The sequence below is a fragment of the Quercus robur genome, chromosome 3 (assembly GCF_932294415.1).
Source record: "Quercus robur chromosome 3, dhQueRobu3.1, whole genome shotgun sequence".
In the NCBI taxonomy this organism is placed as follows: Eukaryota; Viridiplantae; Streptophyta; class Magnoliopsida; order Fagales; family Fagaceae; genus Quercus; species Quercus robur.
Genome location: NC_065536.1, coordinates 61,215,275 through 61,359,453, shown reverse-complemented (window position 1 = coordinate 61,359,453; position 144,179 = coordinate 61,215,275). Strand labels below are relative to the sequence as shown.

General features: G+C 34.1%; 7 protein-coding genes, 1 long non-coding RNA gene and 1 pseudogene across 16 annotated transcripts in view; 4 read left to right on the top strand and 5 right to left on the bottom strand.

Annotated features, from left to right (window-relative positions):
- LOC126718733 (uncharacterized) overlaps positions 1–47,510 on the bottom strand; it is a 68,599-nt gene extending 21,089 nt beyond the window's left edge. For both annotated transcript variants that reach the window (XR_007653036.1, XM_050421062.1), the window contains exons 1-5: positions 46,931–47,510; positions 42,492–42,641; positions 42,044–42,187; positions 40,725–40,823; positions 36,074–36,187 (exon numbers count right to left, since the gene is read on the bottom strand). Coding sequence is in view for 1 of the 2 variants with exons in the window: in XM_050421062.1 (XP_050277019.1) it covers positions 36,074–36,187; positions 40,725–40,823; positions 42,044–42,187; positions 42,492–42,641; positions 46,931–47,471 (1,048 nt within the window). In the remaining variant the exon portion in view is untranslated. The remainder of the gene's footprint in view (positions 1–36,073; positions 36,188–40,724; positions 40,824–42,043; positions 42,188–42,491; positions 42,642–46,930) is intronic.
- Positions 47,511–69,058: 21,548 nt separating this feature from the next.
- Positions 69,059–72,841, top strand: LOC126719893 (uncharacterized; annotated as a pseudogene).
- Positions 72,842–82,775: 9,934 nt separating this feature from the next.
- LOC126718731 (probable LRR receptor-like serine/threonine-protein kinase At1g14390) lies at positions 82,776–86,409 on the top strand. The gene is made up of 7 exons (XM_050421060.1): positions 82,776–84,411; positions 84,756–84,889; positions 85,012–85,255; positions 85,426–85,619; positions 85,723–85,766; positions 85,848–85,959; positions 86,074–86,409. Exons 1-7 carry the CDS (start codon positions 83,160–83,162, stop codon positions 86,299–86,301), a joined length of 2,208 nt encoding a protein of 735 aa, XP_050277017.1. The 5' UTR covers positions 82,776–83,159; the 3' UTR covers positions 86,302–86,409.
- A 257-nt stretch (positions 86,410–86,666) lies between these two features.
- LOC126718732 (ubiquitin-conjugating enzyme E2 2) lies at positions 86,667–93,965 on the bottom strand. The gene is made up of 6 exons (XM_050421061.1): positions 93,717–93,965; positions 93,161–93,294; positions 92,995–93,020; positions 88,574–88,663; positions 87,779–87,867; positions 86,667–87,011 (listed from the first exon to the last, which is right to left on the bottom strand). Exons 2-6 carry the CDS (start codon positions 93,283–93,285, stop codon positions 86,883–86,885), a joined length of 459 nt encoding a protein of 152 aa, XP_050277018.1. The 5' UTR covers positions 93,286–93,294; positions 93,717–93,965; the 3' UTR covers positions 86,667–86,882.
- An 8,865-nt stretch (positions 93,966–102,830) lies between these two features.
- On the top strand, positions 102,831–105,143 carry LOC126718728 (pentatricopeptide repeat-containing protein At2g02750). Its single transcript, XM_050421050.1, has one exon. The coding sequence runs from the start codon at positions 103,215–103,217 to the stop codon at positions 105,072–105,074; it is 1,860 nt and encodes a 619-aa protein (XP_050277007.1). The 5' UTR covers positions 102,831–103,214; the 3' UTR covers positions 105,075–105,143.
- Positions 105,033–110,273, bottom strand: LOC126718729 (SNF1-related protein kinase regulatory subunit gamma-1-like). 8 transcript variants are annotated; one of them, XM_050421051.1, is made up of 6 exons: positions 109,919–110,271; positions 107,808–107,993; positions 107,234–107,676; positions 106,557–106,823; positions 106,298–106,470; positions 105,033–105,511 (listed from the first exon to the last, which is right to left on the bottom strand). In XM_050421051.1, the coding sequence occupies exons 1-6, from the start codon at positions 109,923–109,925 to the stop codon at positions 105,235–105,237; spliced, it is 1,353 nt and encodes a 450-aa protein (XP_050277008.1). In that variant the 5' UTR covers positions 109,926–110,271; the 3' UTR covers positions 105,033–105,234. The 8 variants fall into 8 exon arrangements, with proteins under 8 accessions (XP_050277008.1, XP_050277009.1, XP_050277014.1 ...); XM_050421052.1 differs by having other exon boundaries at positions 107,808–107,978; positions 109,919–110,270; XM_050421057.1 differs by having other exon boundaries at positions 109,923–110,270.
- LOC126718730 (uncharacterized) lies at positions 105,507–106,792 on the top strand. The gene is made up of 2 exons (XR_007653035.1): positions 105,507–105,677; positions 106,252–106,792. It is a non-coding gene; the product is annotated as an uncharacterized LOC126718730 (long non-coding RNA).
- Positions 110,274–112,187: 1,914 nt separating the features above from the next.
- LOC126719892 (uncharacterized) lies at positions 112,188–112,997 on the bottom strand. Its single transcript, XM_050422394.1, has one exon. It carries the CDS (start codon positions 112,995–112,997, stop codon positions 112,188–112,190), a length of 810 nt encoding a protein of 269 aa, XP_050278351.1.
- A 7,660-nt stretch (positions 112,998–120,657) lies between these two features.
- LOC126718726 (WRKY transcription factor 72A-like) lies at positions 120,658–126,527 on the bottom strand. The gene is made up of 6 exons (XM_050421049.1): positions 126,362–126,527; positions 125,852–125,938; positions 124,949–125,005; positions 123,932–124,459; positions 123,434–123,547; positions 120,658–121,945 (listed from the first exon to the last, which is right to left on the bottom strand). The coding sequence occupies exons 1-6, from the start codon at positions 126,476–126,478 to the stop codon at positions 121,016–121,018; spliced, it is 1,833 nt and encodes a 610-aa protein (XP_050277006.1). The 5' UTR covers positions 126,479–126,527; the 3' UTR covers positions 120,658–121,015.
- Positions 126,528–144,179: the final 17,652 nt, after the last annotated feature.

Here is a 144,179-nt window from a genome sequence, read left to right as displayed (position 1 = left end):
TTTTATTGATGCCTGTGAAATTCTTCGTAAGGAATTATTGAAATCTATGGAAATTGTTAAGAAATTCAAGGAATAGTTAAAATTGGCTAATCTTGAAAAAAATGAATTGATTGTTAGATTAGATGAATCTAATAAAAAGAATGATTTTTTGAGAAATCAAATTTCCTCTCAAGATGAGAAGATGAAAAGCTTGGAACAAGAGTTAGTTGAATCTAAAGCTAAAATTGAAAGTTTGACTAGTACTAAGCCTGCTGTTGATAACAAAAGTGTTTCTGTTTCTCTTAAACCTAAAACTGAGAAAGTTTAAATCCCTCCTTTCAAGAGGAATAATAAAGAAAATGCTTATTTTGCTAAGTTAGACAAAGGTAAAACTTCTGATGTAGATGCTGAAGTTTCTAAACCTATGTCTAAACCTACTGTTAGAGAGCATAATATATCTGTTTTTGTGCCTACTTGTCACCTTTGTGGTGTTGTTGGTCATATTAGACCAAATTGTTCTTTGTTGATGCAAAAATCAAAATCAGAGACTAGATTTGCTTTTAGGAATACTGATGTTTCTAAATTTGTTCCTGTTTGTCACTTTTGTGGTGTCTCCGGTCACATTCGTCCTAATTGTCATAAACTGAAATTTAAGCATTCTGTGTTTCAATCTAGGATTTGTGATGATATTTCTCCTACCATAAGTCCATATAAATTGTTTCATATTCTTTTGAAAAATTTGAGCTTGTTGGCTTGTGAAAGAAATTTGCAGGATTTCAGTCTCTCTCAGAAGATTGGTGTAATTTCTCAAACACACTCTGCTTCTCATGGATTTTCACCTACAAAGCCGAAGATTCGTGCTATATGGGTGAATAAAAATTCTCTAAGGTGAGTGTTGCTGACTTGTCCCTGATTTAATTCTTTCAATTGTTTGTGGACATGGCTTGTTTTTGTTTTTGGTTGTTTTGTTTCTTTTAGAATGTTTTTTTATTTAATAAAAAAAAGAATCCAAAAACATTGAAAATTTTCAAAAAGACAAAAATATTTTATTTTGAGTCTTGTTTTATTTTTCTTAAGGATTACATGAATTATGATATCTCACTCTTAATTTAGAACATGCTTGACATTGTGGAGAAACTTGAATAGTATGTGTTATATAAGTGCTAAGTTTTTTCTGATTTTGTGTGAGTATGTACTAATTTGTACATGTACTCAAGTGCTAATTAAGAAATTGATATTTCTTGTTTGTGTACCCTTTATAGCTTAGTTAAGCACTGTCATGCATTGCATTTGCATTGTTCATTTAGCATAATGTGTGTTTTTTGTTTTTTGTCATAAATTTTTTTAAAACCAAAAAAGATTTTTGTGTGTTGTTGATAGTTTTTAGACCCCTTAAAACACAATTGTATTAACCTAAATAATTAGCCAAGTTGTTACTTAGTCCAAATTAACAAATCTAGGTTATCACAATCACAAAGATCATATCATGCAAAACAGTGAAAAAATAAATAATACAACGATATGATAACCCAGGAAAACTAAACCGGTAAAAAACCTGGGAAGGATTTAACCTAGCTATCCTCAAGGTAAAAAGCAAATCCATTAGAAAGAATCGAAGTTCATATAATAAGACTTACAAGCCCCCACGCTCGACTTCTTATTGCTACCAACCAGTAGAACTTACTGACACGACCATATGCAAGCTCCGAATCCACAGACTCCTTCTTTCTTTGGCCTTTGCAAAACACAAACACCCATTTGTGACTTTGAGATCCCACTCAAAGGTTTAGCAACACAAACTCTCCTGTTTGTGACTCCAAGACCACCCTTGAAAGTTTAGATCATCAACACCTTTGATGACAAGAGAAGACAGCAACTTCTACAATACCGGATCTTGAGATTCTTCAAGGAATAGCACCGGTAGAAGACATATGAGAGCTTTTTAGGAACAAAACCCTAAATACAAAAGAGGCACACTCTTTTCTCTCTGAAAAGCCACATAAAAACGTGCTTAGGGTTTCCTTTATATACTGGGAGAAGTATATTAGAAACCCTAATCCTAAATGGGCTTGAACTGCTGTTTGGGTTTAATTAAAATTCTGCAGATACGACTTTCGATCAATCGAGCCTGTCTTTCGATCGATCGAACCAGACAGATTATGAAATCTTCTTCCTGCAGCTTGTATGTTCTTGAATCTTGACTTGAATCACATTGAGCATTGTCTAATAAAACCTATAGACTCTAAGATCTATATCTAGACAAGTTTGTGTTCACGATTTGCCAATTGTTCTAAACATTTAGAACCTAACAGTTGTATCTCACATCTTGGATTTATAATCAAGGATTGGCCATATTATCTTTACATAACAAGTTTATGTACCTTATTTAGCTTGGATGAGCTTATTTTTTGCACTTTACTAGTTTGAGCTTTGTAGTGCATGTTGTGCGGGAGATGTTTATGATTTTGATCACTTTGTCTTGATCTTGAAGTCACATGTCTTTGACTGTCGGACTTGAACCTTTTTGAGAAAGGCATAAATAACCATCTCACCACTGTTTACTAGCCAATCATGAACACCTTAGTGCATATCGTAAGTTTTTGTGCTCGAGAAAGTATAGCATATGCACAGAAAGAACATAAGGTGTAGCATCGGCTTAAATGTTAAAATTGGTGTGTACATTATTGGACTTAATGTTAAATCAAACAAATAAAATTAGTGTGTACATTATCCCGGCTTTTTATTAAGTTTCTGAACAATTAAAATTAGTGTGTACAATATGAGGCAAATCAAGAAACTTACATGATTGCAAGCTTGTTTTCTAGGAGATGTGGGAGTTATATGATGTAACTCTTTAGGTGATAATCTCTTTCAAATTCTATGTGATGAATTTTGTAGAAATTGTGCTTGATTTTTATTTACATATCACCTCACATGTATCTCAAGTTTTTGCTAGTTGCACACACTACACAAGTTACTCTTTACTAAATTTGGTACATTATATTGTGTGTGATCTTGTTGTGGCCATCCAAGATTATATGTTCCTTGATTTTGATGCAAAATATGCTTAATATTTGAGTTTTGGAGGACAATTTAATTGAAAAACTTGTTTTTGGAAGATCTAGGTTGAATTCTAGTGTTTTTGAAAAACTTTTAATCTCATACTCATGCATTTTATTCATGAAACATTATGCTTTGAGGAGTTTCTGCATTAAATTGCTCTGTTTTTCAAAAAAATTGATTTTTTTTTTTTAGATTTTTAAGTATTTGACCAATCTATTTCATGCATCATTTATGTTTAGGATTCACATGTATTGCATTGTTTTTGTATCCATCTTGCAGTTTTGCAGTCATATCTCTCATTGTTTTCACACATAGCATGTATACACTTTGCTAAATTGGGTACTCAACTTGATTTAAAAATTGATTGATTAATTTTTGAGTTATGTACTTTTTAGTATATGCTATTTTTATGTGTGAACTATAGAAAATATTTTTCTTAAGAGATATGATGGATAATCAATGTGCAAATATTTTCTCTACTCATGTAATTGTTTATGGGTCACATAGTATCAAATTTGCATTTATTGAAAGAGAAAATATTTTTCTTCATGTGTATCCTCAACTTAGTTTTTGAGTTTTGGTTTGTGTCTTTTTATTTTCCCCACCTCCTAAATTTTCCCCAAAACTGTTTTTCCCAACACTTGTTTTGTGTTTCCTATTTTTATAGGGGGAGAAGCTTGATTTTAACCCTTGTTGTTCATAGGGGGAGTTGTCTCTATTTTCTATAGAGTTGAATTGTTTTGTGTTCCCTTGATTGTCTATTTTCTCTTGACCTTTGTTACTCTTTGTTTGAGTTATCTTTGTCAATTCGTGACAAAAAGGGGGAGATTTAGATGAAATGTGGGAATATGTGTGGAAAATACAAGAATGTTCTGTTTAGGGGGAGTTAACATTGTTTTTGGTGTATCTAACTTAAGGGAACAGTTAGTTTGCATATTTGTTGATTTACTGTACTGTTTTTGTTTTTTTGTCACACATGCATTTATGCATTTGTTGAGTGTTTCAGGAAATATACAGGTTGATTCAGTCCCGCTGCTGTCTACACTTGCAACTGATAGATAGTTGTTAGGTTGAATTGTTTTTGGGCTATTTGTAACTTTGAGCATTTCATGTTTGTGATGTGTTTTGTCACAGATTGCCAAAGGGAGAGATTATTAGGTTCTAAGAAATTAGGAACTAATGTATTAGAACTTCAATTTGTATTATGTTGGCAAACCATGATCAAAACATAGAGTCTAGATTTAGGCTTGCTCAAAGTATGTTTATTTGTAAAATTGGAATCGAGTGATTACAGAATTTATTGTACTAAATCTGCAAGGCTCGATCGATCGAAAATTAGACTCGATCAATCGAACCACATGCAGATTTATTTTTCTGCAGAATTCCAATTCAGCCTAAACTCTACTTAAACATATTAGGGTTCAAGTAAAACTCTCCTATATATAAGGGAAACCCTAGAACGTTTTTTGAGTGGTTTTTAGAGAGATTAGAGTGCCTCTTGTGCCTCTTTTTGTATTTAGGGTTTTGTACCCAAAGGTTCTCAAAAGGTTGCTCATATTACTGTTTGTGTAAATCTCTTGTAAGATCTGTGAAGAGTTTTCCTTTACACAAACTTAGGATTATCAAGAAGGAGATTTCTTCAAGAGCTTGATGATCATTCAGTTGCTGCACTAAAGAGCTTAAAGAAACACAAGTGGGTGTGCTTGTACTTACTGGAGAATCCAAAAAAGGAGTCTGTGGATTCGGAGCTTGCACGTGGTCGTGTCAGTAAGTTCTACTGGTGGGTAGCAATAAGTGTTTTTAATGGGTCTAGAAACCATCATAATTAAAAAAAAAACTTGGAAGCAAAGTTAGGATTTAATATGGTTCATCCTGACGCTTATGTCCATTGCGAAAACCCTTAATGGCTCTCTTTCGTATATGTATTTAATTAAGATGAATCCAGTGTTAAATTTATATACTAAAAAATCTTGGGCTAAACCTGGACTAACTTTAAGGGTAACAAACTTGCTCTATGATATAATGTTGAGATTGTTAAACTTATTGAGTGATTATGTAATTATGTAATTGAAAAAGATGAAAGAGAAGAGCAAAACAACGATTTAACATGATTCAACTTGAATGAAAACGTCCACAACATAAACATAAAGCACTTAATAACAACATTTTTACTATATAACTTGTAATTACAATGAACCTACTTCGAGTTAAAAGAGGGACATATCTTTTGTTTTATTTACAATACTTTTAGTAAAAAGTTTTCAATTTCAACTAAATAATTTGTTCCCAAACAAAGAGAATATATCGTAAAAGTAAAAGAGTAAAGGCAAAAAGAATTTTTACTTTTTTAGTGTAGGTAATAGAAAATTTATGATGGGAACACCAAAGTTCAAAGACCCAGCTAGAATGAGACACTTATGAGCAGATCATCATTGGAATAGAAATTGCAACCAAGAGAGACATATACATTACACCCACAACTAGCCAATTGGGCTGGTAACAGGTGCTACAGTTAAGAAGAATTTTTCTAAGTGTGTTAAGAGTGTTCATACCTTGGTTGGAGTCTAGCATTGGTATTTTTATATGGAATTTATAAGGGCATTATGGAAATATAAAGTTAAAACTAAGAAAAAATCCAATTAGATATCAAATTGAATTCCAATTGTTGTCTAATTTTGCGTCACGTATTCTATCTAAATTTTTAAAATTTTTGTTCTAAGTAAGTTAATATAATGCAAAAAATGAAGAATCTAATATAAATAAACCATTAAAAATAATAAAAAAATTTTAAAAAAAAAAAACACCAAAAAAAAAAAAGGTAAACTTATGTGTATATCCAAAAAAAAAAAAAAAGTTATAACTCATGTATATATTTATGACTTAAAAATGTGTAACTCTTATAATAGATATAATTTGAACTTATATATGTGTGTGTAATTGTGATTGTTTTTAATTGTACCATACATATACACGAATTATACACTAATATCTTAAATATGAGGGATAGGTCTAATACCACACAGCCCTTGAACCACGTCAAAAAATTGTGTTGGCCCTTTGATTGAATAGGAATTGCTCCTAATTGGCTTGTTGCCCCGACCTTACTATTCTCAAGTGATCATTTCGGCCAGCCTCCGTGGTTATTGTGGGTATTCACTATTCAAACATGATCAACCTTTACCGAGTAGTTGTGTTATAAATCGGCCGAAGTTAATCAAAGGTACCAATGCCATGGAGGGTGGTGGGCAAAACGCTCAGTTGTATCTAACACTATGGGTACCTCAATTGGGTTTTGTGACGTCTGTCCCTTTATTCCAATGGGCTTTTTGGCCCAATGTTTTGCAAAAAACATTGTGGAGTATTAGAATGATTAAAAACCATGATCTTCATAGTGTGTGATTTTTTTGTTTCGGCTTAATAATACTTTTTATTGAGACAAAAAGGGACTACATAAGGCTGTTCAGGCCTAATCTATCACCATCCAGGAAGGCAAAAACCCAACGAATGATTGACGAGATTGGCTGGGGCTCAAAATTCATATCCAAAGTCGCCCATGATCAAGAAAGTTTAAAAATTTGGAGGTATAACGTATAAGTGGGCACCCAATATACAAAAGAAGAGCTCGGTTCTAATCAAGAACACCATCACTATGCAGAAGGGTCGAGAGTCGAGACAACAATTTGAGAGTCCCCTTCGAATCACAGAGCCAAAATTGGATTTCAAAATATTTAGAGATGGCAATCCAAGTGGCTTTGGCTCTATGGAATTCGAAAGGGACTTCCATATTTTAGTCTCGATATATATATATATATATATATATGCTGAAAAAAATATTAAGATCTCAAAAGATTACACATCTTTTGCCACTACTAGCCCACATGATCAGTTGTGAATGGTAGAAAAAAAAATTGTAGATGCATATGATTGATGTGAGTCCACAACGTATTAATCACAAGTCACAACTCACCACAAAGGTGAGTTGTGGGAAAAGTTACGTAATTTATTGTGTTGCTGGCATTTTTCTACATGTTGCCTACAAAATGCTAAATCAATCGATGCAACAAACTTTCTTGAGATACGTTGTTTTCGAGATACAACACAGTCACCCATGTTTTTTTTTTTTTTTTTTTTTTTTGGTCAACCACGGATATTGCATAAAACTAAGAATTAACCAATCTGTTACATAGAAAGTTAGCTTTATCAGAAGCTTTAATGCTTTCCACTACTGGCGATGGATTCAAAAATACAACAAAAGAGGATAAACTACTTGCTCCCAATTTGGCCAACGCATCAACACATTGATTGGCCTCTCGAATGACATACAGTCACCCGTATTGTTATCATACTACTTAGCACTACTAAGTAAAATAAAAAGTACTATCCTTTATACCAGGTAACATAGTAAAAAAAAAAAAATTAATTAAAAAAAAAACAGTTATGACGAATTCAAAGAATTCGTAGAAATATTTCTAACTATTAGGCATTAGACTAATGTATGTTTCTCTAATAGGTGGAAAAAGAGAGCCATAGTATTTATAGACTTAGTGGATCAGTGAGTTACAAAGAAGATAAATATATTTAAAAATATATAGAAAAATGAGTACAAAAATGTCAGTTAATATGGTTATAATTTTCAAATAAACTTAAATAAAAATTTATTATCTAAATTTGGAATTATAAATGGGGAAATAGATTATAAATTTTATAATTCTCAAAAAAAAAAAAGATTATAAATTTTATTTTTTATATAAAATATCCCATAAATAGGTAGATAGATAAGCATTAGTCTCCATTCATAAATTTATATTAGTTGGAGACTAGGACAACATGATCAAGAGATTTCTAACAAGTAAAAAAAAAAAAAAATCAAAACAAAACAAAAAAAACAAAAACATGTTTACGTACCACACATGCCAATAAGAAACTAATAAGAAATAAATTTAAATTTGTATGTGCAAGTTAGATTTGAGCTTAATTATATGAGTGAAAATAAGTTATCTAATAGTACATTTACATGAGAAAGCCCGAAAAGATGCAAGTTTTGACATGACACTCAAATAAGAAATAAAGAAAGCGATGGTAGAACATGAAAAAGACGCACATTTAAACAACAAGAAGAAGCTAATTAACAAAACAACACAAGATGTACGTGGAAAACCCTAGAGAAGGGATAAAAAACCACGATTTGAGCAAGAACACAACATTCTTGCTCGGCTCAACTTGTATTATGTATGGGAAAGAGATCAATTTACAATGAAGTTGCCTTTCTCCCCTACCAACTCTTTACTTTCATCTCAAAATATCTGGTAGAGTTCTTGCCCTAATAGCACAACTACATGTTCCTTTTATACTCTAAGGAACATAGTTGAATACAAGAACAGGTGTCAAGTCATCATATTTTCTCTTTTAGATCTTTTCACAGCTGTGATATTATTTGCTAACTAAGGGATAAGAACTGCGCCAACGTGACACTGGGACCCGTAGGTAGGTAGTTTTGCTATTGCTTGGGAGACAAGTCTTGGACATTGAAAGGGACATCAAAAGTACTGTGATTGGTACATGTGTTCCTAAGGTGACTCATTGTGTATTCAACCAATAAGAGGTGTCCTCATAGCTTTTGACCTTACAAAGTCACAATCTCCCTTTTTGTGAGTGCTTGAGTACCATGTCAAGTGTAAATCTTATTTCCTTCCCAAGGCAATCACACCTTTAGCACGGACCAAGACAACATCCCTTAGCCAACGCTTCCTCTCCCTTTGCTCACAGCCACTCCATGTATTGAATCCAGATTTAACCACTTACACATTCTCCCATGCCTTGGTGGTGTTATGTACATTAGCCCCCTGATTGTCAATGGCGTTTAATGGCAAAGGCCTTTGACAATCAAATTGGTTCAGACATTAACACTACAGTAATCATGCCTTGCATGCGATGTTCAAAACGGACACGTGGTTCAAAAGGGTGCTCCTAGCCGTTTTGGCGCCTCTTCATTTCTTGCGTTTTGGTAGACAGACATTACTCCTCATAAATGTCATGTCTCTTCACTCTACTGCAGTTAAAGATTTAAATAGGGAATGTTCCTTCTTCAACCTTCATTCCTTTTGTATTTTTCTGATTTTTCTTCCAAAGAAAACCTCAACCTCCACGAAAAAATGTCAAACTCCTCTTCTGATGGTTCTAACTCCCACAGCACTCCTTAAGCTCTTTTGAGAGCTCTTCCACTGATCGTACTCCTTCCACCACCAAGCCCCGTGCACCCTCCTCTCCCTTTTCCCTATTCACCCTTTACCTCCTTAGGTCTTCATTCTCGAGGAGGTTGCTCATTTTAACTAGAGTGATGAAGAGGGGGAGGACTTCGAGGAACTTCGACTGAGGGTTGAAGAAGAAGTTAAGGAGGCAGCAACGGCTGCATTCTTGAATGCTCCCGCTTGCTATAGGAGAAGGAGAAGGCTTGGTCGGTCAAGCTCAGAGTCTAGTGCTTCAGGGCTTTCCAACTCCAATGAGGCAGATTCTTCTGACAACTCTTCTGAGGGCTCTTCTAATGGCTCCGACTTAAGGGATGACGAAGGCGAAGAGGAGGAGGAAGAAGAGGATGATGATGATGAAGGAGAGGAGATGGAGTATCTGGCTCCAGATTATCCCCAAAAGGAATCTAGGGATGACACAGATGCCTATGTGACAAAGTCTCCTTAAGTTGCTTGCCGTTGAACCTGCTGCTGTTTCCTTTCTTTTTTTTGTTGTTGTTGTTGTTGTTTTTTTTTTTTTTTTATTATTATGTTTATTTTTGTTAATTCTTGGTAGGCAATGTATAGTAAACCCTACTATTTATAGAAGAGAGGTTCTCTGTATCTTTAGTCACATGATTCTGTAATGAATTCCTTTGGGATAGAAGGACCAATAGGGATGAAAAATATCCTCCTATATGGGCATTTGAATATTGAACCTAGTCAGAATAATGGGTCACATGAAGGGTAGAGAATCATAATTTTGGTGAGTGGTCAGAAGCTGTCCTACGATTGACCCAAACTTGAACTACCTTTGATCTCTAATATATAGTCTGTCATTTTTCAACATGATAAAGGTACAAAAGCTTGAGATCTGGAAGTTCTTATTAGCCTAACTAGCTAACACATTAGCATTACATACCTATTTTGACGAGTGGTCATGAAGGATGTGATCCTATACCTTATCGTTTCAGCAAGCACGCAACGATTTTCACAATTTGTTTTCATAACTATTAACCTGAAAATTTGTAATTGGACTAGCATCACTTTCACATGTATTAATTATTGATTTTGATTTCAATTATTAATTAACACCAATTACAATTTTACATCATTGGAGATTGATAAGGCTTTAATTAAGACATATTGATAGTTGTCGTCTCCACTTGGCACTGATTTAAAGTAACGCTATCACAACAAATTTATTGTTTTTGAGTTAATAAATTATTATTGATTCTCATATTGGTTAACCATACACTGACACCACTTTATTATTCACAATTAATAAATTATAATATCAACAAATGTAAAAATTTATTGTGAAATATGTTGTAACTTTATGCTTATTCTGATTTAATTGGAATCCTCTTTGTGATCACAATTGGGCGTGTACATACCAGAATCTAGTCAACAGTTGCTTTATATCAATGAAAAAAGCAGGAAAGGAATGGCTCTAGGGATGATAGTGTAAATAGGCAGAATGGTCACATGGTCACATGGTCACTCACCTTATATTATTCTGTACCTTCAATAATCTAGCCCTCTATGTCGTCTAGGTTCACTTCTTACAGCTTTATTCCCTAAGATTTCTCTAATTTCGACCCGAAGTATAGAGCTACAATACAGGTCCAAGGTAGGCAACTAATTCCAAAGATGGGCACTAGAGCTTGCTATAAATCGTAGACTTAGTACTCATAAAGATACCCAGCAACCCAAACCAATGGAAGAGCCAGAATATGCATCAGTGTCCCCTAGAGTTTCCCTGACCACTTCACTAGGAACTCTCTTATAACTAAAAGGTCATTGTTGCTACTGAAGTGTTTGGAGGAACTCCTGGTGGCACTTGATATATACTCACCAAACAAAACAAGATCCGACTGATCTTCATTTGAGAAGCTGTGAATGTTATATTCAAATGTCTGCTATTTGCATCTTGCTCTTTTTATGACTATATGTGCTTGCTGTTTCCTTTTACTATCTTCAGTATTTACAGCCTCCTTCTTTTCTTTTTGTACTTATTTGCACATTGGACACTTCTGCTTGTCATGTACAATTTTAATAATTCTTTAATGTGACGTACTGAAGCATAAAGTCTATTGTTAACGATTTATATATAGCACAAAATGAGGACACCGTTTTATTCATCATAAAGTGAAATTATTGTATACCAATAATAAATTGATATCCAACATTGTTATGAAATTGAGTGTGGATTTTAGTGTGGACTTGTAATTTTTCTTATTTAAATGTGATTAGGAAACAAGAGGTGCCTTATACTTTTACTATTATTATTATTATTATTATTATTATTATCACAGTTTAGGAGCCATTTGTGAAACTATAAATTCTACTTAAAGATCAACGGCATAATTACAGCACTACAGCAAAATTTAAATTTGTACTTTGTTTTTGGTTCACCTTGAATATATATTGTTTCGTTGATCAAGTTGACAGCTATTTTGAATCAGAGACTTGATAACAATAATAATATGCTCTAACCGGTGAAAATAAATTGTGCAGATTTATTTATTTTTAAAAAAATTGCGAATGTTCTATTGATATAGAGCTCAACAAATCCAAAATTTTCTTGGATTGAGTAGATTGGGTGGGTCAGTTTAATGGATCACTGACCAGCCATAACATCTAGTGAGTAGGAAAATAATGAAAAGAATTCGGAAAATGTATGGAAGTCAATATATATGTCAAACTAGACGTTTTTTTTTTTTTTAATATTTAAAAAGAATGTAATTATTTTTTTTTATCAATTATAAGAATATGTAAGAATTGAGTTTCTATTATGGAAATTTATTTTGTTAAAAACAAGTAGAATGTGACTTGTTCAATGTGTTTGAGGGTCCTACTAGCTAGTATATTGTGGCCATGTTTAGTAATGGGCCTTGGGAAGACTTATTTTTCTTAGACTTGTATGTAGGATGTAAGCATGATCTATGATGGGTGGATATAACTATTAAAACTATATCCCCTTCTTCACTCCTAAGGCTTGACAAAACCCTAATTTGTCCCATCAAAAGACATCCTTACAGAAGGTGGTTGGAAAGGAAGACCTGCATATAAGTTGTGTCAAGTACGTGCATGTGAATTATTATTATTATTGTGGATTAGCTTAGGTTTGTTCAAGGTATATATCAAGAGGTACATAATTAAGATCCAGTTATTTTTCATGATCGATCCTGTTTATAGCAGATTATGAAAGGATTAGAACCAAAAAAAGATATTGAAAATTAGTGTATATGGTATATGAAGTTTGATAAATTTATTTTGTTGGAAATTATACCCCCAGTTGACATAATGCAATTGAACCTTGGGGAAACCAAACCTCAAGAACCAAATGCATTATTAAGCTTTTAAAGAGTTGCCTTTTGATGTGTCTTATAATCCTTCCAGACACTTCGGCATCAACTTGAAGGAAAATATTTAGGTTTTATGGTGTTTTTGAATTTAATTCAGGTTGGAAAAATTCACTAAGATTATAGAGAGAGAGAGAGAGAGAGAGAGATGACATATAGCTAGGTTTGTCGAGTCAAAACTTTTTTTTAAGAAATAGGGTTTGGGTTTTAGGGTGTAGTGTTTGTTTATTCATTGAGTTTAGGGACATTTTAGTTTTAGTACCATTTTCAAGGTAACACAATGCACTAGCTAGGATAAGTTTTGTATTCATTGGAAATGATTTTGAAAATTTCCAAAAAAGTAGTTTAAAAAAATGAAATTTTTTGAATTTAAGGATTATTACATCAACAATCATTCATGTTTTAATAAAAAGTGACAGATTTTATTAATTAAATAGAGTGTACGTCATCTTGTAACAACTTGGCAATAAATGGAGGGTATCCTCAAGCCAAAAATTCAAATTCTCCCCACACTGTGCCCCTAGAGCCAAAGCAAGGGCAGCTCGATTACAAGAAAATGGGATTAAATTGAAGACAATCTTCCTAAACTGTGAACATTTCCCCTTTGCCTCTAGAATTAAATGGTAAAAAAAAGAAAACAATTTCTTGGCGAGGATGATAAAACAGTAAAAATAGTTCTATAGTCGCCTTCAGCAATGATGATCTGCACTCTATCACAACAAGCTGCTATATACATATGCAGTGTCCTTGACAATTACAGTTCTCATTTGTTTAGCTATTCGCATGAGAACATCCAAAGGGTCGTGAGTCGTGACGAACAATCTCTCTTTATCTTGAACCAGAGTAGACCAATAGGTCAGCAACATGCATGTTGATTTTTTAAATGTCAAAATCTACTGATTGTTTGACATAAAAGAAAAATGTATAACTGAATGCTGGAACAATGTGCTAAGCCATAAGTTTGTGTTGGATTATCTATCTAAGTGTGTGTATATATATATATATATATATATTTTTTTTTTTTTGTTGAGAGGGGGGGTGTGTGTCAATAAGCAGTGTTTAAAGTGTAGGTTTTGTTTTTGTTTTTGTTTTTTGGACAATTGTTACAAAAAGCGGGGAATGAGGATTCAAATCCAAATAATCCTCATAAGTTACAAGATTATTGACAAAAGTACATATTAAAAAAACAATAAATATTTAATTATATTGACAAAAGTACATATTTAAAAAATAATAAATATTTAATACTGTACATATTTTTCAAAAATAAAAATTACATTTGTTAATATTTTGTTGGCTGGTGCACAAAACCATTGTGATTGTGTTTTTTATTTGATATCTGTGTATAGATTGAATTTATTTATTTTTAAAAAAGAAATATGTGAAAACATTGCATAATGTAGTATTAAATGCATTTCTAAGGATAGACACGATAACAAATCCCATAGATTCTATTTTCATGTATAATAATAAGAAGTCTTTAAAGCATTTGTTAATGAATTAATTTTTTTTTTTAAAGTTTGAATATTACTTTTATTGAAAATATAAAATATTATAAAAAAAAATCAGTTATTAAAAGTATAAAAAAAATTCTAAAAGTATTTCTGAAACAAATTCCCTTAGGAAATTTGTTAAAATAAAAATTCTAATAAATTATAAAATTTGCAACCGCGGTTTAAGTAGGCTATTTAGATCGAATGAAATAGAATGTGATCTAAAATTTAGTATGACTTTAGTTAGTCAAAGCACCAAATTGACATTGGAAAAATTCCTTTTTTAACAGCAGCTTGAGATTTTTAGGAATTTTGTTGATTACTAATTGTTATAAGAAGTCCGAGATAATTAGCAATTCAATTTCGTAGTACCATTCAATCGAGTAAAATCCAGTGTTTACGTACTCATTTAATTTCTATAATGATTCATTTGAGTAAAATTTGAAGGGATTGATAAAAGATTCCAATTTTTAGTCTAATGAGTTAAATAAATTATGAAATGCAAAACTTTTTGCAGTCCATAAAATTATGGATATATTAAAATTTTATTAGTATGTACACTAAAATTAGGAGTAAAATATTATTTCAAATCTATAATATTAGAATTGTTTTTGTTAGAGCAAAATTCTGAAAATTAAAATACACCACATGTTATATTAAATATATATATATATATATATATATATTATGCAATTTATACTAAAAATTATTCTTTAAATCTCTTAATTTTAAGACTTCAAATGACATTTCAACTTGTAAGTGAACTCTCAAGTTCAACCCTATTCAAAATCTCAGGCAAATAGACTAAAGTCTTGATCAAATTTGTTACAGAATGCTCTGGAAAGGCAAATTCCAATTACTACTAATTAAATGATTCAAGAAATAAATAAGTATATTTATACACTAAATGATAATTATTGTGACTAATGTCAAGGTACAAGATAGGCCAGTAGTATTCACACACACTCTATGGTGTCCAATGTTTCGAGCCCTACCTCCTCTCTCTTTTCCTATTATTTAGAATTTTGATCTAGTCTAGGTATTGCACCCAGTGCAATTACATCTTGCCATTGAGAATTGAAATTTACTTTTTAACTAAAATCATATTGTTGCGGATTGAAGTTAAAAAGTAAATCTCAATCTTCAGCCATCTTATGTAATTGCGAGCATCCCGTGCAATGCCTTAATTAGGAGACTTTAATCCAAACCTATAAAAAAGGGATAGTGTTTATTGCACAAAAGCTGTTTTATACATACCCTAAAAGCAATTGAAATAGTGACTTGAAGTTGCAACTTTCAATTGTGCAACAAATTTAACCTCCCAAAAAAAAAAAAAAAAATTTATTAGTGTGGGTGTGGTTAATGTCGGATATTGATGATCAATGGGGCTTGTTTGAAGCCTATTGAAGGGTACATGTGAGACATGAAATGCGAATAAAGAACCTTAAAAAAATAACACTGAAAAATAAAATAAAATAAAATAACCTTACATACCTGAAAATGAACACTGCATATATATATGTTTTAACCACCAACCCTCTTTTTGTTAATCAATGTCAGGTGACAAACAGAGTTCCCCCAAACACTTCAGTGGACTAAAATTACAGTTCCAGTGAAGTGATCGAGGGAACTCTAGGGGACAGCTGACCTATACTCTTTTTTTCTTGTTTCTTGGTAAGGCAATGTAGAGTAAACCCTACTATTTATAGAAGAGGTTCTCTATCTTTTTTATTTGAGATCGAAGATGATCTCTATCTTTAGTCACATGATTCTGTAATGAATGCCTTTTGGATTGATGGACCAATAGGGATGAAAAATATCCTCGTATATGGACACTTGAATGTTGAACCTGGTCAGAATAATGGGTCACATGAAAGGTAGAGAATAAAATTCTGATGAGTGGCCAGAAGCTAGCTTACGACTTACCCAAACATGTGCTTTCTTTGATCTCTAATGGTCTGTCATTTTTCAACATAATAAGGGTACTCAAACTTTGCATACTGGAAGCACTTACTAGCCTAACTAACACATTAGAGTTACTACCTAGCTTGACGTACGAATGGTCATGACAAATGTTGTCCTGTACCTTATCGTTTTAGCAGACACACGATGATTTTCACAATCTTTTTTACAATTACTGATGTGAAAATTTGTATTTGAAATAATATCACTTTCACAAGATTTTACTACTTGTTAGGTTTTAAAAGTTTAGAATAATTGGCAAACCGTGAACACAACTTGTCTAGATATAGATCTTAAATTCTATAAATATGATTAGACAATGTTGAAAGTGTTGCAAGTCAGATTACAAGAAAAAGGAAGCTGCAAGTTTAGGAATATCAAAACATGCCAAGTTCGACTGATCAAAATTGTGCTTCAACTGATCGAAAGATGGGTTCTGCAGAATTTTAATTAAACCCAACAATTGATTAAGCCCATTAAGTAATTAGAGTTTCAGATCTATTTCACTAAGTATTTAAAGAAAACCCTAAGGCACGTTTTGTGATAAGTTTGGAGGTGCTCTTATGAGATTTAAAAGGTACTATACCTTTTCCTTTTAAAGTTACTACTGGAAATCATTCTCATACTATTAGAATCGGTAGATCTAAAGTTGCTACTACAAGATTAACAGCTACTGATAATCTAAACATTTGAGTAGGATCTCAAAATCACAAATGTAGGTGTTTGTGTTTAGCAAATTCAAGATAGAAGAGTCTGTAGAGTCGAAGCTACATGTGAATTTGTCTACCTTGAGGATAATTAGGTTAAATCATTCCCAAGTTTTTTACCTTGAACTGGTTGGTTTCATTGTTTTTCCTAGGTCATCATATTGCTGTTTTCTTTACTTTTCTGCACTAAGTAATATAATTGCATGAGTTTAATCTAGATCTGAATAATTACCTAAGTAATTACTTGGCTAATTAATTAGGTTAAATAAATTTGATTTATAGGGGTCTAAATAGAACAAACACTACTCACATCACTTTTAATTATTAATACCAATTATATTGTCACACTAGGATAATTGTTAAGGCCCAAGGCTTATTGAAACTTTTAGTCTTCACTTGGCATTAATTAAAAGTAATGCTATAGATATAAATTTTTTTATAATAAATCTCACAATGTTAAGTTGACTGGTTATTATTGATTCTCAGCAATCATGCATTGACACCACTTTATTATCCCTCATTAACAGGTTGCCACATCAGCTCAACCATACATGCCACTTAGACAATGGCCTAAGCCCCCATCTGTTAACTAATATAATATATATTTATTTGTCTTACATAATGGACATTTTAATTAATACTACTTCGCTTAAAAAATAAAATTAGAGTCCTTTCTATGGGCCAATAGAATTCATTGTAGAGAAAACTAAGGCCTCCCACTATATCCCAAAATATAGAAGATTTGTTGTGAAAAGAAACGCAAAACAATAAATAACAAGCACCACAAGGCACAAAAAATAACTCAAACGCTCAACCAAAAAAAAAAAAAAATACTAGGTAAAGCTAGTCTTATCTCTCTCACAAGACAATGTTTTGCTCTTTAACTCACAAACATAATAAAATTGTTCAACTACTCCTTTTATAAGGGTCGACGCACCTCCTTACCACTTCTCTTCTCAATATGGGATTAACTCTTATAATATAATTAGTGCACCTCATTATTCTTCTAGTCAATGTGAGATTCCAAAACCAATGAAGAATTCTCTAAACATACTTATCATGGGTTAAACAAAATAGGGCTAAGAGACAAAATTAAAATAAAACAAAATTTTCCTGAAAAAAATTAAAATATGAATAAATAGCATATACAAATTCATTCACAAAATTTAATGTATATTACTTGAAATTTTCCAGAGAGAAACCATATATCTCTAATAACGAAAAGGCAAAAAAAAAAAAAAAAAAAAAAAAAAAAAAAACTCTCTATCTGTCCATCTTAAATCTTGAAGAAGTCCCAAAAAATTTTCCCATTGCTCACCTTACTACTCTCCTTGTGTCCAAGGAGGTGGTTATTAACAATTTATTTAATAATTAGGCACCGTCTCCAACATTAATTGGAATCTCTACGTTGTTCGCACTTGCAACACATCGCTTCCAGCCACCTTCAAGACAAGGCTATTGTGAGTTAGATATAAGAGGATTCAAATACATAGAATTCAAGACAAGTATTCTGATATTTTTGCTAAACTATATATTAAACATTTATTTGAACTTGATTATGTACCTGATACTTATATAGAACCCTTGTTAGGGGAACCTCTCATGAAGATCTATCAGGAACAACGATCACTTCTTTTGGCCTTGAGTGCCAATGCAAAAATCTTTGCGTCCAAAAATCATTTTGAACAATGGCAATCCTGTCATAAAGATGATGAATTTCACAAAAAATATGTGCTCCATCTCTCTTTCTTTTTCTTTCTCAAGAAATCACTTCTATGGTCTAAATGACTGTTAACCTCAACTTTATATAGGCGTACAAATATAAAATGCTTTCAATGAAGCATTTAAATAATATGTAACATATTACCCGTTGTGATGTGCTCTAGCTACCAAGATTCATCCAGATGCTCAGAATCTGAAAAGTTATCTTGTTGTTCCTTCTTGCGCAAAACCATGTATGGAAAAACTTTAATGTTCTCATGCACTTCCCATGTTTTATAAAATCAATTTTGCTATGATTCCCTGCTAAAATTATATATCTAGGCTAAAAATTAATAACTAATATTTCATGTCCCTTCTTGTCTTTCCATTTTAAGATAAACGCAAGGGACAACTAATGTAATTTTCGCAGGTAGGAGAGAAGTAATTATGACCGTAAAATTTGGCAGCACAAGTTAGTGTGTGATGCTTATTACTCGTGCATTCACCTTGCACCAAAAGAAAGAACGAATTGAACGAGGGAGAGTGGGGAAGAAAGAAAGAAAATTTTATTTCAGAAATTTCTTAAAAGTCACAAAATCCATTGTTTAGATTTCTTATTTTTAATAGATATTATATAAAGTTATAATGTTCGTAGGCAACAAAGTAATAAATTGTATTATTAGTATCGTATACTTTTATATATAATAAATTATTTGAGACTCGGTTTGAATTCAAGACTACCTACTTTAATATCATAAATAAATATTGACCCTAGAGACTTAAAACTTTTACATAATTAGGGTAATGAAATTTATGCATATCCACTTTTATTTCTTCTCTACACCATTGAGATAATGATCATGAGACTCATAGAGACTTCCATGTACATAAACATAAAAGACTGTTGTTGAGCAGAAAAGAACTAAAATGGTAGGATATATATAATTTCTCATTATGTTATATAGATATTGCAATATACAATTCATAAATGGAACAAGGAAAAAAAAATTGGGACATCCCAAATGCTTTGAGTCTGGACGGATGGTATTGCACCCCACATACTAGAAAACAAGATCAACTTTTCCTAATCACTGCTTGATTATTGGGAAAGTTGTGCCTGCTTCTCCATTAGTTTTCTCTTATGTTTTGGTCCTTGCCTTCTTCTATCCCACGAGTTTTAAGTGTAGCTGAAGTGCCAATCGAATTGATTATGCACCACTTTGGCTAAGGTAAACCTCAGTTTTTGTAGCTTCTTTTCCTTGTGCCTTATCCCTCTGTTTTCATCTTGGTTTCTTTCCCTCGGTTCAACCTCCTTATGGCATCTGTAGTACTATAAGAATAATAACATAAAAAAATAAATAAAATAAATGATTTACTAGTCATTTACATAAATGTAGTACTTTAAAAAAAAGGAGGTTATTAGCTAACATGTTGATATCTAACTTCAATATTTTGCATCCATAGCCAAAATGGATGCATAAATATATGGTGTTTTATTAGGGTAACACTATTTATGTATTCATGCTGATATCTTCTACACCAATAAAACAACGACGAGACCCATAGCAACTAAAATGCATGTTTGGAAATATCATTTTCATATAATGTTAATTATGGCAATCTAAAAAAACAAAAACAAAAAGGCACTCATTGGCTCATTAAGAGCATTGCAATTTGTGTAAAATGAACGAAAAACTATAAAAGGAAGATGTCATCAACGAAAATCATTTCTTTAGTAAATCAAATGACACCCGGGGTTCCCTTAAACACTTTAGTAGGGAGGACAACCCTTTTGATTAGTACAGATAGTTCCCAAATGAAGTGTATGGGGAAACTCTAGGGGAAACTTGATCATGCCCTCTTAAGCTACTTTGCCTTATTTGCTTTATAGAAAATGGTTACTAAACCACTCTATTTATATTGAGTTCTTCTCTTTGCATTTAGATGCTTTTGTTATTTCTATTCAAGAAGAGGAAAGGTAGCAAGTGAACTTGGATGTAACTATAGACTAGATGGTAGAGAATATTGGACAAACGACTTACGTGCCACTAAGATTCGGAAAATGTCATGTCTACTAATACTTTTATTATAAAAGATTTACAAATTGACGAGACAATAAATGTAATTTATGTTTTTTAACTAGTATAATAAACAAACGTTTAAATTTCTTTTCCTTCGATTGTTGACACATTTTAGTTTGTAATTGTAGTATCCATAGCAAAACTGTTGTTCAGTGTTTTTCATTGTCCAGCCAATCCTTTTCAGCTTTTCCACTACAAACAAAAGCAACTCCTTGATAGAATCTAGTACATACACCCGCTGAATTATGCATGTGAACTAGGTGGTATTAGACCTAAGTTTGTTCAAGTTGGTACCAATGCAATTCGTAGAGCTATTCTTGACCACCCAACACATTTCTAACAATATCTGAATAACCCTACTAAAAAATATTACGCATGTGCAGGATATTATTGATTTGCATCATTAGCTATTAGAGCATAAATTAAGTGGGAGAACATCTTATCCTTAGTCATTCTGGCAAAGTCTTTTTTGATTGCAGCATTCTTTGAACGTAATTTTGTTTCTTTCTCCTTCTTCTTTGTATGAATCTGTTAATGAATTCTTACAGAATGATTAGAGAGAAAGGGAGGTTTGCTATTGGAGTTGATGAGATTACGAGATTACAGTTCATGTGCTCCAAACTTGTAGTACCCTATTTTCCTTAAACATTCTTAGGTTACTTATTGGCTTAAAAATACAGTTTTTTATTATTTAACTTATTTTTGCTATTATTTAGCTTATTTTTATTATTATTCATGAGCCCTATTGCATTTTTTGGTATTATTCATGGATCCTACTATACTATTTCAACTACATTTTAGATTTATTTATAATACTTTCAATAAATAAATAAATAAATAATTAGTCTAAGCTAATAAGTTGTTACTAAATCGACTCTTAAACTTTTTCTGGCTTTTAAATTTGTCCAGATTGGTAAGTGGAGTCACCAGTAGTAGTGCACGTTAGCTATTAACTTGTGTTCTCATGCACTTTCCATGTTTTACACAAAATCAATTTTGCTATGATTCCCTCTTAAAATTATATATGTAGAATCAAAATTAACAATTAATATTTCATGATCCTTCATGTCTTTCCTTTTTAAGCAAAACGCCAGGGTCAAGTAATGTAATTTTGACAGGAAAGAAAGAAGTAATCATGACTATAAAATGTGGCAGTACAATTGAGTGAGTGATGCCGATTACTCGTCCATTGTTTAGATCTCTTATTTTTAAAGACATTATATAAATAAAATACAACAAATTGATATTATTATAATGTCCATAGGCAATAAAGTACTAAATTTAGAGAATTAAAATAATCAAGTATCAAACATGTACTAAAGTTCTTAGTAATTCCCATTTCAACACAAACAACCAACTTATTTATTTATTTATTTTGGGAAAAAAAAAAAAGGCGAAAACACTATTTTGGTACTTACATTTTGGGGTCACGGTCAATATGGTCCCTACATTTTAGTAGCAGTCAATTTGGTCCATGTTATTTTTAATTTGCAATCAATTTGGACATTCTTATGGCATTATTTAGGAATTGAAGTTTTTTAGTAGGATGGAAACGTGATTTTGCATTCTAAATTGGCAATACCTTTTTATTTAAAGAATATAATAATAGTTCTTAATTTGGGGGCACACTTAAATAAATTAAATTAAGAATTAATGGTAACTCATCCTAATTCTTGGTAATGCAATAATACGAGTTAGATTTAATAAGATTAGATTGAACAAATCATAAAATCAGCTTAATATATTAAAAAAGTCTCTCTCTCTCTCTCTCTCTCTCTCTATATATATATATATATATATATATATATTTGTGTGTGTATCAAGTCTAAGTGGGGCCATGACCCCCCTAGCACTGCCTAAGTTTAATATTTACTGCCCCTGCAATGTATTTAGAGTTTGGAAGAAAAGAAGAGAGTAGAGGGTATGATGGGGAAGAAGAGGGGATGAGTGAGGAATTGTTCTCCCTTCCCCTTATCTAAATTGTTTAAAATTAAGTAGGATGAGGGGAATATATATAATTGGATGTTTTAAAAGTTTTTTTTTTTTTTTTTCAATAATTCACTAGTATAGTGGGAAGACTACGCGATTGAGTTATTAGTGGATGTTTTAGAAGTAAAAATGGGAAGAAGAAAAAATAATAAGAAATCATATAAATTGACAATTATATCATTATTTTGTTCAGTTTAAAAAAATAAGTATAAATTGATATCATAGGGGGAAATTTGATTTGATAAAATTATTCAATTTAAGTGGAAATGTCTAGAATTTAAAATGAGGAGTTTGTAGACAAATTTTACCCCTCCAAATCCTATCAAATCCTTTCTTCAATCCTCTCTTTAAAAAAAATAATCCAAACATGTTCGCAATCGGCTTTGAGAGGCCACACATCCAATTCAGAGTTGGAAAGTGTTAAAGCTATTGCCAATTTTACCATAAAATATTTACAAACGGACATGATAATAAGTGTAATTTGTGTTATTTTAAAAACATACTAAATAATTCTTTAAATTATTTTTCTTCAATTGTTGACACATTAATTTGTACTTGTAGTATCCCTAGCACCACTCACTGAGATTTTCACCGTCTATCCAATAATCCTATCCTTTTCAGCTTTTCCACTAAAACCAAAAGCAACTTCTTGTTAGAATCTAGCTAGTACATACACCAACTGAAAATAAATAAAAGGGTACTCTTTGTGAGAAGCAGGTGTACTAGAAAGTTTGTTCAAGAGATCACCAATGCAATTCGTAGACCTATTCTTGACCACACAACACAGTCTGGCAATATCTAAATATCCAGTACTAAAAAGATTATGGTTGTGCGTCAATAAGAGAGAAAGCTCATATAATTGATTTGCATCAATAATCATCAAGGTCTAATTAACTACTTAATGAGTCCTTAAGCATGCACTTGGGCATACACACGCATTCTCATACATTCTGAGCTTTTGTATATCCTTGAAAAGGATTGTTCATAGGCCTTTTAAGTTGGAGAATATTGAAGCTCATATGTCCATTCACCTCAACATTATTGTTCCTGCTCTTCATCTTACCCAAATTCTGACCAGATTCAATTTCATCAACTTGGTTTACATGGAATTTTCTCCTCTCTAACAAGTCTCCTACCATATAGACCACCTAAATTCCTGCATTTCCGGAAAAAGCATCACTATAAATAGGGTATTTGAGGAGCATTGGCTTACTAAGAAAAAAAATCCACAATGAAGTGTCAACTGTCTCCTAGAGTTCCCTTGAACACTTTACTAGGGCTCTTCGAAGAGGCCATATGCTAGTGGTACCCTACTGAAGTGTTTGGGGGAACTCTTGTTGCCATCTGACATATATTAGCAAGACAAAGTTTAGTAGGTGTTATATCTTTTTGGTCCTAGTGTTTGAGCATTAGCATTGAGTGTGCTATACCCAAAATGTTATTTTAGCACACCAAACCACTAAAAATGACTCCGTTGTTAGGAATGCTATAAGCATATGGATAATAATTGTTGTATTGGGATTTAGTTGGTTGGTTAGTTACAATCCCAAGCATATTAATCACATTTAACACATGTTGAAATTATTAATGCACATGGGAAATAGTAAGACCATTAGAATCAGGTCATATGGGCCAATAAAATAGTTTATGGTTATATAAATACCTACTTATAATCAAATTTCCATCATTGAAAAATAAACCAATTGCTTAGTGCATTAGTACATCTCTCTCTCTCTCTCTCTTTCTTTCTCTATAGAGGGTGACTACCTTGAATTAAGTCAATTCTCCTACAATTCTTACCCGTCCCCATTAAGAACCACCGGGTTCCTAACATCCATCCAGTGTGTTATTAATTTGGTAAAATAATTGTTTAAAAATTCACTTTGCTTAGGTGATTTGCTTCTAGTACCAAATCACTGTAACATCTACTACTAGTTTTTTATTATTATTATCTCTCTCTGTGTGTGTAGCAAATCACAGTTCCCCTCCTCTATCCTCTCTCCTCTCTAACTCTCTGTGACTCTATCATAGCCCATAACAACCCTTGATTAGTACAAATATATAGTCCCCAAATGAAGTGTTTGGGGAAACCTAATCATGCCCTCTTAAGCTACTTTGCTTTATACAAAATGGTTACTAAACCATTCTATTTATATTGAGTTCTTCTCTTTGCATTGCTTAATGCTTATGTTATTTCTGTTCAAGAAGAGAAAATGTAGCAAGTGAGTCTGAACGTAACTATAGACTAGATGGTAGAGAATATTGGACAAACAACTTCAGGAGGCCACACATGCCACTAAGATTCGGAAATTGTCACATCTACTAATTTTACTATAAAAGAATTACAAATTGACGAGATAATAAATGTAATTTATGTTTCTTAACTAGTATAATAAACGAATGTTTGAATTTATTTTCTTTGTTCCATTATTGACACATTTTAGTTTGTAATTGTAGTATCCATAGCAAAACTGTTGTTTAATATTTTTACTGTCCAGCCAATCCTTTTCAGCTTTTCCACTACAAACAAAAGCAACTCCTTGATAGAATCTAGTACAAACACCCACTGAATTATTTGTGTGAACTAGGTGGCATTAGATCTAAGTTTGTTCAAGTTGGTACCAATGCAATTCGTAGAGCTATTCTTGACCACACAACACATTTCTGACAATATCTAAATATCTCGTATTAAAAAGATTACGCATGTGCAGGATAGATATAATTGATTTGCATCATAAATTAAGTGGGAGAACATCTTATACTTAGTCGCTCTGACAAAGTCTTTTTTTTATTGCAGCATTCTTTCGACGTAAGTATGTTTCTTTCTCCCTTTTTTTTTTTTTTTTTTGTATGAATCTATTAATGAATTGTTACAGAATGATTATACAGAAAGAGAGAGAGAGAGGGAGGTTTGCTATTCATGAGTTGATGAGACTACTAGATTACAGTTCATGTGTTCCAAACTTGTAGTACCCGACCTATTTTTTCACGAATCATATAGGAGTATATTTTCCTTAAACATACTTAAACTTATTCTGGTTTTTCAATTTGTCCAGATTGGTTGGTGGAGTCACCAGTAGTAGTGCACATTAGCTATTAACTTGTGTTCTCATGCACTTCCATGTTTTACACAATCCGTTTTGCTATGATTTCTTGCTGAAATTATATATCTAGAATCAAATTACCAACTAATATTTCATGTTCCTTCGCATCTTTCCTTTTTAAGCAAAACAAAAGGGTCAAGTAATGTAATTTTGGCAGGTAAGAAAGAAGTAATCATGATTGTAAAATGTGGCAGCACAATTGAGTGCTACTTAATTTGATAATATAAATATAATTAATAAATTAAAGTGTATATACATCAAGGCAGATCAATTGAAAATATATCAATGTAGAGGAAAACAATTAATATGCACTAATTGATAGGTTTCTCTTCTTACAACAAATGGAGAATATGACATTTGAACTCAGATTCTCCTCGTAAGACTAGGTAGTGCTATCGAACAACTTTACTAGCTAGAATACTCGGTACATAACTTAAAGAAAATTGTACCTGACATAAATTGCTTATTACTCAAAATGTACTTTGAAATTTTATATGAGGATCAAAAAGTAGAGCTAGCCATTGAACAACTAGCTTAGAAAAGGTTTCAACTTGTTAAAGACAAGATGTCTAACACCCCCGGGCTTTCTTTAGGTGCACACATGTTACTTGTACTGCACTCATATATGCCTATATAAAAAGCAGTTTCTTGTATAGTTTCAGACATACAAAAATATATATAGACTATATATTCTCACACAGAAAAGTCCATTTGAAGTAATTTATCAATGTGTCCCACTTCCATAGCATTAGCTTGATCTTGTACCTAAACTTGAATATCCATTACTTGGTAAAAATTGAAAGATTTGCAACTAGATCGCAAGTGAATGTTCAATTAATGTGTAAAACATTAATGAATGTTTAGACCCCCAATTTCAATAATACCAACACAAGCTTATACACAAACAATATATGTGTGGAATGATGAATATAAGCTATATCCAAATTGGTAAAACACTCTAAACCATAGTTAATCACAAACACAGCAGCAATTAAAAGGTAAAGAGTAAGGAAAGAAAGATGCAAACACAAAGATAACACTGACACGTGTTATCGAAGAGGAAACCGAAGAACTCGGCGAAAAACCTCTCCGCTACCCTCCAAGCGGTAAAATAATCCACTAAAGAATAAAGTTAGGATACACGAATAGCAATAGACCCTCCAAGCCTAATCTACCCAATGCACCTAAGCCCTCCAAGCTTCTTGCTCTAACAGGATTAAGCCTAATCGTGTCTTCTTTAGCTTCCCGAATCCCACAATAAGCCCATTGCATCAACCAAGTAAATTGGTCATCTCCAAACTACTTCCCAAGCACCAAAATACCTCATCACTGATATGGGTATAGTGAGATAAGGATTTGGCAAATTTACCTCTAAAGGATATGTCAATGAAGAGGGTGAGAGTAGAGGAATTTGGAGAATCAAATGTCTAAGATTGTGGATGAGTCAATCTTAGTTTTTTCTAGGGTTTCTCTCTCAAAACTCTCTCTAAAAGCTCTCAACATTTCGTTTGTATAAGGGTATTTAGAGTAGAGTATGTAAGGAATGTGAAAAGTCATTTTTCTGCATAACAAGGCATTCTGGCAACTTAGTCTCACGAGCGGGATGAGTTGCGAGTGTGAGTCGCAAGCTAATTGTTTGGCCAGACTATACTTTATGTCCTGTAGTACTCCAGTTATCATGACCCTTCAGCTTCCTACATGCTTCACACGTGTGGCACTTTGGCGACTTGGTAGTCGCAAGTCAGTCGCAAGATCCAATCGCGAGACTCCTTTGAATGCACACAACTTGAGTTTTTTTCACATTCTCTCACACACAATCCTTATATAATTCTCACCTAAATACATGGTATCTAATTGCTAAAATACAAACAAATTTGAAATAGAATAAAGTCAACACATGATTGAATAAATTCAACCTTACAGCAAGAATTCGTAAAGGAGTGATGAAGAAGCTCAAAGAAATCAATAAAAAGTATAAAGAAGTAACCAATGTGCATTGATGAAGAAAGACTTTTGATGAACTCTGTGTGTGTGTGTTTATTTGAAGAAATATTGATTTTCTTCTAGTACATGTTACAAACTTAAGAGGAAAAGAAGATTGGTCCATGCTAGATTCTCCAGAAAATAAATGACAATGCATATCGAATTGAACTCCTTCAAATATCCATACAAATCTCACTATCAGTGTTCAGAATTTGTCAGCATATCATGGGGAGTTGAGCGAAAACTCATAATCCAGTTCTCTCCAACCTAAAACCTAAAGAGCATGATGTGGTGGCATTATGAATATTTAATTCCAAATAACCATTCAAGAGGTATCCATTGGAAGATTAAGAGTCACTTGGAAATGTATTCTTGGTCAATTAAGTCTTGGAAACAGTGTTTTCAATTGTTAGAAGTTATACTAATCATGGGCTTGGATATGTATTAGGCTTTATATATGGCAGAATTATGGGAGGCCAACTCAAGTCTTTTGTATTAAATTTTTATAGCTAAAATGTAAAATTCATCCTCTATGTTTCATAAAAATAAATTAATTTTTTTAATTTTGTTTTCATTCATTTCAGTCATCTAAGTTTCAAGTTTATCATTAATTAAAGTTTTTTTTTATTAAATTTTGTTATACGTTGTGGCTAATTGCCCAATTTTTTTAATTTTTTCTTCAAATTTTTTTAATTGAAAAAATTCAATTAATGATTGAAAAATATTTTCCTTTTTTTTTTTTTTTACAAAAAATTTTAATAGTAGTTGACAAAGAGGCCTTAATTGAATAAACTTGAAACTTAAAGGATTAAAATAAACGAAAAGAAAGTTAAAAGACTGAAATGAATTTCGGAGAAACTTTTAGGTCGGTTTTGCATTTTCTAATTCTCTCTTCCTCTCTCTTCGGCCCGCATCAACTTCTTTTAATAAAATCTTAATCTGACCACAGTAGAGATTGAATTCGATACCAAAGTAGTTATGGGCCTCATTTCTCAAAACTATTAACTTAATAGTATTAAAAGTTGTCTATCCTATGATCTTGTTGATGACTGCAACTGTCTGAATTCCCGCAAGTGAGTGTAAAATACTTCTATAGGGAAGTGAATAAATGTTCCTAATTCCTCCTATTGATGTTATTTGTATGTTAAATTTAGACTTTTATTGACTATGTATATGTTAACAGGCTTTCTCTTGAGACTCCTTCAATTATTTAGCTTTAGAGTCTATTTAGTTGGAGAGATTTTAGGGAAATGGAAAAGGGGAGAGAAAAGTGGATAGAAAAATAATTTTTGTGGGTGTTTGATTAGAAAGAAGAAATGAGGGCCAAATTGATGGGGGGTTGGGTGTTTTCTTCTTAGACCCAACAAAATTTTATCTCTCCAATTTGGGGAGAAAATAGAGGGAGAGGAATAGTTGCAATTAAATAATTGAACTACCCCCTCATCTTATGTACTAGTTATTTTTTTCTCTTTTTTTTGCATGATATCTTCTTGTTTGATTCAATAAAGACAATGTATTAAATTCAATTTTGAACTCCTTGGGTACATTCTTCTTCCATTTTGCTCTTCTTCTTCTTCTTTTCTTTTTTCTCTTTTCTTTTAGGGATTTAACTGAACGTGATTTTTTTTTTTATAATTTTTTTCTTTTTTTCTTGGGCATGATTTTTCTTTTTTAATAAATTTAGGCGATTTCCTTTTTCTTTTCATTTTTTTGGTTGGTTCTTTGTCACTTTTTTTTTTTAATTGGGCATTTTTTAATAAGGGCATATGAGTAAATTTATACAAACTCATTTTTTCCACCTTTCCAGTTTTCCATCTCTCCACCTCCAACCAAACACAAATAAGGAAAATTAGAATATTTTCTATTCTCTCATTTTTCCATCTCCACAACCAAACAAACCTTTAAAGAAGTACCTTTTTCAACCCACAAATAGAGGATAAAAATATAAAATTCTATGTACATGCATTAATTGAATTTTAGTCTACCAAATAACTTGGCCAACACTTTCTAACTCCGGATGTATATAGAAGATTAGTGCTTTCTTCAAGCTAGATCCTGAAATGTACTTTAGTGCTTCTTCAAGAAGATACAAAGATAATTCCTGTATTTGTTGAGCTTTAAATCCATAGAAATATTCTTAGTTTTTATGAAAATTTTCTAAATACCAATTCAAAATATTTATTTGCATAATGAACCAAAATATTTTCTTATTGAAGGGAAAAAAAGTTGAAACTTTACTTTTCCGGATGTTCCAATTACAAATGCCAATGGCTCCTAAAATATTATAGTTTGAAAGTAAGTGCAAGATCCTGAGCACCTTTATTAATCACAATGATTAATGAAATGACGTCATTTTTTGTTTTCATAAAAACATTTGTAATAATTTTAAAATAATAAAAACCAAAACCAAAAACAAACATTAGCAATAAACTTTAGAATAAAAAATATTATACTCAAATTTTTGAACTGAAATCATGAATTGAAGACACAAACTTAAAATTGAAATCATGTTTTTAACTCATAATTACAATTTAATAAATATGCATGTAACAGTGTATGTAACAAACATTATCCCAAACTTTATACATACATACACACAAAAAGAAAGCACAAAAAGAAGGAAACAGAGAAGATAATCAAAACAAAACAGGCAGACATAGTCCAAAGAGCAAAGATGAGGAGCATTGCAACATAAAGTCATAAACTGAAACACCTAATACTTCGAACTAAATTTGAAGGAATAAAATTCTCAAAAAAAAATATATATATATATATATATATTTGAAGGAATAATATCAACAGGGGAAGCATATTAATTAATGTTGTCCCTGCTAATTAACCCCATTCTTTTTTTCTTCTCTCTTTTTTGGCTAAAATCCCAATCCTACTTACTATAATAAGAAAGGCCCATTTTGTTTTTGTTGGCTGAGCATCAAGTGCCACCAGGAGTTCCCCCAAACACTTCAGTAGCGAGGATCAATAACCCTTTACTTCAAAGAGATTGAATCCCTAGTGAAGTGGTCAAGGGAACTCCAGGGGACACTGGATGCATGTTTTGGCACCTCCATATATTTGTATTGCTGGCTCTATATACGGGGTTTATGAGTACCAATTAAGTCTACTATTTATAGCAAGTTAGTTTCTCATGCATCTTTGCAATTCGTTGCTCTATACTTTGCCTTGAGAGTTGAGAAATCTAAGGGGATAATAAAGCTGTAGGAAGTGAATCTAGACGAAAAAGTGGGCTAAATTGAAGGTTGAGAGAATAATATCAAGATGAGTGGCCATGTGCCCTTTGCACCTTTTCAATATCTGTCATCATTAGAGCCATTCCTTTCCAGCTTTTTTCATTGATATAAAGCGACAATTGACTGGATTCTGGTATATACGTGCACCCCCATTGTGATCACAAAGAGGCTTTCTAATGTGAATCAGTGCTAGCTATTACTAGAAAGTTTTGTCAAGTGGTGCACTAAAACGATAAGGTATGTACAGGACCACACATATATTTCATGACAATTCGTCAAGTACTCGAGCTACGGGACTTGAATGTATGTATTGTAATACTAATGTATTGGACTAATATACGTGCTTCAAACATGTACTATTTTGTACTCCGTATAACATATATATGTGGAAAAATGACAGACCATAGAGATGAAAAGAAAGAACAAGTTTGGGTAAGCCGAAAAGTTCTGGCCACTCAACTGAAATTTTTATTCTCTACCCTTCATGTGACCCATTATTCTGTCCAGGTTCAATTTTCTGTCCATTTATGTGGATATTTTCTATCTCTAATGGTTCTCTCGTACACAAAGGCATCCTTTACTGAATCATGATGAAGATAGAGAACTTTTTCTATAAATAGTAGGTTTGGTTTACATTGCTTTGCCAAGAACAAAAAATAAACCAAAATAATAGAAAGGAAAGGTCAGTTGTCCCCTAGAGTTCCCTTGACCACTTCTATGGAACTCTAAAGAAACCCTCAATTAAAGGGTAATTCTAACCCACTGAAGTGTTTGGGGGAACTCTGGTTGTCACCTGACATTGATTAGCAAGAGGAGATTTGGCTTGCACTTAACATATATATAGTAATCATTTTTCAGGTATGTATATATGGTTCTTTATCTAAATTTCATTTTTCACAATTCTTTCTTCAATAAGCTGTAACTCAACCGATACTTTATTCTCACAATAATAGGATATAAGGTAAGTTGTAGGCTTAAGACTCACTGGATTCATGTGTAACTTACCAATATAACAAATGTTTCATAACTTCTTTAATAGCCTTTGAAGTTAATTATATTACAAAGAGTGACATGTTGAATATTTGACATTAGTCACACTAATTGTCATTTAGTATATATTAGTATGTAGTTTTTGGAAATAATATCTGTGATTTTGAAAATAGTTGAACTTTAAAATTCACTTATATTGCATTTGAATTTAAAGATTTAAAATTGACGAATTCAAAGACTAGTTTTTTTTTTTTTTTTTTGAGGGGGAATTCAAAGACTAGTTATTATTATAAATTGTTTGATATAAATTTGATGGAATATGGATTTAAGCTTTAGAATTATGCTTTAATAAAATCACTTATAATGTTATGAGTTGAAATAACATCTCAAATTTTAATATATATATATATATGTGTGTGTGTATATATATATATATATATTATTTTTTAATATTCTTATAATAAGTCACATCGCAAAAATTAAGAGAATAATAAATAAATAAAAACGAAAAAGCATATCAAGAGAAGATGCCCATTTAATACGAGTTTACGACTAAGTATTTAAGACACAAATTTAATTTATTATATAATATACACAATATTGTTAGCTAAAATTTATCTATGGTCTTGGGTGTGGTAATTTATCGGTGTTGTATTTGTGTTTTTTAAATTAAAAAATAAACTACACCATTTTGTATGAAATTTTAAGGTTTTTAAAATTTAAGAGAGAGAGAGAGAGAGAGAGAGAGAGTTATACTACATGGTTACAAAACTTTTGAAAAAAAAAAAAAAATCTTTCATTTAGAATTTAAGGAGTATTTGGTGCCTTGTCAACTAAAACTATTTGTATCTCCTCCCAATGTAACGCTTTTATTATTGTTATAAATTCATCCTAAGGAAATCTGGGAACAATATTTCATATATGTAATTACATTTTGCAGAGGTATTGCAGGAAGGTTTCACCACTTTGTTCGGTTAAAAATAAGCATGTAATTATAGAAATTTACGGATCATCCATTAAAACCCATGATAATTGAAAGACTATTCCACTTGCAATAAAGTGAAAACATGCCTTATTTTTTTGTATAAGGGCATCATGTCACAAGTATATTTCTTATCAGAGAGAGAGAACTCAGTTATTCATTACTTAAATTCATAAGTCTTAACATTTCATGAAGTTTAAAATCCAGGCCGGACACACTTGGGCATACAGACACACACAAACAGATATAGTTGCTAAACACAGAACACCTTAGACAAACAGTTGATTTCTCAATCCCACACCCCAGTAAAACAATGAAACACACTGCTATAAAATGTAGAAAAACAACACCTTAGAGAGAAACCACCTTGTGGCTCGACCGAGGCACCTTCCTGAAATAAGTCCTTACAAGATCAAAGTAGAGCGGAAACTGTGCAATGGCATAGAACGTTATAGGCAAGCATGTCACTGCATACACTGGAAGGGCCTTGTTTTTTAATTTATCTTTAAGCACAAAGAAATGTCCTGCACAAAAAGAGACTAACATCGATGCAATGGACACGAAGAGTGAAGTTAATCCAAGCAGAAGTTTCCTTGGTAGGTCGCTACGGAAATCTTTTTCCTGGTATCTGGAAGTGAGGATAGCAAGAAACAAGAACAAGGCTGTGACAGAGAAGCACAGGGCGACAAGTGAGGTCACAGCGAAGACGTCAAATGCAGGATACGTTTCAAGGTTTGGTGAGCCGCTACTCTCTTTGATACCACCTGGGACAGCGGTTGATGTTGCAAAGGCAACAGTGGCAATGAGTGCAGTCACAACTGAGCAGGATTCAGAGGTTTTGCTTAGCCAGTCACCTCCCTCTTGGACGAGTTTCTCGTGGTGTTCAGTGAATAACTGTGCCGGAATCTTCTTATCGTTGTTGGGTTGGTAAAGTAGGTATCGAGGCACGGTTCTTTCCACATACTGCATTTATTAAAAATTAAAATTAAAAAAGATACAGTTTTAGATTGTTTCTTAACAATTTCATAACAAAGTGTAATTGCAATGAAGAAAAATGTGACGTCCTGGTAGCGAAACTTAAAGTGCATTGTCAATCAATGGAATTAAACCAAGTGTTGAACAATTATTTTAAAGAAATTTTATTTTAAAAAAAAAATAAATAAAAAATAGGAAGAACGTAGAGAAAATCATCTAAAAAATTTATGTGATTTGGTAATAACTTAAGTCTATGATTACCTTCAAATTGGGGCTACAACATATTGAAGGAAAACTTGTCCTTTTGAATTTTCTTAATATACGCTTACCATATTGCGAGGGTATGCCCAACCTATTATTCGACTATTATTCGATTAAGGCATAACAAACTTTAAATAAAGCTGCTTAAGGCCCTAAACTAGAGACCGCTGTTACTACTGTCATTTCAAAATACAAGTTATTATCTTTAACACCGAGTTCATTTATTTGCATTTTTGCCAAGAGTTTGTTAATTAACTTACACCTTTAGATACTTCTAATAAAAACATTTTGAGTTCAAATCTCCTCTCTTCAACTATCAAATTATCAATAATAATAGTACAGCCCTAGCCCTAGCCCATTAAGGGAATATGATTGACAATGTTCTTTAATTAATTAGTACGCATTACTTATAAATTGGCCTGGCACATATTGAACACTACCTCCCTCACCTAGATATGGAGTATTGTATATATGTTAAGAAGAGCTCCATTTTTTATTAAATTAGACGAAGTAATTCGTCCACTTAATCTGTTGAAAAAATAAAGAAATTAACATGATTCAACTTGTAGTAAGCCAGCATTTGCAACCTTGCTATATTTCATGTAAGGGTTCAGGGCATGCAGCAGTCAAACGCCTAGGCAAGCTGTTTAATAAAAATCAAGCAGTTCAAGTTCAAGATGGGTTTGAGTTCATACCTCGTACCACTTGATTTCCCATTGCACTTGCAACGCGGCCCCAGGTATTAGCCAGGGTTTATTTATCCCTAGCTTCGCTGCAAGATGCAATGCGTTGTTCCCATCTTTATCCAATTTTTGCGGCATTGTCTCTGTCAGTAACTCTCTCTTAAGCAATAGCTGATATATCTGGGGTTGTCTGTTCTCCACTGCCAAGAGTGCTATATTTTTGCCTTCGTCCGTATCATCATGGATAGCCATTGGAAACTTGTTGAGTATTTCCTCCACCATTTCCGTGATACCATTTCTAGCCGCAGCCAATATGGATGTCTCTTTTTTTTTCTTATGCACATCCTCTTTAGAGGATGAACTTATCCATAGCTTCGCTGCAAGATGCAATGTGTTGTTCCCATCTTCATCCAATTTTTGCAGCATTGTCTCTGTCAGTAACTCTCTCTTAAGCAATAGCTGATGTATCTGGGGTTGTCTGTTCTCCACTACCAAGAGTGCTATATTTTTGCCTTCGTCCGTATCATCATGGATAGCCATTGGAAACTTGCTGAGTTTTTCCTCGACCATTTCCGTGATACCATTTCTAGCCGCAGCCACTATGGATGTCTCTTTTTTTTTCTTAAGCTCTTTCTTCTCAATATCCTCTTTAGAGGATGAACCGATGTCCATGTCAAAAACTTCGTCCGCAGTAGGTTCCTTGAGGAATGGTATCCGCTCAGGGTTCTGCCCATTTTCCAAGTAATAATGTTTGGGTAAAGCTTGGATAGTACATTTTAGGACTCTATGAGATAAAACGTGCTTCTCTTTTATCTTCTTTTATTCATCTGATCCTATTCATCAAGAAAAAATAATAATTATAATTCATCTGATCCTAATAATCATACAAGGGAATATATATTATGAAAAGGCAAATATATTAATATGCATGTAACATGTAGCCACATGAATATATTAACTTGTACACTTCATGCACACATCTTCTCTGTATCATATATATCATATTCAAATTGTAAGTCCATTAAATTTGCACTGAAATCATGATTTCGATGCAAATTTTGCTTGCATATATGGTTGTGTGTGAAACAAACACTACTCTTATCAAAATAAAACACTAACACAAAATCAACAGTGCGAACAAATGGTGTACAGAAGACATGAGCACAAGATGTGTATAAATAACATTTCCCAAGTTACAAATGTGGAAATATTCAAGAAAGAAAGAAAGAGTACATTATCAAAAATAATAATAATAATAACAAAAAAAGAGAGTGATGTACCAACTCCAACGATGACCAGTATTGCTGTGTATACAAATACGGCAATGTCATAGCATGCGCGAGAATATCTCTGAATTAAATGAAGCTTTTGACCTTCACTTCTAGCTTGGGGTCCTTTACAAAACAAAATCAGTTCATTATAATGCGCAAATAATTAAGGTTGCGACATGTGACATGTCTAACTTTTAGCCTTAGTTATATAAAGAATGATGCATTAATGGTTGTCAAAATGAAACATGATACGTCTGCTTCAAGAATAAATTCTTAGATCTATTAAAAGAATTCTAAAACCCAAAGGAAGAATAGAAAACCTCTGTTAGCATCAGCATCAATTGTTCTAAAAAAATTATATTTTCACACATCAAAAAATTACTTTATCAATTTATTTTAACACACTATTTTATAATTTACCTACATCAGATGTTCTATTTTTCCATACAACACATTAAAAAAACCTAAAAAAAACTCATACAAATGAAATAAACAATTAAATAAATAAATTCAAAACCCACAACCAACACCACCACCACAACTACCCATAGCCCACCCACTAGATCGGAACCTCACCACCACCCATAGCCCAACACTACCACAAACCCACCACCACCCAAAATCAACCAATTACCACCGACCATTGTAGCCAAAACTCAAAATCAATCCAACCACCACCCACCATGGTAACCACAACCACTAAAATCGGCTCACAACCCCCCAAAATCAACCACCACAACCCATCAAAATCAACTGACAACCACAAAAGAAAACCCATAAAAAAAAGGAAGTAGGTGAGATGGCAACGTGGCTGAGAAGGAGGGTCAAATCGACAACTTGAGGCTAGGGAAAATGGTGAGATTGGCAGCATGATGTAGCAAATTAGCGATGGAGGGTGGTAGATCAGTGGTGGCTAAGGAAGATAGTGAGAGAGAAGGCTAAGAAGCAACAAACGGAGAGAGAGAGAGAGAGAGAGAGAGAGAAGTTTAATAAATAATTATAGCATTTTTGTCCATACAATTCCATTAATAGGATTGTACTCTAGCAGATGCCAAAATTATTTGGCATTTGACACATCCCAAGAGGCATGTTTTTTGGTGTTTGGTGTGTCAAATGCCAAATATTTGGCACTTGGAACACTTGATGCTAATGCTCTTAAGGGTTTATTTTGTTGCAAATGATAATTTTAGGGAAGCCAAACCCAAAACTCGATGTTGGGCTTAGATTATAACCCAAATGCTATTGATGAATTGTGATAGACCCATTTCAGCTCTAAGTCCATATTACACCCAACAAGAAGTATAATGAGGTCTCAAAAGTAGCTCCTGCAATGATGTCAACAGAAATGATAGCCCACTACAACAAGTGCTTGAATAATAGTCCAACAACGAAACAAGGTAAGCGTCCAACGATTAGTTATTAAACAAGCTAAGGAATGTGTTCACATTAGAAAAATCTTGTGTTTCCTCCTCTATTATCAAGTCAAAATGAGGAGAGAATCCCATAGTAAATAAAAAAATAAAAACATTATAAACTTCAATAGAAAAGTAATAAACAAATACTCATGATTTCGTCTAAATGATTACAAGTAAAAGACGAATACTTACGCTCTGTTTGTTTCAATGGAAAATATTGTGTAAAGATAATTTTTCGTGTTTTTCAGTTTTGGTAGCATTAGAAAATATAAATCAAAGGAAAACTATTTTTGGTCAACATAAAAAGTATGACTCATTTTTAGATATTGTTTTCCACTTTTTTTTTTTTTTTTTGGAAAACAACTCTATCTCACAGTAAATTAAATAAGGGAAGTTAAAATATTGTTTTTCAACTCATTTAAGGTTACTACTAAACATAGGAAAATAAGATAGTTTTATAAAAAACATTTTTTGAAAAATGACTTATTTTCTAAAAAATATTATTGCTAAAACAAACAGGGTGATAGAGTGGAGAGAGAGAGCTGATTCAAACTAGATCTCTTTGTACCATGTCCTACTCATAATGATGAATATATAATAAATGATGGGAGTTGCTTTGTGCAGATGGATGGGTAAATATGTATAAATTTGAAAGAGGGGTGATGATGTTTAACTAATTTCGGCCATGGCTTTTAAGGCCCTTTATGGTGCTGGAATTTTTAGAGAGAATGGAGGAGATCAATGCTTGTGGACAAGTGTACGTATGGGAATATTTATGAAGGGGTTTATGAACTAAGAGACTAATTTATGAAGTAGTAATGAAGATAGAATTTGGTATAGTTGAGTTGATGATTGAGTAAATAGTGGCTTCCTTTTATAGTGGAGTTTTAAGGAGTAATTAGCAAAATCAAGGTTAGCAAGAAAATCTCAAAATATCTATCATAGGAAAGTCTGTGCTATCTGTTTTGATCAAGCTATATTTCAGAAAAGTTATCCACATTGTTTCCAGAATTTCTATTGGCACAAATATTCCTTAGACCAATAGCACCTTGCTAGCAAGGATATGAGGATATCTGTGAATGCTTGTTGCATGCTAAGTTGTACTTGCTAGGTGTCACATTGATAAAGAAGGAATGTCCTTTCTAAGGACTTCTTCTTTGTGATCTCTATCGTTGAAACTGCCACTGTCTCGTTCCTTAGCCTCCAAATAAGTGAAATGACAAAGGTATGATACTAACTAACATAGTTGGCAAAATACATTTTTTTCAAGAATAAACTCTTGAATCAACGACAGGGCTCCTTGAATCCAAAAGGAAAAATATAGAACATACAAAAAGAGAAAATTTTTCTATACTGTGTGTTTATTTGTTTAGACCCCTTAAAACAGATTAGTTTAACCTAATAAATTAACCAAGTGTTTACTTAGGTTAATTATGAGATCTAGGTTAAACAGTAAAAGATCATATCATGCACAACGGAAAGATAAATAACACACAAATATGATCATCCAAGAAAACCAATGAAACAAACCATTTCAAGGTAAAAACATGGGGAGGATTTGACCTAGCTATCTTCAAAGTAAACAAATCCACTAATAGAGAATTGAAGTTTTTATAAAAGATTTAACCCTAAATCTATTGCTACCTCCAATAGTAACTTACTGACATGATCACGTGTAAGATCTGAATCCATGGACTCTTCTCTCTTAGATTTGCAACACACAAGCTCCCACGCTTATGACTTTGAGATCTCACTCAAAGATTTCAGATCACCAGTTTTTAATATTATAGCAGCAACTAGATTCCACCAGCACTTGATCGTAGATCTTATTCCAGTAGACATTTGTAGAGTTAGAAGGTACACAACCTCTCAAATCTCATAGGAGTAATTCACAAGTCTTCCAAGAGTCTTCAAAATGTAGTTAGGGTTTTCCTTTTATACTTAAGAGTGTTGAACTGAAACCCTAAACATTTTTACGGGCTTGGGCCTGATTTAAAATTCTACAGAAACTGTTTTACTGCAATTTTCGATCGGTCGAGCTTCACTGAAATTTAGTTCTTTTTCCTGCAGCTTGAATGTTCTTGAAACTTGACTTATATCACCTTGAGCAATGTCTAACACCTATTCTAGACATGTTTTTGTTCTCGGTTTGCTAACATAAACAAAATAGGACTCTAAACATTTAATCATAAACCTTTAAAACCTAACACTGTGGAATTTTTATTAGTCAATAATCTTAATACCATGGGCTACAACAAATTTATAATAAAGAAATTGTAGAGCAGCTAAGAGATCCTAGAAACCCCATATTTGTGTTAACCATTAATTTAGAAAATAAGAAAAAATCAACAGAAAATATTCTTAAATATATTCTAATTAATACTCTACCACATATAAGGATTTAATTTTGACTAAAATACTCCTAAAGATTTGTAAAAGGAGGAAATAAAGTTATATTCCAGACAATCCTAAAAATTACAAACAAATAATCAAAAACAAAACATGGTTAGTACTTAGAACAAGATCTGCATTATCGAGTCACGTGCCTGGCTAACTTCCAAAGAATAAATCAATGTAATGTTAGAGGATAAGAAAGTGGCCGGTGGCTGTATAGAGCTTAAGCAGCGAAGCCCACAGTACACACCGACATATGTTTTATTTACATGATTTTTTTTTTTCTCTCTCTCTCTTAACTTTACATGGACATCTTCAAATTAGAATATTTGTTTTTAGCCAAAGTGAGACCAATATAAATTTTTCTTGTTATTGAGAATATATATATAAATATATATATATATATATATATATATACACACACATATAACAATACACTGTTATTAACCACCATTAAAATATTTATTCTCCTAATTTAAATAAGGATCATGTTAACGGATACCTTTAGGACAATTGTTAATAAACTATATTAAGAAAGTTTTAACACCACTTTTATGAGAAATATAAAAATAATAAAAAATAAAAAAATAAAAATGTCAACACAATTAATTACTTTATTATTTTCTCATAAAAATATTTCTAAAAATAGTTGTTAAACCAATGCTCTTAAGACATTCGTTAACATTTCTCTTTAAACAAAAAGGTCTACAATACGGTATTACTCCTTTAGTCATGCATCATATAAGGTGACTGCCATCGAGGACATAAACCTATAATAAACCTCAAACCTAACCAATGTAGAATTCTTTAGCTGTTTCAACACACTCGTATTAAAAGTTTGCATTCCTCACCTTGATGTTTTGAATCTTTTGACTGATCAGGAATAACATTCGATCCTTTCTCTACATCTGCTTTCCTGCCTTTGTTAAGCGCTTTTCCTTTGGTAAACACTAGAAAAGTAAAGTAGCTTAAATGCTGAACTTAAGTGCATAGAGCAAATAAAGGAAGAAAAAGGAAAATAAAAATGGTAATAATAATACTTGTTTCCTTTAGTCTTTTTCTTTATACATCAATAGTTGAGTGAGAGAATTTGAATTCTGAATTTCTCCATTAAAAACACTGAGAAATATCAATTGAGCTACAAAATTATTCACTATTTTCATTTGGTTTTGTGTATGCTATGTATTGTAGAGGTGTTAATATTTCTGTTTATATGCATTTATGAAGTAATTGTTGGGTGCATTGCACCACGTGAGTCCAGCCCACATTTTGGCTTAGCTCATTAAATGAGTTTGTTGGACAGGTTGCTGAGAGGTTTGGCTTACTTCCAGTATTTTTTTAATTAAAATCTCATTTTGTTTTAATGAGAAACTACCACATCATCCACTAACTAATTTAAAGATAAAGATTAAAATTCATTACCACTTATCATTATATAATTTAAACAAAATGACTTGTTTAATTAAAAAAGTATTAGAGGTATGTCAAATCCAGAAGTAAGCAAAGTTAAATGGACTTGCTATAGAAGCTTGCCAAAAGTGAAGAATTGAAGTCATCTTTTTTGTACAAAAATCAAGGCAAGTTGGCTTACATTTATTAAGATGTGATGTTAAGCATGTGAGACACGTTGAAGGAAGAAAAGAGAGAAAAGCTAATGAAGAAATAAAAGGAGGCCATTCGGCCGTGAGTTAGTGAGAAGTCCCAGAGAGTGAGAGTGAGACCATGGAGAGTGCAATCTTGAAAAAAATAATAATAAAATAAAATAAATAAAATAAAAATTGTGAGAGATAAAAATAGGGAAGAGAGCAGTAAGGTGAGTTTTTTTTTTTTTTTTCCTCCAATTGTATTTCTAAGTGTTGTAATCTCTATTTAATATAAATTTTTTCCAATAGTAATATTCAAATTTGTGTGTAAAATTAAATTGCGAAAGGTATGTTTAAAACTTTCATTTTACTTTCTCATATGTAATTTTCACTATCCGAAAAAGTTCACGTGGCATAACAAATGGAGAAGCAACATTAATCTACCAAATGGTATAGTGGTCCTAAAAAAAATTTATTTCCATGGTGTGGGGGTCTAAATGATCTTTAATTGCCTCGATATTGTGTTCTATCATTAGTGATGCCTTTAAGATAAGTTAATTTTAACGTAAGGGATTCACTTCACCTACCATCTCGAGCCATTTTTCCCAACAATCGATAGAAGTTGACGCAAGTTTTGTAGTTCTCCGGAAAATGGGGACTTAGTTTGCCCTTGCATCTTTTAATCATTTGCCCTGGATCGATTGGCTTGAGCACATCATCAACAGGTATACCTTCCAAACAACAATAGAGGATATTGAGATGTAATGTTGGTGATAGATATAAGTCGATCTAGATATACTTCAGGTGGTCAGTGTTAATGATAAACAAATATCAATATAATTTATATATATATATATATATATATATATGCAAATTAATAATACTTGTCTACCTAATAAGCTGCGAAAAAAGTTAACGTATATTTTTTTCAAGAAATACAAAAATAGCATGTAATGTATGTACAACTTGGATTTCAAATCAATCGAAATTCGAAAGCTTGTGACTTGTGTAACTTGAAAATTTAAAAATACTAACAATGATACATGATCTCGTTCCACCACCCAAGGTGGCAACCACTTCTGAAGGCGGCAGGCTTATCTGCTATGAGATTGAGAGGCAAGATTCCATGCTCGTCCACAGAAGTAACGAGGGTTTCGTGCTGGAGAAGTATTCGATATGCCAAATCTGTAATCCACGTATAAAAATTAAACTATGCTTTAGCAGTTCTCTATTAGCAGCCAATTTCACTAGTATATGCAATAAAATTTTCTACAATATTGTTACAAGTAGACAGGGTCATTCATTAAGTTAAATATGACATCTCCCAATTGTTTTGTAGTTAGTAAAAATAATCGGTCCCACTCTAGCTGTACCATAGCTAACTACATAAATTTGAGATTAACTCTTGTTGTTGTACAAAATAACCAAAGTTTAAAATTAAAAAATAAATAAATAAATCAAACCATGCAGCATACTACAGATTGTAAAGCATAAAGTGAATTATTAAGAGTGAGACAAAGGATTTTTATTAATTATTGACAATTAAGATAATGGACTATCGAATTATGGAGAGCGGGATTGTAATATATGCAGGGAATGAAAACAAAGAAGACATGCCAATTGTGAAGTAATTGCCACAAACTTATAATCTATATATATATATAAAACCGAAGCTTTTGCTGCTTCCACAATTTTCCACGTCAGCATTTTTTTTTCTAATTTTTAAATCTGATTTATTTCTTTTAATTAAATATATAATATATATAACCTCCTTTCTCTCAGCCTTCACGTCACCCCCCTTTTTTTTATTTTTTTTTATTTTATATATATATATATATATATATATATATTCTTTTTAACGTTTTATCAATTTAGAACCCTAATACAAGTATAGGACTCCCTCTTCAGCCTTCACGTCCAAACCCCACAACCTCTGTGTTTTCTCATATACGCTGGATCCTCCTGTCGCCGCCACCATGAACCGCCACTGCATTGATTTCTCTTTGCCTCTCCATCGTCGTTCAATCCAGCCCATCATATTCTATATCGGCAAATTATTTTGAGGTAATTAAAACATGTTTTTTACTCTCCTTAATTTCTATATATTGCTCTCTCTCTATCCGCTTCAATTTTTCATGGAGTTTTGTTAGTTTGTGGTTGTGGGTTGCTCTGGATTTAAGTTTTTTTTTGTTTTTGTTTTCATGGAATTTTGTTGATTTTTGGTTGTGGGTTGCTCTTGATTTAAGTTTTTTTTTTTTTTTTTTCTTTGTAGGTTTCCACGTTTTCTTCTTCTTCCTTTGTTGTCAAATCTATGGCAAAGAAGAATCATGAAATTTTTGCCGGTTCCACACAGTTGTAGGTTTTTTTTTTTTTTTTTTTTTAATTCTTTCATTGCCGCACAATACATAACATAAGCACGTTTAGGGCTCATTACTCAATCGCACCGACTATTGTTTGACAAATCCTCTTCTTTCTCCTCAGTCTCATTAATACGTAGAACCCCCTCTGGCCTTTCACTAATTCGCTTTATGGTCGATTCAAGCCTTTGCACACCCAAATTATTATCCAACCTCTTGCCAGCGTCAGACCCCTTTGGGCGTTTAATAGAATTTAGTTTTGGGTATTTTGGTTGGCTGGTTTTGATTTACCTAATTAGGTTAGATTTGGTTTTAATTAAGGTTTTGATTTGGTCTCACACTTTATTTGGTTGGCCTTACCAGGTCTGTCTTTGTCTATCTTCTTCTAATTTTTAGAGACCCTGTTTTGATTTTGATTTTTATTATTCTTTTTTTTTTAACAAGATATATTTTTGATGGTGGAATGCTTGAAATGAATAACAGAAACCAGTAGGCTGTAATAGTTCTTCATCGCGTGAGAGGAGAATAGAGGCAACCCCATTACCCTCAAAGTGTTCGGCAAAGTGCTAAGGTATAATCTATAATCAATTCTATTTTTTTTTTTGGTTATGTGATAACAAAATTATGATTTTAATTATCAAATATAAAAGTTGAATGCTTCTATTAACTATATATGATGGCTTAGATTGATTTTATTTGTTATGCATTATTTGTTTAAAGGGTAGTGTTTGTAGTTTATGGGGGAAAAATAGAGAGATATTATTACTAGAAAAAAAAGGTCCCTGTTTCCCCCTAACTTATAACATTCTACCGTAGTGGTGGCTATCACAATTAGATTGCAAAACTAATTTATTACCAGTGCCAGGTATGAGTAGATGGAATCCACCACCTGCTATATGATTTAAAGTATACTAGGCTGTTCATTTTCTGCAAAATACTGATGTTGTTGGTTTAGGAATTGTTATAAAGGGTAGCTTTGTGCAAATAATTGCAGGTCCTTCCAAAAAATATTAGGGCTGTTAGTTGTGTCCGGATTTGATCTTAATGTTGGCATTTTTATGTTATTTTTGAAACAGAGTTTAGCAAGTGATCTTTGCTATGCAATCTTCTAACTCCAAATTTCATAGCTACGAACTTTTAGTTGCTGCTATTTTAATATTTTATACTCTGTTGCCAGGATTTCATTAGTGGAAATTCAATTTCATTCCAGCCAATCTCAATAGCGTTGTAATGTTAACTAATTATGCAAGGTGAGGATATCTTCATTCTCATAATAATAATGATTTTTTTGATTGTTATTGAAAAATTGTATGAATCAAATTATAAATAATTGTGGGTTTTTATTTAGTATGTTTGGGATTCAAGCATCTTTATATAGCTATTTTATTTGTTTTATTAATTAGCTACTATTAGTTTCACTATGTGTGTGTGTGTGTGTTAAACTGTTAATGATGGCTGGTACAATGATAAAACAATCACATAATGGACTATGCAAATGGACGAAAATCTATATAGTTGAGGGTATCATGGTGACATTGCTTCTTTGTTTGCTATTGTAACATTGTCATTTTGTAGAACTTTTAAAAGTCAACATGAATGATTATAGTTAGATTCTGAATCAATAGTTCTGAATTTGTTGATGAAAGTTTTATTTGAGTACTTTCAATTTGTCAATGGAATGTTTTTTAAGTAAAAAAAATAAAAAATTAATGTGGGATAGTTTATCATCCTAATATGATGCCACTCAATTTTATTTGGTAGTTTATACTTTAGAGCTAATTCATGATAATGTCTTTCTAATCATGATTGAGGTTATGCATTTACATCTTTCCAATTATTTGAAGTATGTAGTAGTTTCATTCTCAAAGGTTCTCGCTGCATTATATTGAACTGGACCTGTTTGTGTTTTGAACTTAACTTGAACTCTTATTAAAAACATGGTTTTGTGTCTACTCTATGTGAAACACCATAAAGAAGTAAACTTTGACCTTTTAGTTTTAAATTATTAATTTTTTAAAAAAAAAGGTTTTTTATTCACTTTGATTTCTCTGTAGTCAAACTAAGAAGGGTGAAGGAATTTTTTTCCTTAAAAAAAAAAAAAAAAAAAAAAGGAAAAAGGCTTACAGATTTTATGAGATGTATACATGTTGACTATGATTTTTATGTTGTAGAATGATGAAAAGAACTGAGAAGGAAAAAGGACTTTGTTTAGGAGACTTGAAATAGGAAAGAAGCCTAAAGGTTGCTTCTAATGTTGCTGCACTTGGATGATTCAAAAATTATGTAGACATGTGCTTATGCATTATATGTGATGTTTTGTTTTGTTTTGAAAAATTTATATTTTTGAGCTTCTTCAATAAATGATTTTATTTTTTTGGAGTTATGTATATATGTGTAATTGTTATTTACCTTAATTCTTACCTATCAAAAACATATCATCTATCCTGATACTGGAATATCTAGATGAAGGATTTCACTTTATCCATTGAGACCAAATTCAAACATGCAAGTGATTCTTCTACCAATAAAAAGATGGACAGTTTGCAACATGCGATTGATTCTTTTACCCAATTTTGTAGTCTAATTTGCAAATGATTCTAATTGTAAAGCTGAACAGTTTGTAACTTGCTTTGGATCCAACGATTTTATGTATGATACAATATATATATATATATATATATATATATATATATATATATATATTGGAGTTGATCTCATTTCTAGCAATTTTCCGTGCATTGCACGGGTTAGCGACTAGTATCTATATATATAGCAACTTCCTTCCACTAATTATCTCGTTGGACCCTCTAATTTTTTTTTTTTTTTTCCTTTCTTTCTTTCTACGTATCTATTTAACATTATGATAACATAACTCTTTCCTATGATGAAACATTTTTTTCTTTCATTCTTTCTACTCTTTTTTTTTTTTTTATCATATTAAGACACTAATCAATTTTTAGTGTAGGTGAAAATTAAACTTCAGGCCTCTTATTCAATGGAGTCTTTACCAGTTAAGTTAACATTCTATGATAGCATAACTTTTTCCTAAGATTAAACATTAGTTCAGAAGTAGGATAATTGGGTGATGAAGTGAAAACTTTAGGAAAAAATGCTTACCCCAACACTCCCTCTTGATGGCACAGTGTAGAATAGTCTCTCCAGCATTTCTCCTATAGTAGGATTCGTCTAGATATTTACTACAGATGTGAAAAAGACAAACGAATATGTCTGTTTTACCATGTAGAGCGGCCAAGAATAAAGGGCTCTCTCCCATCTGGTTACGTGCATTCCCCAATGATGGATATGCTTCAGCAATGCAGATACACTTTCTCAGACTCCCCGTTGCTGCTGCCAGATGCAAAGGGTTATTCCCCTGATTATTTTTTTTGGTTAGAACCTCTTCGATTGAGCTTTTTTGAGAAATTATTTGTACAAGGTCTTCAACAATATTTTCTGGGCCATGGGAGACAATTAAGTGCAATGCCGTTTCCCCTAACTTGTTGAGCTCATGATTGCGAAACAAGTTGTAATTATTTCTGTAGTTCTGAACAACTATTTCCCACTCACCAAATATGATTTGATTGTATAAATCTTCCACCAACCAGCGATTTGTTACTTCCTCCAAATAGTCACGATCTATAATACCCCCCATGTCCATGTTGGAGGACAAACAAACTTCTATAATGCTAAATTGATGGTTGCGGAGATCACAATGTCCATCGGTTTTTGTACTATAAAAGAAAGCCTGCTGTGGTATTGCCTTGAAAGACAAAAACAAAAGCAAAAAACAGTAAGTAAAAGAAAAAGAAAAAGTGGATAATTAATATTCCATGCTTAAAGATGTTTCAAGATTGTCTTCTATATAGCTTTCCTCCCCCCCCCCCCCCCCCCCCCCCCCCCAATATCTTCTTTTACCACGTAATTAAATTCAGATTAATATACCTTATAAATAAAATCAGATTAATATAATAAGAGAAGAAAATCAACATTAATAATTTGCCCAATGTTATGCCCATAAAGACTGCCAATTTGAGAACTGGGAAAAACCTATCAAAACTAAATTAATCAAATGTTCCCATCGATGAAATAAATTCAATTTCAATTAAATACTATATAATGAAAGTTTGTGGAAATCTAATTTAATGGAAAATCCAAACCATCACTTTCGAATACTGAACACTATCTTTCTAGCATGAAGTAGAAGTTTGTGCTCTGAGATTTTACTTCTCATAAGGGCATCTCCAGCTGCTTCTCCAAATTTTTGTACTGTTTGGAAAATAAACAATGATATTTAACTTTTACCTACCCACTTTCCAACAGATTCTCTATCTCATTTAAAATATTATTTCTTCATTCATTGTTTATTCTTTTTTTAATTATCATTTATTCTTTTTTTAACAACTATATTTTTCAATGAGAAGTGTTATGTTCACAACATTTTACGCAATACTTTTATAACAAAATTTATGTGGAAAGTTGTTATTAGTTCTAATTTGAACCCACCACTGAAATAATTTTTTTACTCGCCAATATTAACTAATAACAATCTGTTACTAAAATTTATTGTAAAACTATTGTGAAAATATTGTGATAGTATTTTTCAATTAGGATTTTTTATTTTTTATATTATTTTTCTTCCTTTCATTTCATTTTCATCCATATACGTTTCATTTCTTTTTTTCCTTTTTCTTTTTCTTGTTTTTCTCCTCCACACAAGTGACCAGCCCCCGTTCTTTTATTTTCTTTTTCACCTCAAGAACATTCCAGCATCTCACATTTGCTTCACATCAGAGAAAAGAGAGAGAGAGAGCATCTCACATTTGCTTCACATCAGAGAGAGAGAGAGAGAGAGAAGAGAAAGAAAGAAAGCTCGTCCACCGCCCCATCGCCGATGGAGATCGAGGTCGCCGAAAGGACAAAGTCGGTGGAGATTGGCGTTCCCATGCAGCATTACCACGTCCACCGCCCCACCGCTGCTCGTCGTCCTCCCCACCACTGGGCTGGGTCAAATCGGCTTGTTCTTTTTTTTTTCTTTTTTCTTTTTTTCATATTTGCTTGTTCTGATTCAACTTTATTTTAAGAATTGGATTTTGTTTTGTGTTTTGTGTTTGGATTATGTGAGAAACGGAGAGAATGAGTGAAAAAAAGAAATCCGGATGAGAGAGAAAGAATTAATATAATAGTAGTTAGGATAATTTTTTAAGCAGAAAAATTAATTTGGAGTTGCTACAGTGTTCTCTAAATTAAGAGAAGTACTGTAGCAACTTCAAAAAAAAAAAAAAAAAATTGGAGAATTTGTGTGTTTAGAGAACTGGTTGGAGTGTGAACAGTAGCATTTTCTCTGCTAAAAATAGAGATACAGTGACTATTGGAGATGCTCTAAGACTTGAATCAGTTCATATTAACATATATATATATATAACAATAAAATGTTAAAGAGTGTCTTTCTTTGTTTCTTTTTTTATTTTTTTATGATTGCTAAATAGTGTCTTTCACGTTATGTTATGATATATAAGAACTTATAAAGATTCTTCACCATAGAATTTTAAATTAAAATTTTCCAAATTTTATATGATTATAATGAACCCTCCTTTAGTGTATCACGTTGAGAATTCCTTTCACAAATTTTCCAAATTGTATATGGTGATAATGAATCCTCCTTTAGTGTTTCACGTTGAGATTTTCCTTCACAAAGCAAAAAAGGGATAGTGTTTCTTTAAGGATAGAAAGCAGATATGATGTACTATTGGAATTGTTGTTGAGTGATTGAAAAATAAATAAACAAAAAATATTTTTTTTTTTTTTTTTTTTTAAAAACAACTTGGAAGCAAAGTAAGGATTTAATATGGTTCAACTTGAAGCTTATGTCCATAGCGAAAACCCTTAATGGCTATCTTTTGTATATGTGTTTAATTAAAATGAATCTAGTGTTGAATTTATATACTAGAAAACTTTGGGCTAACTCTAGACTAACTTTCGGGGAAACATACTTGCTCTATAATATAATATTGACATTGTTAAAGTTATTGAGTGATTATGTAATTATGTAATTGAAAAAGTTGAAAGAGAAAAGCAAAAACAACTTAACGCAATTCAACTTGAATTACAGCGTCCACAACATAAATATAAAGCATTTAATAATAACATTTTTACTATATAACTTGTAATTACAATGAACCTACTTCAAATTAAAAGAGAAATACATCTTTTACTTTGATGAAAATCATGTGATTCTTCTAAGAGTATAGGTCATAAAAGCAAAGGAGTAAAGAAAAAGAAAAAAGAATTTTTACTTTTTTAGTATAGGTAATAGAAAATTTATGATGGGAGTCACCAAAGTCCAAAGACCCAGCTTGTCTCATGAGCAGATCATCATTGGAATAGAAATTGCAACCAAGAGAGACATATTCATTACACCCACAACTAGCCAATGGGGCTGGTAATAGGTGCTACAGCTAAAGAAGAATTTTTCTAAGTGTGTTAAGAGTGTTCATACCTTGGTAGGCTTGGTTATTGGAATTTAGCATGGGTATTTTTATAGGGAATTTATAAGGGCGTTATGGATATATAAAGTCAAAACTAAGAAAAAATCTAGTAATAGTCATGCTTTGAAGGGTTGTGTTAATAATTATTTCAAAGGTCCTTAATAAATCTAATAACATTCATTCTTTCAAGGGTTGTATTAATTATTTTTGAAGGGCTGTGTTAATTATTTCAAAGGTCCTTAATAAATTTAGTAAAAGTCATACTTTAGGGTTATTTATTTGGACAAAATTTAGCAAACCCTTGAAAAAATAAAAGGTTTGAAACAGGTCATGGTGTTTGTAGTGTAGTAACGATCTATAATACTACTCTTTTTGGAGGACAAACAAACTTCTATAATGCTAAATTGATGGTTGTGGAGATCACAATGTCCATCGGTTTTTGTACTATAAAATGAAGCCTGCTGTGGTATTGCCTTGTGAAGGGTATAAAATTATGGATGACGGATCCATTTTAATAGACCTGACGGTACAAAATTGAGTGAACGGTTAGTTTCTCTACATGGACGGATCCGAGATACACGGACACGAGGTGGACGGATCTCAAGGCCACGTGGTATCCACATGGCTTAAGTGGCCTCCAAGAAATCCTAAATGGAAAACAACTTGCGTCCCATGATTAATCCTGGTCAACAGAATCCCAATATGAAAAGAATCCTAACATGAGAAGGATCCAGTAATATACGCACATTTGTGATGATCTTTTCCCATATGAAAACACTTTCCTACGCAAGAAACGGAGGTCGGCTCTACACCATTATAAAAGACAAGTACTGCCATTTCCACCGCGATCACGGTCACTACACTTCCGAATGCTATGACCTGAAGTAGCAGATAGAAGCTATCATCAGGTAGGGGAAGTTGCAAAGGTTCATCAGTAAGGAAGGGACAGAGCAGCCCCAAGGACAGCCTGCCCGAAAAGAAAATGAGCACCCTAGGCCACCCTTGGGAGACATAAGGATGATTATAGGGGGCAGCCCCGCTTCTAGTTCTTCCAAAAAGGCACGCAAGACCTACGTACAGATGGTTCAGAATGTCTAGCTGACGAGGTACGTCCTAAAGATGGCACGAATCGACAACCCCATAATTAGGTTCACGGAGGAAGATGCCTAACGTCTCCATCACCCACATGATGATGCACTTGTAGTTAGCATATGTGTAGGGGATTACAACACCCACCGAGTCCTTATGGACAACGGGAGCTCAGCCGATATCCTATACTATCCGGCATTCCAGCAGATGAGAATAGGGAGAGAACGGTTGATTCCAACCAACGCACCACTCGTAGGATTTGGAGGAACAAGGGTGCATCCCCTAGGAGCGGTCACACTGCCGATAATGGTCAGAGATTACCCTCAGCAGATCACCAAGGATGTCACATTTCTAATTGTAGATTGTTCATCCGCGTACAACGCCATATTAGGACGTCCTACATTGAATTCATGGAAAGCCATGACCTCAACCTACCATTTGATGATCAAGTTTCCCACCAAGTACGAGGTAGGAGAAGTAAAAGGGGATCAAGTGGCAGCACACGAATGCTACATCGCCATGCTGGAGATGGACGATCATTTACAAACTATGTGTATAGACGAACAGCAGACAGTAGCGGAACCGGTGGAAGGGTTAGAAGAAGTACTCCTTGATGATTCCAGGCTTGAACGAACAATGAGGATAGGTACTTTGGCCAGCCAGCCAGTGCATCAAGCACTCACGGCGTTCTTGAGGAAAAACTAGGACGTGTTCGCCTAGAGTCATGAGGACATGCCAGGGATTGATCCATCGATCATAGTCCACAAGTTGAATGTATCGCCCTCATTCTCTCCCGTCCGGAAAAAGAAGTAAGTGTTCGCGCAGGAGTGGGACAAAGCCATAGCTGAGGAGGTTCAAAAATTACAGGAAGCAAACTTCATACAAGAAGTGTACTACCTCGACTGGCTGGCAAACATAGTAATGGTCAAGAAAGCCAACGGAAAGTGGAGGATGTGTGTAGATTTCACAGACCTAAACAGGGCCACCCCAAGGACAGTTATCCTCTCCCGCGAATTGACACCTTGGTCGACTCAACCGCAAGACACTAGCTGCTAAGCTTCATGGATGCATTCTCTGGTTACAACCAAATCAAACTGAATGAGGCTGATCAGGAAAAGACCTCATTTATCACCAGCCAGGGGCTCTTTTTTGCTACAAAGTGATGTCGTTTGGACTCAAGATTGCGAGTGCCACGTACCAAAGCCTGATGAACAGGATGTTCTCGCATCAAATAGGAGGGAACGTGCAAGTTTACGTAAACGACGTGCTAGTAAAAAGCGTACGAAAGGACGACCACTTGAGCGACCTCCAAGAGACCTTCGACACACTGAGATCGTACAACATGAAGCTGAATCCAAACAAGTGTGTGTTTAGGGTAACGACAGGGAAGTTCCTGGGATGGTATCCCAAACGGGTATTGAGGTCAACCTGGAAACAATACAGGCCATAATGGAGTTAGCTCTCCCAAAGACGGTCAAAGAGGTACAAAGCCTAAACAGAAAGGTAGCCGCATTAAATAGGTTCGTCTTAAGAGCAAAGGAAAAATGCCTACCTGTCTTCCACACATTGAGGAAGTCGTTTGAATGGACGACTAAGTGCCAGCAAGCATTTGAAAACCTGAAAGCATATCTTTCTTCTCCGCCATTACTAAGCTCGTCTAAGCCAGGGGAAGAATTGTTCCTATACCTTGCCGTCTCCCCAGCCGCTGTCAGTGCGGCTTTGGTCAAAGAAGAGGATAGGGTGCAAAAGGTTGTATACTTCACGAGCCGAGCGCTCCAAGGAGCGAAAGAGCGGTACCCTCAGATGGAAAAGCTCGTTTTCGCCTTAATAACTGCAGCACGAAAGCTCAAGCCATATATCCAGGCGCACACTATGATCATCCTAACGGATAAGCCCCTGCGTAGAACTATGAGTAGCCCTGAAGTTGTAAGAGAGATGGCAATATAGGCAGTCGAGTTAAGTGAATTTGACATACAATATCGACCGCATACGGCTATGAAGGGGCAAGTAGTAGCTTATTTCATTGTAGAATTCACCCTCGTAGAAGGCCAGGGGGCAGAAAAGATCCCACAGTGGAGCTTCCACACAGACGGATCCTCCAATAAGCAAGTAGGTGGAGCTGGTGTGGTACTCCACATCCCTAAAGGAGATAAGATCGAATGCATGGTCTGTCTAGACTTCCCTACGACCAATAATGAAGCAGAGTACAAAGCCTTGATAGTAGGGCTAGACCTTGCCAAGGCGGCAGGAGCTGAAAATTTGGACGTATACTGTGATTCCCAAGTAGTAACCAAACAGGTTAATGGCGACTATGAATGCAAGAATGAACGAATGAAGAATTACCTCAAGCAGGTGAAGGATTGAATTAGAAGCCTCTGAGTAAAATTTTTCCAAATCCCAAGGGAGGAGAACGAACACGTCGACCGACTTGTTAAAGCTGCTTCAATAGAACACATGCTCATCCCCAATCAGGCATTATCCTTCATTCAAATCTCATCATTAATAGACAATACCAATGTACAGGAGATAGGTCCTGAGAACCATTGGACGACACCAATAGCCTCCTACTTGAAGGATGGCGTGCTACCAAATGACAAGGAGGCCGAAAGGAAGTTGAAGGTTCAAGCAGCTCACTTCATTTTAATTAAAGACATTCTATATAAGAGGGGCTTCTCTCGACCATACCTAAGGTGCCTCGTCCCCGAGGAGGCAAACTATATCATGAGAGAAGTCCACAAAGGAGTCTGCGAAAATCAATTTGGATCACGATCGTTGGTGCATAAACTAATCCAGGCAGGATACTACTGGCCAACCATACAAAAAGATGTCCATGCATAGGTCAAAGCTTGTGACAAGTGTCAAAGATTTGGCAACCTCATTAGGCAACCGACAGAAGAGCTCACCCTAATGACAACCCCATGGTCGTTCACTCAATAAGGGTTGGATATCATGGGCCCTTTCCGAATGACGGTTAGATAGTTGAAGTTCCTAGTAGTCGATATAAACTACTTCACCAAGTAGATAGAAGCGGAAGCCCTGGCCACCATCACTGAAAAGAATGTGTGAAGCTTTGTATAGAAGAACATCATTTGTAGGTACGGTATACCTAGGGTACTGGTCTCGGACAACGGAAAGCAATTCGACAACGACATATTCAGAGACTTCTGCTCGCAGCTAGGGATCAAGAACCACTACTCATCTCCCGCTCACCCTCAGGCCAATGGACAAGTTGAGGTCACAAACCGATCCTTACTCAAAATCATCAAGACTCAGCTCAAGGAGGCGAAGGGTACATGGCCGGACGAACTACCAAGTGTCTTATGGGCATACAAGACGACGACAAGAACTCCTACAAGAGAGACACCGTTTCGATTGGCATACGGAAGTGAGGCGGTCATCTCAGTTGAAGTAGGACTTACGAGCTACAGAGTAAGGAACCATAACGAGGGCAAGAATGACGAAGTTATGCTCCTGCAGCTTGATCTAGTAGACGAAGTCAAAGCAACGACTGAGCAAAGGTTAGCACGGGACCAAAACCTCATGGCCAAGCATTACAACTCCAAAGTTAGACCCAGGGACTTCTAGATTGGAGATCTTGTCTCAAAAAATGTAATAGGTGCCATAAAGGACGCCTCCTAAGGAAAGCTAGGGCCTAACTAGGAAGGGCCATACAGAATTGCATCATGGCACAGGAAGGGAACATACCACTTGGAGACATTGGACGAGCAAAAGCTACATCACCCATGGAACACAAAGCACTTGAAGAAATGCTACTAGTAGGCGACAACACGAACAATAATATAATACTCCTCATTTCCAGTTTATTGCTTTCTAGTTAAGATTTTGTTATTCGAAGTTTCTTTTAAGCCCAAAGGGCAGGTTTTTTAAGAACAATTTTTACACACATGTTTACCACACAATAAGAGGAGTTATCCAGAAATATTGTGTATGATATCTACATGTCTACAAATTCATTAAAAATCCTAAAAGGACGGATTCATCCCAATGGGGTGATTTGGAAAAAGACCACGTAGTGACGGGCTCATCCCATAAAGGATGATTTCAAGTTGTTTATAGCCTACGTAATAGACGGGCTCATCCCAAAAGTGGACGAGTTCAACCACAAATTAAAATCAAGTCCATAATAGGACGGGTTCATCTAAGAGGATGATCAGAAAGTACGAGGTCCATATAGTGGATGGATTCAAGTCCACAAAGTGGACGGGTTTCATCCTCAAAGGATGACTAATGAATAAGTCCATGAAGTGAATGATTTCAAGTTATGGGTGGCTATTATGTCCATAAAGTGGATGGATTCAAGTCCACGAAAGTGGACGGGTGTCATCCTCAAAGGATGACTAATGATAAGCCCGTCAAGTGAATGAATTAAAGTCATGGATGGTTATCATATGTCCATAAAGTGGACGGATTGAAGTCCACAAAAGTGGATGGGTGTCATCCTCAGAGGATGACTAATGATAAGCCCATCAAGTGAACGAATTAAAGTCATGGATGGTTATCATAAGTCCATAAAGTGGACGGATTCAAGTCTACAAAAGTGGACGGGTTTCATCCTCAAAGGATGACCAAAGACAAGCCTGTCAAGTGGATAGATTCAAGTTATCAAGTCCACAAAGTGAACAAGCCTCATCCCTCGAAGATGTCCAATGGTAAGTCCATAAAACAGACAGGATTCAACCACAAGGAAAGTCAATTCAAGTCCATAAGAGGACGAGTTCATTAGCCCATAGAAGTGGACAGGTTCAACCTGAAGTCCATAAAGTGGATGGACTTATCTTGAAAGAGCATTTGACAAGTCCATATAGTGGACGAATCATCCTAAGGGGATGACTTAAGCCCGTCGGGCTCAAAAACTTTTGCTTAAACCTACAAGGTAGACGGATTCATCCTAAAGGATGAGTTATATTTATATAACCATAAACTAAACAGATTCATCTACAAGAAATAAAAGTAGACGGATAATTTAAAGTAAGTAATCAATATATTACGAAAGTCCAAAAAGGGAGAAGTCTGGATACAAAAAGCAACGGTTAAATTAAACATAAATTGTTCTTCAAAATCTTTACATTTTAGCCAAAAAAAATAAAAATACTACTACTGAATGGGAGCATCCTCATCTCTCTCTACAACTTGGACCTTATCAAGTTGATGGGCGCTATCCTCGACGGGTTTGGTTTGGCTTTCAACAGGAGCAAGCTCTCCGTCACCACGAGGGTCGCTAACAAGGGCATCATCAGCGAATAATTCATCCATGCTCTCGGAGTGGATGGGCTGAACTGAGGTCTGGGCCAAAACATCAATCGATACATGCAACAGGTCCAGGTCTGGAAAAGAAGCTTTGACTTGACGAAGACAATCATCAAAGCCATCAACATAAATGCCTCCGAGCTCTTTCAGGTAGGCATCAGAGTCACGGTACTCCCGTGTCGCGTCATCCTTCACCTGACGGAGCCGATCCTTGGCATCACTGATCTCTTTTTCCTTATCCTCAAGGACCTGCCTTAGCATCTCCATCTGCTTCTCCAATTCACCTCTAACTTGCTCGAAAAAAGCAAGCTTTTTCTCATGGACCGTCTTCCAGGCCTTTAACTCAGCCAGCTCATCCTCCGTCGACCTCGCCTTCGCCTTAATATGGTCCAGCACCGTCTCGTGGTTCAAGCAACGACCCATCAATCCCTTCATCATTAGCATCGCCTAGAAGCAAAAGAGGGTTAGTAACTAGGCAAGTTGAAGAGAAGAAAAAGAAAACATGGATAGACACAATTACCTGTGCAATACTAAATAGCCACGTCTCCCCCATGGCTTCAATTGCATGATTTGTCAAGTCCTCATAGACGTCAGATGTGATGATGAACAAGAGCTACTCCAACGCATACTTAGAATCCTCACGGAGGAGGACGGGTGGTTTTTCAGTAACGAGGACAGGGCCCGTCATGAGTCCCTTGCCCCTTCCTTGACCAATCGAAGTGACCGTCTTCTTAGTCTCGGCCTTTAACCCCACAACGGACTCGAGGATAACTTTGGGGTTTTTCGGAAGATGGTCAGTCTTCTCCGACGGTTTCCTCTTAGTGGACAGGTTGGCTTGACCTGTCCCCTTGGGGGATTGACTCCCCTGTTAGTTTTTCTTCGCAGCAGCTTGCTGCTTAATGTAGGCCCTTCTCTTGCTGTCTTCCATTTCTGCACAAAGGTGGACAGATACCAGGAGTTAGATAATGTAAAACAAAGAAAAGAAACCAAGGTATAGGCGACGGACTTACGTTGACGAACTTGACGATCATATCGCCAGGCAGCTTCTGTAGGTTCTGGTCTGTCATAATACTAGAAAAGAGTATCTAAGTTGACTAACTTAGCCCACGTCCTCTCTAACAGCTCAGTTTTGTTAAAAAAAAAATTCCGAAAAGCTCCACTACTTAAGGGAGACTTGTGGACGATCTCGGGCTACAAAAGGAAACAGTTAAAGTAACGAGTAAATTAACAATTAAAAACTTAAGCACGGAGTGATGCATACCAGACGAGGGCATTATACCCTATGTCTTGTTGATGGGCATGAACTCTTGATCACCAGGGTGACACATCCACTTGTCACCCTCCATGAAAAAATAGCAACTCTTCCAGTTTCTGTTAGAGTCAGGGGTGTCACACACGAGCCTCAGCAACAAGCTCCTGGGCACAAAACTGTATATACCCTTGGACTAAACGATCTCAATCGGACGGTAACAATGAAAAAATTCTTCCACTGTCAACCCATGCGCGCCCCTTTGGACATGGCCCCATACAAGACCTGTACACCAAGGAAAACCCTCCAGGTGACGGTGAAGGGCGCTCAGGGGGAATCTAAGCCTTGTTTTCAACATTTGCCCATAGGCTCCGACACCTTCGACACCCTCATAATAGACGGAGGGGTATGTGGTCGGGTATCTGATACTTCTCCCTAAACGTGTTGAAGTGTGACTCTTTGATGGTAGAAAGGAAGTTGTTGACCGTCCACAAGGGAAGTATTATAAACTCCCTAAGCCCATCAGGACCTATGATGGATTGGGTTGGAAGTTCAGCACCAACTAGGCCGTCGGTAGAATCACCCCTTGACCTATCCGTGTCCAAATCCTCATCCCTTATTGAAGGTGAAGTGGCCAACAAATTCCTTTCTTCACTTAAGGTTCCGGGGTCGTTCTGACCTGACGGGAACACCTCATCATAGTCTGCCCCCTCGCGGACACACAATTGGTTACTTGACACACCAGACATCTGTCACCTACATGTGACGGGTAAACCCTAAGACACTGACAGATTTACATAGACGACGGGAGTGCAAAGCTTAAAAAAAAAAAATGACAAGAATTCAACAATAGGTGAAGAGTACTTACCAGTTAAAGATGAGCACCAGGGCAGGTGTAGATGACGGATGCACCAAGTGGGTGGAATGCTTGTTTAACAAAGTTGACGATATAGCGCTCTGATCGTAAATTCGCTGAAGAAAGTAAAGAATGAGAGATAAAGGAACAGGTTTATATAGAGGGATCGACATGGCAGACAAAGGGATGCTTCGTTCCAAGAGATTAACCATTGAAGAAATGCCACGTGCCCCTACGGCATTAATGACCCTAGGCCAGCCTATTAGTCTGTGCAGAATACGAGTCAAACTGTCACTCCACGGGTCTGTCCAAGGGAGGTGACGGACCCCCGGGGTGAGGGAGAAACTGAAGAATATAAAATTATGGATGATGGATCCATTTTAATAGACCTAACGGTACAAGATTGAGTGAACTGTTAGTTTCTCTACATGAACGAATCTGAGATACACGGACATAAGGTGGACAAATCTCAAGGCCATGTGGTATCCACATGGCTTAAGTGGCCTCCAAGGAATCCTAAATAGAAAACAACTTGCGTCCCATGATTAATCCTGGTCAATAGAATCCTAATATGAAAAGAATCACAACATGAGAAGGTTCCCGTAATATACACACATTTGTGATGATCTTTTCCCATATGGAAACACCTACCTACGCAAGAAACGGAGGTTGGCTCTACACCACTATAAAAGCCCAAAGCCCACAAAAAACAAGGTACGCATAATTCACCCCAACTCTGATGCTCTAGAGTTGTGAAAAGATTTCTAACTTAACTTTCAGAGGATTTTTGGCCGGTACCATTCCGGTACTCCCCTAGGGTATTCTTTGTTTTTGTTTCATCGGTATTATCTCGAGTACGTGAGTACTGTGTGACTAACTGACGATTTTCAGCATCACCACCTTGAAAGACAAAAACCAAAAAAGTAAGAAAAATAAAAAGTGGATAATTAATTATTCCATGCTTAAAACTTGGTTTATATATTTAAAGATGTTTCAAGAATGTCTTCTATATAGCTTCCCCCCACCTCCCCCCCCCCCCCCCCAAATATATTCTTTTACCACGTAATTAAATTCAGATTAATATATCTTATAAATAAAATCAGATTAATATAATAAGTGAAGAAAATCAACATTAATAATTTTCCCAATGTTATGCCCATAAAGACTGCCAATTTGAGAACTGACAAAAGCCTATCAAAACTAAATTAATCAAATGTTCCCATCGATGAAACAAATTCAATTTCAATTAAATATTATAATAAAAGTATGTGGAAATCTAATTTAATGGAAAATCCGAACATCACTTTCGAATATTGTACACTATCTTTCTAGCATGAACTAGAAGTTTGTGCTCCGAGATTTTACTGCTCATAAGACTTAAATCAGTTCATATGTACATATATATACCAATACAATGTTAAAGGGTGTCTTTCTTTGTTTCATCTTTTTTTTATTTTTTTATGATTGCTAAATAGTGTCTTTCACGTTATGTTATGATATATAAAAACTTATAAAGATTCTTCACCATAGAATTTTAAATTAAAATTTTCCAAATTTTATATGATTATATTGAACCCTCCTTTAGTGTTTCACGTTGAGATTTCCTTTAACAAATTTTCCAAATTGTGTATGGTAATAATGAATCCTCCTTTAGTGTTTCACGTTGAGATTTCCTTTAACAAATTTTCCAAATTGTATATGGTAATAATGAATCCTCCTTTAGTGTTTCGCGTCGAGATTTTCTTTCACAAAGCAAAAAAGGGAGAGTATTTCTTTAAGGATAGAAAGCAGATATGATGTACTATTGGAATTGTTGATGAGTGATTGAAAAATAAATAAACAAAAAATAATTAAAAAAAATTTTGAAGCAAAGTAAGGATTTACCATGGTTCAACCTGACGCTTATGTCCATTGCGAAAACCCTTAATATATGGCTATCTATCATATATATATTTAATTAAAATGAATCCAGTGTTGAATTTATATACTAGAAAACTTTGGGCTAATCTTGGATTAACTTTAAGGGTAACATACTTGCTCTATGATATAATGCTGACATTGTTAAACTTATTGAGTGATTATGTAATTATGTAATTGAAAAAGATGAAAGAGAAAAGCAACACAATGATTCAACGTGATTCATCTTGAATGACAACGACCACAACATAAATATAAAGCACTTAATAACAACACTTTTACTATATAACTTGTAATTACAATGAACCTACTTCGAGTTAAAAGAGAGATATATCTTTTGCTTTGATGAAAATCTTGTGATACTCCTAAGGTTGTGTTTGGTATTGGCTTAAAAAGCTAGTTTTTTGTTTACTATTCAGTTTATTTTTGCAACTATTCAACTTAATTTTGTTACTATTCATGAGTCTTATTATACTTTTTAGTCTATTTATGAGTTTCACTATACTATTTCCTTTTAATTTTATTCACAGTACTTTCAGTAAAAAAATTACAGTTTCAACTAAATAAGTTGTCCTTAAACGGAGAATATATGTAGTAAAAGCAAAAGAGTAAAGAAGTGAAAAGAATATTTTACTTTTCTAGTGTAGGTAATAGAAAATTTATGATGGGAGCCAACAAAGTCCATAGACCCAGCGAGAATGAGACTTATGAGCAGAGATCATCATTGGAATAGAAATTGCAACCAAGAGAGACATATTAATTACACCCACAACTAGCCAATGGGGCTGGTAACAGGTGCTACAGTTAAGAAGAATTTTTCTAAGTGTGTTAGAGTGTTCATACCTTGTTTGGAATCTAGCATTGGTATTTTTATAGGGACTTTATAAGGGCATTATGGAAATATAAAGTTAAAACTAAGAAAAAATCTAATTAGATGTCAAATTGAATTTCAATTATTGTCTAATTTTGTGTCACGTATTTTACCTAAATTTTTAAAATTTTTGTTCTAGGTGAGTTAATATTTTGCAAAAGACGAAGAATCTGATATAAATAAACCATAAAAAAATAAATAAATAAATAAAAAGAAGATAAACTTATGTGTATATCAACAAAAAAAATTATAACTTTTGTATAGATTTATGACTTAAAAATGTGTAACCTTTATAATAGATATATTTTGAACTTATATGTCTGCAATTGTGATTGTTTTTAATTGTACCATACATATACACGACCTATACACTAATATCTTAAATATGAGGGATAGGTCTAAACCACGTCAAAAAATTGTGTTAGCCCTTTGATTGAATAGGAATGGCTCCTAATTGGCTTGTTGCCCCAACCTTACTATTCTCGAGTGATCATTTCGGCCAGCCTCCATGGTTATAGTGGGTATTCACTATTCAAACATGATCAACCTTTACCGAGTAGTTGTGTTATATACCGGCCAAGTCAATCAAAGGTGCCAATACCATGGAGGGTGGTGGGCAAAACGCTCAGTTGTATTGTATCTAACACTATGGGTACCTCAATTGGGTTTTGTGACGTCTGTCCCTTTATTCCAATGGGCTTTTTATTGGCCCAATGTTTTCCAAACAACATTGTGGAGTAAAATTTTATTTCCTCCCCTTCGTATTAAAAATAATAAAAAAACATGATCTTCATAGTGTGTGATTTTTTTTGTTTCGGCTTAATAATATTTTTTATTGAGACAAAAAAGGACTACATAAGGCTGTTCAGGCCTAAGATTCTATGATTTCTATCACCATCCGGGAAGGCAAAAACCCAACTAATGATTAAGGAGATTGGCTGGGCCTCAAAATTCATATCCAAAGCCGCCCATGATCAAGAAAGTTTAAAATTTTGGTAGTATAACGTATAAGTGGGCACTTAGTATACGAAAAAAGAGCTCGGTTCTAATCAAGAACACCATCACTATGTAGAAGGGTCGAGAGTCGAGACAACAGTTTGAGAGTCCCCTTCGAATCACAAAGCCAAAATTGGATTTCAAAGTATTTAGAGATGACAACCCAAGTGGCTTTGGCTGAAAAAAATATTAAGATCTCAAAAGAATACACATCTTTTACCACTACTAGCCCACATGATCAATTATGAATGGTAGAAAATGCTAAATTATGGATTCATATGACTGATGTGAGTCCACAACTTTATTAATCACAAGTCACAACTCACCACATAGATGAGTTGTAGCAAAAGTTACGTAATTTATTGTGTTGCTGGCATTTACCTACATGCTGCCTACAAAATGCTAAATCAATCAATGCAACAAACTTTCATGAGATACGTTGTCTTCAAGATACAAAACAATCACCCATGTTGTTATCATACGACTTAGCACTTCTAAGTAAAATAAAAAGCATTATCCTTTATACCAGGTGTAAAGTTGTGATTTACAACTATTTTGTGTTGGCTTTAATTCCGTGTCAAATTTGATTGTAATTATTTTCAATCTTTTGTACCCTGTATTTTATGTGGGATTTTATTGTAAGGGTTGTGTGTGAGAGAGAGTGTGAAGACTCAAGACAATTGAAGACTAAAGAAGTTTTCGCGGGTAACTCGCGAGAAGCCTTCCCGCGAAGTGAAGCATGTGCCCAGCACATGACTGGAATGCGAAGAGTCATGACATGATGGTGACAGCTGGTTTTCACGAGTGTCTCGTGGGTAAGGCCTTCCCGCGAGATACCCGCGAAACATTCTATTTTGCTATTTTGTCATATCTGATACACCTTATCTCTACCCACACTATATATACCCACATTACCCACATATGTTGAAGAGTGCTTTCAGAGAGAAAACTCTAGCCACAACCTTTGAGAGTAAGAGATTGTTATACCCACTGTGCAGGTCGGAAATAAGACTGTTGGGCTTAACCTCACTTGGGCTCACAACTTATTTATAGGGTGGGCTTTAGGATTTCCTACTTTGGGTCGTTCTCGGCATAGAAACTCAAAGTAATATCCCTCCTTCCTTCCTCAAATACTTTTTTTGCTTCCTTTTTTCTGAACCCCTTTTTCTTCCCCAACTTCTCCTATTTATAGTTCTAAGTTAGTGGGGAGATCATGATTACTGTCATTGTTAGTGCAATTGAAGGTCCAATATTATCTGTTGTAAGTGGATGTTTAGGTGAGAGTGGAATGCAGCGATTATGGTTTTGGAACTTGGTTCCAACTCAGGTGAATATGCTCGGTAATGATGTTCCCCGAACTGCCGAGCATCCTATGGTACGTCCGGACAAGGTTTCATTGATTGTTCGGGAAATTTATGCTGAGCATAGGTTAGGGCCAAGGCTCAAAACTCGTATTTCGTGAAGGTAGTTTCAAGCAAAACTTAAAGTGATGGGGCCGTGCCATTGGGACTGAGCCCAGGGCCCATCTGGGTCTTGGGACCTCGGTGCCGTACACCCACAATTCTCTACACAATCCATTGTGGTTTTTCCTCAACTCCATCCTCTCCATTTCCAAATCCTTGAGAGGTTGATAGCCCAAACTCTCAAACACTTACCACTCCCATTCTGAGTGTTAAATGAGGTTTTGGTGCTGCTGGGAAGCATTGGAAGAAGCCAAGTTTTGCTAGACAAGACACGGTTCCGAGAAGCCTTGTTGAAGTAGGAGCTTAAAGGGCTTAGGTGCATTGGGTAGATTAGGCTTGGAGGGTCTCTTGCTATTCGTGTTTTACAACTTATTGTCTAGTGGATCAATTTACCACTTAGAGGGCGGCAGAGAGGTTTTACGCCGAGTACTTCGGTTTTCTCTTCAATAACACATCGGCATGTTATCTTGTGTTTGCATTCTTCTTTTCTACTCTTTTAACTTTCATTTTACTACTGTATTTTGATGAATATGGTTTAGAGTAAATTTATTGTTTATTCGCTTGAATTTACTCTATTCCACACTTAGTTTAACTTAGAGTAAAATCAACCGAGCCGTAACTTTTAATTTAGAGGTCTAAACAGCTCTTGTGTTTTAAATCGAGCTTTCACCAGGTAACATAGTAAAAAAAATACACTTACGAAGAATTCATAGTGTAGAGAGGGAAAATTCCTGACCTATCATAAGCTGACATATCATACTACCAAATCTACAAAGTACGGCCAATTACAAAACGTCACGGACTGCTACTAGATTTTATTATCACTATTCAGAAACCAACAGAAATTTGTCAATTGTCGTTGAAATAGGGACATAAAATGCATGCAAAAACCAATCACACATTGGCACGTGTAAGCAATGACATAAGCAACCCGATGCATGTAAGTGATGACATAGGCAGTCCAATCGGGTGCTGACATGTGTCACCTTGAAAATCAAAACACTTCAACCAATCAAAAAGATGCCACGTGCCTTGGAGAAAAAATTCTTAAAGCTCCTCCAATTAAACTGTGACATATGTCACCAATCAAACTTCGCCACATGTCGCTCACCCACCCCCCAAACTCCTATAAATAGAAGCCTTCCTAAGGCATTTCTATACACCAAGACTTCCAAAGCACAAGTAGCATCAAAGAAGATTCAGAAGCACTCAAAAGTACAAAAGCTATGTAAGAATCAAGTCTCAAAACCTTCAAGAACTTCAACCTCAAAATCAAAGAACATTCAAAGCAGAACCATCCAAACTATCTACCTAGATCTTAAAGTTTGCTAGAATCAAGCTCAAAAGCCTCCAGAAACATTAACAAACCATAAATCAATGAAGCTCTATAGATTCAAGCCTTCAAAGCACTGAAGAACTTCGACCACAAACCATCGAAGACGAAGAACGCATAAAGAACACACGAAGAACGTGAAGAGTAAAGGATTTCTAACAAGCTCATAGTCAGAGATTCGTTGTAATTTTGTTTCAAAGACCTTCGATCCATTCTTCAGCCAAATTGAGGTATATTTGGTGTTCGAATCAAAATCACATTACCATAATTCCAATCAACAAATCTTTCAAGGAGATCGAATTAAAGGATCACTCTTTTGTAATCGCAGAGAATTGTACCACATATTCATCAATACAAATTTGCATTTGTGAAACTATTTTACTTGTTTGATTTATTTCAAACTAGAAATTTAGTTGTCCACACATAGAATTCGTAGAAATATTTCTAACTATTAGACATTAGACTAATGTATGTTTTTCTAATAGGCGGAAGAAGAGAACCATAGTATTTATAGGCTTAATGGATCAGTGAGTTATGATAGGCCAAGAATGTATTGACCCCTATGACAAATCAATTAATTAATTATCCAAGTTAATTAATTAAGTCAATTTAACATGCAATAGCATGGTAATACAAACAAATCACCAACTAAAGTAAATGCAGTGGAAATTAAATTTGACACAGGTGATTTGTTTATGAATGAGGAAAACCATCAAAGTAAAACCCCACCAAATGAATTTAAGGTCACCACTCCCGAGAACCCATTATTATCAAAATAAGCGGTTACAAGTAAAAGGAATCTCAGTACCTAATACCAACTTACAGTTGAACCCTTACCCCAATACCCAATTGGACTTGTATTGTAGCCACAATCTCTCCGTTCAATGCACGACTCCCAGTACATGACTAACCAATGATACACGAATCCCAATACGTGACTAACACACCAACTTGAGAAGAATTGTTGGCTACAAAGTTCTTCAATCATCAACGATGAAGATAAGGAAGCTCCTTGGTCACAAAACCCTTTATGTAAAGATGCAGTAGCTTCTACAAAGAATATGATGAACTAGAGTCTCCGGTCATAATATGCATGGATTATACTTTTGCAACACCTTGCATCACTTGTGACAGCTCTTAAAATAATCCTTACATATGTCTAGGGTTGTGAGAAAAGATACCCTACACAAATACTCAAGGATATGTGTGTAATCAGATATGGAAATTCTGATTTCGTAATTCTCGACAAATATAACTTCTGTCGAGCTTCAATATTAAATCTCAATAGAAAGGATTCTATCGAGACATCTGTCGAGTTTTAATGAACAGCACTTCTTTACTTGTTTCTTGGTCAGATTTGCATGGCTTTAATACTAAACTTGAACAATTGTTACTTAAAGTACTAAACACATCCTAGATCTACCCAATTACAAGTAAAGTGCGTTTTGTGAAAGGATTAACCAATTACATCAAATATGTCTCTAACAAGTTACAAAGAAGATAAATATATCAAAAAATAAAGGAAAATGAGTACAAAATGTCAGTTAATACGGTTATAATTTTCAAATAATCTTATATAAAAATTTATGATCTAAATTTGGAATTATAAATGGGGAAATAGATTATAAATTTTATTTTTTATATTAGTTGGAGACTAGTACAACATGATCAAGAGATTTCTAACTAGTATGAAGTAAAAAAAAAAAAACACTGAACCATACAAAATAAAAAAACAAAAACATGTTTAAGTACCACACATGCCAATAAGAAACTAATAAGATATAAATTTAAATTTAAAAGAAAATTAAGAACAGTACATGTTGTTGGATATATTGAAATTGATCCGATTGAATTAATCAATTAATCAAGTTGAATAATTAAGTTTAATTATGCAATGTCCTATTCAATTAATTAAGGTACGACCATATCGCCAATTTAGAGTTTTATGTAGTGGAAAAATAAGTTTGAACGTAGGCAATATGGTCGCAATGGGGAAAAGGCTTACAAGAAAAACTCTAACAAGTGGTTTAAAGTAGGGTTGTTCAACCGGTTTGGCGCTAACAAATAGATTGGATTTCACACTACTCAAACCACTGAAGGAGGACGCCGATGATCATGATATACACACAAGCACACACTAAAAAATTCTTCTAGCAAACTCTCATCTCTCAATCGATCTCCAACCATATACCAAATCCAATATCTTCTTCTCAACCAATTACTTCTCTCACCTCTTTCCTCAACTCCTGTTGGTAGGGCTATAAATAAACCAATTAAGATGTTTAGAAATAGCTCAAACTCATCTCGAGAAAAGACATGTTTAAACAAGTCAAGCTTAAGCCCAACTTTAGGCTCAATTATTAAACAAGTCGAACTCAAACATAATAATGTGTTTATGAACAAGTTTGCGAACATGAATGCTCAAATCAACTATATATAATACTATATATTTATATGTATACTTGTCTAAAATTATATTTATATAGACTTGAAATTAGGTTGTATAGGTTTGTAAATTGGTTCATATGATATAAAATTATTATTTGTAGTTTATTCATAACATAAAAAATCCATTTAGAGTAAAAATTCATAAATCTGTGATGGGTAAAACAATTTAATTAGTCATAACTTTACTATACATAGGAAAAGAATAAATTAATCAAATAGCTCATGATCAAGCTCGAGCTTACTCGGCAAGTAAATGTACCAAGCTTGAACATGTAATCTTATTCGGTGATAAGCTTGAACTTAACTCATGTTCAAAATTAAATTAAATGAATAAGTCTGAACTTTTTATATTCAGCTCGGTTCTTTACAGCCCAACCAATCACCACCTCCCCCTTGAACTCCAATTGCCACCCCCACATTCAAATAAAAGAGATTTGGTCTAAAGGTTCCAGATATGCTTTAAAGATAAGTTCTTTCAATTATGAGGACCATTCTATTAGATCTGACCAAATTTCAACTATGTAACTGCTCTTCCGGATGAGAAGCTGAACGGAATACCTCAATCACTTTAAAATTCAATAATACCTGCTTTAAAGCTGATAAAGTTCACTTTGCAAACATCACATACTATATTTGTTTGAACAACCTAAATTTCCAAATATAGAAAGTTGGACGTCTGAGAAGAGGAAAAAATAGTACAGTAAAATTTACTAAAGTAAATAGTTCAAATTGTGTAATGACAGTCCCAAGATTTAAATCAATACCGATATAGAAAATATAAATCAATAGTTAAACTTATATATACAAGAATTTACGTGGTTGGATATAATATACCTACATCCATACAAAATATAAAAACTCTCAAACCCAAAACTCAAATACTCTCACAAATAACCAAATTTAGAAGCAAAAAAAATTTCAAACCATACCAGCTATAGCTCCCCTCCCCTTAATTAATTACCTAGAGAAAGAAAACAAGTGGCTGATTAAAATTGGGTAGGTTATAAAGAAGTTCAGCACACAAAAGAAAGTAACAAATATTGAATAAAGGGACTCCTAATAATACAACTCTTGTTGGGCTAGAGATGTAGCAGACTTTAATGTGATTTACTGATTCAATGCCATGTACCGCAAGTAAGGTGTAATAATATATTTATTACACTTTAAAGTAATTTCAAGCCACATCAACAGTTCACACCAAACTATAAATTAGCTTAGCTAGGCAATCACATATACCTCCTCATCCTTGATGTTATCCATTTAACAATCCATGGCTTACAAACAGACCCAGAAATATCATGGCACCGTCAACAGCATTGTCCTGGCACTCTGCTTATTTGCAGTGGTGGATAACACAGTTGCAATTGTAAGCCTCATTTATTCTTTCCAACCAAAGAAACCGAAAAAGGGCTTTTCACAGATGATTATTTTATGCATCAGATATATGATCCTACAATCATGTAAGACTCACACACTCTTAGAATTCATGTATATATCCTATGAATGAGATTCCTTCTCATTTTCCATTGTTTTTTAGTTTTTTTCACACTTTCTCAAGAACACTAATATGAAGCTTTCAATTTTGATATATATGGTTTCAGTGGCTCAATCATGGGAAAGATATTACTAATCGAAGGTACGCGAATGATGAAGTGCTGATAAACCCATTGACAGTGTCAAGACTGAGGCTGAAATGGAAGTTCTTTGCTGGCAAAGACATATCTGCAACCCCAGCAGTAGACAGTGGAGTGGTCTATTTCCCATCATGGAATGGATATTTGTATGCTGTAAATGCTTTCACTGGTGCTTCAATATGGAAGCGGAACCTTAGTGAATTAACCGGACTAAATGGAACGGGAATTGTTGTGAATGTAACTGTGTCAAGATCAACACCAACGATAGTTAATGATCTCTTAATTGTTGGAATTTATGGACCTGCTGTTGTGATTGCTTTGAATCGATCAAACGGGAAGCTCGTTTGGTCGACTCAACTTGACCCTCGTCCTCGAGTGCTGATCACCGTGTCTGGAACAGCCTTCCTGGGGTTGGTCATCCTTCATATACCCTTCAACACTGTTAGATAGGGACATGGGGTGTGTAACTGTGTATTAATCCTATCAATCCGGCCCAATATATTAATCAGGTAATACCTGTTGTACACAAACTGTTATACACAATTTTATACATATACAACTTTTAAACTTGAAGTTACAATAATTCAAATTCTTGACTTTAATTCAAAAATGGGATGTGTATAAAATTGTGTTTAGGAATTTGTGTATATCACCCAATAACTCAGACAGGTTTTTCGTGAACCATGAGTTGTGTAACTTGTGTTGGACTCAAAATATTATTTGTAAACCTTGGGTTGGGCTTCTTCTTTTTTTTGGCATAAGGTTGGGCCGTGTTTTTATTGGCAAAAATTGTCGATCCAAATGATCCAATTCATGCTATATATAATTTGAAAATTATATGTGATTTAAATTTGTTCATTTGATTTATCTAATCTAAATTTGTTTGTTTGATTTTAGTTTTTTTTTTTTTAACCCTTAATTTTAATAAAATTGGAATGTTAAGACTATTTGTGTAAATTAAAATTATATATAAGATAGTGGGCTTCAATGATTTAATAAAAACTTAATTTTGTGGCCCAACCCAAACGACCCAACCAACCCAATTCAACTTGATGCTTACAAGTTGTATTGGGTTGATTTTTAGAGAATTTTTTAACTTGAGGTTGGGTTGGGTTGAAAGTTACCCTAAAGCCAACCCAACTTAATCTAACGTTTGCACACTTATGTACTCAAATGTTATACAGATGTACAAGTTAGCTAGACGCCATTTGAGGCTAAAAACAACTAATTTTATTTTGGTATGTTTAAATTTAAATCAAATGATATTAATTTAACTTGTTATATTATAAAAATTTTATTTAAAAGTTACTATTATAATTATTTAGCTTGAAAATTATAATTAAGTTCTTATATTCTATTTTTTTATATTTTCTTTTCAATTGATAATATGAATAATCCAATTAATCTTTATTATGACATAATTAATCTTAGGTAAGATTTTATTAATTTTAATTCCATTAAAAAATTATGTAAAAACAACTATAACAATTATTGTAAAAAAACAATAAAAAAAAATTTGTTGGCATTAATTACATTATTTAAAAAATTAAGAATGTATATAGCCTTATTATCTAATTTGATATGTCAATTGTATCAAAAAAAAAAAAAAAATTGATATGTCAATTTTAGTATTTTCTATTACTTAATTTAAAACATTTTCTAAACGTTTAGGTAAATCATCAATATACTAACAAATCTATCATGTTTAATTAAGAAAACATTCGAGATATAATTTTTTTTTTTTTTTCAAACTATCATGTAGACTTAAGAACCTATAAAACCAAAATTATGGAACCTTACTCCACTCGAGGTATTTATGCAATTGCCTAAAAGAGCCAACAATATTAGTCTCGTGGACTTAATAGTCTACGTGTGTTTTCCTTATTTGATCCTTCTTTAATTGAAACCAACCTAGAAGATATGAAGTTCTTTATACTTCATTCTTTTCCATGATTTTTTATTTTTTATTTGTAATAATTCAACTGTTACAGTAATTGAGGAAGGGATTCTTGATTATTCTCATATAAAAAAACAACTACAGCAATAAAATTCTTTACTTTTAATATTTCTGTTTTCTGTGTAGGGCATTCTATGTTGGGATTTCATCACTAGAAGAAGCATTACCAGCTGCTCAATGTTGCACATTCCGAGGCAGCTTGGTAAAGCTTGATATTCGAACCGGTAGAGTCCTTTGGCAGACTGATATGCTTCCTGACAATGGTGGCAAATTATGAGATTACGCGGGTGCTGCTATATGGGGAAGTAGCCCTTCCATTGACATAATCAGGAGACATGTTTATGTAGCAACTGGGAACCTGTACACAGCTCCAGCCAATGTGACAGAATGTCAAGAAAAGCAGAACAATCAGACAACACCACCTACTCAACCTGATCAGTGCATTGGGCCAGACATCCATTTCAATTCAATTTTGGCCTTGGACATGAAATCTGGGAAGATCATATGGTCAAGGCAATTGGGTGGCTATGACATATTCTATTTTGCTTGTTTAACACCTAATAACCCTGATTGTCCACCAGGGCCTAATGTGGATACAGACTTTGGTGAGGCTCAAATGCTGCTAAGCATATTAGCTAATGGAACAATACGTGATGTAGTGGTAGCCGTGCAGAAAAGTGGGTTTGCTTGGGCTTTAGATCGTAACAATGGCAACATAGTTTGGTTCAAGGTAAAGAGTCATTAAAGTGAAATCAATACATTGTACATAGCAGCGGTGACCAAGTTCTGTTTACAAAACAAAATCCGTATGGTACATAAAAATACAACAACCAAATTTTTTTAGTCCCCAAAGTTTGGTAGCCTAGACTAATTAGGGCGATCACATATATTGTTTGTTTCCGTCATTCTATTCTATCTTATGGCATACTCTTTGTTGTTTTCATAATTGACGTGTCCTGTTGTCCTTATTTTAATGTGTTACTAAAATTGACGAATTTTCTAGTTGGCCAGACCGGATGGAGAGGAGAGAGGAGGGCAATCGGGTGCAGCCACAGACGGAAGGAGAGTGTACACAAACATTGCCAACAGCAACCGACAGAACTTCACATTAAAACCATCAAACCAGACTACAACAGCAGGTGCAAGGGTGGCATTGGATGCAAATTCTGGTGAAATTTTGTGGTCCACAGCGAACCGTAGTAATGACACTGCCCAAGCACCTGTTTCAGTAGCCAATGGTGTTGTTTTTGCGGGGTCCGTAGCTTCTAATGGTCCTATATATGCCATGGATGCCAACACTGGGAAAATTCTATGGTCAAATAATACAGTTGCTACCGTTTATGGAGGTATATCAGTGAGCTATGGGTGCATTTACCTTGGAAATGGATATACAGTTGGCCTAGCAAAATTCCACACTACTTGGACTCCTGGAACTTCACTCTATGCTTTCTGCGTTGTGTGAGAGAGCCTCATCATCCTTAATAAAGCCATGGAAAGAATAGTGTCTAGTGTCAACATTTACATTTCATGTTGAGATACTTGGAATAAAATTATGGCAGATGTTCATTCTCTATAGTAACTACGAGTGAAAGTGCTTTCATTGTGACCTATTCATAGTAGGAAGTAGGAACTAACAAGTCCAACAATGACTCATAGACATAGAGATAAGTGAATGTCAGTTCACATTTTATTTAGTTAACAAATTGCATGTTTAGATGTGCTTTAGCAACAGATGGAAATTCCTGTTTTAGGAGGCTTTACATGTAATATTACCAACAAGAATTGATGCTTCTAAAGTGTCAATTAATTAAGATTAGAATCAAACACTAAAGATACTAGGGACTGGTAAACATAAAAATAAAAATAAAAGAATATTATAACATATTACTTCATGTTGTTGTCACTGTTAGAATTATTGTTGAAAGAGAGAGAAAAAAAAAAGAAAAAAAGGAAAAATTAATATATAATGAAAACAAAATAAACATGATTCAACGTAACAATCTACATTCATACCTTAAGAAGTTACTTCGTTACTATTGGTGTAAAGTATACATTAAAAGGTGTATATATATAAGGATACATTATGATTAAAATGGAAACCATAATCATAGTAACTCATGGTCTTCTAAACAATGCCAAGATGTATAGACTATAGAGTCTATAGACTTATATTTTAATAGTTTTATTCGCCTTATCTTGCTACACGTAGCTTGATGGTGAAGGGCTAAGAACATGTTCAACCAAAAATATTATTAAAAATTAGTTGTGTTTTGGAATAAAGGCCCAGGCCTTTGGTCTGGTTTCTCAAAAAAAAAAAAAAAAAAATTATTATTATTATTATTATTAAAAATTAGTTGTATTTACTATTCAGTGAAATTATGCAATTAGAGCAACCGTATAATTTGTAAAATTTACTCCATAATGATTTTTTTTTTCTTCTTAAATTGTAGAATAAATGGTTTTACTAAAATAGACCATATTTTCATTATACATAAGTTTTATTTGAATTTATTTCAAAGGGGGATTGTTAAATATTTCACGTCGAAGTAGTGGTTAGCCTCAAGAATTTTAAACTAAATTTGTCCTTGTCACCTCATTTAATTTGATGGAGAACGTAACATTACTGATGTTTTAATGGATGATTAATAACTTTGCCCTTCTTGTGCTGGGGAAGAGTAGTAATCTACGATCAGCAGTGGCATGATAGTGATGAAAGTAGCAAAATTACGAGTATTCCTTTTCTTCCTTAGTGGGTTGTTTGGTCCCATTTATCATTCATTTTCTTGGTTGCGCATGAATTTGACTAGCTTTAATTTACTGATTCCGTGGCCTTTTGCAAAATTTGTGCGAAATGAATTATGTCTAGATTAACAAGTGAGCGTGATACTGAGTGAGGATTGTTGTCTATACATATTTCCACTAGCTCATGGTCTCCATATTTGCCGTAGCAGCCCAGCGTCGCATCTATGAAACATGTGATGTTTTTTAGTATGTTGTGCAACAGCAAAAACTCTAATCTCAATTATTATAATTTGGGGCTAGCGAAAGTGCATTCACATAAACAAAAAAATAAAACATCCACACGACACAACAATATTTATTATGGTTTAGCGAACTCCATACCTACATCCACAAGCAACACCAACCAAAATATCAACTATCAACGATATGAATTACTATAGTACTCCAAGAGTCTACCAAACTATTCATATTCTTCTAGAAGTCTTTCTCCTCTCACATGTTTCAACCGTTTGCAACAATGCCTAGTTATAAAACTTCAATCATATTCCTTGATAGACAAGAAATACATATATATTACTTCTTCAATAAAGAATATTTTTCATTCTATATCAAGGAGAATCCCTATCTTTCATAGCAAGGAAAAATATTTCATTTTATATCAAAGAAACTCAAACCAAAACTAATTAGAAATTTGAGGCAGTATTCAACATTGTAAATCTTCTTTACTCCTCCACTAGCTGTTGTGGAGGTTGAGAAGTGGGATTCCTTCCTCAGCATGAAAGTACTTGGTGCAAAAACTCTCCACCATGTCATTTCGCATGTGGCATTGGACCCTTATTAGTGCGGTATATATACCATGTGTATATGCCCAATATCAGTGAGAGACTTTCAAAACTCTTTGAAGCATAAATCTTTGTTTTAAGCGTGAGGTCCCATGACATTTAGGTACTCTTTCTCACCTGCTCAATGACATTTCCTTTATGCCCATAAAAAAAGGATGAAGGTGGGTTTTTATATTTCCTTGTGTGAGGCCCAATAATTTATGGGCCAGGCCCACTTACTCAGGGGAGAGTCCAAAGGCCCAAGCCAAAGAAGGCTATAGCCCAAGCTCAGTAACATAAAGCACAAATTGGCCCGGAGATGCAGCCGAGGACAGCTCAGTCCTCGGCTGACCCAAAGTTCCACCGAGAAGAGGGGCAAAAACGGTATAGGAACAAATTTGAAAGGAAATCTAGAATATCAAGGAAAAGCTGCCCTTACTACCCTTCCCATACAATATTCTGCACCTAACAGAGCCGTATTCTTGAGCTTTATCAACCACCCCCAACGACTCTGGGTTTGGACTGACGGGACAAATATCAGTCTTGGAAAGGTCGACCCTACACGTGGACGAAGGAAAGCGAACGCAGGCTGGTATAAAAGAAAAAGTAAGTAATTTGGATAAGAGGCTGGAAAAACTGGCCAAAAAGGAGGGCCTCCAGGTCCACCTCCAGGAGAAAGACTCCAGGGGTGAAAACGCCTTAAACACGTATGAACACCACAAAAAACCCACTGCCGGGTAACCAAGGCCTAGCCTTTCAAACCCACTCTCTACAAATGATATTGTCCGGGCCTTTTTACGTGCGAACCCAACACTGTTGTGGTTCGTTGCGTATCGTGTCCCTACAATTGGCGCCGTCTGTGGGAAGGGCTTGCGCGTTGGCTCGGGCGGCGGTGGAGTTAGGCTTTTGTCGAGCAAGGGTCTATGAGGATGCCTCTATGACCGGCGACACATTGTTGTTGTTCCAACATAAGTTCCCACTAGAGGCTACGCCTCGCAGTGCCAATGGCATGGGCAAGTCTAGGGGCTTCAAACATCAAGCTGACTTCACCCACCTTATTCAAGGAGCTAACCTTTAGAAAATAAATAAATAAATGAACAAAAACTACAAGTTTTGGACAGAACTAAGGCCTTGCATGGTCCTCGGACTCAAGCCTCTGGGGAAACCAACTACTTACAACAAAAACTACAAGTTTTGGACAGAACCAAGGCCTTGCATGGTCCTCGGACTCAAGCCTCTGGGGAAACCAACTACTTACAACAAAAACTACAAGTTTTGGACAGAACCAAGGCCTTGCATGGTCCTCGGACTCAAGCCTCTGGGGAAACCAACTACTTACAAGGAAAAACTACATTACATGGACCTTAGGATCTATCTGAGAAAAACTCTCCATTAACAATTGGGGTAATTCCTAAATTGTAAGGATTCTCAAGTCTGCTCTCGGATCTTCAGCACCAAAGGGATCGATGCAATATAGAGCAATATGTTGCCTAAAATACAATCGGAGTTCCCTACTGCTCAGTCACCTCCTCGGATGAATTATTTAGAGATTATCATTCTCGGACGGTATTCTCGCACTTATTACAGAATATTCAACTGTCACCTCGGTTAGTTTCCTAAGTTTAACTTATTATGAATTATCGTTATAATGCCTGGTAGTGTCGGTAAATCAGAATTAGTTGGATTATGTTTCAAGGTTTCCTGCTCTAAGTATCATTGAAGAAAAACACACATGGAGCACACCCATTCACAAAGTAGTGTTGCAAAAAGAAAAGTATTCAGAACAAGTAAATAAATTTCCCTTTTTATTCAAACAAAGAAATAGTACAGCGTACAATGAAAAGCTGGAATCAGCTTATATCAAAGCTAACTACATAATCGAAAAGAAAGGCACAAGAGAATAAGATAAAGCCGAGGAGGCAGCACAGAAGAGAGGTTGGCTTCTAAAGCTAACTACATAATTGAAAAGAAAGGTACAAGAGAATAAGATAAAGCCGAGGAGGTGGCACAGAGGAGAGGTTGGCTGCTGCTTCAAGACCTTGTTCTTCCTCAATACTTTTACATGCCCATAACTCAGGCAGCAAAAGAACCCAGCTTGGGGCCTGCACCATCAAAGAAAAGGTGCAGAGAGAGCCCAGCTTCAGGCTAGCGCAGCCGAAGAAAAGGTGCAGGGAACCCAACTTGAGGCTCACCTCGTTGAAGGAAAGGTGCAGGGAGCCGGAAGTTGAGGAGCCTACCCCAAAATTTGCCTGCGACAAGGCAGACGGCGCTGATGCGGAGAATCTTTCTTCTGACACACCAAAAATCTAGCGTGAACAGAACCTGCTTCAGATTTTGACTAAAAGGAGGAGAAACACCATTTCTCCCTTCGTCAAGACGAAGTATTTTCTTGAATCTATGCCCCCCATGCCCAGACCATACTACCTTGAATCTCGCAAGGACCCGGCGCCGCTGTGGCGGAGGGAGTTCCTTCACCCCAACCCGCACCTCAAACATGTTATACTAAGGGAAGATAGCACCGGATAGGGGAGTTGTAATTATGGCTTAGGGATTATGGTTTGGGAGGAAACTAAAGGATTTGTGTGTAGGTAAAGCAATTTTCTCTCCTATTTATTTAAAAAGATAAGGAAGTGGCATTTAATTCACGTAGTGTCCCAAGGAACGCTACAGACAAAATGGCTCCGGCTCAATCTCCAACGCCACCTGCAACCATGAGATTAAAGGATTATCGTGAAGGCGCATCTCGAACACTAGGACGTCAAAGGGGACCGCGTGACCGAAGAATACAAGAATGCCTCTTAATCCGATATTGTGGGGTTAGTGAATTCACGGCCCAGGCCCGTTCTGCATGGGAGCCCAGGGGCTACGGCCCACGCCGAGGAATATCCATTGCCGAGGACAACCTCCTGCTCGGCACCTCATGAAATACCTGAGGAAAGGGAGAAACTGAGTTCAGGGGCAGAACCAAAGCATTACATGGTCCTCGGACTCAAGCCTGCGGGGAAACCAACTACTCGGATGGGGAAAGTCCTCGGCTCAAATATTGTAAAAGGTTAAGGCCAATAAGAGTGTTAAGAAGATGGCGAAACGCCCCACTATTTAGTAGCCTAAGGGGGCTGTTCATTTTGCGGGTGATATGTCTTCGGATGGTTACTTCCTACACCGTATCGAACATCCAGTTCTCATCTCGGCTAGTTTTGGGGTAAGTATCGTTCTTCACAGGTCGGCATTGTTGTGCCAAACAATTCTATTAAAGTTATGGCGACATCTTTTTCTTAGCAAGTATTTTGGCCCTAGTTGTCATTGATTCAAATGCTATATTATTGTGCCGAATAGCACTTGCAAATTCATAAAAACGCCATTCTCTTTGATAAGGGGTTAAGGACCTAAGTATTGTACTCTAAGGTCGGCGGTATTGTGCCCGACCTATTCGGGCAAGATCTTTTTATTAACCGTAACTTCGGTCCTAGACGTCGGTCACGGTTTAAAAACAAAAACAATTTTACAAGATTGTATGTCTATGCATTGCGTTATCATTTCGAAAACATAAAGATAGAACATGCGAAGTAAAATGATAACAATTTTTATTAATATAAAGATGTATTACAACGTACAAAGAGGGGCTTAAACAAGCCTATACAAAAGGTGAACTGCCGAAACAATAAAAAAAAATAAAATAAAATAAAACATCAGCAATGCAGATAAGTAAACGGTCAGGTGTCTTTTAAACTCGTCTCCGAAATCCTTCCAAACTCTGCCTCAGTATTGCCCATATTGAGAGAAGGACCTTCTCTAGAAAAAGATGAAGGAGATGAATGAGGAAGATGGAGGAGATGAATGAAAAGAAGGAGGAGAAGAAGAGGGAAGAGATGAAAAGAAAGAAAGAGGAGCAAAAGAGGGAGAAGGAAAAGCACCAGGATGGATCTGGTGGTGGAAAGAAGAAGAAAGAGAGGCAAAGGGAGGCGCCAGTGAATGAAGAGAGGAAGAAGCAGGGGCACTTAGTCCCTGCCCCAGTCCTGACTCCTAACGCACGGGTGCCATGTTAGATATGCTCATGAGAGAGCGGGTGGTACTGATAATGGGTGTCCTCGGCTCAGTCACGCCGAAAGTGGAACGTGACGAGACCCTGCTTCGGATTTTGGCTGAAAGGAAGGTGAGGCAAATCTTGAGTCTCCGCCATCCTTGCCCTGACCGAGCCATTTCGAGCTTTATCAGAACATGGTGTTTTTGGGAGGGGAATGGCTTCTTCATTGCTTATGACTATGGTGAACGTATCACAGGTTGAGGTATAATCAGAGGGTAAAAGTAAACTCTGGGAGAAATCTAAGGATTTCAGATTTCCGGGGGATTAAAGGGATTCATGTATGGGAGAAACAACTCTCGTCTTTTCTCTTTATATAAGGAACGAAGAGGAGGGTACTAAATGTGTTCAGATCTCCAAGGAAATCTGCAAACAAGAATGTGCCTGTTCCGCTCCCCCACACCATCAGTAACCATTAAATCTGAGAGGTCTCGTGAAGGGAAACTATTAAAAACATGCTTCGGATAACCAAATGGCATGAACGTATCGTGAATAAATCAAGAGGAACATCTCGTAGACCGGTGCATTTCCTGGGCAGGTGGAGAATTGCCAACGTCAGTGAAAGGCTGAATTAAATGAGCCATAATAAAGGCTCGGTATTATCAAAACCCCCCTCTCCAACCAGGAGGTCGGACAGCAGGGTTTTGAGGGGCTGTTGTGAGGCCCAATAATTTATGGGCCAAGCCCACTTACTCAGGGGAGAGTCCAAAGGCCCAAGCCAAAGAAGGCTATAGCCCAAGCTCAGTAACATAAAGCACAAATTGGCCCGGAGATGCAGCCGAGGACAGCTCAGTCCTCAACTGACCCAAAGTTCCACCGAGAAGAGGGGCAAAAACGGTATAGGAACAAACTTGAAAGGAAATCTAAAATATCAAGGAAAAGCTGTCCTTACTACCCTTCCCATACAATATTCTGCACCTAACAGAGCCGTATTCTTGAGCTTTATCAACCACCCCCAACGACTCTGGGTTTGGACTGACGGGACAAATATCAGTCTTGGAAAGGTCGACCCTACACGTGGACGAAGGAAAGCGAACGCAGGCTGGTATAAAAGAAAAAGTAAGTAATCTGGATAAGAGGCTGGAAAAACTGGCCAAAAAGGAGGGCCTCCAGGTCCACCTCCAGGAGAAAGACTCCAGGGGTGAAAACGCCTTAAACACGTATAAACACCACAAAAAATCCACCGCCGGGTAACCAAGGCCTAGCCTTTCAAACCCACTCTCTACAAATGATATTGTCCGGACCTTTTTACGTGCGAACCCAACACTGTTGTGGTTCGTTGCGTATCGTGTCCCTACACCTTGGGTAAGGTTTATTGAGCAATTTTGCATGATCAAGTGGTCTTCTTGCAAAGTCTGGGATCCTTGGAGAGGTTTTACTCTTCCCTATATATTGTGCAAAATAATAAATTAAATTAAATTTGTGAATTTATTCCAAAAAGGAAATTGCTGAATATTTCACATTGAAATGGATGGTAGCAACCTCCTCCAATATTTTAAATTAAATTATTCATTCTCAACCTCACCTCATTCAATATGATGGAGGCCATACCACATGCATAATTTTAACAAAAATAATAATAATAATAAATAAAATTCAAACCACATGCTCTCTCTCTCTCTCTCTCTCCAATGTCATTTTCTTCCATTTGAAACCCTATATTTCACTTAGATTTCCTCTCTTTTTTCCCCTTATTTTTCAGTTTGGATATAGAGTTGAAATTAATTTGAGAAAATGTCATTGTAACTTTGCTATTTTATTTTTTTAAATATAGTAACAAATAGAAAAGATTCAAAGAAACTTATTTAATTCTCTCATCATTCATAAATATGTTGTAATGCAATAATGATTTATTCATTGAACTAGTGATACCATAATCAAATCATGACTTATTAATTGGGTCCAAATTATCAAACTAAGTATAACGGTTTAAGGAATAATGATTTTACATTAGCAATTAATATGTTATCAAAAAAAACATTAGCACTTAATATAAAACTTAGTGTATCTAAGACTAGTTTTGTTTAGTGTAAGTAAGATGATTCAATGAACTAAATCTCACATCCGGGGAGAGATGCTATTAGCCCAATAAGCCAACATCTAAGACAAATTACTAAAATAATAATTCAATAATAATGAGATGCAATCAAGCTGGCAATATTTTTCTATTTCCATCTGAATCCAATGGGATTTAGGGTTTAGATCAAAATTTGATCCATTGAAAGCTCCTTCTAACTACTCAATATTTATTATGCTTCTAAATTGTGATAAATTACCAATATACCCTTTTCTAGCTTTTGTTTGGCATCTATCACTTTTTAGATGTGACCAATGTTCTTAATACACTAATGTAGAAACTGTGATGAATTATAGAGCCCTAGACAGAAAGTCAGTGTCAGTGACCCCTATGCTAGCTTGGAAGATGAAGCCATTCAAGAGATATGAGGACTTAGCTAGTAATTGCAGTATATTAAAAAGAATGCCGTCCTTTCAAGGCATGTCATGTGCTTCTTTATTATAAAATGCCAATTCTATCACTTTAATATATAAGAACAAAAAGAACCATCTATATTTATCTTATATTAAGGTCCTTTTTGCAACCAAAACTAGTGGTTCAAGATCCAATCATATCATAAATCTTAAGGTGAATGATTATATAGATCAAAAATAATCATGGGTATAGCAATCCAATTAAAGAATCCAAATTATCTTGCTTGCATGAAATTAAGCCTCTTCAATAAACAATACTACCCCATCGAATCTTGCTTGCAATTTGTCTTTTGCAAACAAAATCTTGTTCCCAATGAGACCTAAATAGGTAATTACAATTAACAAAAAACAAACACATTAAGCTGGAAAGAGCAGCACCAAGTAAAATATGGATATGATACAAGGGATTAGGTATAACTAATAAGTCATTAAAGTATGTTTGTGTCCACACACTTTTGCCTCTCAATCAAATTCAGCACCCCACTTTTTAAGGGCACCTATCACCGACACAACTCTCATTGTCACCAAAACCATGGGCCTTTTATGTAATTGCATGCAACAATTTTCGGACCGTTATATTTTTATATTGACATTGACGTTGTGCACTCATTATATTCATGAATCATGACTTTGATATACCTGAAAGTTAAAAAGAAAGAGCAAAAAGAGGCTACCACTTCACAAATGTCACGTGCTTGTGGCACGTGACTTTGAGATACTTGCGGGTCTACCTTAAATAACGTGGTCAACACCGAGGTTCTCGCATGGAGGAGCATCTATATATGTAATTATGTATAGTATATTTAAGTCAGAGCCAAAAATTTCTTTGACTTTTGGATTACAATGGTGAGAATCAAGAGAAATCAACGGTTTAGAGAACCCTCTAGCAATTTAATTTGATAGTCTCCGCAGCATATGATCAGGAATGGACTCCACTTCTGTGTTTTCTTGGTTGCTTTACTTTATTAACTACTAGTACATAGAAATCTCACTCTATCTCATCTCTCGTCTCTCCTTTTTTTTTCCAATTCTTAATTTTTTTTTTTTTTAAACAATGTTATGAATACAGAGTTTATGAAATATTTATAGAAACTTTTTATAGGAAAATAAAAAAGTAATTAATTTTTTTAACAGTTTTTTATATTTTTCATCAAAGCTGTATCAAAACTTTCTTAAATTAGTTCATTAACAAATATCCTAAAAACACTCATTAAAAAGAATTATTTTTATTAACAACATAACATGAAAAAGACTGAAAACATTCATTGTGTTTTAAAATTTTTCACTTGGTCAAATATTGGCCTCATACTTTCCCAAGAAAAACTTTTCTTGGTAGTGTATGTACAACTAAGCATGCCCTTTTTGCTCCTCAGCCTTTTTTAAACATTTCTTGGATGCATCTGCAACTTTGTTAAAGATTCTGCAACAACGAGTAAAACCCAAATCACTCAAATTATTCTTTATTGATTCTTGAGATCAAACCCATGCTTCATTTCTTTCAACAAATGATTGTAGTTGCAAACTTGTAATTGCAGATATGGTTCTTCATGTTAAGTTATATCATTTTGCATGACTAACCCAACCATTTTCTCCTGCAATATAGTTGGAATTTGAGGCTTTGCATTGAGTTGTATTTGCCTGAGAGAATGGAGAATTTCTTTGTTTCTTTCTGTTTCTTTTTTCCATCACTCATAATCCTTGCTGTGCTTGCTCCTAGTTCAACTGCACAGTTAAGTCCAATTGAAAACAGAACTCTTTTCCAAATTCAAAAGCTTCTTGAATACCCTGAAGCTCTTCAGGGATGGAATAATTGGACCAGCTTTTGTTACCTCCCTCCCTCACCTTCTCTCACGATTGTATGCACAAACAATCAAATAACCGAGTTTACTGTCATTGGAAACAAAAGCTCCCCTTCTCATAGCCCAAAACCAGCTTCTGGGAAATTCACTGTTTCTCAGCAAACTCTATCTGAAACATTCTCCACTGATTCTTTGTTTACTGTTCTAGCAAAGCTTTCAAACTTGAAGGTGTTGTCACTTGTGTCCTTAGGATTGTGGGGTCCATTACCAGCCAAGATCAATCGGTTATGGTCACTTGAAGTGATAAATATTAGCTCAAATTTTATTTATGGAGAGATTCCTTCATCAATTAGTACTTTGAAGAATCTGACAAGTCTTGTTTTGGCTGATAATTTGTTCAACGGAAGTGTACCAGATCTTAAAAGTCTAGTACTTCTCCAAGAGCTGAATTTGGGTGGCAACAATATTGGACCTGAATTTCCCTCACTAAGCAACAGTCTTGTAAGTATAACATTGAGCAACAATTCTCTGAGATCTGAGATTCCTTCAGAAGTCAAGAACTTTGCTAAGCTGCAACAGTTTGACATCTCTTCAAACAAATTTCTTGGTCCAATCCCACCTTCTCTGTTCTCTCTGCCTTCAATTCAGTATCTTAGTTTGGCCCAAAACCAACTAAGTGGGGTTCTTCCTATGAATATATCATGCAATGCTGAGCTCAAGTTTGTAGACATTTCACAGAACCTATTGATAGGAAAATTGCCATCCTGTCTGGGATCAAACTCTTCAAACAGGTCAGTACTATATTCATGGAACTGTTTGTCAAGCAGTAATTACACAAAGTATCAACATCCATCTCTGTTTTGCAACAAAGAAGCATTAGCTGTTAAGCCTCCAAACAAAAGCAAAGAGGAGTCCAAATCCAACATCAACTTGGGCCTCGTACTTGTTATCATTGGATGTGTGGTGGCAATTGCTGTGGTTCTTGGATTGCTGGTTTTGTTCTTTGTCAGAAGGGTAGAAAGGAATAGAAGTGATGATAACAGATCTGTTGCTGAAAAAATGTCCATTCGTAGCTCCTCAAGATCATACATTGATGCAAGTAAGGCAATCCTTCTGGCTTTCTTTTTTTTCTTTAAATCTACTGAACATAATGTGGATAACTACTTAATCCAAGTCTTTGAACCAATTCAATTCCTCAAATGGTCATTTTGAACTTAGATACAGTTTCGTAAGTATTGTACCTTAGGATCCCCAATTATATTCAACCATGTGACTGCATTGCCTAATAAGTTTTCTTAAAAGGGTAGTTTAGAACTTTAGATTTTTCATTTTTTATAGCTCACTGCTTTGAACCAATGTATCCCTTAAAGGGTGGTCTAGAACTTTGGATTTTACTCATTTTATGTAGCTAATGAAAGTGACGAGTGAATTGGCTTTTCACAGGGCGTGTAGCCCAAACAATAAGGTTAGCAGCACTCGGGTTGCCACCATATCGAGTTTTCACATTGGAAGAGATTGAAGATGCAACAAATAACTTTGACCCAACAAATTTGATAGGGGAAGGATCTCAAGGACAGGTAAAGCATTTAATTCAAACTGTTTTCCTGATCAGTATGTGAGTTATGTCACAATGTAATGGAACCCACCAAATTCAATTCTCTTCAAATTGAAAGATTGCGAATTTGTTTGTTTGATACAGCTCTATAAAGGTCGGGTAGGAGATGGTTCAGTGGTCCTGGTGAAGAGCCTGAAATTGAAGCAAAAACATTTGTCACAAAGTTTGATGCAGCACATGGATGTGTTATCCAAGCTGAGGCATAGGCATTTGGTCAGCATCCTTGGCCACAGTATTGTCACTTATCAAGACCATCCCAATACAGCTAGCACTGTCTTTATTGTTCATGAACACGTCTCAAATGGATCACTGAGGGACTATCTTAATGGTAAAGTCAGTCAACAGCACGAATGATGGACTTTCTGAAATTTTATTACATAAACTTCACAAATTAATGTCATATCAGTATGTAAATATTTTGTAGCAAAATTGATAGTCGCTTTAGCATTTTTCAACTTGAAATCTTCAATGAAGTAAATCTTTTAATCTGATTGGCAGATTGGAGAAAGAAGGATATGCTAAACTGGCCACAGAGAATGGCAATTACCATAGGTGTTGCTAGGGGAGTCCAGTTCTTGCACACAGGGATTGCACCTGGCATATTTGGGAATAAATTGAAGATTGATAACATTTTGTTGGATGACAGCCTCACAGCAAAAATTAGCAGCTACAATATTCCCTTGCCATTTAAGGTTAGAAAATATTGTATACGGATTAACTTGTAATACATTTTTGCATATCATATTTGATTTTAACTATTTTTTTGTGTAAATTTTTGTTATTTTAATATAACAGGTAGATTCAGAGAGCCCCCTCGGTGGACAAGACAATCATTTGAGGTATTGATTCCTCGTCTCCTTTTCTTGTTTCTTTGTTCTGCAATAAGACCCAGCTAATCTTACTAAGCGCTGTATATACAGAGCTGAAATTGCAGAAAAGGAGGATATTTATCAGCTGGGAGTTATTCTACTTCAGGTTATTACCGGGAAACTGATAACATCAGCTCGTGAAACGAATGAGCTAAAGCTAGAGGTACTAATAGTCTAATACAATTATTCATCTTTTTTCATATGTACTTTCAATTCCATCATACATTTCCAGCCGTAAATTCATTGGCTTCCATTTTACATGTTTTCTACACAACAGCTAGAGAGGGGCTTGACAGAATCAAAATTAAGGGCTGCAACCGATCCCTCCATTCAAGGAACTTTTGCATATCAATCATTAAAGACCACAGTTGAAATTACCATCAACTGCCTCGGCAAAGATCCGAGCAAGCGCCCTTCAATTGAAGATGTTCTCTGGAATTTGCAGTACTCAATTCAAGTTCAAGAGGGATGGAACAGCAGTGGAAACCTAAGTACCCAGATGTAGTGCTTTAGTTGAACAATTTTTATACTGCTGTAACCGGCCGCAGTCATGATGCTTTGTGATACAATGAGCATATAAATAACCGTAAATATAATTTCCCTTTACCCTGCATTATTTTATCGTATTAGTATTAAGTTTCTACTATTCTTTCCAATGGCTGACCAGAGTTTTCATTTATCATTATGAACAAGCATGTATTTACATATTACCTACCTTTCTAATCAGAGCACTGCTATGATTCAGTAATATTGCAGGAACCATTTGTCAACTGTTTTTTAAAGTATCGCTACTGCCAACCATTCTTTATTTATTGTAGTTTTCCAACTCATCTATCATTGGTAATAGTTGTGTTTCCCTCAATTTAAGAATGAGACAGTAAACAGAAATTTTATATGCGAAATATTAAGAAGAATGCAGCGTATCAGGTACAAGTAGCATTCAGGAATAAAAAAGCAAACACAAAAGCCAAGCAAACATATAACATAATCAAAGTCAAGGAGTTCACAACACCATGGTTGAGTCCCATCGTTATTTAAACAGACCATTGGGCTATTTTGAAGTTCCAAAACACCTAATCATGATGACTAATCAGCAGTCCAACTCTGCTCAACAATCTCACGTACTCTCCTATTATATTCACGTTTGTTCTCACTAAACATCCGTGCAGCTTCTGAATTTGCAGGAGAATTTGGGTTTGGGTCACAGAGCAATGACTGCAATCAGAAAATGACAATAGCTTTAAAACAAGAACTCAAGAGTAACATCATCATAAACCCAGAAAGCACATTTGCCAATTTTTTTCTATAACAAATCAATATACATCATTGCATACTCTATCAATATACATATACAAAGAAGCATGCAAGCAAGTATTTATGTAAAATAACCACATAATAATACAATGGATCACCAACTCCGGTCCAAGCAGCACTTGCCAGATAAGGAATCAGGAACTAGTGAAATCAGAAATGCTAAGTGAAACTTCACAGTTCACAGGTCTATTTTGCTTTCAAATTTATAGATGGCACAAACAAAGAAATTTGTGAAGTGGTATAGATGTCTAAAAGATGAAGTTGCCAACTTTCCATCCCCAGTCTCAAGACTCAAAGTATGCTAATGGAGGATGGAGGAATAACCATGTGATTCATGGGTGAATAGTATTTAGCACACACAGATCAATACTGGCTCCACAAACACAACTGAAATAGTAAGGGGAACATTTATATGCATAAATATGGACCAAATTGACAGTGGGAGGAGAGACATGTGATAATTTAGGGGAAGAATGGGACAGGGGAGGGAGAGGCTTGAATTAAGCATCAGTAGATCAACTGGAAGACGATTATGACATTTTAGGTACTTGAATATGTTAGGCTATAATTCACGCCTGGCATCATACAGTAGTACGAACACAACATATGACCCACTATAACTGGACATTCTTAAAGTAGTGACTACAAACAATTAAAGATGTTTTAACCTGGATGGAGGTAAGTATAGCTGCAACATCGTATATAGGGCTCCATTGATTTTGTAGAATGTCCAAACATATGCTTCCATCCGCATAAACTGTAAAAAGGGCAATAAATGGCTAGGATTAATACAAACAAGCAAAACCTCTCACTAAATATTTTGAAGATATTAACAAAAGAGAATATAATAATGACCAAGCAAAGCAAAAACAAAGAAAAGTCAAGAGTTGAATGGCAAAGCTGGACAAGTTAATGGGACATTAATTTAGGAGCTTGATCTATCCAATAAATAATTAATAGAGCTTGGTGTATACAATCAATAAGTAATAAAAAGATTCATAAAAAAAAAATATATATATATATATATATAAAAGTAATAAAAAGAAAGATAAGAAAAGAAGCTTCATAACAACCACCAGGTTTCCCAAGCAGCCTCAAATCTCAAATTCTCAATAACTATTAGCATTGCAGGGTGAGTCTTATAGAAAAAGACAGAATTACAGAAAGCTGAAGCATAAATATATTCAAAATGAAAGCACATCAGCACTGGCGATAGCAACAGGAATTGGTGAACATAAACCCAGATAACCCAGCTGTATGTATCTATAACACACACAAAAAAGAAGAGAAAGTACAAGCGGGGCCCTTACAATTATATTGCCACATAGTGGCCTGGAGGAATTTTCCTCCAAACCAATTCGGAGGAAAATTCTGTCCTTTTTTATAAATCCAAAGTGTAAAATGTAAAGCAAGAATATCAGGAACAATAAACTGTAGGTGTTAAACATAATTAGTAAGCTTACTATTTGGATGGAACATTCTAGAGACAAAGCGCACAGTTGGTGGCTTGTTTGGATAATCCTCTGTAAACTGAAGCGTCAATTTAAACGTACCTGAAGCACTCAAAGGTATAATTCATGAATATAGAGTATTAAATAAAAGCAGTACTGGTAATATAACAACATGGTTTGTTGGCAACTACAGCCACACAAATAAAAAAAATTCTAACACCTAAAATAATAAGCATAACATAAATATCAGTTCCTTAGTTCTTTTTTCTTTTCTTTTTTTTCCCTCACGCTTGGAGTATGGGAAAAGTACATCAAATTTCTGTGACAATATTAAAGAAAAAAAACACACACACAACTCCATATTGCATGGTTCACAGCAAGAGATAGACCATATCACATTCATCTATCAGGATTATCAAACCTTTCCACCATCAAAACAGAAGGCTTGTTGAAACTTGAGATATAATCAGAAATATACTGTAAAGTGAGCATTCATTACCTCCCAAAGCCTACCACAAACAAGAATGTGCACTTTGATTGATAAGCGTAACACCATATGATGGGGAACATAACTGGCAGCCCCCTCTAAAGACTTACAAGAGGTGAGGGAAGCAGGTTCTAGTGCTCAAGCATTAGTTTGGGATGTTTAGGATGATGGAGAGATCTCTTGGGACCTTTGCTTGTTTTTGTTTATTTGCTGCTAGATCAGTTCTGATTGAGTTTTACTAGAATAGGAGCAAATTGGTAATTTACAGATTTTTGGAATGGGCAGTCTGTGGCTAGACAACGCCCATGAGTCTTATTTAGTGTTCTGAGCCCTTTTCTTATTTAGTTTAGAGGTTTTTAAGTACTTTTTCTTGGTTATTAGTAATCCTAGGAGCAAAGGACTTAGTAATAGTCTATATAAAGGCTTTACCGTAGTCCGTTACATTTATAGTGAGATTGATTTTAATAAAATTCCAATAGTTTATTTTAAGTTCTAAAGGTGTGATTGCCTTCTCCTAGCCAATTTTGGTAAGCTTTAAAGGGCGCTTAGGCACGAAGCACCAAAAGCTCAACAATTTTCGCCTCTAAAGCAAGGTGCATTTGCAGAAGTGCACCTAAAGCATGCTTTTTTGAGTTTTTTATTTAAATATAAATATATATACAAAATGAAGCAATCAGATGATTCAGATCTTGATGCTATTGATATACACCATGGATTTGTTATACAAAAGTCAATTTTTGTATGATACACCTAAGCTCACCCTTCCTCCCATTTACAAATTCTAGAAGGTAAAAATCCATTTGGCACCACATGCCACATACTGCTCATCCTCACCAAAGGAGATTCAAGCAACAATGAGGTAACTAGGCAGGGCAACAAATTCAAATTCTATTTTACAACATAGTCCTCATCAAAGGTAGACTATGAATTTAGAGAGAGCATATGAGCAAGATGACAAGGGTTCCAAATCTTGTGATGACAATGATAATATTCCTATACCTAATGAGGATGATTATATTGAGTGATACTACTTCATGCACATGGAAATGAACATTAAGGAGTCTAAAACATTACAAGATGTTATGTACAGCTGTACAAGATGACAATGATTCTAACTCAAGAATGAAGTTACAACTAGTGAAACCCCAGACCCAGGTCCAATCAAACAACATCCTAGAAAACAATTCTATCAAATGTGTCCCTGAAATTTCCAAATCCTCAAATGTACAACAGTTACACTCCCACCACAGTGTCCACATCAAACATAACAGAACCAGATTCCAAACATGTGAAGACTGCTTGCCTAACCAATTCCACCATCCAAACAAACGATCAGTGACCATTTCGGGTAACACCCACGAAAGTCCAAAGGTGCAAAAGACAAAACTCCACAACATGAATGCAAAATTACAGCGTAGCAAAAGATGCCCCACAGTCTCCCCACTACAACGGCACATACAACAACACCCTACTAAAGTGTGTCCTCTCTTAATGAGATTATCACAAGTAAGAATCTTTCCCCATTCTACCGTCCCATCAAAGAAAGAAAACCTCCTTGGGGCCTTTACACACCTGATGCATTTCCAAGGGAAACTCTTTGCACAAGGCCCCCTTCAGGCGTCGCAAAAGGAACTCACATCATATCTCCATTTCCTTTCAGCCACTAAATCAATCAATCTCTACCCTCTCAGTGAGGAAATACTAGAATAAAGGCAATTAAAGAAAGAAGTATCTATCCATCTCAATCTCCCAATCATTATACTCACACTCAAATCTAATTTTCCACCTCCTCCGTTCCCCTCCACTTTGCCTTGGGACAAGGAGCCAACAAAGGCATCTCTAACTAATGAACAAACGTACAAATAAGGAAAAAGCATCCTCAGTTGTTGCCTTGTTGGTCACCACAAGGGCAGCCCAACAAACTTTGAGACCTAAGGCGATATATTTAAATGGGGCCTTTTTGTTATTAATTAAATAATATTTAACTAGTTTTCGATATCATAATTTTTATATAACAAAAATGCATTCTTTTTATCTTGTAATTTTTTTTTTTTTTTTTTTTTTTTTTGGTTGAAGAAATGCTAAAACTATAACAAATTTTACTAAAAAAAAACTTACAAATGTTGTAGCAATGAATGTGACTAATGACACTTCAAGAAGATAATAAACAAGTATTTGAATGAATGATGTTAGGGATATTATAAATTTTACAACATGATGCTTATAAAAATGTATCACTAAGTAATTTAAAAATACATTTAATAGGTTGTTGACATCTACAAATCATATTAATTGTCACATCAATTTGTATAAAGATTTTAAAGTAAAATTTATAGTATTTATAGTATTTTCCTATCTAAATTATTCTTGTAATTAGTGACACATATTTGTAAGTCCTATGTATTTAAAATTGTATTATCTCTAGCATTACTCAATTCTTTGGTACTTCTGAAAAGTAGAAGAAAAATGTAAAACTAATTTTTTTTCATTTATCTCAAAAAAAATATTTTTAAAATATATATATTTCAATTTTTGCCCCAAAATTTGGGGGCCTTTCTCTAGTAGGGGGCCCTTGGCAATTGCCTAAGTGGCCTAAGCCTAGGGCCGGCCCTGGGTCACTGTCACCACACCACTTGTCATGCCAAAACCAAACATGAGTACCTTCCCTTACATCTAAGCAGATATTGTGGAAAGGTTTCCCATTCCATGCTTATGCTTTTCCATAAGCCACACTCATGAGTACCTCAAACAGTCCTAGTGCACCAACCTCCCCACTCCTCTCCATATTTCACAGCTACTACATATCTGCATAGCCACATTTCCTCCAACCAAAAACAGCATAAACCATTTACCCAAAAGAGCCTGGTTAAAAGTCACTAACTTCCTAAACCCAAGCCACCATTAGCAATAGGGGTTAACACCATATCCGAACCCACCAAATGATACTTGAACTCGTCCCCCATACCTCCCCAGAGAAATTTCCATACCCTTCCAGAGAAAATTTCTATGGAACTTCTCAATCCTATTCACCACACTAACAAGGATAGTGAACAAAGGTAGATACTATGCAGGTAGACTCGAATGTGTACACCATTCAATAATGCTAACCTCCCCCCTTTTGACAAATACAGTTTCTTCCAGCCTGATACTCTGTTCCATCTTCTCTAAAATAGGATTCCATACCAACTTTACCTTTAAGTATGCCACTAAAGGCATACCAAGATGGGACCGATAGGACATAGGCAAACCCCCAATCTTGCATCAAAGGAGCTCTACAAGCTCTAACATATTCAAAACCTCTCCAACAAAGGGTGATGATTATATACTTTTAGGATTGCATTGCATTTGACAGGCATAGAAATCATTACTTAACAGTTAACATTATAGGCGCCTTGTGTGCTCTTGAGCACAATCACTTAGCTTCATTTACAGTGATTCACCTACACCTTTATCGGCTTACACTCCAAGGCTAGTCTTCTTAAGGATGGCACAACATCCTTTTATTGGTTCACTTTGTGCATTGAATTGTAAATCTCTCTCCCTCCCTCCCTCCCTCCCTCCCTCTCTCTTAATGGGTGGGATAGGTCTTGCCTAGAATAAATGGGTTGGGTTGGATATGGTTATCAAATATTTAGTTTAAAGAGTAAGAAATGGGTGAATGAGTAACCAACCCATTTATGACCTGTCCAAGCCTGCCTATTTTCCATCCCTAAATAAAACAAAAACCCAGTGGGCTATCAAAATCAGCCTAAACACTAGGAAATCAAATTAAATCCAAACAAAGAAGGTCACCCAACCAAACAACTAGACAAAGCTTTCAAACCATGCTTTGAAGAATAAACAATAGTATCACTGGAAACCCTCCATGTAACTTCAGAATTACAGGACAAAGGAAGAAAAGCCTATCAAAACATGAAATCAAAGTAGGCACGATAAGTAACTTTACCTCCGTCCCATGGGGTGTCATCAGGCCTGCAATTCAAGCAATGGATAGCATAAGTACAACTGTATCAGATCTATACTAAACCAAAACATTCAGAAAAAACCCAACACAAAAACCAAAAGTAAAATAAATGGAAATAAAGGAATATTGTTTTCATTTTGCAACATACCCAAATATAACAGCATTCCAAAGCATAATGTTGTTGTCTTGAGGAGCACCACTGATACCTGCAGGAGGATCTTGTTGTAACCTCTTAAAGTCCCTCATCAATCTTTTCCTCGCAGGAGTCGACATCCTCACCGCCTGTAAATTCAACCCAAACAAACACCACACTCAGTAAATTGTCATAAACCCAAAACATAAATCGCAAAAAGCAACCATTAAACAAAATTGCAGCAATTTACAGTTCATGACAGAATCATTTCTCAAACAAACTGTTCCAAATCAATCCTTCCACAAAATTTCAGCACCACGTAACAAAACCCAAAATTGAAAAACCCAATTTCTTGAAACCCCCAAAATCTAAGCTTTAACATAACGATCATATCCAACAGGCAAAACAAACAAAACCCAAATCACAAAATCGCATAATTAGTTAAAATTCACATCCAACACACAAAGGGAGAGAAAACCCTAGATCGACAAAATCGAAATTTGGGCAATTCGTAATCAAAACCAAATCAAAACAAGTAGATACACAACAGTAATAAAGAGATTTCGCTCACCCGTGAGTAAACGCGGCGAGTAACTTGAGCTTTGGGATATTTTCCCAAAACTTTTCTCGAGAAACAAACAGATAAAAATAAAAATTCAAAAGCCAAAATGGGTTTGTGGTATTGGAGAAAGATCTTCCTAAATCACCGTCTGATCAGCTTTTTTTTATTAGAAAAATGTTTTTTTAGGTTAAAGATTATTTTACATATACATATACATATAATATGTATGTGTATATATATAAAATATGGTAAGATGGGGTCAAAGGTCTCCTTCTCAATTCTACTGCTACTTTTTGTTTCTATTTGAGAACCTTTTTCTCATCAAGTTGTGCTATTGGCAATACAGGCTCATCCAGCACTGTAATATATTGTATGTGTGACAATTTTTCTTTTTTCTTTTTTGAATTTTTAAGTTTGATAGTTACAACAAGAAATGAAATATTTGAACCTAATTTCTTTTTAATAACTAACCAAGCTATTGAGGATTTACATTGATATTAATTACTTTTTTTAACCATATATTTTAGGGGTGGTTTAAAATTAAACCATCTAATTTCCGGAAAATTATTAGGTATTCCCGGAGTATCATAAATGCGTACTCCCTCCTCTCACATAAATGGTGGGTCCCACCATATGGTACTCTAAGGAGTACACAATAATTTTCCCTAATTTCCACACCAAAAAAAAAAAGACCATATTAATTAGACCATATTTTTTGTTTACATTCCATGAAATTTCTATTTACAAATAGACAAAGTTTTCTCTAATTCGAGTTGGAGAAATCTCTTCCAATCAAGGTAGTCAATTTCATACTCAAGACTGTTTCGATTTTTTTTTTTTTTTTTTAATAAGAAGACTATTTCGATTTGATTAGGGGAAAAGGGAATTAAATATTTTGGTTATGGTTGATATCAGTTTACCGTTTTGAGATTACCGTTATTTATAAAAAGTATATATACATATATTTTTTATATTTATATAAACATGTTTTTCAAAAAATCATGTATTTTCGAAGCCCAAATATTGGCATAAATACATTAATCTAATGTATTAACTTAAATAATATTTTTTATTATTTTTTATTGTATTGACCAAAACATTAATTCTGACTAAAACACTAATATACAGGTAATACAACCGAGTATATTTAGCATATGCATTTTAGAGAAATATCGATACTAGTATTAGTATATATTAGTGGTTTGGCTAGTATTGATACAGTATTGACTTTCTTACTTTCGACCACATGACAAATCATAAGTCTATTTACATGTATCAAATCACATGATTTATTAAATCATTTAAACAAGTTACATGTTTATTAAATAGGTCTTATGATTTTTTAATCTTTTCTTGCAAAACAATAATAGGTCATTTGACTACAAATATAAATGGATAGTCTTTTAAAGTAACATGTGATGAGTGGTATGCTTATATTCATCACTATTAGAATTTGGTTCAAACTTTCCCGATCCCCTTCTCATCTGGGCTAATGAAATATACAAAGGATTATAGTTTGTTCAATAAATTTCTACCTGTCCATCAATCTCTAATATGTTTGAATTTTTCAGAATTCCATTATATTGTGACTTTTCTCTAAACAATTTTAGAAAAAACTTTATCCGTTACAAATTAAACCTTATAATTTCAATAATTTCAAATCAAAGTTATCAAACTATAAACTTTTAAAATCTTAGCAATATAAATCAATGATTTTCAAATTTGATAAGAGATTTAACTGATACAATTTTAAAAGTTCAATATTCAATTTGAATATATCAAAACTATACGATTTATTTGTGACAATATTAAACTTGTTTTATTTAAAACTTTTTAAACTATAGGATCAAATTTAAAATCACTCCTAATGTATATAATCTAGAATATAATTTACCTAACTTTTTCCCCCGTATGAAGTACGCAATTATGTTCTTCTAGTTATTATTTATTTGTTCACCTTTTCTTGCTATGGGGAAGGATTTTCCACGAGGTTTGAGAGTTTCCTAGAAATATCAAAAGAATTCCTTGATTTCGAAGGTGCGTGGGAAATGAATTGGAAACTTTTGGAAAAATAATGTGTGAAATTCTGACCTATTTGATTCGGCACGCGGCATGGGACCATGCCACTTTTTTCTTTTCTATTTCTTGAGAAGAATGTCACTTGGATGTGATAGCAAAGAGAAAAAGAGAAAATCTAAAAAATAAAAAGACCGACCAAAAAAAAAAAGACAAAAAATTTTATAGCTGTTAAAGTAATGCGGCATATTGTGATTGATAAATAAAAAATGATGTTAATAATAAGGACAAATTTTAGTTACAAAATTGATTGTAACGTAAGGTTACAAATTTACTTAATATATTTTTATTAGATGTAAATTTTGACAAATTCACAATTGGATTACATCTTCTTCTTATGTCCTCTATACTTGTAAAATTTCTAGAAAATTAAAGATTAATAACTGTGTCATCAATAAATTGTTTAAATTATAAGTTTCTGTAGTTTAAAATTATGCATAAAATATAAGCTTATACATCATATAGTAAATAATATCCGATTGACACAAAATTTGACATATGTATTATAAGCGTAAAAAACGTGCAATTCAACAATTAGATTTTCAAAATATGTAGTAATATTTATTTTATTGAGTAAAGTTGTAGTCTTATACTATAACCAATTTTGTAACTAAATATTGTCCTAATAATAAGTTTATATAAAAATTAATAAAAAGTTTGTCAACTCAACTATGTAAAAAATGTTGTGAAATTTGTTGTGTAGCATTGCTCCGTTGTAAATGAGTAGTTCTAGGACCATAAATTATTTCATAACTTTTTTGCCACAACTTTGATGTGGCAAACTGTGAGTGATTAACCATCACTTACACATGAAACCACATTTTTTTTTCATCAATCACACTGCCACTTGTGGCAAGAAGGTGTGAAAATTTTTCTGGTTCTAAACTTTTTCGTAGTAAATTGGATGAATTTGGAATGAGTAATGTTACTTGGCCGTTGAGTTTACGAGTTTTTATTGGTTCTTATCTTATAAGCCACATCAACTGTTATGAAATTTTTTTGTATCTATACTTTTTCATTTGGAATATTTGGGAATTGTCATAAACTCGAATTCGTATATGAAAAAGTTTTCCGAACAAGAATAAAGCCAAGGTACCGAAATCAAAATATGTAGTCTCATCGCATCTCATCCAAATATCAGAGACTTCTGTTGAAAAGTTGTTGTCAACAATTGGTCAATTATTCATAACAATTTGAAGCAAACTCACGTGATACCTTTGATAATTTTAAGACAATATTTGTTAACATGTGTGCCAATGAATGCATTTTGTTGGTTTCTTGAAGAGGATATTGCTCATGTCAAATAAACATGTTCAATGCATCTAGTTGTAATACATCATTAGTATATAGTATGAAATGTGGGGTTGAGAATTGAGATAGGCATCTCTTCTTATCCTGCCAAATTTGATTAGAGGAAAAATTTATATTTATTTTGTGATTTCTATCACATTATTTGAACAAGAATTAATCAATTAGGATTAGCATGATCACATGTAAGGCTATTTATTTATATTTAATAAAGAATGAACAGATGAGAATTATTGTGTATCTATTTACAAAATGGTGTATCTAAAAGCTTATTATGGCGGGTTTGATTTTTCTTTTGAAACAAAACTATCTGTTTTCTTATGTGTATGATGTCATTATTTGCCTAGGTATTGAAACTACCATTGGAAGAACATGCAAGATTAAATTTCAATGGTGAGAAGTGTCCTTCAATATAAAATTGAATGCATACATTTATTGAATAGTTGATTAACTGATCTTTAAAATGAGTAATTATAACTATCAAATGTAAACTTCTCATTGGTTCTAGTCCAAAGAAAATGGTAGACAGACACTCATGCGTGAAATAAAACCTAGTAAATGATTAGGCATTTCAAGTTGTTGAATTAATTGTATGATAATTAGAAAACTTAATCACTCCTTGGGTAAACTTTATGAGAAAAGGGCTTGATTATGATAATAATCATGTAATTAGCCCCCTAAAAATACCCCCAAAAAATCACACACACAAAAAAAGGGTAAGATAAGTTAAAACAGGCTTAAGGAGACAAAGTGTCGATTGGCATACAGAGTGCCCATTTCGGCACTCAAATTCACTATAGTTCAACTATATATTTGCTATTTTATTTTGAGACTTTATATTTTATTACTTTAGGGGATAAATATGTGATTAATTATCATAAAAAGGAGTCCAAACTTTTTTTTTTAAAACACTTCAGTACCAAGAGGCCTCTCCTCATTAAAGGAGGAGGTCCGAACTTAAAAAGGTTCATTTTGGATGAAAATTCTGAAAACTTACTAAAGGGCTCACCTTTAATCATGAAAGATATTGAAAGGCCACAAAATTTGAAGGAAAAACCACAATTTCCTTCATAAATAAAAAATAATAGTAAAACCATCCTTTAACCTTGAAATAAACACCCATCAATCCCTTGACTAATCTCATGCAAACATGACCACAAAGACCTCCAAAAATCCCATCCAACCATGCATTTTTGTCACTATGGCCAACAACCATAAAATTACTCATCCTTAAACCTATTTAGACTCGACAAATGGGTCAAGTCAACCAGGTTTGAAATTGGGTAAGAAACGAGTCATCCTTAATGAGTTGCAAGACCTATGACACTTACTTGGTTCTTTCAAAGTCAAGTCAACCCAGCATGACCCATTTTTTTTCACATGCAAAAATAATAGTAATAAGTAAATAAAAAAATCTTGATAGTACTATTTTTCTTTTCTTTTCAATACAAACAAAAGAACAAATAAACAAAAACCCACAAACATTAAATTTAAATAATTGATAAATTCTTAAATATACAAAATCCAAAGGTCACTACACTGAAGCCTACAAGCCTTGGCCTAATTAAGAGGAAGAGGACCAAACTTAAAAAAGATACAATTTGGATAAAAATTTTGAAAGCTTACTAGAGAGCTCTGCCTTGCCTTAGAAAACCCTCCCCCCCCCCCCCCCCCCCCCCCCGATAAAAATTTTGAAAGCTTACTAGAGAGCTCTGCCTTGCCTTAGAAAACCCTCCCCCCCCCCCCCCCCTCAAATAGCAATCAAACTGTTTATTTTAATTAATTATATTAATAAAACTGGAGGCATAACAAAAATTCACACACTTCACAATTTACCTATCAACTCACACATGGGCCCACCAAAATTTTTAATTTATTTTTTTTAAAGGCTTCATATGTAAGTGATAGGTAAATAGGTTGTGCATGAACTTTTGTTGTAACCCTAGTAAGATTATAATTATATTAGTTTAGTTAATATAACCAAATATGCACAAATGTTTTCCCATATTTTTTTCTCTAACAAGTTAGAATGTTTTCTCATATTTAATACATATATGCTTGGTGTTAGTTTATTGTGTATACTTAGTGATAGGCCAAAAACATATTGACCCCTTTGTGATTAATCAATTGATTAATTAGTCAAGTTTATTAATTAATCAAATTAACATGCAAAGCGCATGGTAGCACAAACAAATCACCAATTAAACTAAGTGCAATAGAAATTAAATTGACACGGTGATTTGTTTACAAATGGGGAAACCAACACGGCAAAAACCCCACCGAGTGATTTTAAGGTCACCACTCTCGAGAATCCACTATTATCAAAATAAGCGGTTACAAGTAAAGGAATCCCAGTACCTTATACCAACCTACAGTTGAATTCTTACCTCAATACCCAATTGAACTTATTCTATAGTGATAATCTCTCCTTTTGATGCACGGCTCCCAGTACGTGATTAACCAATTGTGCGGATCCTAATATGCGACTTCAATCACCAACTAGAGAAAGTCGTTACATGCAAAGTTCTTCAGTTCATCCAGATGATGAAGATTGAGAAGATGCTCAGTCATAAAACCCTACGGTGTACAAACACAGTAACTTCTTCACAAGAAAGATGAACTAGGGCAAATTCTGTCTCCGGTCACAATTTGTTTGAACAAACTTTGCTCAACACTTGTGCAACTTGTGTCCTCTTTGACGACCCTTAAAATAATCCTTTTATATGTCTAGGGTTGTGAGAAAAGAAAGCTCAAACATACAATCATGGATTAGAGTCAAAACAGATCTGAAACTCTGTTTTTCATAAACCTCGACAAATAGCTATCGTCAAGCCACGAGGCTAGAACAGCTCTTAAAGCTCGATAGATGCTAGCTATCAAGCTTTAATGATAGGCACTTTCTCAGCTTGAATCTTGGACAGACTTGCATGGTTTTAACACTTGATCTTGAAACAAGATTTCTTGAAGTATTAAACACATCCTAGATCTACCCAAATATAAGTAAAATGCATTTTGTCAAAAGATTAGTCAATAACATAAAATAGTGACATATGTTCCCAACAAGTGAATCACATACGTCCTAACATTTAGATATTATAAATATAATTTTAATAAAAAAAATATACATCCTATATATGTACATTTATAATTTTTTTGATATATTTGATATAGTTTTTACTTTTTATGTATTGTATGATACAAGATACAATAGACAATACATGAAATTAGGGCCTTTCTCTCTCTCTCTCTCAAATAAGAATCAAAATGTTTGTTTCAATTAATTATATCAATAAAGTTAGGGGCATGACAAAAATTCATGACACTTCCCAATTTACCCATCACCTCACACATGGACTCACCACAATGCGTAATTAATTTTCTTTAATGACTCATGTGCAAAGTGATAGACAAATTTGAGGTTGTGAATTTTGTTGTGACCCTAATGGACTATAATTATATTAATTCAGTTAATATAACCAAATGCACAACTGCTTTTCCATATTTAGTCTATATATACGTGGTGTTAGTTTATATTGTATATACTTAGATGTTATAAATATATTTTTAACAACAAATGTGTATACATTCTATTTATGCATGTTTACAATTTTCTTTTATAAATTTTATATAGTGTTTGTGTATTGTATAATACAGGATACAATTAATATACAATACATGATATACAAAAAAAATTAATTTGCTATACTATTCACATTTTCACAATTATGAACTTTTTGATTAGCTATACCTAACCATGCTTTTATAGGTTGGTTAATTTTCAAAGACTGGCAGATCTCTCAAAACAGATTGCTGCAGTAGGACTTCATGGGGGGATTCAACTACATTAATATGGTGTTGTTGAGAGTAGAAACCACTTGTACTTTGAGTGCTCCTTTATAAGGAGATTTTAAAAGGAAATCATGGGGTCCTGTCTTGTTGGTAATCCAAAATTATGTTGGTTAGAGGTTGAAAATTGGGGCATAAGACATTTCAAAGGTCTTAGTTTCAAAGCAGTTTTCTTCAAATTAGTTTTGGTGAGAGGTTGAGGAATGGGGCATAAGACATCTTTGCTGATTAGCTAGTATGTGAGTCTGGTTTGTTTATTCTAGTTGGTAGACCTGCTATTGCAATCAGACAATGAGTTTTTTTTTTTTTTTTTTTTTTTTTTTTTCAGCCTGTGAGCTTGTAATTGTTTGTTCTTTTTTATAGTGTTACAAGATTATATATACAAAAAGATCATCAACAAATATTTTTTCTAGTAATTCCTCACAGGAGTTATATGCTTTTTGGTCAATCTAATTAGTAGCAATCATAATGCATTCGAGCATAAAGGAAATGTAAGGATAAGAAAATAGTGGATAGCTTTGTGCACAGAGAAAAGATTCTCAGCATAAACATCAGTCATCACATCGAAAAAGGATAGGAATCGTATGGGAACATTTAGAATCTACTGTTAACTTTTTGCACTTAAGGATCTCATCCTTTTACTACACATGAGTAAAAAGTTTTTGTTTATTTATTTTAGCCTTGATATAGCTGTGTGTGATAAAAATTAGAGTTTTTTTTTTTCTTTTTTTTTTTAACCAAAAAAAGAAATCATTTCACCTATTTTCTTATAAAAATATAATTAAAACTATGAGTTTTTAAGGGTTAAACTCCAAATTCCCAAGGAAAAAAACTTTTTGCTGTATTCAATTACCCCATGATATGAGGAGCTTAAATAATTTTGGAGCAGCAAATTTATAAGTCATGATGACAGCACGTAGGGCATTTGAGTTAACCTTATATATAAGCATATATGATATATCCCCATCATTAGAAGATGACAAGAAAAAGAGTACATGATATCTTTTTCTGATAAGTAAAGTAGATATGACATTGCAAATTGCAAATTGCCAATGAGAGTTTGGGATCTCTCTCTTGTTGAATGTGTTTGCAAGGACCAAAAAAAATGGCAAAGTGGAGTGGAGGGGCCCCTTCATTCCACCATTTTGGTGTCATTTTAAAAGAGAGGAATGGGTGGAACAGTATCATTCTGCACTCTATGTTCCTCCTAAACATGAATTGAACCAAGGATTTTCTTTATTGGTTGGAGCGAAGTCATTCTTTTACCTCTACTTTATCAAAGATTCAAGTTGAAAGGATGTGAATGATTGTTAGATAACAAATTTCTTTTAATACTATTCTATCTTTTATAAACTTACAAACCATCATAAAAAGATATCACCCAATTTTTTAAATTTTATTCCCCATTTTAATTTATTGGTTATTGGTTTCTCTTCGATCTATCTTCTACTATACTTCAAGAATTGTTAGGGAGATAATTTTCTTCAAAATTTTTAAAAATTAAACTATGATTGATACAATATCACTTTCACATAGTTCTCCACTTATCCAATTTATGGGTCTGTTTGGATTGAATTTATTGTTGTTGAAACTGAAAATTGAAAACTGAAAACTAAAAATACTATAGCAAAATAATTTTTAAATATGTAAATAATATCGTGGGATCCATTTTTAATATTTTCTTTATGAATAAAGTGGTTGTAGGTCTCATGAACAGTATATGAATAGTGTATAAACAGTACTGCTACAGTATTACTTGTCCCCTACCTTTCTGCAAAACGCGTGAAATGAAAAAAAAAGAAAAAAAAAAAAAAAAGAAAAGAAGGAACGCAGACACAGACGCAACTTTTAGCCGAATTCAAACGGAACCTATAAGTTCTTTATTATATTCTCATCAGAACGTACAATTTCAACAATAACTTTGGATAACGTGCATAAACTCAAATGTCTCAAATTCTATCATATTATGATTAATGGGTTTTTCGAGATGCCTTATAGACAGATAGTGGAATAATCTTTACATCATTTTTTTACTTTTGAAAAATGAAAATACAATTTCAATGGTTTTCAATGGTTATAATTAAGAAAAACTATTTAGAACCATCTTTAATTGGGCCAAGCCTTTAGACCCAAAAATTTTCATCTTAAGTTTAGCTTATAGCCCAACCCAAGCTAGTACTAGTTTTTTTTTTTTTTTTTTTTTTTTGAGAGAGCAGTACTAGTTTAAACCAGAGAGTGGTAAATGCCGCCAATTTAGAAGCAACCCATGAATGATTAATGACTATGAAGCGCGAAATAGCAAAGCTAGTTTCTGATGGGTTCTTCAAAGAAGCCATTTCTTTATATTCTCAATGCCACTCAGCCTCACTCCCTCCTAACAAATTCACCTTCCCACCACTCCTCAAAGCCTGTGCCAAGCTCAAATCACTTCCACAGGGCCAAATCCTCCATACCCATCTCATCAAAACCGGTTTTTCTTCACATGTTTACGCAGCCACTTCTCTCACTGACATGTACATGAAGCTGCATCTCTTACATGATGCACTCAAAGTGTTCGATGAAATGCCTGAGAGAAACCCAACTTCATTCAATGCTGTAATTTCGGGGTTTTTGCAAAATGGGTATTCTAGAGAAGCATTCTCGGTGTTCAAACAAGTGGGGTTTGGAACGTTCAGGCCAAATTCGGAGACTATATCTTGTTTGTTGTTGGCATGTGAAAGTGTTCGACATGGCATGGAAATGCATTGCTGGGCGATAAAGTTGGGGGTTGAGACAGAGGTTTATGTTGCAACGTCAATTGTGACTATGTATTCGAATTACGAAGAGTTGGTTTCAGCTACAAAGGTGTTTGAAGGAACACGTAATAAGAGTGTAGTAAGCTATAATGCTTTTATTTCGGGGCTTTTGCAGAATGGTGTTCCGCAATTGGTTTTGGATGTGTTTAAGGACATGAGGGAATGTTCAGTTGAAGTACCAAATTCGGTTACTTTTGTTTTGGTTCTTTCTGCATGTGCTACTCTTCTGTATCTTCGATTTGGTAGGCAAGTTCATGGATTCATCATGAAAACTGCAAAAGAATTCAATGCAACACTGGCAACTGCGTTGGTAGACATGTATTCCAAGTGTGGCTGTTGGCATTTAGCATTTGATGCATTCAAAGAGCTTGATGGAATCAGGAACTTAATAACATGGAATTCGATGATTTGTGGTATGATGTTGAATGCTCAGAGTGAGAATGCTGTTGAGCTATTTGAACAGTTAGAATGTGAAGGATTGGTACCTGATTCAGCAACATGGAATTCAATGATTAGTGGGTTTTCACAACTAGGGAAAGGAGTTGAAGCTATTAAGTACTTCAAGAGAATGCTATCTGCTGGCATAGTCCCAAGTTTAAAGTCTATCACAAGCCTTTTACCAGCCTGTTCGGATTTGTCTGCTCTGCAGTGTGGAAAAGAGATTCATGGGCATACAATTAGAACTGATATTAGTAGTGATGAGTTCATAGCCACTGCACTCATTGACATGTATATGAAATGTGGATATCATGATTTGGCACGAAGAATTTTCGATCAGTTTGATAGAAAGCCTGATGATCCTGCATTCTGGAATGCAATGATATCTGGTTTTGGAAGAAATGGAGAGAACGAATCTGCATTTGAAATATTTGACCGGATGCGAGAAGAAAAGGTACAACCAAATGCAGCAACTTTTATTAGCGTGTTATCTGTATGTGGTCACACTGGTCAGGTCGACAAAGGATGGCAAGTTTTTAGGATGATGAGTAAAGATTATGGCTTGAAACCAAAACCAGAGCACATTGGTTGTATGGTTGACCTTTTGGGTCGATCTGGGCAGTTGGGTGAAGCTCGAGAACTAATACAAGAATTATCACATCCTTCTGCTTCTGTTTTTGCTTCTTTGCTTGGTGCTTGTAAGTATCATTTAGATTCTGAAGTGGGGGAAGAAATGGCTATGAAGCTTGCAGAATTAGAGCCGGAAAATCCAACTCCTTTGGTGATCCTGTCCAATATATATGCTGAATTTGGAAGATGGGGGGATGTCAAAAGGATTAGGGGGATAATGAACAACAAAGGATTAAGAAAGCTCCCTGGCTCTAGCTTAATAGGAGAAATGTGAAAGTACATATTCAGTACTGATTGAACAGACAGTAAATTGTTCTCCGGCCAAAAACCGGATTTTGTTACATATCTGCACTTAAATTGTTCTCCCGCCCAAAACCGGATTTCATTACATATCTGTTCTTACATACATTTGAAGGATTTCGAGACCTGAAGCATCACTGATTCAATATTTCCTTCACTGCAAACCCGAGGTGGTTATCAAAATGGTTAGGCGGCTCATAAATGAAGCAAGAAATCACATCTCTAAGCGTAATGATGCCAATAACTTCATCGTCCTCCCCAGCTACCACATAAATCCTGTGAACTGACTTCAAAGCAAGACTCTGGATCACACTGGCAAGAGTTGAATCAAGTTTGCATGTAATTGGTGGGATGACTTTTCCAGTCTCTTGGGAGGCAATGGTTTGCATGAAATCCATCACAGTCAGCTTCCTGGATGAAAGGCATATAAAACTTAGTCACAGCATCAAGAGTAACATCAAACCTTTTTAAATAGACATTGCAAGAGCCACATGAAGATAAAGATGAATTTTTGTTCCTTCATAACAGTTCCCACTTTCTAAGTGTCTTGTAGTACTTTGCAGACTTCATTGAAATGGTATGTCCCACTTATAAGTTGTAAGTGTAATTAATTTATATTGAATTTATATTCCAACCTGTGCATGCTTTCTAAAGTTAGAAAAACTTACCCAGTAATTTCTTTCTAGCTCCTTGAAAATAAATTTTGTACTACTGAATTTAAGTTGGAGAATTACCATTTTCATATTGAGTTTATTCACATCTTAGCCATCTTACCATATTTCATCTCTTAAAAAGCTTCAAACATATGTGGTAAAAAAACAAAGAGATTTAAAGTTAAATTTTTTTTTTTTTTTTAACTTGAAATTTAAGGTTGAAAAATTGATATAAATAAAAAAAGAAACTAACCTATGTAGTCAAAAGTGAAAAAACTAACTTCTTGTTAGAATAATTAAAAAACAGGGCTACCTGCTAAAAATTGGGCCAAACTGTTATATAAAGTTATTTACAATTTGGTTATTTGTATAAAATTTGCTAAAAAAATGTAATTATATATATTTTTTAAATCAAACTAAAATTAGTTGCAAGTGGTTTGATTATGTTCTCAAATTGAATGAATAATTTTTTTTTTTTTTCTGAATTTCAATGTGCAGATTAGAGCTGGTGCACAAGCAGAATCTAAATTTTGACTCTCCCTACCTAAAATTGGAGAAAAGCTCAGGTTTCAGTAGCAAGTATCTGATGTCCTTTATGCTAACGTTCCCAACAATCTTCTTCTTTGGTGCGTCTACAACTGGAAGACCACCAATTTGGTTATCTCTCATTCGCTTGAAAGCCTCCAGAATCAACTCATCGCCCTGGATGCTAATTACCTGGCCAAGAAGACAGAAGTACATTTTGAATATCTGAATTTCAGTAATCAGCTTGCAGAATACTCATGTAACAACACACACCTTACCTCAGCAGGGGACATGAAAGGAAGCCCTAATTCAGAAATAGGCTGCATAGCAATGAGGTCAAACCAGTCCCTTCCATTACATCTATCAAGACCCTGAACAACGGCAGATTGAGTAATGTAGTTCTTAATGTCAGGCTTGCCTTCTTCAATTACAGGTACATTCCTTAGCCTATATTTTGAAAGTAGCAGTAAGACACTCAACATAGAACACTCTATTGAAACTGGGAGGAAAGGAGCCCAACGGTAGGACTTGAGTATCGACCTCACCTGAAAAAAAAAAAAAATTATATGAAATATCATTTCTAATTTTCTTATGGCTAGGAAACAGATGAGGGGTGTTGGGGGATCACAATTTGACTTCCTACAACCACTCTAAAAACAGGTCCGCGTGGTGTGATGTCGAATGCCATAAAAGATTTGAGTGTGTCTACCTCATCACCAATTGGTTTTAAGGTGGAATGGCACAGCTCACGGTTCGACAAGGGGTGTCATTAATCCACATTCGATATTTCACTTGCTTCTCAATCAGAGCACTTTACAGTAAAATACACAAAGCATGCTCATCATTTAGTTGAGAAATGGAGAATCAAGATTAATTGTCCAAATAAACTGAATAAATAAGGTACCAGAGGCAACATGGCCTCTACAAATAATACTCTTGGCAAAGTTGGGCTTACTGTGGTTGATTTGAAGGGTTCATCTTCCAGTATAACTTTGTAAAAATCCTTGCCCAATTTATCAGCAGCTGTGGCACCATCTTTTCCCATCCCTTTATCTACAGCCACACCACCAGCCACAGCAGCACCAACTGCAGCAGCTGCTAGCCCTGCAACAGCAACAGGCCCGGTCGCACCCAATGCTAGTGCTCCAAGAGCGCCAACTGCTCCTGCACCAACTCCAGCAGCTGTTGCTGTACTAGCTGATAGAGCAACAGCGGCAAGTTCTGCACTCTCCAGCACCCACAGAACGATAGCTGAGTAATCTATGATTCCTAGGTACCTGTCTCTCCAATCTGAAGAATTTTCTGTATCTGGGTTTCTCACAGGAGCAGACAGAATGTTGCATTCAGATAAAATCTTTAAAGCATCAGCAACGGAAGTGTCTGCTAATATTTCTATCACTGCAATAAGAAATGTTCAAAACTATCATTAGTGACTCAGATATGCTTCATTTCTCTTCAGTCTAACTGCATGAACCCCTTTTCAAGGGAAAATTGGCTAGGTATATAAACCATATTGTAAAACCATTCACCTTTGCCACCAGGAACTTCTGGGAATGATGAAACTGGAATATTTGCAAATGCAGCTGTCAAAGTCTCTTGCATCGATTGTGGTAATTTCTTCCTTGACTGGATCTTCTCAAAATAAGCATCATAGCTTGAAAGTTTGGAATTATCTTTGATCATTTCTTCATGTGCCATACCTACACCAAAAGGCACTAATGGGAGTTTGCCAATATTCCCAATGTCTTCCTTTTAGTAACATAATCATAGGATTACTTATCAAAAGAAAAAGTCATAGTATTAGTTTAACAGAAAATATTAAATAAATTTGATCGCCCTATTTGAAAATCATTGAGGTTGCGTTTAGATTCAAGGATTTAAAATCAAGGAATATATAGAACAACTATTTGCATAAATTGTTCAATATAAATTTAACAATACATGATGATTTGCGCTTTGGGGAGTTTGCTAAAAAATAAATAAATAAATAAAACTTGTGATATAATGGATTTGAAATGACACATTGCATCTAGCCTTTTTCAATTCAACAAATCCCTTCACGAATTTCATCACTAGGGAAAAAAATCATATCCTTTTATACTCTATTCAAGTCATTTAAACTAAAGATTGTAAATCCAAATCATTATCTTTAAATTCCTTTATCCAAAAGGAATCATAATCCAATCTCGGTTAATGACTCATCCATTGAATAGGGTGCTCTCTATTAATTTTAAATCTTCATGGACATGACATTTTTTTTCCCTAAATAGTAACTGGAGTGCACGGCCAAATTATAACCAATTGCTAGATGTAGCACCATGCATCATATAAAAACATCATTACATTTGTGTTCCTAAGATATTTGTTAACCTATACTATGTTCATGATCTAGCAAGATATTTAATTAAATTCAAATATCCATATCTACATCCCAAATATGACACTCTTTCGAGGAAATAAACTTGTAGCTTAAAACAGAAAATGAATCATTTGAAATCAAAGAGAGGTCTACAATGATGAAAAAGTTATAAAAGGATTGGGTGTGACGTACCTTGCAAAATCTGTGTTCAGAGATTAGATTTGGGTTCTGCTAAGGGAAAGGCTCTCTGTTCATTTCCTCAAAATCTTGTTAATTAAGTGTGTTGGTTCCATTTGCATGTTGTGGACACATGGCAGGGTTGTGGCCCAACACGTGTAAGTAGTGAAAATGGTTTAGCCTCCAAGTGTGGCAGTTTCTATAATAGTTTACGAGGTTTCAGGTTTCTCCTAAAAAGTCCTTCCCTGGCTGTGTTCCACTACAAGGTTTTGTTTTGTTTTTATAAATTTCATTAACACTAGTTTTTTGTTTTTATAAATTTCATTAACACTAGTTTCACGCACGTGTCCAAAGACTTTTTTTTATTTTTTTTGGGTAAAGGTTTAGTAATTTGCAACAATTATAATTTAGAATTACTAAAAATGTAAAAGTTTTTTTTTTTTTTTTTTAACACAATTCAATACTTATCCAAACTGCACAGCTTGTATTCTAAATTCAGTGTGTTCTACTGTAATAATAATCAAAGAAAAGCACCGTACTATTGTAATCAAAGAAAAGCAATGAGTAAGCTTTAACTAGAGCTGTCCCCGGGTTGGATTGGATCGGATTTTGGATTAATCCGTACTCGACCCGATTGGATCGGGTGAACAAAAAGGGACCCGAGACCGACCGAATTTTAGGTTGGACCCGGTGGCTCGGGTCGGAACCGTCGGGTAATTCGGGTCTGAAGTATAGCAAGAACAGAAATTCAAACCCAGACTCAAAGATCAGAAAAATAAAAACCCAGACCCATGAGAAATCAACCAAAGAACAGAGAAATCAAAACCAACCCAGACCTATGAAAAATCAACCAAAGAATAGAGAAACCAAAACTAACCCATACCCATGAGGAATCAACCCAAAGAACACAGAGAAATCAAAACCCAAAACACAAACCACAATCCAAACCTACAGAAATCAAATGGCACAAAAGTCCACAAACCCCAGATTTATGAGACGAAAAGAGAGAACACTAAACCGGCACCACCACCACTCCATCTCCCACCATCACTACATCCATCACAAGGTCAGTAAGAAATTTAAAAAAAAAAAAAAAATACTAACCCACCATCAGATACACAAGATCAAAGCTTCAGATGGCAGATCATTAAGGGAGAGGGGTTTGGGCGAGAGAGGGACTACTTGAACTGAAGAACAGCAGGTCATTGATGAGGTGACTTAACAACGGCGGCGGTAAGAAGTGGCTAGGGTTAGGGATTTGAGAGAGAGAGAGATAGCGAAACGTGAAACTAAAGGCCGTGCCTGTGGTAGTGGAGTGTTGAGGCTTGAGAGTTGAGAGTCTTGTGATTTGAGACTCTGATGAGAGTGGAGTGGAAGATAAACGTCTGAAGTTTCAATTGTTCAGAACTCAGACTATAGAGTAGAGAGCAGAGGCTATACGCGTCTTATCCCTTCAAAGACCTAAAAATATAATATATTTTTAAAAAAATTTGAAACTATCGGTTGGGTTGGGTCGGGGTGATACGGGTTTTTTTAATACCTTAACCTGTTACTCGAACCAGTAATTTGGTTTTCGTTAGAGGTAGATCCGAATCCGACCGACCATGGATTTTGGATTCACCTGCTAGGCTTTGGGTTGGTTGGACCCGGTCGGTTTGGGCGGGTTACTAAACTGCTGGACAGCCCTAGCTTTAACCCACAAACACATATTAAAAAAAAAAAAAAGATAATCATAAGAAAATAAAGAAATGAAGAAGACCCTAAAGTCCAAATATTTAGAACACTGTTGATTTCTTTAGAAAAACAAAATAGAAAAGAGCAATTTATATTGACAAACCTGTTGAACCGAAACAATTAGAACTGCATTTTTGTTTTTGTAAGTAAAGTTTTCTCTTTTTTGGATGTTGAATTTAGAAAAGATGATGATGATGATGATAGTGTAGAGAAAAAGAACATAGAACTGAGAGGAATTGAGGAAGAAACAAATTGAAGAAGTTGATTAACTAATGTGACAACTGTCCTATTTTGTAGTTAGTGTTTTACATAGGAGTTAGAGATTATTTTTAGCATGTTATCCTTAAGTTTTATCTCTACCTTTTAGTATATTATTTTCTTCAAAATCAAAACAAAGATCCTTAGGTTTTATCTATACTTTTTAGTATATTTATCAAAACAAAGAAATTTGAGGGGGAAAAAAACAAACAAATGTGAGATAAGATTAAGGAGCAAGGGAGACTGGGTATTCAAAAAATAAAAAGTTGGTCTTTTTTTTTTGGGCATAATACCCATTTTCGTCTATAAATTTTCACGTGATTCCCACTTTGGTCCATAACCTTTTTTTTTCACCGCCTTTAGTCCCTAAAATCAAAAATGCGATCTCGTTTTTATCCCTATCGTCAGTGCCCTAATGGTAAAGTCCTAGGTGGCAGACGGAACACCCTATTAGCTGACGTGGCAATTAAAAATATTATTTGGCTTTTTTTAAATGCCACGTCAGCATTTTAATTTTTTTTTTTAATAAAAAGTCATGTTAGCAAATTTAAACCAAAAAAGAAAATAAATTAAAAAACAAAACTTAAATTAAAAACACAAACCCAGATAGATCTAAAACAAACCCATAAATAAAATAAATTAAAAACAAACATTAAAACCTAAATAAAATATATAAAACCAAATTTTCATTTTCTTATCTCTCTCTCCCTCTCAGGTCAAACTCACAAGTAGTGTGATCTATTTATCTCTCTCTCTGTCCATTACAATCTGCATCATCGACGGTGACACGACGGCATTAACATCGACATCGACGACTCCTCCGTGGCCAACTCCTCCACCGCTACTGTTCCTCCAACTCAGGGGCGTAGCCAGGAATATATACTTGGGGGGGGGGGGGGGCGGGTTGTAACAGAAATATGCCAAATATAATTTTTAAGTCTATTGGATACAAAATTATCAACTTTCATATATTATTATGTACTTGAACATGTTGGGAATTCAACCGAAATTTCAAACTTGTGAGAAACAAAAAAATAGAGAAAACAAAACGCCAAAAGTAAAACAATCACACGCACAAGACAGTATTTACGTGGTTCGGCAATTTGCCTACGTCCACGGAGTTGCAGGGATTTCACTATTATCAAATAAAATTACAATGTGCGGCTACAGTGTTTTTCTTTCTCAAAAACAACAACAAGACAAAACCCTAATCACAAAAAAAAAAAAAAAAAAAAACAGCTTTTATATCCTGCGCACAGGATTCACAATGGGTTACAAAACGGGCCAAAAAATTTTTGTCGGCCCAAGCCTCCGCTCCATGGACTAAGCCACAGTAAATCTCCCATTATTCGGGTCAGGTCGGGTCATCAACCGAATCAAATCATGCCTGACGACGATTTTTCATGGAATAAAATTCATCCATTATCATCTCTATAGTGAAATTCCCTGCAATTTCCTTCTCTATATAAACTATCATATTATCTGCCAAAAGCTCATCCTCCATTCTATTGCGAAGTCTTGTTTTTAACAACTTCATAGCTGAGAAAACTCGTTCTGTAGTTGCTGTAGAAACTGGAAGGGTCAACACAAGACGAATAAGTCTATCAATCAAAAAATATATTTTAGACTTTCCTGAAATTTTTAATCCCCTACATAGCTCGGAAATTGTACTCATATTCTGAAAATCTGGATGTTTTATCACATCAAGCTCATAATGTCGCAATTGAGACTCCAAAAGTTCTTGTTCATGTTCAGTGAAATCTTGAGGATAATATTTCTTAACCAAATTGCATATATCAACAATCTTGAATAATCTAAAAGCATCCTTGGGATTTAAAACTGAACTAAGAATGACAAGTTCCGTTGTTAGCTCACAAAATCTACTTTTCAATTCTTGCAATTGAAAGTCTATTGTAACTGTAAATATGCCAATTCTAAAATGATGTTCCATTGTTAAATCGTCATCTTGACGACAATATCTACCTCGACCTTTAGTGTAATGAGCATTCATATCAGGAATATCAATTTCATATTGCTCACAAAATGATATAACACTAGCAAGTAAAGGCTCCCATCCATCATCTCTCAACTTTTGAATAAGTGATTTTGTAGTTGAAATTAAATGCATGGCATTTAAAAGATCTTGAGATTGTTGTTGCAAAGCTTGACAAAGATCATTAGTAATTCCCATTATCTCTTTCATCAAATGCAAGATTAAAATAAATTCAAATGATGTTAATACCTGATAAGCTCCCTCGGCATCACCGCGTTGTTTATAATTAGCCCTTCCTCAGAAATAGTGTTGATAACTTTGCAAGTAGCATCAAACATTTTAATCAAACTACAAATAGATTGAAAATGAGATCCCCACCTAGTATCTCCAGCTCGTTGCAAAGTACCAATCTGGTTTGCACCTCTTCCAGTCTCAATTTCATTAGAAGCAATCATATTCTCAACTTGTTCTGCTTGAGCATGTTGCAATTCATCATTACGCTTACTAGAACCAACAACAATATTGATAATATTGACCAAATGATTAAAGAATTGATGAACATCTTTTACTTCTCTAGATGCTGTAACTAGAGCTAATTGCAACCTATGAGCCATACAATGTACATAATAAGTATATGGGCAATCTTTAAGAAAAAGAGCTTGTAATCCATTCCATTCACCACGCATGTTACTAGCCCCATCATATCCTTGACCTCGAATATTTTCAATGTGGAGGTTATAACGAGAAAGGACAGCACATATCTCATTCTTTTAAGTCAATGCAGTAGTGTCTCTAACATGCACAACATGAAAAAAACGCTTTTTAATAAAACCTTCTTTATCAACAAATCTCAAAATGATGGTCATTTGCTCTCTCTTCGACTCATCCCGAGCTTCATCAACAAGAATGCAGAATTTTGCATCTCCAATTTTTTCACGAATAGCATTTCGCACATTATTAGCAAGAATATGCAAAATCTCCTTTTGAATTGTGAGTGATGTATATTTGGCATTTCCAGGAGCATTTTCCAAGACAACACTAGCTACTTTGTCATTGAAAGTTGATGTGAATTTTATCAATTCAATGAAATTGCCTCTATTTTTTGAATTAAGGCTTTCATCATGACCTCTAAAAGCACAAGCTTGGAATGCTAGCCATCGAGCACACTCTATTGAGGTTTTGAGCTGCAACCGATTATTCTCTAATTTTTTTGACGTTTATTTCTCAATTAGCTTGTCAATATGTCGTGAATAATTCTATAAATCCTCGCAACATTTCACAACAATTTTATGTGGAGAGTTTGGTTCTTTCCCTTCATGACGAATTAAAGGACAATTCATTCCATCTTTCACCTTTTTCCAATTATTAAAACCTGTTGAAATGAATACATCTGATCCGGGACGACCTATTGGTTTCTTACTAAAAAGGTAGCAAGGTAGACAATATAATGCATCCGTTGTAGGTGAGTGTTCGAACCAATCCTTATGTGAAACAAACCATGAAGGTTGAAATCGACGACGATGAGTATCATCATTGTATGGACAGACTATATTTTCAGGTTGGTATGGACCATTTATGAGATAAGCTCATCGGATTTCATCTTGTTTGTTGATAGGAAATTCACATATTTGTTTACGTGTTCCTGGATCACGATCTATCTCTTCAGATTGAAGGTTTGGACATTTGGAGGGGTGTTCATCAGGCATCGAAGTATTAACATTTGTTTCTACAGCCACAGGTGTCCTAATTTCTGAATTGCTAACATCTTTTTTCTTAAAGAATGCATCAATTGTTTTTCGTTTGCTCATAATTCTTTTAACTTTAAGAATATGACTCAATTAACCTGAAAAGAATTTTAAAAAATAAAATTTTAATTAGAAATTTTTGCTTAGTTATATGAATGTTATTCATACTCAAGGAAAAAACAAAATTTTCACTATAATTTAAACAGTCAACCCATTTTTAATACAACTTTAATTAATAATAACCCCTCAAATAATTTAATTAATTTATCTTTTATAATGTATTGGTTAATTTAATTATATAGCTTTAATTATTAAACAATTAAACAATTAACTTTTGAACAATTAAACAATTCTTAAAAAATTGCAATAAATGATAGTAATAATTTAATTATTAGCTTTTGAATAAATATTAATTATTATTTAATAATGTTGGTTTACACTAAAAACCAACACACTGACCATTGACCAATAAAAAGGAATAACCGGATAAGGAAAAAAAAAAAAATGTAAAGATCAACCAATGAATAAGATAAAGACAAACAGGAAAAAAAAAAAAAAAAAAAAAAAAAAAAAAAAAAAGGTAAAGATCAATGAATGAATGAGTGAGATGCTATTAAAGTTAAAAGAATAAAAGGACTCAGGGCTTAGGCACATTTCATTTCCACTAAACCATTCGGTCATTCAGAGAGAGAGAGAGAGAGAGAGAGAGAGAGAGAGAGAGAGAGAGAGAGAGAGAGAGAGAGAGAGAGAGAGAGAGAGAGAGAGAGAGAGAGAGAGAGAGAGAGAGAGGGGGGGGGGGTCGGACTGCCGGAGCGGAGGAAGCAACGAGTCAACGGCAGATCTCCAATGAGTGATGACCGATCTACCGTCTGGCGTCGACGATCTACAAAAATTTCGTTTCATTTTTCATTTTAGTGACAGTGAGATAAAGAGAGAGAGAGAGAGAAAAAAAAAGAGAGAAATACCTTGAGGGAGGGCCGAAGGGAGCACCGGAGCAGAGGCCGATCTCCGATCTGCGATGAGGGGCGAGCGACGACGACGATGACGAGCAAGCTGCAGCGTCGCGGCGACGTGACCGTGGGTTTGCTGGGATTTGGTTTTTATTTGTGTATTGGGGATTTTTTTTTTTAGATAAAAAACCTCTGTCTCTATGTGTTCTCTGTGTTTGGTTTGCTGTTGAGTTTGATTTGCTGTTGAGTTTGATTTGCTCTGTATAGGCAGTATCGGGCATTGGGGTATGCATTCTCTGCCACCGATTTGATTTCTCTGGCAGCGACGTGATGGTTGGATTTTCTGATTCTCTGTATTTTTTTTTTTTTTTTTTTTTTTTTTTTTTTTTTTTTTTTTTTTTTTTTTTTTTTTTTTTTTTTTTTTTTCGGTTGAGAATGCGTGGGTTTGCCGTGAGTGAGCTACTAGGCTCACCGTGGGCTTAGCTTGCCGCGGGCTTCTCTGTAAATTTTTTTTTTTTTTTTTTTTTTTTAATTTTTAATTTGAGGATGTTCCTAATTTTTGATTGAGGCCTGGGAGAATGGGTGAGAAATTGGTAGGGGGTCGGCTGTCTAAGGTTGGGGGGGCCTAATTATTTTTTCTTCATAGTCTAATGGGAAATTTTTTTTTTTTTTTTTGCAGGGGCCACGGCCCCCCCCAAGCCACTATGTGGCTCCGCCCCTGCTCCAACTCAAACCCATTCTCCACCGCTACCCCGAACTATTGGGTCTCAAAAAATCCCTCCTTCTTCTTCCATTTCCGATTCTTTCTCTCTCAGCGGAGTCATGGTGTTTGTTGTTTTGGGAAGTGGGTTTGATTGGTAGGATGATGGTGATTTTGGGATCTGTTGGTCGGTGGTAGTGGCGGTGGTTTTGGGATCTGGGTTTGATAATAGGTTTATAGGTTTGATTTGCTGAAGATTTAGGTTTGAGTTCTTGGGTTGCTGGGTTTGATTTGGGAGTTCTTGATTTGTTGGGTTTGAGTTCTTGATTTGCTGGAGATTTGAGTTCTTGGTTTCTTCATTCTTCCTGTTAGCATTTAATTTAATTTTTTCTTCTTGTTTTCATTTATGTCCTAGTGATTTGGGTTTGAGTTCTTGGGCTGCTAGGTTTGTGATCTTGTGATGGGTTTGAGTTCTTGGTTGCTGGGTTTGATTTGGGAAGAATATAAAGAACAATTTGTAAAATGAAGAACAAGTTGAAGAACACTAAGAACACTAAGATTTTTTTTTTAATTAAAATTTTTAATTAAATTAAATTTAAGGTTTTTTTATAATTTAATTTATTTTTTAAAATATTTTGACATGGCTTTTAAAAAAAATAATTAAAATGGTGACGTGGCATTAAAAAAAAGCCAAATAATATTTTTAATAATATTTTAATTGCCACATCAACGCCACGTTAGCTAATAAGGGGTTCTGTCTGCCACCTAAGACTTTGCCGTTAGGGCACTAACGGTAGAGACAAAAACGAGATCGCATTTTTGATTTTAAGGACTAAAAGCGGTGAAAAAAAAGTTAGGGACCAAAGTAGGAATCGCATGAAAATGTAGGGACGAAAATAAGTTTTATGCCTTTTTTTTTAATGCAAAAAAAAAAAAAAAAAGTTAAAGTCTTGATAAAGGAAAAAAGGGAAAAAAAAGAAAAGAAAAAAAGAAATGTGAAAACGTGGAGTAATGCTTAGTTTGAAAATCAACTAGAGTTAAACATGTGAGTTAAATATTGCCTATTTTGTAAGTAAGGTTACACGTGGGAGTTAAAGATGTATTATTACTATGTTATCCTCAAGCTTTATCTTTACTTAAATTTATGATGTAAGGGTATTTTGGAACCAAAAAAAGTCCAGTCCAAACAGGGAAAAACCCTTAAATGGTAGTATAGATACTTTGAAATTTGAGCTAATGACAACGAGGTATAAGATATTTCAAACAGACCAATTTAATTTTTAAAGCCAACTTAGTCTCTAAATAATAGTTAGTAAAATACGGTATGCGTTTGATACTGTAAATATATGGACAGGTTTAATTTGGCATCTTTCTAAAGAGTACGTTTAAAAAAACCGGCATAAAAATATGGAGACGGAGAAAGAATACATGTATAATACGAGTATATTACGTTTATTTTTTTAAAAAAAATTGTAACAAAAATACAGAAACATATGCCTATATTTTTTTAAGATAAATACAATAACTTTTGTATTGTGACCTTTATCTCTTGCCAAATGTGATTTAATCCTTAGAACATCCCAACAAAATTAATTTTTTTTAGAATGATGCTAGGATTATTATAAATTTTACTATATAGATCTAAAAAATTAATGTGCCACCTATTATAAATTTATAAAAGATAATCCAAACACTCATATCTTTGTTTCTTAAAAAAATCACTCATATCTTTTTCTTTTTTCTTTTTTCTTTTTTAATTTCTTAAAAACAAAAACACAGTTCTATTATCTTATTGTTAAAGTGACATTAATCGCATTCATTGTCACATTAACTTATGCACTTTTTATGCTAAAATTTGTAATAATTTTAACATTTTTTAAGAACTTAACCATGGTTATTTTGTAAGCTTCTATTTTTTATTTTTGGGTTTATGATTTTAATAAAATAGATATATTAAACTTTTTTTTTAGAATCAAATAAATATATCAAAAGTTTGATTGGAATACATTTCTAAAAGTGTTTTTTTTTTTTTTTTTAACCACAACAGAACTTTCAAGCAAAACCATTATTGATTTACGTCAGATTGTAATCGAATTGAGGTGTCAAACCAGTAAGTCAGTAAGACAGTAACCACTAACTATGGCTTGAAGAGTTTAATAATATTTTATATAATCGTTTTCGTTAGGAAAGTTACTTTTTAACAAGCCGTACTAAACAAGCCGATAAATTCTTGTTCCGTTACAAACGTTTATTATATTTTCAGCCTCAACTTAGCGCGTACAATCCCGTATTATTGCCAATATGACGGGAGACGCGAGTTCCTTTTTGCAGATTACGGACGTACACTATTGATACGTTTAAAATCCCACGGCGTGAAATTAAAGTTTTTGTTTCCGTTTTTGTTTTGTTTTTTTGGATAAATCTCATTAACATATTTTGAGAGATATGCTACGTCTATAATATTTTTATAATATTTTTACAACAAATCACAAATGGTTAGTTGTTATTAGTTCAAATTTTAAACTAACGCTAAGATCACTTTTTTGCCCCAATAATAATAGCTAGTAACAACTTATCAGTTAAGATTTGTTGTAAAAATATTGTAAAAATGTTGTAGACATATCATTTCTCTTTGAAATATAGGCTAATAACAACGAGGTTTGAGATATTTCAAAACTAACTAATTTAATCTTTAAAGCCAACTTAGTTCTCAAACACTATTAAGCTCGTTAGTCATTTTTTTCAATTGTCTTATGAACCAAGTTGTGTTTAGGGACTAAATTAGTTAGTTTTAAAATATCTTAGACCTTGTTGGCATTAGTCCAAACCTTGTATATATTAATGGGATTTGCCCTTTCTTTTTGGCTATTTTATTTTTTGTTTTGAGTAAGCATGAAAATACAAGTTGGGGGCTTAAAATTAGTAGAAGCCCAATTAAATTTTACCTCTCATAATTTATAAATTAAATCCTATATTTTTTGTGGGTTTCAGTTAGTTCAATAAATAAAGTCTCTGATAGTTGAATAAGAAATTTAGAGTTCAATTCTCGCTTATACTAAAATCCGATTGTTGTCTTAGTCTGATGATAAAGAGATATCATCAAGAGTGAACACTATATGTTGAAATTCTTTAAAAAAAAATAAAATCTTACACCTTTTTAATAAAGCATTTCAAGTCAAACCATGCATAAACATATTACACGTGAAACTATTAATGAAAAGGGAAAATAAATAGTATCAGAGTTTGGTTGGAGTCAAGAAAGTGTGAAGATTTTGTAACGGGAAACAAGCCTCGATAAAAGCAATGGCAAAGGAGTGGTTGTTAAGCAACCAAAAGAAAACAATATTCGTCTCCTCATTTTTATTGGTAAAATCTATGATTTCTGGTTTGTGGAGTTTTGTTTTGATTTGACTAGTGGACTAAAGTAGTTGCTTGGATCATAATACGTTGTAGAATTTCTATAAAATTATCCCACTGAATTTAAATTAAATTAATTTATTTTTATAAAATGATAGGTATAATATAGTAATATTGTAATAAAATGATTAATTTCTTTTTGGTTATTCTCAATAAATACTAATTATTTTTTATTTTTTTCTTTTAAAATATCCAAACTAAACAATTTAGCTTCATTTGTTCTATTTCATTCATTTCCCTTTCATTCTTTATATTCATTCTATTTTATGAACTTCCGAATGAATTCTTTGAATTTTTTTTAATAGTTCTTTGAAATGAATAAAATCTACATTGGATTTCTTTTTTCATTACCCCATTGTATTATTAGCATATGATCAACTTAACAATAAGGAGTATAAAAGTTACAAACCCACAAATGACTCATTCTATATAAGGTTAAATTATTGATCCAGTCCTTTGATTATAGGGTAAAATTCAATTTGGTCTTTTTAACTTTTATAATCAAGTCAATGTCATTTTTGAATTTAGTTTTTGTTTAAATTTAAATGAAATTAACAAATTTCTTTTAGGTCAAATGATAGTATTTCCAACGAAAACGTTAGCTAAGGAGATGTTGGAAGTTGGCAAGCCAATTAATTGGGAAATGGATGGTATTATCTAAGAAGAAGTTAGACTTCTATTGATAGCTCCTCTTGTAAGCCATTGTTTTGTTGGATTGGGAGATGTGGCAATTTGGTTGCCCATGATGAGCTTGCTAAGTGGGGTATTAATCATTATGGATTGTAAGGGGATTTTGATCTGGGGTGTTCCCCAAGAGGGTTTTAATTGCCCTTAAGAAGGACAAGGTCCTTTTGTAATTTATTTTCTTTTCTTTGTACTTATGCCTTGGGAAAAAAGAAATTAACAGTTAACACTTTGAATGTATAATTCATTTGTCACAGCTAATTTTGTTTAAAAATTTAGGAAGAGGAAATACAATAATGAAATAAACTTTATTTTTAAAACTGAGGAATCAAATTGAAACAATTAACAATTGAGAGACCAAATTAAACTTTACCCAAGAGAGTTAATGGATCAAATTAATAATTTAACCTATAAATGTGTACAAATGATTGTTCATCAAAAAAAAAAAATGTGTACAAATGAAATGTACAAGTTATTGGTGGAAGAAAACAAATGACACCTTTACAAAACCATCATAACATCCTAGCCCAAATTAATTAAAGGTTTAGGAAACTTTCATAACAAACTAGCCTTCTTTGCCAAGAGTCAACTGGTTAGCACCCCTTCTCCAACTATCAAATTATCAACAACAACAACAACCAAAAAAAAAAAGAAAAAAGAAAAACTAGCTCACTTCACAAGTAGCTAAAAATGATGAAAAACACACCAAACCTTAAACCCTCACAACTTGAAATGGTCCCTATTGTCAGGGGGAGCCGCAGAAGCACAATTATTAGATGCAGAAAGTTGCAATAAATTAGGTGGAAACAAAGCCAAGCCGCCTTGTTTTGGAGAATTGAAAGATGAAGATTTGTTCAAGTAACTTGAACCACATCCTATGCCATTCTGGCTAGACGAGTAGATAGGATTCATTGTATGAGACTCACCCCACTTCAACTTCATGCTTGAGCTTTCACATGCATCCTGATTTTCTTTCACACCACCACCACTAGTGCCAACATATGATGTGAGTGCTGCGGCTAATACTGATTGAAATTTCGGGTTTGATGCAATTGCTTTAGTTGCAGCTACTATGGATTCTTTCATGTATGGTTGGTACAATTGTTCTTGAAATGGTTGCTTTTCAATACTGTTCAAATTGCCAATAGGGTTTTTATTGTAAGCCGGTACAGTCCCATGATTGTTGTAGTTAGTAGGACCATTATTCCATTGTGTTTGAAAAGTGTTATTAGGCTCTAAAGAAGGGAAAAATGATGAGGAAAAGTTGAGACTGCTTGTTGAGGGATATCTTGGTGCAGATGAGAAACTAGAGGAAAGCCTGGATGGTGCATTAGTAGTGAGGTCAAGAGTGATTGTTGGGTGTGAATTTAAAGTTGAGATTGAAGAGTTGGGAAGACCATAGAGTTGTTGTGGACTCGGATTTTGGGATAGAGTGAAATTGAATCCATGGGGGTTAGTAGAGGTAGAAATGGGTACACTAGCTGAGGTGTTGAGGCCTCCTTGTAAGCTTGTGGATGATTGAGATTGAAGCATGGAAACGGCAGCAGAAGTGGTGGACGCCATGGCCGTGGCTGATACTGGCAGTGGGTGGTTGTGTTTTCCTTCATAGGTGGTGATCAAGATAGACATGTCATTAAAACACCTTTGCACCTGAAAATTGAGAAAGAAATTATATAGATATATTTTTGTTGTTCCTACTTTCAAACACTACATTTATTTATATCACAGCAAAGTGGTTTTTAAAACATGTAAGGACCTTCAGGGTTTGGTTGCATTCTTGAGAACATGAAATATAGTGAAACAATATATGTACTTTTTTTTTCCGGATATAGTTCAGAAATTATGGTTATATATTATATGAATGAATTTCATGTACTTATCTCTCATTCTCTCTCTTATTATTATTATTTTTTTTTAAACCTTGACATATAGAAAATGCATTTGATAGGTACTTCAGGATCAACGTTGTTAAGTTGTGTTTGGAATTTGGATTCGAAGATTCACAATCGTGGGATTTTAAGAACAATTATTATAAAAAAACCAAATATAGATATAATCTGCACATAATAATTTTGAGCTTTACAGATTTTACTATTTTAAGCAAACAAAAATACTACCAATGATATTATTGATTTATGATGACATCTTGCACATAATCACATTTCAAATTTATATATTAATAAAACTCAAATCTAACCTAAAATTTAATCAATAAAAAAATTAGAAATTGAAAGCCAAACCATTCTGTTTAAATGCCTTTGCAAGAGAACCCTGAAGGAATTTTACAAAAACACAGTCATTTTCGGGAAGAAAAATAATGAGGTTTCTCATGTTCATTAGATTTTCATTAACAATTGAAAAACTCTATGAACGGCCAATGATATTTGTTGTTTTCAAATTCGTTTGAGGAAACAGATTTCATAATTACATTTGGAAATACAAATGAAAGGGAGGACTATCAAATTAAGGTTGAAAATAATAATTTTCTTTAGGTTGACCACCCAAAGACCATCTTTCAACTTTTTCATTGTGCTAATCATGGAAATTAAGTTCCCCCTAATACTATAGGCCATTGATAAAACGTTAAACTTGACTCTAACGTAGCTTTAAAACGTGCATTGTTGTTCCTCAAAAAAAAAAAAAAAAAACGTGCATTGTTTATATTCTAGAAGTATATGAGATCCAAGGAAGATAAGCAGCCCATTTTCCTTGTATAAATGATGGCATATGATAACTGGACTCATACTTCTACTATAAATTCAATGATTAATTATATATGTTATTATCATAACTTGTTAATAATCCATGCAGTAGGACGGAAAAATTATCAAAATATGAAGAAAAAAAATTCTCTTTTTATTTATTGTTTAAATATAAAATTGGCTAATTATGCTTATTATTAATAGACATTTATTGTGATTGTGTTTATATATGAAATTATCTATTCTTTCATTTATAGACAATATGATATAACAAAATTTTAATGAAATATTTAAATATAGAATATAATTTAAAATTAATAAAAAATACATAAGAATAATAACTTATAAATTGTGAGGCCTTCAAAGTTCATATACAACAACATTAAGAGGTTAGACAAACTTTCAAATTAAAAAAAAAAAGGCAAGCAAAATATACCTGTTTTCTCACAGGGCAAGATGGTGAGACTGTGCAACGGTAGTATGCCCTAGGGCATGGATTTCCTTTCGCTATTTTTTGTCCATATTTTCTCCATTGACATCCATCATTCATCTATATAAGAAACTCATATCTATAAGAAAATTGTAAACATGTAATCTATGTAGTTGTATAAACTTAATTAATTATAACAAAGTTATTAAATACAAATATTGATGCATGTCAAGTGGTGGTATATGGCACAGAAGATTTTAATTTTGGATTAGTATGTGACACTCAAAAAGGCTGTTTAAAGAACTTTTTCCGTCTTTTCTTTTTCAAGTTAAAGTATCATTCAACTATGAACATTTTCAATAAATAGTTTTTATATTCATGTTCCTAGATCATTTACATAATAAATTACTATTACTCTCAAAAACTTGTTAAATTATTAAGATTGATGAATTTAATCCTTCAATCATTATTCTAACACTGACTTAATAAAATTTTGATACTAACTGTTGGGGTGTCGCATCTAGCTCTGATAGAAACCCTAGTTTTCTTTACTTGACTTTGTTGTGAAACTTCTTCATCTCCGCTTTTCATAGTCTTTAGAATTTTACTTGGTGGCCAAATTTCAGTGGGCTCCTCTTCCTTTTGTTCTTCAAAGCTATTGTTTGAGCATGAATTATTCCTCACATGTTCAGTTGAGCTTGGCTCAAATCTGTAGTCCTGCAACCCCAGAGAAAGTGCTCCATTCAATTTCTCCTCCTCTTGGCCATTACTAAAATTGTTATTCTTTTTATCCTCCTTTTTAGGCTCGGTAGAGGTTATCCCAAGGCTAAGAGAGACAAGTTCAGGTTCTTTTTTTGCCTGCTGATGGCTAGGAACTGTATCCTTAGACTTGTTTTCTTGCTGAAGAATGTCGAAGAATTGCATTTGTAGAGACTGGTACTCCTTTACAGTTCGTTCTAATAACATCTTTAGCCTTTCATTTTCTTCTTTAACCACTCCCATTTCAGCTTCAGCTAATTTTAACTGATCCTCCTGCAGGTGCAACAAAAAATGTGTGGCTAAATTAGGAATAATCTTACAATGGAATTACGTAAAAGAGTAGAGGAAATCAAAATTGGTTGGACTTTTTAATTCTCATTCACAAGGTTAAAGTAGTGCCACTCTAGTAAATGACAAAGATAAATGAGCAACATTTTTACATTGTTATGCTATCATTTCTGTTAGGATAATAATTAAAAGTGATTATATTTTGATCATCATTCTTTCTAATAATTTAAACTTTTGAAGTAATAGTAATTTATCATGATATCTTAGCATATAATCTTAAGTTTCAAATCATATTTCAACTCTACCTTCATTTAAGAAGTTAGAAATTCCACATATTGGGTTACACTTATTAAGAGAGAGTTCAGAGAAATGATAATTTTTATTTTTAATAACTTAATATTCTAAGACAATTGATAATTTATTGATTTTCTTGTTTTATACATACATAACAATGAACAATATAGAAAATCTTACTTGATTCTTTCGTCTTGAAAGCAAGTCTACTGTATTTTTCTCCATTGTCAAAGGTACCTGCAAGAATTGGAGAAACTTATTACTGGATCATTGGAGTAGTATATTGGTTTTACAATTCTATAAAATAATGAATGGAGATGTAAGCATACGTAGTCTTGCGTAGTAAGATAAAATTATTGGAAGTCGATAATAAAAACAAAAGATTCCTATACTATTCAAATGGAATTGATGACAATTTTATATTGATTCTTGACTTTGTAGACCAGTCTGTAAGATTCATGGTCTCAAGTCGTAGGTTGTGACAAGTCAAATTTATCACATGTCATAGATTTTTTTTTTTTTTTTTTTTTTTTCTTGAAGCAACATGATATAGATAATAGATTAAATCATATGAATTTTAATCACACATTGGCTGGCAATATATATTTATATTGGCTCTTGGAAGACAAATTTTTTTAACTTAATTAAGGCACATAAAGTTAAGGGCAATCATTATTTCTGTTCAACATCCAAAATTCCAAATAGCCTATGTACAAAAACAGCTTTTTGAGATATATTTTATATTCTTTCATGGATTTGTAGCAGTAAAAATTTGCTCTTTTGTGAAGGTGCAGTGCTTATCATGTGAAATTTAAGATAATTTACCATCTCTCCACCTCTCTTCTTGGCTAGATATGAATCATATGATATGATAAAACCAAAACTTTCTCATAGTAATAAACCCGTTTTTTGAAAACAGAAAAAAGGAAAAGGAAATAAAGATATGTATGTTCTTCATTCTTTGAAGCTAATTAATTATTACAGAAAGCGAAAAAGGGTCAAATTTATTATATAAAAATGAGCAAATATTTTTTTTTTATTCAGGCTATTCATTTTTATTAGTGAACTTCATGATTTCTTTACCTGTTTTGTAATTCTTAGAGAATTTCCATTAGCAGAAAAAGGCATCGAACTGTTCTCCTCTTCTTCAATATGCTTGCCTCGTTCTTCCTGAAATACAATAGGGATCATCATCCATGCATAAGGAACGTATAAAACAAAATTCAAAAGAATTACGATGGATTTCTCACAAAAAGAGAAGAACAAAAAATTAAGTCTTAATCCCAAAATTATAGAGTCGGCTATACATATTCAACAAAGTAATCCAGAAGAAAAAAAGACTTATATAAAGAAGAGTTTTAAACACATCTGAAGATTTATCTATAAAAGTTTGAAAATTTTCAAGAACTTGTATATATTTCCCTCATAAAATGTTCGTGTATATATATCAAAAATCAAAACCATTGATTGATCTAAAACCAAATTAACTCATACAAAACAAAAATTTTATGTAAAAAACCAACTTAAAAAGTAGTGTTGAAAACCATTGTGGCAAAGTATGATCAGTTGCAAACAGTAGGCAAAAGAAATCACCTTGTTAATCTCCATTGAAGTACTCTCTTCTTTACCATTAGATTTCATTGATCTCTCTTCCATAATAATTGTATTTCCAAGAAAAGACTTTTCCTCCGAAGTAGTAGTATTCTCCATAGCTTTTGAAACAATTAATCCTTAGCGCTTTGCCATTTCCGTAGGAGTTTGGATTCTTATTTATATAAGCAGGAAGACCTCTAGAGTTTGACTTTCTCTTTTTTTTTTTTAAATTTAAACCCCAATACTCATCCTTATTTGCATGTTAATTACTCAGACAAAAATGTCTAACAGCGTATAAAAGAATAGTAAAAACACTTCGAAAAGCAACAAAAGTTTATTTTTATTTTATTATATAGCTGGCTTCTTCACAAAATTTACGTATTAATAATAACAAAAAATATTTTTATATGTATTCAAAATTCAACGCCTCCTTGTAACTTTGAAAAAAACATTAATCCACCAGTCAGGTTGAAGATTCATAGATGTAAAATGTCATACAGGCACCGACTTTGGTCAAACAAGGAAATCAACAATGACGTCAAATTAAGACATTTATTGCAATTTCTAGATTAGAGATTGAATATTTCTTTATGAAGTTTTCTTCAAAGCAGTTTGGAGAAAAATTTATATAACATTCTAATAGTGATTAAAATAACTATCTTTTTTTTTTTTTTAGCTGGGTAATTAAGGGGGATAGAACCCCCGAGCTCATAGGTTACAACTTAACCGAGTGCCACTAGGCTACAAGGCCCAATGGCAAATAACTATCTACTTATGTTTTTATTCACGTAAATTATTTAATAAAATGTTTTTGTTAGTGGCACTATTTTTCCTTCACTTTTTAACATTTTGCATGCACTTTTTATCTTTTTCACACTAGAATTATATGTGGATCTCATCATATGTAAATTAACAAGATGCATTGGTGGTTCTAGGATTATTTTTTTTTCTAGGGGGATTAATAAAAAAATAAACCTTAAGTAGGAGATAAATTTTGTAGTCTACATGGTTTTATTATAAATCTGCCCATAGTGCTAAGAAGATAATAAAAGATAAAATATAAGTTCATTTGGTATATTGTATATTCATGTAATGGACATATGATTATAATTACTAAAATTAAATCTTGGAAATAATCTATTATTTATAAATACAATACCACTGCGTATCTTTGGCGTAATGGTCATTTCACAAGTACAAGTTCTTGTGGGGCGAGAGGATAAGGGCTAGGGTTCTAGTCTCTAGGAAGGAGTTTCACATACATATACATTTAAATTAGGTTAGAATGAGATTTCTATCTCAAATTAAAAAAATAAAAATACAATAAACATATTAATATTGTTGTTAAGTGAACTTTAATTACTATTGTTTAAAATATTTTTATCAATTAGTTTGTCTTTACTCTATACAATTCTTCTATTTAACAACTTAACTCAACTTTGACAGCTATTAATCTTTGTAATTCTATTAAGAAACTTTTTATTATGTTAACATTTGTTTTTGTTTTCATTCAATCACTCCCTTGTCCCACGCTCCTTGCCTAATTTTTTTATTTTTTATTTAGAATCACCTCTTTGTCTAATTGTTTAATTTTCCTTTAGTGTTAACATTTATTAATTATTGATTGACTGACTGGCACATGTCCCAATCCCTACTTAACAAATAACAATTTAAAAACACATTCAAATTCAACCACTCCACTCGCAAATTTGATCAAAAGTATAAATTAATTGTAATTTTATTTGCAAGAATAGATTGTTAAATGGATCATTTTCAGTTGAACTTAAAAATGATTTAGAATTTGGGATTCAAGATGTTCAAATTTTTATTTTAAGAAGTCAAAACAAAAAAATATATAAATATTTTGCTACTTAGGGGGTTCATTTGATCCCCATGGATCAAAGCTAACGTCACCCCTGGCGAGATGGGTAGAAATATTAATAAAAATATTATGAAAATACTATTTATTATTATTTTTAAATAATATAATGATATAATATTTTTTATAAATTTTCCACACATGATTTTTAAATGAGTCCACCGTTGACAATATTTTATTGTCTAATGTCTGTATTCATACCTTACAGACTTGTGATGATGAAAAAAAAAAAAAAATATATATATATATATATATATATATATATATAAACTTATTTAGTTTTTTTAATGTGCTTTCTATTTCCAAATTTGGAGAGTCAACTTAGTGTGGGTTTGGATACAAATGCGTTTATGTTTGGATACAAACGCATTTGCGTTTGTGCCGTCCCTTGTGTTCCCGTGCACTATTTACGGGACCCGCAAGTACGGATTTCAATAAATTTTTTTTTAAAACTAGATTCCACGGCACTATTCATACATTTAAAAATTATTTTGCTACAGTATTTTCGGTTTTCAGGAATAAGCGGTATCCAAATAGACTCTTAGCAGATTTAGCAAAAAGATATGTTTTCTCATCGCAGCTTGCCCAAATATTCCCCGATATTTATGATGTGGCAATTCCCTATTTGTAATCTAGTTAAGCATTGTTATATACAAACTTTTTTTTTTTTTTTTTTTTTGAGGAGGTTATATATATATATATATATATATATATATGCAAACCTAAGGGTACACTTCCATATATACCCTACACAAGACTTCAAATAGCATTGTTTTAATTTATACTCATAAACTAAGAGAAATACATAACATTTTTATAATAATTTCTCAACAAATCTTAATTAGTGGTAAGTTGTTAGTGACTTACTGGTAGGAAAAAAAAATGATGTCGATAGTATGCTTAGATTAGAATTAGTAACAATTTATCACTTAAAATTTGTTGTGAAAATATTATAGAGGTAGAATTACTCATAAGGGGAGAAAAAAAAGTGACCACTATACATGTTTTAAACAAATAAATAAATAAAACGAGGTAAATGTTAGCAAGCTCAGATGACCATTTCTGCTGCAACTTGCAAGTCATTGTGGAGATTTTAGTGAAAGTCAAAATGGAGGCGTTTTGATGCGTGCATACTGCATACCATTATCCTTGGTCAATAATGGTTGGTTTGAAGGTGCTAGCAATATTATTATTAAAAAAAGAATATTAAAGAAATAATTAACTTGAGATTAAAGAAATGACAAAAAATTTGTAATTTGATACTATCCAGCCTCTCCTAGAGAATTAGATTCAAAACCCCTCCCCCATTAGAGAAGAAAATAATATTAATGAAACATATAAGCAGTGACGACTTCATATGCAATTTTGGCTGTTCACATGGGAAAAATATATCATGCATGCATCAGATGCATGATATACCCCTTGGTCATATAAACACTCTAACTTGCATACACACACACCAAAAAAAATACAAAATACAAAATACAAAAACAAAAATGATAGGCTCTTCCTGTATAAAATTGAGTCTTAGACTAAGAGAAGTGCTACATTCATGATATTTTCACAACAAACCTTAGGTTACAATTTGTTATTGGTTTTCATTTGGGCCCATAACTGCATTATTTTTTTTTACCTACCACTAACAATTTGCCACATAAAAATTTGTTGTAAAATTGTTGTGTCCCTAGCATTTTTCTTAAACTAATTTTAGTGCAGCTTAGACCAAAATGTATTGGTAACATATGGAAGTAGAGCCTCCCATTACTTTGGCATGTCACAAGTTTGACCCACTTTTTTAAACACTGTAAGGTTGAATTTATTCAACCATCTAATTGGCTTTATTCCGTGCCAAATTTGCTTGTAATTCAGCATTTAGTAACCCTGTATTTAGGTGGGATTGTTGTAAGGGTAGTGAGTGAGATAGTGTGAAGATTGCTCAAGAGTGTGCAAGAAAACAGAGAGTCGCGGCTGGGACTCGCGACTGGACTCGCGGCTTCAACCCGCCAGAATCTGCACACGTGCCAAGCATGCTGGAAGATGAACAGTCATGCTAGCTGGAGCACTACAGGACAAAACAGGACAACTGGCCATACGGTTAACTCGCGACTGGAACTCGCGACTTAGTCAAGCCGCGAGGTCAAGCCGCGAGCCACCCCTGTTTTGGAAAAACCTGACGTTTCGCATTCCACTCCTCTTCAGTATAAATACCCTTTTAACCCACGATTGAAAGAGAGCTTCCAGAGAGAATTTTGAGAGAGAAACCCTAAAGAAAAACCAGATTGTTTTACCCACAATCTCTACCTTAGAGTCTCATCAAAATCCCTCACTCTCTTCCTCTCCATTGTCAAATCCTTGAGAGGCCTTTATACCAAACCTGGTTCTCACCATTATCATCTCTGTGAGACAGACGTTTGGAGTTCTGGGAAGCAGTTAGGAAGGAGCCAATATTCATTGGTTGATGCTACGGTGTAGTAGCGGAATCCGGAAAGCTAGAAAAGAAAAAGGTTCGGCGCAACCTCGTTGGAGCAAGAAGCTTGGAGGGCTTAGGTGCATTGGGTAGATTAGGCTTGGAGGGTCTATTGCTGTCCTTGTATCCCAACTGTATTTTCTAGTGGATTGATTACCGCTTGGAGGGCGGCGGAGAGGTTTTTCGCCGAGGTCTTCAGTTTCCTCTTCGATAACATATCTGGTGTTATCGCTGTGTTTGCATCTTCCTTCCTCTCTATCTCTGCCTTTACATTATCTGCTGTGGTTTATTTTGTTGTGGCTTAGATAGTTGTTTAATCAATACCATGTTATAGCATATGTTAAGTTTCCGCACACTATTGTTTAACATATTGCGTGTGTTGATTAAATTGGTTTTTGGGGGTCTAAACGTTCAAAAGTGTTTTTGTACACGTTTTTGAACTTTCAATTGGTATCAGAGCGGGTACACATCTGTTTGGTTTTATTACCATTGTGTGATCCTTGACTCCCTTTCTTTTTGAGATGGATAGGTCTCAATCCCTTAATGCACCTCCATATTTTGATGGAAGTAACTATGCATTTTGGAAGGTTCGTATGAGAGCCTTTTTATGCTCTATTGATGAATCCGTGTGGGATGCTGTTGAGATAGGTTGGACCAAACCTGAAGCAGCCAAATCCACATGGGATAAGGCAGCTCTTACTGCATCTAATGCTAACAGTAAAGCACTAAATGCTATTTTCTGTGGTGTGTCTCCAGATGAATTTCACAGGATTTCTCACATTACTATTGCAAAAGATGCATGGGAGATTCTGGAAACAACTTATGAAGGCACGAAGAAGGTGAAAGATACCAAGTTACAAATGCTGACCACTCGGTTTGAGGAGCTCAAGATGAGTGAGGATGAGTCTTTCGACTCATTCTATGGGAAGTTAAATGAAGTGGTTGTCAGCAAGTTTAACTTGGGGGAGAAGATGGAGGATTCTAAGATTGTAAGGAAGATCCTTCGATCATTGCCGGAAAGCTTCCGTGCCAAAGTGACAGCCATTGAAGAGAGCAAGGATCTTGACGACATCAAGGTGCAGGAGCTGGTTGGTTCTTTACAGACCTATGAAATGTCGCTGCCAAATCAACGGAAGGGTAAATCCATTGCTCTAAAGACCGTTAATGAGAAGGTGGAAGATCAAGGCTCGTCAGGAGAAGATATGGTTGACAAGGATGTAGCCTATCTTGTTAAAAATTTCAAGAAGTTTTTGAAATTCAAAAACAATGGAAAATTTGATGATAAGAGAAATTTCCAAAATTCTGGAAGGGAGAAGAGGGATTTCAAGAGGAAAGATGGAAAAGAATCCCAATCCACACAAGGTGTTACTTGTTTTGAATGCAACGGGCATGGACACTTCAAGAGGGAATGTCCTAACTATTTGAAATCAAAAGGCAAGGTGTACGCCACGACTTTGAGTGATTCAGATTCGTCCGACTCAGAATCTGAGGAGAGCTGTGATGGAGAAGGGAACTACTCAGCTTTCATGACTATTGCTCATGTTGAGTCTTCGGATGAATTGAATTTGCTTGTTCAAGACCTTGGAGAACATAGTGAGGATGACTCACTAGGAATTGTTGAAGAATCAGAAGCTGAAGAAGAAGAAAGCACAGCTACTCTTCAAGAAAATTACAATTCACTGTTGGAGAAATCTGGCGAATACACAAGGGTTGCCAAGGCTGCAGTGAGAAAGATGAAGAAGGCTGAGGAGGACTACAAAAGTCTCCTAATCCGGTATAGGGAGGCCAAATGCGAGATTGAAACCCTTAATGGTGAGCTGTCCGAAGCCTACACTAAAGTGAGATTCCTTGAGAATGAGGTTGTTCAAGCAAATGCAAAAATAGAGAGGGTCACCACCAAGAAGCTTGATGATGTTATATCATCTCAAAAGAGCTTCTCAGACAAATCCGGACTGGGATATACCGGAGGAAGTAGCTCAACTGGAAATGTCACTAAAGAAGTGAAGTTTGTGAAGTCCAAAGATCCAGTTGTAGCTGACTCTACTAGTGTGAACCTCGAGGTGGAGGAGAAGAAGAATGTGGTGGACCAACGGATGCTGAATCATCATAATCAGCATGTGGGCAGGTCTGAGTCTCGTGCCAAGTCACGTCCTCGACCACAAAGAGGTCCTAGAGGAATGTATGTGTGCCATTACTGTGGACTTCAAGGGCACACTCGACCAAATTGCCAAAAGCTGAGAGCAAAGAACAGTGCTACTCCTCAAAGGTCAGGAGGACCAAGAGTTGATAGGAGAACGTGGGCAGGGGATCAACCTAGAGAGCAAAACGGAGATCCCGGAATGATGAACGTGATGAAGATGATTGGTGCATTCACCAACTGCTTGGAAAGCTTCTCACGAAGGTTTGAAAGCCCTAACTCCCGTACCCAATCCTCTAAGGAAATCACCCCAAACGCAAGTGTCGTGTGGGTGAAAAGGGGTACTCATGCATAAGCATTACAACATGTCCATGCATTAATACTTCCTATGCTTTGTGACTATGTTTGTTTGATATGCTTGTTGTTTTTGATTTTGGTTGTTTGTTTGTGAATATTTCTTAATTGTGTTTTATCATTCTTTTTGCTTCTTGAGTCAAAAATCCAAAAATCACATAAAGAATTTGAAAATCAAAACACTTGATTGACTTTGTTGAGTTTTTGTCTTAAAACTCGTTTTGCCGTGTACCTTTGTGCTAATGGCTTTGTGCATTTTCGAACATTACTTGTTTTCATGCACTCATATCACTATGGGAAAAATCTTGAAATCTATGTGATTGTTGTAAATAGATCTTCAAACTTGTCATGAATGATTAGTGAATGGTTATGTTGATCTTGAAACTTGCATAGACTTGTGTCTATATCTCTTCCCACTTTTTATTTTTTTTGCTAAAAAGAGCTCACTAAATGTAAATCTCCAAATGAAAAGAGATATTGAGCTGCAAAAGCCTGTCGCACATTCTAGTATTTGACTAGGAAAAAGGGTAAGCGACTTTATATTAAAAGTGAAACTTCTTTCAAAAAGGCCAAAGGCCTATTCTTCAAAGAAAAATGTTATATATCCCTCTCACAATGAGAGATGATTGCCTCAAAAGATCAAATGTTGTGGCTGAAAGTGGAGTCAAATGAAAGACTCCTAGTTATGTTATCAAGTTGTGTGGGAAGTCATATATTCATATTTCTATAATTGAGATTGGTCACATGATCTAGTGCTAATTGTGTATGCCTTGGTTGAATTGATCATTGAAGCTTCACATTAGACAAAGGACTATTTCATTGTTGATATCCACACACAACACACAAGTTTATGTTTGATAAATGCCATATTCATTTGTGTAATTGTACTTGATAAAATGTGTTTTCACATACTCAATCTTTGTTAATTCAAGCACAAAAAGATTTTTGAGTGTTTTAGGTGTTTTTGGAAAGTGTTTTGCTGAAAAATCTGAAAATTTCAAAAATACAGTTTTGTCCTGTTTTGGCGGCTCAGTCGCGGGTGTGACAAGTCGCGAGCATCAGTCGCATCTTCGCTGGTCAGTTTTGGCGACTTGTTCGCGAGTGGAAGGTCCAGTCGCGAGATTCACTCAGAGATTTTCGCGGCTCAGCTCGCGACTCACTCGCGGGTAGACCTTCCAGTCGCGAAAAACACTTAGAAAAATTTTTTTTCAAAATTTTCCTCTTGAGTGCTTTGGCGGCTTGAGCTGGCGACTGTGTGGCGACTTGAACCAGTCGCGAAAATCGCGTGTTTTGCAGAAACAGGAGCAGTTTTTAAACTTTTTCAGTTTTTCCCTCGAATTTTTGTGACTGTTCATCTTCTCTCTAAACACTCTCCCTCCCAAACACTCCGTGCTCCCTTTTTCCAATCTCTAGTGTTGCATCCTTACAGCCCAAAATCGTCGAATTCCAGGTATGGGTTTTCTGATTTTCACTCTTTTCTACTTGATTTTGTGCTTTTACCCTTGATTTTTCGCATTTGATTGTGTTTTTTTTTTAAATGGGTTTGTGGTTCGGTCTCTGCTTTTTGTTCTTGCTTAGCTTGTGGATTCTGTTGTTATAGGTTGTGTTAATGATAGTCTTTGTCCTATTGCTCTTGTGCTTAGCTAAGTATTCTTTTCATTTCATTCTGAACTTTGAGCTGTTGAGATGTTACTATTGGTTCTGTTGAAATTGTGTGTTTTCCTTTGCAAGATGTGCATGTCCTAGTTTGATAATCTGTGGGAAGACTCTGTTAGGTTCAATATATTGTTTGTTTGTCATATCATTTTTTTAAATCTGCCTCAATGTCCTTCATCTGCCTTCAGGATAGCTTCACCATGTTGTTCATGTGTTTCCTATCCTAGGCTTGGGTTATCCATATGTTTGAACTAAATTGCTTGCTGTTTAAGTGGTTGAAGTTCACTTGTTTGATTGATATCTCTCTCTGTTAACTACATGGTACTGACTGGTTATGCGCATATATTGTTATATGTTGTTGTGGCCTTTTCTGATTGTTCACAGATGGCTCCTTCACCTCAGAAGAAGAAATCTACTGCGAAGAAGGCTGACAAAAGACTTAAGATGGATCCTAGATTGTTTAGGTCAGTTCACCATTTTGAGAGATACAAGGATAACTTCTTGAATGCAGGAATCATTCAAGAGAGATTTGTGGATTTGGACGATCTAAGGCAAACTTTTATCCCCAGTTGTTTTGAAGGAAGAGGATGGGACAAACTTTTGAGTGATTTCCCTTTGGTGTGTGAACCTCTGATTAGAGAATTTTATTCAAATGCTGTGATAAAGGAGAATGAGTTAAATTGCTGGGTTAGAGGGAAAGAATTCATCTTGGATGCACATGTCATAGATGATGTACTAGGGCTTGAGGGTTTGGATGATGAGGAGTTTGTTAATTTCAAGGATAGGAGTGTCTCTATTGAAACAGTTCAACAGAGAATAGGTGGGCAGAGAGAAGGGAAGTGTTTGAATACCACTGCCTTTCCAGTGGACATGAGGGTTCTAACCATAATCATGATGTTTAACCTTTATCCTATTAGGAAGTTGACCACAATCAATTGTGCTAGAGCAATTTTTCTGATGGATCTCAAAGAGAAGAACTTCATAGATATAAGTTCCCACATCTTTGACATCATTGTGGATGAGACAAGAACAACATCTAGACCAAAACTGATCTTTCCCAGTCTCCTAATGAGGATATTTCGAAGGAAGGGTGTTCAAATTCCTCAAGACATCAGTCACATGTCCACACCCTCTGCAATCAACAAACTTACCTGCAAAAGGATCAGTGTTAGGCTTCCAGGAGAAGAAGATGAAGGTGATGAAGGAGAGGAAGTCCCAATGGAGACTGATGCAGAGGCAGCAGGGCATGCATCCACCTCAACACCAAGGAGGAGTGGCAAGAGGTCCAGAGCTTCAACTTCTGCAGATGCACCTCCAGATGCTTTCCAGATCATTCTGGAAAGGCTTGATGGGATCAGGGCAGTCCAGACTGAGCATTCTGACAGAATGAGAGCCATGCAAGACCAGATTGATGTCTTGGCTGCTACACTTGACAGCTTCACAACTCAGCATGACCAGTGACCCTTTGGCCATTCCATGTCAAAAAGGGGGAGAAAGTCCATTGATAATTGAAGCAGAAAAGCAGCTTTTGAGGGGGAGTAATTTGTTGAGGGGGAGTAATTAGTGTTTTTATGTTTTTTTTATGTTTTTGATACACTGTGTTTTGGTGTATAACTGTTTCTAACTTTCTTCATATACTCTTGGATAAACTTTTATATATGTTTGATGTTGTTATTCAGGTATTTGTTAGTTTGTACCCATATGCTTTTGTAAGCTTTGAGGGTTTATGTTTTATGCATAGTTTGTAGGCCTTGTGGTATGTACCATGCTTAAGTGCAGCCTTTATGCTATGTGAAATCAGTATTTTAAATCTAAATGTTCTGCATTGTGGTTTATGTACTGTCACTCTTGTGCCCTTGTAGGATTGTTCCTAGATGCATATGCCATGTGAGCTATGCATTGGTTGAGTGTTGAGCATACAAGTGTCTTGCCTTGGGCTTGTTAACTTGTATGTCTTTGTGTTCATTCCAAGTGTGAATGAACACTGTGATCACTACTTTGTGGTGTTCACTTGGTTGATCAAGCCATGGTTTGTTCATTAACTCCATCTTATGCTTGATCTCTTTTTGCCTGTTTCATATGCATTAATAATTTTCTGCTTACAATGATCATGGTGTATTGTTGTGTTTCAGGAGTTTATGTTCATATGATTCAAGTGCTTCACAGCTTCTAGAATTAGGTGTGAGTGAGTTTTGATCAACTGTTCCCAACTCACATGTTAAGTCTAGAGTCTGTTTTAGGGTTTTGTCACGGAATAGCCAAAGGGGGAGATTGTAAGGTTGAATTTATTCAACCATCTAATTGGCTTTATTCCGTGCCAAATTTGCTTGTAATTCAGCATTTAGTAACCCTGTATTTAGGTGGGATTGTTGTAAGGGTAGTGAGTGAGATAGTGTGAAGATTGCTCAAGAGTGTGCAAGAAAACAGAGAGTCGCGGCTGGGACTCGCGACTGGACTCGCGGCTTCAACCCGCCAGAATCTGCACACGTGCCAAGCATGCTGGAAGATGAACAGTCATGCTAGCTGGAGCACTACAGGACAAAACAGGACAACTGGCCATACGGTTAACTCGCGACTGGAACTCGCGACTTAGTCAAGCCGCGAGGTCAAGCCGCGAGCCACCCCTGTTTTGGAAAAACCTGACGTTTCGCATTCCACTCCTCTTCAGTATAAATACCCTTTTAACCCACGATTGAAAGAGAGCTTCCAGAGAGAATTTTGAGAGAGAAACCCTAAAGAAAAACCAGATTGTTTTACCCACAATCTCTACCTTAGAGTCTCATCAAAATCCCTCACTCTCTTCCTCTCCATTGTCAAATCCTTGAGAGGCCTTTATACCAAACCTGGTTCTCACCATTATCATCTCTGTGAGACAGACGTTTGGAGTTCTGGGAAGCAGTTAGGAAGGAGCCAATATTCATTGGTTGATGCTACGGTGTAGTAGCGGAATCCGGAAAGCTAGAAAAGAAAAAGGTTCGGCGCAACCTCGTTGGAGCAAGAAGCTTGGAGGGCTTAGGTGCATTGGGTAGATTAGGCTTGGAGGGTCTATTGCTGTCCTTGTATCCCAACTGTATTTTCTAGTGGATTGATTACCGCTTGGAGGGCGGCGGAGAGGTTTTTCGCCGAGGTCTTCGGTTTCCTCTTCGATAACATATCTGGTGTTATCGCTGTGTTTGCATCTTCCTTCCTCTCTATCTCTGCCTTTACATTATCTGCTGTGGTTTATTTTGTTGTGGCTTAGATAGTTGTTTAATCAATACCATGTTATAGCATATGTTAAGTTTCCGCACACTATTGTTTAACATATTGCGTGTGTTGATTAAATTGGTTTTTGGGGGTCTAAACGTTCAAAAGTGTTTTTGTACACGTTTTTGAACTTTCAAACACCAACATTAGCTTGAGATGAAAACTGAAAAAGGGTCCATTATATTTATTTTTCAAATCTAGTGAATCCATTTCAAAGTTGTAGTGTTGTTTTTTTTTTTTTTTTTTTTTTTTTTTTTTTTTTTTTTTTTTTTTCTAATAATTCGATAGTGAGGGAAGGGGATTTGAACTTAGATGTTTTCATTGGAAACACTTAGAAATTCTAATTGAACTATAAAGTTCTTAGCGTATGTTTTTTAAGTAAAAGTATATATAATATTTTACAAATCTAAAAGTACACAATTAAGTACATTAGAGAAAATTTTCGTTACAAATTAGAATAAAAAATGTAAGGCTTACAAATTAGAATAGAAAATGTAAGGAGAAACATGAAAACTAAAGGCAAAGATATTAATAGGATTTGAACATTAACATCATATTCATTGAGAAGGAATTTAGACGCATATGTGAGGGGATATGTGAGGGGATGTTAGAATAACGTGATTAAGAATTTGGTGGCTCCACCTAAGGGTCTTCTCTTCTCATATGAGGAGAGCCTTTGAATTAGTTTGAGAGAATTCTAGAGAAATTTTGTTATTTTTTGAGGCCTCTTTTGAGTTTATGAAGTAATATAAACACTTTGTAATGAAAATGGATTGTGCAATGCAAAAGCATGCCTTGTTAGCTTTGGTCATCAACACATCATTAGAATGCTTGGTAGAAAATGATAATTTTTGTTGCAATAAAAAATATGTTAAGAGAAGCAAAGGAAATTGTTATTAATTTGACTAGACGAATAACATTTATTCAATATTCTGTGAATGATATTTTCCTCTCACATAATAGTGATTTTCATTATTTAAATTCAAGATAAAACTCACAATTCATTTGAAAAGAAGTATTATTCCTGTAATATTTAATAATCTTTATAAACGGACATTCTATAAGCCTTATATTGGGTATATAGTATACACATGTGAGTGAAATCCCGCATTGAATACTAATAATGAGAAGACTAGGTGATTTTTTTATTTGATAAACACATACACACATATATGGGGGAAGGGGGATGAGAAGAGTAGGTGATTAATATAAAATAGTTGCACCCAAACTCATAAGGTTAAGTTTTTGAGTTAAGTGATATTCAAGGTGTTCTCTTCCTAACAAATGGTATTGAAAACCGATGGTTGTGTGCGATCACGGTGAAGTGCGAGGTTCTTATAGACATAGGGTCCTTTTAGTTATACATTTTGGGAGTCTAAAAATGCGTTTTTAAAATCCAAAACTCTGTTTCACAACAACAATTCCTTGTAACTTTTTTACAAATGCTTATTTTAAACCCAAAACACCATTTTACAACTTATCCAAATGCCCTCACAGTCGTGTTGCATCTCTCCCAAACACCTTAGTTTCTGTTTCTGAGTTTAGTCTCTAATAAAGGCACGTCTCATGCTTGCATCATCAACGTGATCACCTTTGACGATTTAATAAGGAACCCACATCGCGTATACTGACTAAAATTTTGAATTTTGTTTCAAAACCTAAGAAAGCAAAGGTTTTCCGAAGCATACATATCAATTAATTAGATCAAGTCAATAATTGAATTTATAATATCTTTAGTCTGAACGAGTTATTCTGATTGATTCAAAAAATATAGCCAAATTTTGGTCAAATAAATTTTTTTTTTTCATTTTAATAATTTGCGTTGAAATGGGAAAATCAAAAAAATATTAAATTGAAAAGCTGTCATAATTTTTCCCTAGGGATTATTCCAAAGGTAGTCAATTAATCTAGTATTCTTCAACTATGAAAAAGGTGAACCATTTTGGTTTGAAAATTAGTTTGCGGGGGCTGAATTTTTCAGTATACTTAATTCTGATGGCCTGCAATAAAATGGGGTTTATCATTTGTGAAATTGTTTGATGTTAAGAACAACTGGAGTCAAAAGAGTCACAATCATCGGCGCCTTTTGAAGGGTGAACAGAGATCACGTGGGCTGCACATGAAACACACGGATATAAAAATGAGCTCTTTGAAATTCAACCTTAATATTTATTCTCCATTCTTCTGTAGTTCTATATCAATCTAAATGTCCTTCTAAGATTAAAATAATAATAATAATAACAATAATAAAAGAAAGAAAAAGCTAAATTATTATTTTAGTCCCTAAACTTTATCAATAGTTTGTTTTTCATCCTTAAACTTTAAAATATTCGTTTTTCGTTCTTAAACAATTGAAATCTTCATTTTTTATCAAAAAACTATTGAAAAATATTTTACTTTTTATCCTTAAATATTACCAAAAGCTTTTTCTTGTCCCTAAATTATTTTAAAAAAATTATTTTTTTTCATCTCTATTTTTGTCACTAAACTATTAATAAATTATTTACAAAGTTTAAGGATGAAAAGTAACTTTTTGGTAAAATTTAGGAACCAAAATAGGTTACAGAAATGTAAAGATATTGATGTCTAGGATATTTCCCAAGAGCTTAAACGATGGGTAATGACTTCTTGGGCTATTTGGAATGCTCATAATAAGTTTTATTTTGAGAGAACTCAAATAAAATGAGATTTTAAAATTTGTGAGAACCCTGACTTGGAAAAAAAATAATTATTATATATAAATTTTAAAATTTTTTGATTTTTTTATCCTTTAAAAAAATTTGTGAGAACCCTAAATTTTTTTTAGGCCTAACATAATTAAACTTTGGACAAAATTTGATAACAAACTTGGTTGTAGACTAAAGCTACAACTCCACTTAGTATTTTTTTTTTTATTGGATGTGAATTTTGACAAATACACCATTGGATTACACTTTTTTTTTTCCTCATATCCTCCATACTTGCAAAATTTCAAGAAAATCAAATATCAAGAGCAATGTCATCAATCAAATGTTTAAATTTCAAGTTTTTATAGTCTAAAATTATATATAAAATATAATTTTCTGGATTGAATAGTAAATAACAGCTGATTAGCATGAAATTTGACATGTGTTTTAAGAACATAAAAAACATGCAATTCAACAGTTAAAGTTTCAAAATATATAGTCATGTTAATTTTTTTAGTGAGAGTTGTTGCTTTAGGCTACGACTAAGTTTGTAACCAAACTTTGTTCTTAAACTTTGATCTCCTTAACAATATATTAGGCTATTACCACAAAAAAAAAATCCAAGAAAATCCAAGAAAATTTTTATTTAACTAAAATTTTGAAACAAATGTAGCTTGCTATATTGATAATTAGACTATCATATAACAATTTCAAAATCAAAAAAACTTATAGAAAGAAATTGTAAGACTTTATGAATTTGTGTATTTTTTATTTGTTAATACGAAAGTACTCTTTTGATTAGATCTTATATAATTTAAGTTTTATAATGATCACCCTAAAAAATATTCCTAAAACCGCCACCATAATTGAGAAAAATTGTTGATGGTGCTGTCGGTTTTCTGGAGAAGTATCAGAGACTAATGGTGGCTCAACGAAACCCTTAATCATACAGACTGTTTCTCTTAGTTTTTCTTTTTTTACTTCCTTCTGGGTTTGTTTTCTAACTTTTCTTACGTAGGTTTCCCTTGCCTATGTTTTGGGAGTTTACCTTGTATACGTTTGGTTACTATTATTATTCAATAAAATTTCGAACCTTTTCATTGAAAAAAAAAATTCTCACATGTTAAACCGTACCTATTAAAATGGAATTTAAGCTCATATGTGAGGGAAAATGTTAGAATTATGTGAATAAATAATTAAACTTATCATCATCTCCTTATAGCTTAAACTTTTAGTAGAATCAATGATTTAACAAAGAGTAATACTATAGTTACAAACTATTTTATAACATTTTTACAAATTGGTGATATGACCAATTTTTTATTGGTTTTCATCTATGCCCACCTTTAATCTTAAAATATCTTAAGCAAGTTTCTGCTTTTATTATGTAATCCTCTCTGTCACTTTTATGACTTGATACTGCCCCAAATAGTGCCTAAAAAATAAAAATTCAACTTAATTAACAACCAAATTTGTTGACCATATGTCATTACATGTCTTCTATATTTGTGATTTTGTCTCATGCCATTTTCCTTTTCACATTGGACATTGTGATTTCTTTGTGATTCAGGACAGAATTTATAATTAATTTTTGTAATTAATTTTTTTTTTTAAGGTTTAGGGTAATTATTTCCTTGATTGTAGGTGTTTTTAGTGCTTTTAAGATATTAGGTTTTTAAAACAGATTAAAATGAATTAGCAAAAAATTTCAGTTTCTTTATTTTCATTCATACAATTAATGAATTTCATAATTAGTTACTCTTTTGGATTCAAAGTGTTTTTTAGGGTTTTATATTTCATTAGCCATTTCATCTCCCTCTATCTCCTTCTTTTTTTTTTCTTTTTCTTTTCTTCCAAACATCCCCCAAGTTTTTGTTTTTCTTATAGTAGACCATATACCACAATACTAATTAAGTATTTAACCCACAGTACTAAGTGGACCAACCTCAAGTGCTCATCTCATTTCCCTATCCTTTATGTGTGTATTTGTTTCTAAAAATAAATAAATAAATAAATAAATAACTCAAGCCCTAAAGATTTAAGAAAGCTAGAGAAAATGGAATAAATATCCTTAGTAATGCTCTTGTTGAAAGGAATATGCGCACAACTCTCGCCATTGTTTTCAATACATGGAACTTTATGTGTCTGAAAAACTTCATTGAAAATGAAAATAATGATTAATTTGATTAAAATCCCAATCCAAGAAAAGTAATCATCTCATCAAAAAAAAAAAAAAAAATCATTACATATTATAAGGTAATAAACAAAGAACCTTGACCTAAAGTTGTCTAAATATTTTTTTTACCCTTATACTACGTACCTCAATCTAACAAAGTAACAATCACCATCTAATATATATCTTTCCCACACTTCTTAAAATAAATAAAACGTAAACATGTATCAAATTCATTTGGTGAAAAGGGAAATGGGTTTACTGGTTTACGATATAAAAATGTGGTCGGCAATAAAAAGTAAAAACTGCATCTAAAGAGGCTCAGAGAGCTAGGAACTTACTATTAATTTAGTGAAAGTTTATTATCATTACGTAAAAAAAAAATGTTTTAATTATGAATAATTCAACAACTGAAGCTTTCATAGTAAAAGACAAAGTTGCAAATCAACCAAAAATTGATGAAAGGTTATCAGCAGGTCTTATTAGCATGCATGTTTCTTTATTTACTTGTTTGTTAACTTGATTCCACAAACATATATACAATAAAATAATTTGTGTAAATATTATATTTTATGGTTACCTCTTCTATTAATGTGAGAGACCTTATCATTTCTTTTTGACTTAGCACATGATCCCACGAGTAAAATAATTAAGGCATTAAAAAAAAACAAGTCCAACTCTACTTAATTATTCATTTTAATTAGGTTCCAATAGATATAAACAAACAAAGAAATTAACTAAGTTTAGGTTTAATATCCTAATTAGGTCAATGACGCGTATTTGATTACAACATCTTATACAATAAAGAATTATTTTAGTCCGACTTTAGTATTCCAAAGAAGATTTTAAACTTACAAAATCTAAGGGATCAACTAGCTATATATTATGATGCAGGATGCTGTTGACAGCTCAATGGTATGATGAAACAGGCATTTGATTAGGAAGTTGTTCATTCAATAAAACTCAAAACCTAGAAAGTTTATGTAATTCTTAATAAACTAAACCAAGTGGTAATTAATATATTAGTCCTGGTCAACGGATGTCGATTAGGTATTTAGCCAAAAACTATGTTGAAATTACCTAAAAATACTATTTGAACTTGATTATCTATTTGAATTTTCTTGGTATGTGATTTTTACAAATGTAAATACTAACACTACATTCATCCATATTAAACTCTTTTTTTTTTTTTTCCTTTTTGACACTTAAAAGGGTAATGGGTAATAGCCAGATATGGGAG

Excerpts from the sequence above, each read along its gene's own strand:
- LOC126718731 (XM_050421060.1), top strand. The coding sequence starts at position 83,160 with ATGGAGAATTTCTTTGTTTCTTTCTGTTTCTTTTTTCCATCACTCATA. Across the intron at positions 85,256-85,425 it reads ACTGAGGGACTATCTTAATG|ATTGGAGAAAGAAGGATATG; the intron begins GTAAAGTCAGTC and ends TCTGATTGGCAG. Across the intron at positions 85,767-85,847 it reads GGACAAGACAATCATTTGAG|AGCTGAAATTGCAGAAAAGG; the intron begins GTATTGATTCCT and ends CTGTATATACAG.
- LOC126718732 (XM_050421061.1), bottom strand. The coding sequence starts at position 93,285 with ATGTCGACTCCTGCGAGGAAAAGATTGATGAGGGACTTTAAGAGGTTA. Across the intron at positions 88,664-92,994 it reads TGACACCCCATGGGACGGAG|GTACGTTTAAATTGACGCTT; the intron begins GTAAAGTTACTT and ends TGAGTGCTTCAG. Across the intron at positions 87,012-87,778 it reads CTATACTTACCTCCATCCAG|TCATTGCTCTGTGACCCAAA; the intron begins GTTAAAACATCT and ends TTCTGATTGCAG.
- LOC126718728 (XM_050421050.1), top strand. The coding sequence starts at position 103,215 with ATGACTATGAAGCGCGAAATAGCAAAGCTAGTTTCTGATGGGTTCTTC.
- LOC126718729 (XM_050421051.1), bottom strand. Across the intron at positions 106,824-107,233 it reads AACCCTTCAAATCAACCACA|GTGAGGTCGATACTCAAGTC; the intron begins GTAAGCCCAACT and ends TTTTTTTTTCAG. Across the intron at positions 105,512-106,297 it reads GAGCTTTTCTCCAATTTTAG|GAAGCTGACTGTGATGGATT; the intron begins GTAGGGAGAGTC and ends CCTTTCATCCAG.
- LOC126719892 (XM_050422394.1), bottom strand. The coding sequence starts at position 112,997 with ATGGGAATTACTAATGATCTTTGTCAAGCTTTGCAACAACAATCTCAA.
- LOC126718726 (XM_050421049.1), bottom strand. The coding sequence starts at position 126,478 with ATGGAGAATACTACTACTTCGGAGGAAAAGTCTTTTCTTGGAAATACA. Across the intron at positions 124,460-124,948 it reads TTTCAAGACGAAAGAATCAA|GAGGATCAGTTAAAATTAGC; the intron begins GTAAGATTTTCT and ends TTGCACCTGCAG. Across the intron at positions 123,548-123,931 it reads CTAGATGCGACACCCCAACA|ATGAATGATGGATGTCAATG; the intron begins GTTAGTATCAAA and ends TTTCTTATATAG.